This window comes from Medicago truncatula, chromosome 1, assembly GCF_003473485.1.
Source record: "Medicago truncatula cultivar Jemalong A17 chromosome 1, MtrunA17r5.0-ANR, whole genome shotgun sequence".
Lineage (NCBI taxonomy): Eukaryota > Viridiplantae > Streptophyta > Magnoliopsida > Fabales > Fabaceae > Medicago > Medicago truncatula.
This window is the reverse complement of record NC_053042.1, coordinates 48,386,878-48,492,986: the sequence shown is the minus strand read 5'-3', so window position 1 is coordinate 48,492,986 and position 106,109 is coordinate 48,386,878. Positions and strand designations below refer to the sequence as shown.

General features: G+C 32.5%; 10 protein-coding genes across 12 annotated transcripts; 4 read left to right on the top strand and 6 right to left on the bottom strand.

Moving 5' to 3' along the window:
* Positions 1-7,665: 7,665 nt before the first annotated feature.
* On the top strand, positions 7,666-8,379 carry LOC112418657 (uncharacterized). Its single transcript, XM_024775115.1, has one exon. The coding sequence runs from the start codon at positions 7,666-7,668 to the stop codon at positions 8,377-8,379; it is 714 nt and encodes a 237-aa protein (XP_024630883.1).
* Positions 8,380-9,384: 1,005 nt separating this feature from the next.
* Positions 9,385-10,507, bottom strand: LOC11428132 (hevamine-A). The gene has a single exon (XM_003592107.4). The coding sequence runs from the start codon at positions 10,459-10,461 to the stop codon at positions 9,568-9,570; it is 894 nt and encodes a 297-aa protein (XP_003592155.1). The 5' UTR covers positions 10,462-10,507; the 3' UTR covers positions 9,385-9,567.
* A 2,339-nt stretch (positions 10,508-12,846) lies between these two features.
* LOC11428131 (acidic endochitinase) lies at positions 12,847-13,994 on the bottom strand. Its single transcript, XM_003592106.4, has one exon. It carries the CDS (start codon positions 13,935-13,937, stop codon positions 13,047-13,049), a length of 891 nt encoding a protein of 296 aa, XP_003592154.1. The 5' UTR covers positions 13,938-13,994; the 3' UTR covers positions 12,847-13,046.
* Positions 13,995-29,938: 15,944 nt separating this feature from the next.
* Positions 29,939-31,458, bottom strand: LOC11424151 (acidic endochitinase). The gene has a single exon (XM_024786391.2). The coding sequence runs from the start codon at positions 31,295-31,297 to the stop codon at positions 30,314-30,316; it is 984 nt and encodes a 327-aa protein (XP_024642159.1). The 5' UTR covers positions 31,298-31,458; the 3' UTR covers positions 29,939-30,313.
* Positions 31,459-31,840: 382 nt separating this feature from the next.
* On the bottom strand, positions 31,841-39,146 carry LOC11419729 (ABC transporter C family member 10). The gene is made up of 13 exons (XM_024786373.2): positions 39,002-39,146; positions 38,279-38,527; positions 36,004-38,063; positions 35,542-35,862; positions 35,315-35,401; positions 34,604-35,197; positions 34,338-34,502; positions 33,909-34,203; positions 33,591-33,805; positions 33,187-33,492; positions 32,985-33,048; positions 32,459-32,698; positions 31,841-32,315 (listed from the first exon to the last, which is right to left on the bottom strand). Exons 3-13 carry the CDS (start codon positions 38,032-38,034, stop codon positions 32,203-32,205), a joined length of 4,431 nt encoding a protein of 1,476 aa, XP_024642141.1. The 5' UTR covers positions 38,035-38,063; positions 38,279-38,527; positions 39,002-39,146; the 3' UTR covers positions 31,841-32,202.
* A 2,537-nt stretch (positions 39,147-41,683) lies between these two features.
* Positions 41,684-44,582, bottom strand: LOC11424150 (uncharacterized). The gene is made up of 6 exons (XM_003592102.4): positions 44,399-44,582; positions 43,635-43,720; positions 42,563-43,003; positions 42,241-42,468; positions 42,031-42,158; positions 41,684-41,934 (listed from the first exon to the last, which is right to left on the bottom strand). The coding sequence occupies exons 1-6, from the start codon at positions 44,543-44,545 to the stop codon at positions 41,855-41,857; spliced, it is 1,110 nt and encodes a 369-aa protein (XP_003592150.1). The 5' UTR covers positions 44,546-44,582; the 3' UTR covers positions 41,684-41,854.
* A 3,064-nt stretch (positions 44,583-47,646) lies between these two features.
* LOC11434291 (L-type lectin-domain containing receptor kinase S.6) lies at positions 47,647-49,691 on the bottom strand. The gene is given in 2 exon segments (XM_024775114.2): positions 47,647-48,719; positions 48,722-49,691. Coding segments are annotated over 2 exon segments (2,043 nt in total).
* A 3,652-nt stretch (positions 49,692-53,343) lies between these two features.
* On the top strand, positions 53,344-54,336 carry LOC120579328 (receptor-like protein 33). The gene is made up of 3 exons (XM_039831284.1): positions 53,344-53,635; positions 53,861-54,089; positions 54,315-54,336. Exons 1-3 carry the CDS (start codon positions 53,344-53,346, stop codon positions 54,334-54,336), a joined length of 543 nt encoding a protein of 180 aa, XP_039687218.1.
* A 15,548-nt stretch (positions 54,337-69,884) lies between these two features.
* Positions 69,885-81,090, top strand: LOC11420473 (PH, RCC1 and FYVE domains-containing protein 1). The gene is made up of 9 exons (XM_003592097.4): positions 69,885-70,323; positions 71,527-71,613; positions 73,963-74,052; positions 74,694-74,780; positions 74,881-75,000; positions 75,418-77,517; positions 79,112-79,258; positions 79,373-79,911; positions 80,683-81,090. Exons 1-9 carry the CDS (start codon positions 70,276-70,278, stop codon positions 80,828-80,830), a joined length of 3,366 nt encoding a protein of 1,121 aa, XP_003592145.2. The 5' UTR covers positions 69,885-70,275; the 3' UTR covers positions 80,831-81,090.
* Positions 81,091-95,215: 14,125 nt separating this feature from the next.
* Positions 95,216-100,519, top strand: LOC11424149 (RNA-binding protein 2-like). 3 transcript variants are annotated; one of them, NM_001405047.1, is made up of 6 exons: positions 95,216-95,532; positions 98,598-98,728; positions 98,831-99,125; positions 99,247-99,308; positions 99,420-99,501; positions 100,128-100,470. In NM_001405047.1, the coding sequence occupies exons 1-6, from the start codon at positions 95,451-95,453 to the stop codon at positions 100,232-100,234; spliced, it is 759 nt and encodes a 252-aa protein (NP_001391976.1). In that variant the 5' UTR covers positions 95,216-95,450; the 3' UTR covers positions 100,235-100,470. The 3 variants fall into 3 exon arrangements, with proteins under 3 accessions (NP_001391976.1, NP_001391975.1, XP_024642117.1); XM_024786349.2 differs by having other exon boundaries at positions 95,237-95,532; positions 98,828-99,125; positions 100,128-100,519; NM_001405046.1 differs by lacking the exon at positions 98,598-98,728 and having other exon boundaries at positions 98,773-99,125; positions 100,128-100,490.
* The last annotated feature ends 5,590 nt before the right edge of the window (positions 100,520-106,109 follow it).

The window sequence follows — 106,109 nt, the reverse complement described above, 5'->3', positions numbered from 1 at the left end:
CAGAGTTCATTAGCATCTGTAGACAAGTTGGACAAATATAACTTATGATATATAGTACGTATAATGAAATTGGAATGAGATAAAATGTAATATACATGTATAGAATTTAGGGATTTTTTTTTTCAAAGGAACGTTACATAGATGTTGTGTTTTAAAATTAAATAAAATACAATATAATTTGTAAAGTTAACAAAATAATATATATAATTTCACTAAGTAGAGCAAGAGATTAAAGAATAACATATATAGTTCTTATTTGGGGTTATGGTTCTCATAGTTCACACCTGATTAAATTTGGAATAAAACCATCAATTTAAGTCCAAACTATCACTATCTCTCCAATTTACTTCGTAAATTATATAAATATATTAAGTAGTCTCTAAACTATCATAAATCCATCAAGTTAATCCTCGAATTCCCTAGAAACAAGAGAAAGAATGATGAGTGTCAGCAATTATCTTGATGGATTAATAATAATTCAAGAACTACTTAATATATTCTTTAGTTTGGGGACTAAATTGATGTTTATTCGTTAAATTTGAATATGAACAGTGTTATATTAACAATCAAAAACCAACAACTTTTAGCCACACCGCATCATTCCCAAGGCAATTCAAGCTGGCACGGATTTCGAGATAGCATAAAATGAATAAAAAAAATCAATTTATACTACTTTACGGTATTAAAAGACGGTGTGGACAACCTCAAGGTTTGTCATATGTCATTCATGTTTGGATATAGACTCTGCATGAAACGTTTCATGAGCGCAAAGCAGGTCGAACATAACCTAATGGGTAATGTTTATATCACTAATGATAGATTTTGAGACTTACTTTTGTTTTTTGTTTTTTTAATTCCGCACACAATATACATACATACATACATACATACATACATAGATACATACATATTAATAAAAAAGCTTAATTATACTTTTGGATCCCTATATTTCAAAAAGTTGCGGTTATGGACCCCTAACTAATTTAAATACAAAACAACCCCCTATGTTTTGATTCTTTGGCAGTTTTGGACCCCCAGTCCATTGTTGACTCAGTCAACGCTGACGTGGCACCCTAAGTGAGGTGCCACATGTAAATTTTATTTTTTTTTGCCTTGGGGTCCAAAACTGCTAAAGAATCAAAACATAGGGGGCTGTTTTATATTTAAATTAGTTAGGGGTCCATAACCGCAACTTTTGAAAAGATAGGGGTCCAAAAATGCAATTAAGCCTAATAAAAAAACACCATAATATGTTTTCTGAAAATGAATTAAGTGTGTTTGATATAACATATGATCATTTATCATGTCGTTATTTCAATTTTTAAAAATCGAATATACTTCAAAATATAGGCTTAATCCTAGAAAACCTTCTCCTCTTTAAAAATCCATATTCAAACCATCCAATAAGTTATTTTGTACTATGTGGACAGATGTGTAATCTAGTAAGCTAATTTTGCTTAACATAAATGATCTCTTTTGCATAAATGGCATTGCACTCATAACTAGCTTCCTTTGCAAGTTTCTTCAGGTTTTTGAATAATGGGTGTATCTAATTTTCATGAATAATGCATCCATTGTAACTTCGAGTATGAGTGATTTCAAGGATACCAAAGTGTTCAACAAAAAATATATCTTTCCTTAGAAAAACAAAAAATATATCATAGATTTTTTTTTTTCTAAATAACTTTTTTTACCTGTAAAAACTTAAAAATCTGGAATTTTAAAAATATTTTATTTTAGAGGATTTTTAAAATTTGAAAAAAATAGTAAAATAATATCTTTTTGGTTATATGCTGACATGAGGAATTTTTTAGTTACACTTTGTTTAATTCTTGTTACACCCTAAAATGATAAAATTTACCTTAAATAAAATTTAATTTTCAAATTCATCCAAAACCCTTTGCATTGTTCTTCCTACTCCAAAACTCAGTTTACGTAGGTCATGTAAACTGAGTTTAAGTATATATACTTAACTTGAAATTTGTGTTAACCTCCTCAACTTTGTTTAATTATTCTACGTAATCTTATTTTAAGTAGGTACATGTAAACTCAATATAAGTAGGTTATGTAATTAAACTAAGCTCACATGTATCTACTTAAACTTAATTTAAGTAAACGTCAACCTTAAAATGAATGTTTACTTAAAACTTAAATTTAATTAACGTTAACGCGTGTTGCACCATCAAATACCCGTAGCTTGTAGAGTGCATAACATATCAGCAATGTGAACAACAAGAAAAAAAAATAGAAACTTAGCATCATTGAAAAAAAAAAAAAATTCATTTATCTATATGCAATGGACTATGGATGAAAGACGTTGTCATTTGTAACACCCCGTTTTCCCAATATACAAATTTCTTAAACATTTATCAGAGTAAAAACCATAACGGGATATCACATAGAAACGTAATCCAAAAACAGTTAAATAATAATTTAACTTCCACATAATATCTTAACATAGCAGCGGAGTATTAGTTCAGAAATCATAAATCAGTTTGGCACGCAGGCCCCAACAAGTATCTCAAAAGAGTTTATCAAAGCATAAATTATCATGGCAGTTCACGTAAAAGAATGAAGCATGTTATAGCATTAACCCCATCCCGTTACGTATCAGAGCGACCTAGACGACACAGAGAGGCAAGGCCACTCACAGAAGCAACTGCACACTAAGCACGATCACCTGCAAGTTACCCATACGAAGGGCAACATTTTCAAGCAGAAGGGGTGAGATTTCATAATAAAATAACATTAATCAATGTAATTGCGAATCATAAATTAACATCATAATCATTCCATTATTAACTTTGCATAAATGCTAAACAGTTGTCACGTAATCATATATCCAATCATTATAAACAACATAACATAATCAATGAACACTTATCACGTAATCACATATCCACTCATCATCAACAAGGTATCTTAATCATGACAATGTGACAATGCTCCTAGACTCCTTATATGCATGTGGTACCAATCGTCATCATAAGTATTAATATACTTTAATCGTGCGGAGGACAAAGCTCCTGTAAAACGTGCGGAGGACAAAGCTCCTAATTTTCGTGGTGAGGACAAAGCTCAATGATATGCTATGCACGGACACATATGAACAAAACAACGTAATCGACTTATCAACATGCATCCAATAATTTGGAGCTAAACTTCATCATAGACTTATGCACTTAGTTAAACAACGGAAGCAGCATAAACAAGTCACATATCAAGATGATATCATTATATCAATAGCACATAAATTGCATTATTATCACATCTTCTCATTTTGCATGAATATACAATACAATAGTTCTTATCCAATTAATATTAATATAACTTAAACAACTCTACAGTCTGCATTAAACAACATCACTAGGTCTCATTACCAGTTAGGGGTTCACTCTTGATCAACAAGTGCGACACAGATCGCACAAACACATAATCAAGTTCATCCTGGTTGTACTCGCGAGGCGAGAGCTCTTACTCGCCATGGCGAGTACCACTCAACTCCCAAACTAAGGTCGTTCTGGGTTCCCTCTGATCCTATATTCATTCCTAATCAATACTAGGTATGTTCAGGCACTCAAAGGCATACAAGATTCAACTAAAAAGGTCGAAACACGAAATATGACATGCACTCTGCCTAAGCTCGCGAGGCGAGGAAAGGTTGCTCGCCATGGCGAGTTGGACCAAACAACTCGCGAGGCGAAGGAAAGGTGCTCGCGTGGCGAGCGATGAAGTTCATCACTCGCGAGGCGAGGATCATCACTCGCCGTGGCGAGCGATGAACAGAAGCACGGGCAGACTAGGGTTTTTCTCAAAAATCCATCACACAACATGGTTCAAAGCCTAATTTTGATTCCAGAATTCATCCTAAACATATTCTAAGGTTAAAGGACGGTTTCTACATCAATCTAAACAAGTTTTACCGTTTGATCATCAATTTTTAGGGTTTTAACCTAATTCCAAAACTTCTCTAAATCAATCCTAACTTTGTCAACTAATCATCAGAATTACAGTAATTAACATTATTGAATTATTAGTCTCACCCTTACCTTGAATGAAGAAAATCGCAGCACTCTACCTTGATTCCTCTAGACTTGGCTTTTCTCCCTTCTTCCAAAAGTTTTCACGTACAATGAGTTTCTAAAATATTAGGTCTTCTCCTATTTATATCTTTTTCTAATTACTTATCTTATCTCACTTTCTCCCCCAAAACTATCTAAAATATCAAAACAGCCCTCAACTAAATATTTTATATTATTTTCAAATCTTTATTTTATTTAACAATAAAATAATTCCCATATCATAATCAAATCCTTCAATACTCATAACTTAACACGTCATCGATCAAATCATCAAAACATACCAAAATCATGCATATACTATATAATTATCATATAATTGCCTAATCTCGATTAAATAACGATTAAACGAAAGTGGGCGTTACATCATTGACTCTTTAATTTTTCATCGAGATTGATTCAATATCCATGATAGTATGTAGGTGAAAAAAGGTGAAATTTTATAGTAACAATGAATAAGAGTTTTGAGAAAATTTATCTAAAAGGATAATTATGACATTATTGTAAAATTTTAAGTAAGTTTAGGTGTAACCAGAGATATAATTCTCACATGAGTATTGACTATTGAGAGTTATGTGTGTCGTTGGCAATTTAGTTGGGAGTAACAATATGCAGCTCTATCTTTAAGAATTCGGTATAGTCTTCGAGAGATTTTAGCGCTTTGAGTTCAATATAAATGCTTTATCTCTAAGTCTAACCCTATAACCATTAACCACACTCTCTCTAACCCTAAGCCCTAATACCTCTGCTCCCCTCTGCGTGGAATTCAATCAATGGCTTGTAGCTACCACCACGATAATGAAGCTGACCTGAAGAACTTCTCCCCAAAACTTCGACAACAAATGCATGATTACAGAATAAACATGCTAGCTTTCACTGCTGAAAAGGCTGAGACTATCGCCAACTTTCTCTCCACTGACGATCGAGACAGGCGTTTTCGTTCAGAATTGGCTTGGAATGACGACGACTTCCGTCTACAAGTATACTTTAATCTCTATGACTTGCTAGAGTTATTATCTCAGAATACTCCATTATCTATACTTGATAAACACATGGACACACTCTCCGTTTTTATTCATCAACTCAAAAGAATGTTTGATGGAGAATGGTTAAGTGAACTGGAACTCTTAAAGGACTATCGTAAGTATCGCCATGAAGTGGTCGAAGACCTTGAGTTTATGGAGAAAAACCTGAAGGAAAAATCGTGCTATATTCAAAGAAGAATGAAAGACCGACTGATTTGTATGCGAAACTGTGACGACCAACTAAGGAGAAGGTTTCTTGAACTGTTTCAGAAACAACTTAAATATGAGGACGAGCTTATGCGTGTTCGTGCTAAGTTGAAATTTGTTCTTAAGGCCAGAGCCAAACTGGCTTCGCTAGAGTTCAACATCTTTTCTTGCACAATTATTCAAAAGAAAGTTAAAAGGTACAATACGACCTACCCTTTTTCTATGTTTTTTTTTTGTTGTTATTGTTGGTAATTTGAAATATATGCTCCGGTAGAACATTAGAAAAAGAACCGTGATAATTTGAAAGTAAATGAAGTTTATATGAGTATACTGATGATAAGGGATACTGAACACATAGAAGAGATTAGTTTGATGAGTGCAAAGCAGAAAGCCAAAAAACTCTAGTAGTATTCCCTTGAATGATATCTCTTAATTTGAGTTATTCTTATAAAATAGAATGCATTATACCCTATGAAATCAAAAATAGCTTTGATAGGAACAAAGACATTCGTCAAGTGCTACCAAAGAAAGTGATGTCGGGGGGACTTATCGTTGGTGGCGACATCACAGAAGTTGCAAGGGATGAACTATTGGCTTTGAGAGGAAAAAACAGTTATACTCGTTTTCTTTGATTTTGAAAAAAGAGGGAGAAAGGAGATTGACACTAGTATATAATCTCCTCTTCCAAAAGTAAAGAAAGTTAAAATCAGTTATTCATTTAAAGGTTAGAAATCCGAAGGAGTTTTTGGGTTTATTAGACTTTAGATAATGGACATCTCAGTGTTAGAGTTTGAGTTTCACACATGGGCCAACAATTTCCTAATGGCTGATAAAGTAATAAATAAAAACTAAAAAAAGAAAAAGAAATGCAATTGATTGCATGCATCACAGTAGTTATTTGATGAATCAAGAGATGGTTGAGAATATGATAATTCATTTTATTTATGATGGATATAATATCATTTCATAATAGCATTATAATATATAGGAAATAGTTTCATCATCAAAGTAGTAATTGTCATGATTCCTTGGAAATGTTTGTTGACATTAACTTGAGAGATGAATATGATTTCCTGCGTGTGTACCTGTCAATGTCATTATGTTGTACTTTGCTCTTCTTTTCCTATTTGCGATGATTGTCAATGTTTCTTACCTCATGTATATCTGTGTTCTTCTTGTAGTTTTGCTACTTAGATCGTGAGGTGGAACTGAGGGAGGTTGATGCCGATGAATGTGGAACAAGGCCTTCCATATACTGATGATGTTACCTTATGGCCAATAATGTGTCCTAACATTACTATTTTATCAGGATTATTTTGGTGTGTATCCACTTATGAAGGTGTGTGTTATCACCTCTCACAAACCTCACAACTCTGTGTGTAATGCTATAACGTTTTTGAAATACGTTTCTGAGTGTAATTGCATCTTTAACATTTGTATCTGATGTATATCAAAATGGCATGTACAATATTCAATGTTGTTCATTCATCTGGTTGCTTTCAAAATTTGTTGGATACATGCATTTCAAGTTTAGGACGACGAGATGTGTCAATTTTGGAAGAAAGTTTTCCAAGTTAAAGCTATTGTTGATTATCTCCTTTTAATTGGTTATTCAATTACAAAACATGATCAAATATTGGATGCAATTATCTGATAATATGAAGCATTTCTATCTGGTTTCAGAATCTAGACTTGACAAAATTATAAAGAATTGCAACTACTTTTTATGCGAAATTAGCTCAATCCGTTCAAGGATTGCATAGACCGGGGAACATGAGCATTATATTGGGTACAATTATTGAACATGAACAAGATGGCACTGAAAATAAGGGAAGTTTCATCACACTAGAATTATTGGGGATTTCGTATTATATTAAGTAAAGACGGGAATTGCAGCAAGCAGGAGACAACGATCTTTCAAACGACTGGTGAAGGAGTTCAATACTTCCTTTAGAAGCTGATTCATGAAGTGTGATTACAAATATTGAGCGAATCTGAAGTTTGAGTGATAATACTTTTAGTAATTCAAGTAACTTTAATGGCTGTTAGAGATTTGAACTCTGTCATTTGAGGTCACAGGGCTAAACTCATAAGATTAAACCCTCTCTATCACTCTTAATTTAACTTAATCATTTTTTCAATTTTGGAATCAACTTATCTCTCTTCAATTAGAGAGATTGAAATAGAGTTTGATCGAGAGTATCCAAACTGTTAAAAATACATTGGAAATAATGCTTGCACAACAAATTAATAACAAGAAATTCACCAAATAAATCAATAACAAGAAATATGGATGCTTTGATTTTTACTCTTCTTGATCAGCTATCTTACAAAAAGAATTATTTGTGACAATTATGTGGAGTTTATGGAAGCGCATGAATCTCAAGTTATGGCAACATCAAAATGAAACAATATTGCAGGTTGTTGAGCGTGCAAAGCATCTTTTGGATGAATGGCGAACAACCCAAATCATAAGATCGCGAAAAGAAGATGCCCCGTTGACGCATCAAAGTAACTATACCGACGTCAACGTGGTTGAATGGTCGAAACCGGCTCATGACAGATACAAATGTAATATTGACGCCTCTTTCTCCTGTTCCAAGAATATGGTGGGTATCGGTATTTGTCTTCGTGATGACAGGGGTGAATTTATCTGTGCTAAAACAAATTGTTTCTCCCCTCTCTGCGATGTTGATGTGGGTGAGGCCGTAGCTTTTCATACGGCGTTGAAGTGGATGACAGATCTTCACTATGATAATGTTGACTTTGCTTTAGATTCCAAGATAGTGGTTGATCATTTTCGATCTTATGTAGAGGATGATAGTGAGCTTGGATGTATCATGCATGCTTGTAGACAATTGTTTGACAATAGTTTTCAGAACTCTCATGTCGAGTTCAATAGGAGGCAAGTTAATGGGGTCGCTCATGAGTTAGCTAGGGTAGCCCCATCTAATGCTAGCTCCTACGTTTATGATAATGTACTGTCATGTATTTCTTTTTTGATTGATAATGAAAAGCACCGAATTTCTCCCTTTAAAAAACAAGAAATAACTCTCATTGTCAATTAATAATTGCTGCATTTGAACCTTTGGGACCAAATAAATCAATAACAAATAAATCAACTTATCTCTCTTCAATTAGAGATTGAAAATAGAGGACCAAATGTCCCAAAAAGATTGTAAATTTTTATTTTTAGGTTTAATTGTACTTTTGATCATCTATTTGATCAAACTCACGAAAATAGTCTCCATATTTAAAATTATATTTTTTGGTCCTCTATTTTATTTTTTTCCTTCCAATTTTGGACCCAACCCATGTTTCTTCTTTAAAAATGATGACTTTTGGAGAGAAATAAAAAAACAAGTTTTGGTCTTAAAAGCGATATTTTATCTTTAGATTTAAAATGGAACAATAACCAGCATTTGTTTTGCGTTTAAAATTTTCATTTTTTTGGGACAACAATTATGAGTTGGAACCAAAACTACAACAAATGTGAACATAGAGGATAAAAAAATTGATTTTAGAAAAGGAGTTGAATCAAAAGCGTAATTAAACCTAATTTTAATGTAATTTAAAAAAAAAAAAATTCAATGTAACTACAATAGTGGATTTTCCATTTATTCCATTTTATTAATGCTATGTGCATCATTCTCAACTGGAAATGGTCAACCATCTGTTGATTAATTATTACTATAATAATTGTTTAACTTTTTAAAATTCAAGAAATTATTCTTTTCAATATAAAAATTCTGTATTTAACTTTCTTAACATGACCCTTTCTTTAAAAAGACCATTTTATTAATGTTATGTGCATCATTCTAAACTTATAGTTCTAAACTTTGTTGAAATGGTCAACCATCTGTTGATTAATTATTACTGTTATAATTTTTTATTAATGTGAGTTAGGAGATTGTCATATTGATAAGGAGGTATTAGATAGTTGAAATTTTCAAGAGGAGTCCACATAAGACAATAAACAAAGAGGGATATAGTCCTAGAAGGAATGATAGGGAGAAATGTATGATCAATTATTGTGAAACAATGTGAGTGCAAAAAACAAACAGTAAACAAAATGCAAATAATAATTATTTTATGATTTTAAAGTCAAAAGTGGATAATCCATTTGCGCACTATTGGGGATAAAAGTTGAAAACATACTTTTCAAAGTACAATATTTTGTTTTTTAATAATTTAAAACAACAACAACTTGAATGAATATAACACTAAATCATTGACCAATTAATTATAACAACTCATCACACGCTTCCAATAATAGAAGTGCTATACCCAGTCTGCACATCATGAAACCTTGACCAAAGCATCACTCCTCCATACTTTCTTGACTTCTTAATTACAGGTAATATTTCTGAAGTCAACACATCTGCCGGGATAAAACCACTTCCGGCCGCCGCCGTAGACGCCGGCAGCCCTAAAAATATCTTCCCTCTTGGAACATTACTATTCCATTTATTCCATGAATTCACAAGGTTAGTTATGTTTCCATTATATTGACAAGGAGGATTATTGTAAAATTGTACCCAAACAAAGTCAAAAAGACCTGTTTCAAGTGCAGTGCCCAAAAATTTATCTGGAATTGGACATTGAGGAGCAGCACCAAGATACACCTTTTTTCCATATCTACTATACCCTTTAAGAAAACCTGCAAGGTGTTGCCAATTTTCGGTGGAACCAAGTTCAATATCAAAATCTATTCCATCTAAAACAGCATCACCTAATGGTCTTGAAGATGACTTGCCACCCAAGAAAGTGTTCCATAAAAATTTTGAAACGTTTCTTGCATCCTCAATTGAAGATAAAGAATAGCTTCCAATTCCGCCACCAATTGAAAGTAAAACTTTGATTCCTTTACTTTGGCAATCTTTGATTTCTGAGCTGAATTTTGTGCATGAATTTGGAAGTGATGGGTTGCAATGACCTGCGAGATTCATTTCAGGGGTTTGACCGTTACCGAATTTGTTTAGGAAAGCTATGTTAACATGGGAGTATTTTCCGGTTGCGCATGCTTCGGATAAGGTTCCCTCGTTGCCATTTTGGCCCCAATAGATTGCTATGCCACCAGCATGGGAAGTTGCAACTAGAGTGAGGAATAGAAGAATAAGAGACAAAAAGGTGTGAGAGTTTTTTGCCATCTTTGTGAAAGTGTTTGTTTCTAGTTTGGTATGTTGTGAATGATTTCTTGTACTTAGGGTATTTATAGGATGAGAAAAATGGCAATTTAGAAATTTGATGATTAGGAATGAAGTTTGGTTGATTCCAATTTGCAAAGGATGTTGTTTATTTTGGACATGAAAAAGTCAACTTTGTCCTTTCCCACTACCGTCATTTTTTTGCTAGACTAGATGCTTAGAACTTTTGATATTTTAATCCAGCAAAAATTGAATAGAGTAATGTAAATTTATTGTTTTATTAGTTGGTATATGTAATAAATTAAAAATAATTACTAGAAATTTCATGTTATATTACTTTACAATGATTAAAAGAGAATAATAAACATGATATTTTTGCTCAAAAATAAATTAGATGTATTTATTTATTTTATTAAATATTAATTATTTGATTTCATTCGATTCTGTTTTATATATTTTATTTTCCGTTAATGTGAAGACTCAAAGGTCAGAGGTCTTACTTAATTTTATATACTAGTAGGTGCCAACAACCAACTTTTCTGACAATTAAAATTTGTGGCTTCTATGTGAATTGGATCAGACGATTAATATTTTAAAACAATTTTTAATTTTTGATTAATACAAAATTTTGAATTTAAAATTCAGATCGTTTGATGAGATTAACTGACTATAAATGTTTTGATTGTATGCAGGGTCGGACCTTGGAGAGCGCAAGGAGCTCAATCAAACTGGACCTCTAAAAAATATGGACCTTAAAAAAAAATTAAGTATAATATCTACCCCCACTTAAATTAAAATATTACATGTTACTTCATTTTCTTTCTTCGATACACGTATGAGTTTTTTTTCTTTCTAGATTCTAGTTCTACTTTCTGAACATAAATTTGATGCTATCAAACCACCATCAATTTGTATAATCACTTAATCAGTCAATTTGAAAAACTATTTCACTGAAAGAATCACATCATTTCTTTTTCGCATAAACCATTCGTTTTTCCCTTTCCCACGACGTAGGAGTGACATTCCAAATGACACCGCTAGGTAAATTTCACATCTCTTTCACTTAATTTTATTTTATTTTGTTTCATGTTTAAAAGTTCTTATGATTCTAATTTTTTAATAAACTTAGCTACACAGAAAAAATTGCGTTTTTATTTTACTTAGGTTTATTTTAAAAAGAGAGTCGAACCTCCTATTTTATAGGAACGGTCCTGATTATATATAGTGAGTGACTTATGACTGCAACCAAACCTAGTCCTTTGTTCTGTCATTGTTTCCTTTAATTCGAGTGTTTTGATTATTGAAACTAAATTTGTCTCTTTGAACACAATTTTAGTAAAATATATTTCTCGCATGAAATTAATTTTGCTTCAAAATTTCATTTTAAATAGTAGTTATAGATATTTAGAACTTTAGGCACTATTAAATAGGTTAGGCTTAGTCCCATAAGTCCTAGCACAACTGGCAAAAATATCAAAATTGTTAGGTCGGACGTCATGATCGGGGTTCGAACCCCGGTATCTCCACTTTATATGTGTGAGTTTATGATGGCTTTGTCATCTCATCTATCTACCAAAATAAAAAAAGGTTAGGCTTAAACTTTTTAAAAAGCTCATTAATTTAAATAGGTAAGGTTAAGGTTTATAGAAAAAGCTTACTAGGTTTATCAGGCCGACCCATATATGTGTAATTACATATTCTCCATTATATTAATAAATTTTTGGTTTCTTTAAATCAAGATTTCCAATGAATTACAAAACTCTCTTGGTATTACTCTCTTATTTCAATTCACACGACATACTTTTGGACGTTACCCCTCTTAATCTTTTATTATTGTCATTCTCAGCTTATTTCGAATCACAAGTAAGGAACCCTATTATGAACAAAAAAAAAAGACAATATATATTAACATCTACAAACTCTACAAAATTTTATCAGATATACATGCAATATATGCTTATAAAGTGGGGAAAAAATGGATGTATATGTTTTACAAAATTTTATTGACCTATTAGCCTTTTAAGAACTATTTTAATTTCGTAAAATAGGATAAATGTTTTCTTCAAATAAAAAAAAAAAGGTTAAATGTTATATATATATATTTTTAATACAAATTAAGTTTCAGACAGGCTAATAGGTCAGACCTTGCTTTTAAAAAGGTCATGACAGACTTAAATAGAGTCTTTAGCAAACTAATAGCCGAAACTTAGACTTTAATTTTTTCAACTAGATCTACCTATTTAACCAAGGTTTGGCCCGCCCTATTCCTACCCCTGTGTGACCCAATTTTTGTGATCCAATATCATTTTTCTACATGCGGTTGTAGGCTGAAACAATTCTTTAAAGTTAGTTACTCACATAATGAAATATATTAAATATAAGAGCATCTAAATCTTAATTAAATGAGTATCATTCAAATAAGCTGCATATTTCCTGGAAATCACACATTATTTTCAATACTCTCTTATTATTACATAGATATAATTTATAACCAAGTGATCACATAGCACTTATTAATGTGTAGGAACAAAACCTACCATGAACATGCTACTTATTCCAAATACATAGACTAATAAACTAGTTAATAATTAAACACTGCCCTTAATAGCATTACTGTATCCACTTTGTCCATCATTGAATCTATCCCAAATCATAACACCACCATATTTAGCAGAACCCTTAATAGCAGGAAGAACTTGAGAAATCAAAACATCAGAAGGAATAAAACCACCACTTGGAGCAGCAGCATCATTAGCAGGTACACCTAAAAACACTTGTTTAGCTTGACTTGAAGTCCATTGATTCCAAGCATTAACAAGATTGTTAGTGTTTCCACTTGAGTATTGGCACTGAGGATTATTATAAAACTGAACCCACACATAATCAAATAAACCGGTATTAATAGCCGAATCCAAATGAGCATCAGGGAAAGGACATTGAGGTGCTGCAGACAAGTAAACTCTCCTTTGTGAGCTAAAACCATTAAGTGCTCTTGCAAGGTCATCATAGTGTTCACCACCAGCTTCAATATCAAAATCAATTCCATCCAAAACAGCATCACCTAAAGGTCTTGAAGATGACGTGCCACCCAAGAAATTGTTCCATAGGTAATTTGCAACCTGCGTGGCATCATCAGCTGAGGAAAGAGAGTAGCTTCCGGCACCACCTCCGAGAGATAGCAACACTTTGATGCCTTTGCTTTGACAAGTTTGAATTTCACTACTAAACTTTGTGCAACCGTTTGAGGCTGGATCACAATGGCCAGCAAGGTTTAGAGTTGGAGTTTGGCCATTGCCAAAAGTGGATAGAAAAGCTATGTTTACAAATTGGTAGTTGTTTGTGTTGCAAGCATCTGCTAAGGAACCTTCGTTGCCGTTTTGACCCCAATAGACAGCAATTCCTGCAGCATGAGAGGATTTGAATAGGGAAATGAGGAAAAGAGGGAATAACAGGATTGAAACTTGTTTGAAGGATGCCATGTTTGATTGTTTTTTTAAGGTTGTTGGTTTGGTTGTGTTGAAAATGTTGATGGGTTCATAGCATTATATAGGTGTTGGAGGGTATGTAAATACAAAGTTGGGTAAGGAAACTATGAGAACCGTGTTATGTACGTTGGTGATTAAATTGTTTGCATTCACTCGTAGGGAAGAAAAGTAATAAGAAGTATGAAATTTCAACATTCAATCTCTTTAGTCTTAGAAGTATCAAATTAAATTTGGCTAAGCGTGTAAGGGTCTAATTAATGAATCCCTTAAGATATCAATGGTAATTGATTGGTTTTTTATTCATCAAAGAGGATAGATTTTTTATTTTTAAAGGTTAGATTTGGCTAAATTATATGAAGTTTGTGAATATATTCATGGGACGGTTTTATAATAGGATTTAATTCATATGTAATATCATTGTAAAAAAAAAATTACATCGTGAATCATTATAGATCGTTCAATCATTAAAATAGTTTACCTTAAATCATAACTACTTTTAAATTTTTGATAATATTCTCTCAGTCTCGAATAATCACATATATTATTTATAGATAATTAACACTATTCTAGTAGTGAGGCCAAATCACGAATAACCCACGAAAGCACTAGCACCTAAGATCTGCGTTTTGGCACAATGCATGAGTGGTTGGCAAAATACATGAGTGCGTGAATTAGGCTTGAATACAGTGCAGATCGTGGTGTTATCGTGAGACAACTTTACGCTGTAAATAGTGTTTTCCTTCTAGAATATGAATATCTAATACGCTATGTTTCAAGTATAAAGTATTTTTTTATATAAAAAAACGTATTGAGAATTTTCTCCTTTAATCAATAAAATAAATATTGATGATCAAACTCTTAAGGCATGAACCTTGCTAACAGTTTAATTATTATTATTTTGTTTATATAGAGCTGACAATTTAATTCTCACCATCAGTCAACTATACTTTTGATTTTTGAAGTTCATATGAACCCTGCCTTGTGGGTTGATGATGAGCTGGCTTGAATTCGTCTTAACTAGGGATGAAACGTGTATAATTTATTGCCCATAGGCCTACAAAAGACTGGTTTTTTAAGATAGGTAAAATGTTAAATAACCATTGAATTTTATATATATAAATGAAGAGTTTAATATTTGAACCTCAATCACGACGTCTATTTATCAATTTTGACGATTTTACTGGTTGAATTATGACATGTGAATTTTAAAAGCTCATCTTATTAAAAACTAAGTTTTTCGTTTACATTAAGATGTTATGAGAAAGAAGATAAACCATCAACTCAGATTATTCTTTAAAAAAAACTCAAATTATTAATTTTAGAATAAAATGGCATTGTTTTGACATGACAAAACCACATAATATTGTTAACGGTCACCTCAACTCTCATTTAAAAAAATAATAAATAAATTTGTATAACATTAGAAAACATAAATAAATAAATTTGTATAACATTACAAGAATAAAAGACCAAAATAAATTTAAACACAACTTAATTTTAAGTAAATGATGAAAAAAATTAAATTAGGAGTCCAATCTCACCGTCTATTTGAGAGGATCCTGTTAAAATTGAAATATGAGTATTGTCATATCCCAATTTTTAACCTAAGGCTTCACTGACACATGTCACTTGACTCTGATCGATCTCTGATTTTTCAGTGAAAAAATTCGGCAAGGAGGTATTTTAAAATACCTCATTTTTTATTCCGAGTCGGACCCTCTTTTCTCTTTTTATTTTCTTTCCATCTTTTATTAATTTTAATTTTAAGATTAGTTACTTTTTTTTATATTTAATAATTTTTATTTTCCATCTTTTAATTTTATTTTTCTTTACATAATTTAGTTTAATTTGTTTTTTATTTTATTTCTTATTAGTTATTTTATTTTTATTTTATTTCTTTTTAATTAATTAGTGTCCAAAAAAAAAAACAAAGTGTCAATAGGTCCAAAATAAAATGTACAAGGTCTAAAAAAAATTTCAAGTCAAGTGTCAACTTTAACATTCTTTTTTCAAAATTCACCATAATTGTCCATTATTTCCATTAAACCAATTTTCCATTTTTCATCAACCTCCTCACCTATAAATAGAGCCCTCATTCCACACAATTTCAGACACCAAAAGTTCTCTTGAGTTGTCAAAGAACTTTTCTCTCTTCTCCCTCTTTAGCTTGTGTTAACGAGCTATTCTTTTCTTCTCCCTCTTTTTTTCTGTCCCTTCGGAAAAGTCCCTTCGGTAATTTTTGTCCATTCGATTGTCCATTTCTTTTATTTTCTTGCATTTTATTTCTTTTTAGCATTTTTGCATTTTATTTTATTTAGCATTTTAATTATTGTTATTTATTTTTCAGCAATTAGAATGTATTTAGGTCCAATGTAAATATAAATGAGAAAAGTGTGTGTGTCCTTTTATTTCTTTACCGCCTTATATATATATATCCAAAAATGCAAAAAAATTAGATTAGGGATTTTGTGGTGATCCAACGTCACTACAAAAATCCACGCGCTTTTATTTTTATTTCTCCGTTAGTTTAATTTTTATTTAATATTCCAAAAAAACAACAAAAAACATGCAAATAATCAAAATCACAAAAATATTTTCATAATAAACCTTGATCCAAATCAAGTGACCGCATTTTTATTTTCTTTTCTTAATCAAACTTTAATCAATTTAACTTTACTTTAAGTCTCTTTTTTCAATATTAAAAAACACAAACAAATACTCATTTGCCACTTGGCTTTTCATTTTAAAACCTTTTTCAAAACTAATAAAAAACACTCAACAAATCAAACGTCAATTTCTACCCCGAACTATGAGGTTTTGATCCCTCACGGGTACGTAGGCAGAGGACAATGTCCTTCCAAATCATAAAAAATGTAGATAAATTAGGTCTCACTTTCTTTCTTCTTTTAATCATCACATTAACTTCTTTTTTGAAAAGCAAGCAAGTTTATAGCACATTAATTAAATAAAATCAAGAGGTTCTCGTAGAGTACTACGAATATTTAGGGTGCTAATACCTTCCCTAAATATAACCAACCCCCGAACCCTAAATCTCTCAATATGAGGTGTTTTGAACTTTTTCCCCTTTTTCTTAAAAAATTAAATGTTCAGTCGTGAAATAAATTAGTGAGTCAAAAGCTAATCAAATAGTCTTGACCTCCAAAAAATGACGCGACAAGTATATTTTAATTAGTACTTTTATTTAGGTGTGTTTGTCGCAGAGGTGGAGCCCCTCATGGGCCAAGATGGGCCATGGCACACCCCCAATTTTGTTTCATATATATATATATATATATATATATATATATTATGTTTTGTAACATTTTAATGATTGTGTAACATGCTCTAGTGGTCAAGAGCCTTTTTGCCAAGTCTTATGTGCTAGATTCAACTCCTGCCAAAACCATTTTCATTTATTCTTTTATTTTCTTTTGCATAAAAAAAAAAGCATAATTCATAATTATTAAAATAATCATTTTTTTTTTGTTACTTAATCCTTTCTTTCTTTTATAAAACATAACTCATTTATAAAACGGAGACTTCAGCTCTTTTTTTTGTCAAAAAAATTCTCTTTTAAAACACATAACATATTTTTTATATAAAAAAGGACTTCAACTATCTTTTACAACGCTTAACATATAACATAAATGTTAAAATATCCTTAAAAAACATGATATCATAACATGATCTTTTTTACATTAATATATATGTCATGAGTTTTATTTTAATTTTTTTTACTCAGCCGTTTGATTCAATTCGATTTAATACCTATATATCTGATCTTTTTTTTTTGTCAACTTGTTTAGTAGGTTGAATTCACTTTTTAAGATGAATAAATAGAGTATTTAGGGTTTGATCGCATATCATAATACATTATCCCTACATATACTCGCGGGAACTATTTTTTTTTTTAGGGTTCGAACGCATATCATAATACATTTTTCATATATACTCGCGGGAACTTGATATAATGTTACATGGTTTTCACAAAAAACTTCTAAACATATTCAATAAATTTGATTTATATAGTTTTTTTTTTTTTTGTATCGATTTACGACTTTGATTTAAATGTGTAAACATCTCACACTTTTTATTGATGCTGCCTTTGAAGTTCACACCTCTTCTGAATTGATGTAGTGAAACGTATATAGGTGATAGCCACCAAGGTTGAAAGATACGTTGTTAAATTGAGGCGTAATGTGCGGAGAACAAGATTGAGTTAGTTAATTGTCCAATTAATCATCTGCCATATATAACACGAACTTTGTATAGTTTCAAATTAATACAAAAACTCTTGGACGCCATTGACCATTTGTATTGAATTGGTCTTTCTATTTATTATATTAATTGAATTGGTCTTTTAAATTCCTTCAGGATCGACGACACATGATATATCCTATCTATATCGATTCGAGAAGCTCCCAACCATGTTTAGCGTGTCATCCGGGATGAATTTGTTTCATCTATCTCATTTATCTATTTACACATATAAACTTATGATTCATTTTAGTGGTTGACTCAGTTGATAAGGATAATACATATTATATATGTTAGGTTTGAGGTTTGAACCCCAAACATCACCGAATCTTATTGATCTAATTGATGTGCTTTATAATCTTAAAATTTCTCTTAAATTTTTAGGTTTAATTATTTCCGATATTAATTTTGATGGGTAGTTTGACTTCATCAAAAAATAAAGTGTGTCTTATTAATAAGTTTCACTTATGTTTCAATTGTGTCTAGTTCTTTCATAAATAGACCATAATTAAAGGGACAGATAAATAAAATAAAGGGAAATATTAACGAGTGTTTCCGGGACACTCTTTAAGTACTTTAATCGGTAAGTTTTAATAAAAAGTTGTGTATTGAATGTATTAAAAATTGTAATAGTTGACCTTTTTAAAGAATAATTACTAAATTTGGGATGCTTAAAAGAAGACCTTAAAATAAATACGGTGGAACAACGTATACAATTAAAGAATTTATTTATTAGTCAAAACAATTTTGTTTTTTAAGACTCATATTCCAAGTTAACAAATTGTTGGGCTCTTAAGTTTAAATAATTTTTTTTTGTCAAGGTTTGAATAAAAAAAATTGTCGATCCCTTTTTTTATCCTAAGACAGGACTAATACGCTATACGATATATTCTCACTCTAAAATCTCAATCTTATTCTAAATCATAGTACTAGAAAACAAAAATGATATGTTTAGTCGTTATTTAAGTCTTACTCTTGGAAAATTTGAGATTTTAATATATGTGTATTTGATTTGAGTTGTTATACAGTACTAAAGAAATTAGCAAAAGTTTATCAATGCTGAAATAACTGCAAATGAAATGCCATTTGATGCGTGTTTGTTAAAAATAGGCAAATTTATAGAAAACAATACTACGATGAAATTCATTTGAATACCCATAACTAAATATAGAGTATTTTTAAGATCGTTATATAAGATGATACGGTTCAATTTTATCTTATCCAATGTATTGAGTTTGAATTTAGCATTAAACATGCAACAACGTTAAAAAATTTAGGTAAAATTGTCATATGTTTGAGTCTTACAAGACTCGAGACATTAATTTCTACAATTGTGCATGAAGGATGCCCGTTTTGCAAACAAAAAAAATACCATGTATGTTAAAGAGGCGTTTAGGATCTCTTATTTAGTATAATTAGGGGTGTTCAAAACCGAATAAACCCAATAGAAAAATTGCAAACCAAAACAATCCAAACCGAAATTGCATTTGATTTTGATGTATTCAGATCTTTTTTTTTTTATTCAATCGCATGGTTTGGTTTGTAGTTTTTATTTTACCAATCAAATCAAACCAAACCGCATCATAGAAAAAACACTAATTATATCTATGTCACATAGACTGATACTCATAAAAATTAAATGAAAAACTTTTATAAAATAACATTTTTTTTCGCTTGTTAAGTTTTTCTGTTTTTTTTTTTTAATTTCAAAAAATGTATTTAACTATTTGAACTTTTACACTGTGTTTGGTAGAGTAGAAATAGAGAAGAGAGAGTTAAGGAAGAGAGAAATTGAAGTTCTCCTGTTTGGAAGTAAAGAGAAATAGAAAAGAGAGACTAAAAATATGTGGACCCCACAAAATCCTTTCTCTCCAAAGTCGAGAAGAAAGTGAAGGAGATTAGTGATATTTTTGTGTATTCTTTTTATGCCCCTAGTCCAATTTAGTTAATTTTGTGTCTTTTATGATGTTAGTTATTTTTATTTTTTTTTTCCCACCGTCAACTTTATATAATTTGAAAGTGAATTTAGGAGAAGCTATTATTTTTTTTGCATCAAGGGTAAGCTATATTTTTGGTATCTATAATTTTTTTGTTGTTGTACTTTTTATAATACGGTATTTTGCGATGTGCCAAATGTATGTTCCTGCTGATTTTTAATTTTTTTTATCAATTATGTTGAATTAAAATAAGTAATTGAAATAATTAGTTAATTAATTAAATGAATTTAAATAAAAGAATTAAATTAATTTGGTTGGAAATGTTATATGATGTAGGGGTATTGTAGTACTTTTCAAAATAAACAATACTCCTCTTTCACATATCACGGTAACAAAAACACTTCTTCCATTGTCACCTTTATCGGATTTACCAATGACGGTTGTAAATCCAAGCTTCCTTGTTTTCTCTCGAACCCACTCCAATAAATCATTCCGCGTAACAAACTTTTGCTTGGTGGTAAAATCTTCTCCATGATCAATTCAAACAATAGGAGGAGGAGTATCATCTACTTTTGCATCACTTAAGGAAATATCAAGTTTCCATGTTGGTGGTGGTGGCGGTGGTGGGAGGATCCTTGGCTTTGGCATTTTTGGGATCATCTAGAACTTAAAGTGGAACAACCGGCAACACAGTATGAGGTTCAATATCAGGTGGTTTGTCAATGGAGGCATCAACATGAACATCCATTACTGAAACAGTGACATAGCAGGGTCATAAGATGCACAAATTTTTTGTACTGGTGTTGTTCATACTACACAATCCGAATAGCTCCAGTACATATTTGTTGACGTGATCAAAAGGAAAGCGCCTAGAAATTATGATGTTAACGCATCTTGATGACCAGATTGCTGCTTTAAATCACATTTTTGCCCAAAATGGCGTGTTTCTAGAGGTATATAGAGTGTTTGGAGAGAAAGGTGGTGAACTGCAGCTAGGTGCTGGGTGAACCTTATATGAATATCCCGTTACTTTTTCCGCTTTTTTTTTTTTTTATAAAAAAAGTAGGGCTTTTGGATTGTATAATCTGGACATGTATATTTTGTATGGATTATATACTTCAGGAGTTCTTACACTCTTCCATTGGTCATGATCCAATGGAGACATAGCCCAGCACATGTTTTGATTAGTTTCAGATTTCACAATCTAAAATGTGTTCGGATTGTGTAAATCCGGATAGATGGTATTTTGATTAAGCGTGCAGGACGCGCGAGAATGAAAAAGGATGGAAAAAGTAATAGTCTTTAACTAATTAGATTGGACTTTTGAAATATGAATATGGGTTGGGTGGTGATTTGGTTTCAGTTAACCAATAACTTTGCACACCCCTACTTATAGTCACGTTTCCTATTAAAAAGGGAACTAGACTCGACATATAACACATTTGTAATATGTGACTAGTTTAGAGCTCGGTGTTGCCCGGATTAGATATTAAATAAGTTTGTGGGCACAAATGATGATAATATCATAGATTATGTAAGTATATTTAATTGAATTAATCTAAATTAACAATTATATCTTAAAAATAAATATAAATGGTGGCATGAATGTCATATCCAAGAATAAAAAGTGTAAAAAAATCAAGGGTTAATAGGTCTTTACCCCCTGTAATACATGTCATTTATGGTTTTCCCCCCTGTAATTTTTTTTTATTTACCCCCTGTAAAATGTTTTTGTTTTGATTTACCCCCTAATAGGCCAAACAAAAACCAATTTTAATTTTTTTTTTGAAGAACTTTTTCGTTTTTGTTTGGCCTATTAGGAGGGTAAATCAAAACAAAAAATTTCACATGGGGGTAAATAAAAAAAAAAAGTTACAGGGGAGAAAACCGAAAATGACCTCTATTACAGGGGGTAAAGACTTATTAACCCAAAAATCAATAATGAATTAGTCCAAATGGCAAGAGTTTATGAGTCTCTTTAAACATGTGGTCATGAGTTTGTTTCGTGGCTCAAGAGTATGAGAAAAAAAAATCAATTGAATGGAAAGAACCCACCATTTATGTCCTACCGATTCCTGATGGAGATTAGTCATCTTTAGCGATGGTGGAATTTGTGAACCTATATCATGGTTACCCAAAAAAAAGTATAACGAATAAATAGACAAAATACATATAATTTAACTCCTTAAAAAATTTTATACGACTTCTCGATGTTTATAATTTTATAAAATATTCTATATTCAGAGGAAGTTGGTTTAAATTTATGGTTGTTATTAGAAATTAAGATATTTCTTATCTCATAACATATTACATCAATCAACGTAGATTGATATTTTTTTTCTTTTATAATAACATAGATTGATATTTGTAACATTGCCGCTTCACACAGTTCATTGATTTTTCATCCGCTAGAATATCATCAACAACAAAATTAAATAAACATTAGCATAGAAAAATAATTAAGTTAATGTGAAATCATGTTAGTAAAAGTTCACAAAGAAAAATATTTGATGCATACTATATCATCCATAAAAATCACATCATTAAATATATGCGATTTCTTTAAATTCGGCATTCTTCACATTCTAATGATCTTAATCTTGAGTTCCATATTTTATATTTAGAGTGTGCTCTGCAAAAAAAAAGTCAATAGTTTATGGAAAAAAATTATAGAAAAAACTAATTGAATGATACGGTGCTAAAAGATTACTTAGGTACCGTTTGACCCGACATTTTTTCAGCTTCTCTACATTTTTAAGGAGAAGTTAGGTCAAACACAATATCAATAAAATACCTTCTAAAAGAAGTACTTTTTTAGAATGCATAAAATTGAATGGAATGAGCTTTTATCAAAAGTTGTTGAATGCTACTTCAAAAAACTACTTCTCGATAATTTATTTCACAAGCACCTCTCTTCAAGTCATGTTGGGAACCTTTTTATTTTATTTTTTAATATTATATTTCAATATGTTTTTTCCTTCCATTTTTTTTGAACAAGTCCATTTAATTTATTTTTTGAAGGAGGGTCCATTTAATTTTATTATTTTTTTAAGGAATTTTATTATCTTTTTACCACTTATATATTTAATTTCAATATCATTTAATTATCATAACCTCGCAAATATTTTTAATCACGCTGTCATTGAATGACACCAAATATTTTTATTCCCTTTCTTCAACCTCGCAAATATACACACACACATTAGCGTTTACAGTAATACTTTATGTTCGTCTGTCTGTTCTTTTGTTACGCTATTGCGTATAATTTTTTTTAGTGTTGCATAATGTGTATAATTTATTTTGTGTGTGTGTGTATATAGAGAATAGTTGGTTTCTTTTAGGGAGAATAGTTGGTTTTTTCTATTCCAATTATGAAGGTGAGAACAAAACACAAGAAGGGGGGTTGAATTGTGTTGGCCTTTTCTTCTTTTTCTCCTAACTGAAAACACAGATCAGAAGCAGATGTAGTTCTACTTCTGAAGAGATGTTCAGAACTAATTGCAGCGGATAAAACAGAGAGAGAGAAGAAAGACACAAACAATTTATACAGGTTCCTTCCACAAACCGGAAGTCAGTCCTGTCCCCCTTGCACTTCCAAGGAGAGTTCACTATGTAATATCTGATTACAATTGCTCACTACTAAACTTAGTAAGAAACTTCAAATGCTCAAGCACAACTGCAAGAGACTTCCTATGCTCCTGAACACAATCAAGAGACTTCTATTGCTCAAGCACAACTGCAAGAGACTTCTTAATTCAAACAGAATTACAAGAAAAATGTTTGAGGTTGAACACTTGATATACAATCAGTGGTGTTCACAATACAAATCAGATACAGACTCTAAAGACTCTAGAATTTCTAAGATATAAGCTTTGATAAGAAATTCTAAGTGAACTTTGAATGCAGAACAATTTCAGCAGAGTTTTGGCTCAGTTAATTCTTGGTATTGTTCTATTAAAACTCTGAGTCTTCACTCCTTTATATAGAAGTTTGAAAGAGACGTTGAATTTCCAGCATATTCAAAATAGAGTCGTTTGAAGCTTTTGATCAATCACCAATGATCATTTGCCTGATATGGTTATTGTCCTAAGAATGATCAATTTCAAATGCATTATGTAACACCCCGTTTTCCCAACTTAAATTTTTTACATATAATCACATATAAATCAGAGTATTTTCAACGTAAACGGAATGTCACATTACTTTTCATAAAATCATAAACTGAATAAATAACTATTTATCCTTCAAATTCAACAACATATCAATTATTACTTTGCAGCAGAAATTATTTCAATATTTAAACATCTTTGGCACCAAGGCCTCAACATAAATCTCATAAAATTATTCCAACAAACAACATGTCCTTAAAACTTCATAAAACATTACGTAAGGAACAGAAAGCAATAACAAATTCTCATCCCGTTACGTATCAGAGCACCTAAGACACACGTGAGAGAAGGTCCACTCACGAGAGCAACTATTCTCGATCACCTGCAAGTTACCCATACGAAGGGTAACATTTCCAAGCAGAAGGGGTGAGATTCACAATCAATAATAATAGGTATATAAATCATCAACTGTATTTAACAACCTAATTAACAACGGATAATTCAACAGTCTTGTTTCATACTTCATCAACATTAACAATACCTACAAACTCAACCAACAACAACGAAAACAACTCAACCAACAACGACGACAGTAACTCAACCAACAACAACGACTATGCAACGACACAACGACAAATGCGACAATGCACATGCATGTGGTACCATTTTAACGCGTTTGAATGAACGAGCATTCACAGAGCATAAGCCCTCAACAATTTGAATGAACTAGCATTCACAGGGCATGAGCCCTCAACAGTTTGAATGATTAAGCATTCACAGGGCATGAGCCCTCAACAATTTATGAGCATGCAATGGACTCAAAATTTGTGTATATCAACATACAACTCAGCAACATCAACGACAACGACAACAACAATTGTGCATAAATAACTATGACTTACTCCACAACTTGGTCAACTTAATGATATTAATAATCAACAACAGCAGAGATAGCAACATAGGCAACTTGCAACATAGTGATATTAATAATAACAACTTGAATGATATAAACAACGATATTTTCTATATCATACATTTTCCTCATAATATAAATATCTTAAACTAACTAACAATCATTAATCATTTGATTCAGGCTCTCTGTAAGTCTATAACCTAATAACAACTTCCATTCTATCCCAAGATCAACTCACAACATAGGTTAAATACTCTTAAACCCCTTAATTGAACTCATATTACTTCTAGTTTTGAGGTTTGGAATTATCCCGTAAGTTTTGGATTAACTTGGAAACGGTTATGCTGAATTTTCATAAGATTTCACTAAGACCTCCTTGGAGTATTTTCATCATATCTCAAAAACTAAAAATCATTTTCAAGTCAAACCAAAGCCATTGGAAAGCTAACAAAATTATCTAAAACTTTCATGTTTACACCGAAAGCAAATTCAAAACAGAGAAGGGTGAAAATTACGAATATTTTCCGGATTTGCCTGACAGAAAATCGATGGCCGATTTTGAGCTTCACAGCAGTTCAAAAATCAGTTTAACAATGCGTTTTTCACTTAAGAATCACTCTTAATTCACTGGACTCAAACACAAACTCCCAAATTTGATAAGAAATATCACCTATTGTTATTCTACAACCTGAACATCAATTCATATGTTAATTCATTGGATTACCTACACTTTCAACAATCAAATTGCAATTCAAAACCCTAACTTCTTTTCAAAACTCTAACTTCTTTTCACAACCCTAACTTCATTAACATCTTAATTCCAACAATCAATTCTACAATTAAAACAACCAATTACAACTTCTAAACCTAATTCCCAAATTTCCAGAACTACAACCTACCACCTGTTAAATCCAATTTTCATAATCATATAATCAGAATTATTGAAGGTTAGTCCCACTCTTACCTTAATTATGACGAACGAAGCTCTACGATCTCTCCGGTTCTTCACTTGGCTCTTCTCCCTTTTTCTCCCCCAAAGGCTTGTTTTCACGTGAAATGTTTTTCTGACCTATTTCCTCAACCCTCTTTATCTTATTTCCACTTATTCAACTAAACTCTTCTAAATTCCAAAACAGCTCCCACAACTTAATCTTATTTTATTTTCAAATCTTATTCTATTAAATATTAAAATAAGCCACTTTAATAAAACAACAACAACACACAAAAATCATATAAATCACATAAGTCATAAAAATGGACTCTAAACTCAATAAAATAATCAAATAATTAAATAGGGTGTTACACATTCCCATTGAGAAGGAACATCATTGCATGCAGAGTTATTTTTCTTGTCTTGTAGCAGAGACAAAAACAGAGTAGTGGAGATAGTAGTTGTACACTTCGTACAAACGTACTATGTCAACACTCTTTGAAGAATAAGCATACAAAGCCTTCAAATCCTTCCAAAATAGTCGTTGCTATACTTTTTCAGTCTTCTACAAACCTTAGACGAGTTTGAATCCTTTAAACAACTTTTGAAGCTTTAAGTTGCATCTCCTGATGAACTACAGCTTATGGTGATTCTCAGCTTCTGATAAACTTGCTTCTGATGACGTCATCACTTCAGGAGCACTTTGTGTTCAGGAGCGCTTTATCTTCAGGAGCAGTTTTCTTCAGACGCTTTAAGCTTCCCTTTTTGTTGATGTATTTGCTCTTTATTTGTTCTTCCAAGACCTTTTTAAGATGTCAAATTTTTGTCTATAGTCCTGTACACTTGAACAAATTTTAGCATATCCAATTGACAATTTTTAATACTTTGTTATCATCAAAACTCTTAAGTGTTATTGCTAAACACATTTTGTTCCAACAAATTATACTCTATAACAAATTTTGTTATAAGAATACCATATTTTTGGTGTCATTCAAAAAGATAAGAATTTATATTATATAATATTATATTTGTTACATTGTTAGTGTCATTGAAAAAGATATGTTTAGTTTTTTTTTAATAAGAAAAAGATATGCATAGTTTGTTACAATATAAAGGTGCAAAATATATATAATATAATTTTTTTAGGCATCTATACTTATATTTTTAATTAAAATCAAAATTTTATAAAAATAATTATACGCATTATGCAACACTAAAAAAAATTATACGCATTAGTGTAACAAAACAGACAGACAAACATAAAGTATTACTCTAAACGCTAATGTGTGTATATATTTGCAAGGTTGAAGAAAGGGAATAAAAATATTTGGTGTCACTCAATGACAGTGTGAATAAAAATATTTGTGAGGTTGTGATAATTAAACGATATTGAAATTAAATATATAAGTGATAAAAAGATAAAAAAATTCCTTCAAAAAAAGATAATAAAATTAACTGGACCCTCCTTCAAAAGACATTAAATGTACCGCTTCAAAAAAAAAAAACGGAAGAAAAAAAAACATATTCAAATATAAGGTAACCCCTAATATGGACTCATATTTTTTGGTCCACTCATGATCCTCTTTACATGACTGAGTATAGCCAGTCACTTTCTAGTTAGCAAAAAAAGTCATTCATTTTTTTTTAGCAATTTAACTGGGTTTTGTTTTTTTATTGAGTTATGTTCAGTCTAAAATTGAAAGCTTTCACCTTTTGTTTTTCCTTGTTGAGAAATTAGGTTCTCTTTTCATTTTGATTATACCCATTTAGAAGTGGAGTTTTAGTGATCTGGATTGGAATTAAGAAGACATATATGATGCCTATTTCATTGTATGATATATCTCCAACAAGACATCGATTAAATGGTAAACTCCAAAAATGGATGAGAAAAACAATGAATAAATTAATTTACTAAATTACACAACTTAAAATTTGAAAGGGACCGCATGTCACCTACTATAGACAGTCACATGAAGAGGACCATCGATGGACCTGAAAAAATAGGGTTCATATTAGTGGGCACCCAAATATAATACTAAAAAATAAAAGAAAAGGTTCACATCGTGAGTTTAAGAGAGGTGCTTGTGAAATAAATTGTCGAGAAGTAGGTTTTGTACAATATTTAACTTTTAACTTAAAATTAGTTTTAAAACTAAAAAAAAAATTAAGAAACCAAACAGTTTTAACTTTTTCTTAAATACCTTTATTTTAACTTTGTTTTAAAGTAGCTTTTAGACTGTAAAAAAAGCCAGGCCAAACGATACCTTAATAACTAATTGAAGCTTCTTTTTCTAAAAAAAAAAACCAATTGGAGCCTTTTAATCATAAAATAAGATCATATATGTGAACTTTGTTGAAAATATTATATGTACCTTCAGACGGATTTTGGTGTCTGTTGTGGCAAAATGATCCTTGATGTAATGCATTTGAACCTCAAGGGGATCTTGTTTGCAGATTGGAGGGAAGTCCTTCATTATTGCTGAGACTGCATCAGATTCCTTCATATATGTGCTTAGCTTTTTGTAGCTTTCCTTGCTGATTAACCTCATGTTTTTCAGAGTCTCTCCATTGATAATTTTCTCAGTCTCAGTTCCCAACTGATCATCAGTGAAGAAATCCACATTGCAAAGAAGGTTTATGAGTCCTCCTTGGTGAAATATCTCTGAGATGAGCCTTCCATATGGCACCCAACATCTGTTCTTCAGCTAGCTCTCTCTTAGCTGTTGAATCATGTGCCTGAAGATATATCTTGGCACATTTGCTGGTTCACCAGTGATGAAAAAGATGGAGAAAAATCTTGTGCTCCAATGATGGTTGATCACTGCCACCACCTCTTGGTAGCAGATTGTCATTTTGAATCTTCAACATCATCTTCTTTTCCATGGTCATATAAGCATAGACACCCTTCTCTTTGCTGTTAAAGAGTGATTGATTAACAATCTCATTCCATGGACGGTCTTTACTTTCTTGATCCCAGACCTGTAAGTACCTTCAGCAGGCCTTCTGAGAACGAAGGCTATTATGTCTTCTGATATGTGAACATGAATCCCCATAATACTGGACCTAATCTCAGTCCTTTCAAAGGGTTCCAAACCCATTTCTTCTCTTGATTTCCCTTTAAGTTCTAGGTTTAACAGATCTTTCTCAGCTTCTTCAAGCTTAGATGCTTCTCTGTCGTAGATGCTTGCCCTAACCCATAAGTGATGTACCAACGTCTGATAGGTAGGTCCATTCAAAAAGTTGAAGTAGTTTGAAAGCCCTTGTGCTTCATAGTATTTGCCAATGTCGCATCCATGATATGCTAGAGAGGTGAAATCCACTGGGCTTTCAGCTTGAATCTTTAATTCTCATTCTCCAAGGACATGGTTCTTCCCTTTATCTCATATGCAGGAGCAGCTTCTTGCATGTTAGATGATACTACTTTTGATGCAATAAGCTATAGTTTTACTGTAATGACCTTATTCATTTAATATCTCATTTCATATATTTCTCTCTATGCAATAAATAACTAAGGATAATATTGGTAAAACAATATTTAATGTTGCATTGAACTTTGAAAATGAAAGTTAAATAGGAACAAAGATTTTCTGCAAAAGTGACGCTTAAAAAGGAACGGAGAGCGAGTATATGTACTATTTATTCGTGCATATGTGCTTTATTGGGGTCATCATAGTTTGCCACCGTGTGATCAGCCATTGAATTGTTGCAAAGGACAGAACAAATCTTCGTCGACGCCATAAACAAGTGAGCTTGCCATGCCATGCCATTCACGTTAGTGGCAATGAATCAATCAATTATCTAACGCCGGATCGTCCATTAACATTTACAAAGTTACCAAAAACCATTATTGTGATTAGAATAGCAACAAATTCATAGAAACTTTCAAGTTGTTGAGAGGCATGCTCTTTTTAAGAGGCACTAGGAATGGTCAACGTTTCCCACAAATAAACGCCATGGGAATGGATAGGAACATGGGACCCACTAGAAACCAAAAACATAATTGTGATTACAAAGTTGTAGGTTCCCGTTCAGTTTTGCAACAACAGTAAAGTGTCGTTGAACACTTGTAAGATTGGTTAAATTGATTTAAAGATGATTAAACCGCTCTAAAAAATATCTTAGGTAGAAATCAAAACATAGTTAACTACAGTTGAGTTATGTAAAGTGAGAAGAGTAACATTCCTTAAACATTTGTCGCGATTCAACAGTCACTAAGGTGGGCCCTACACGGGGCTTATAGAGTGTTGAAGACGACCCTCAAAATAAATATTGATGACCAAACCATTAACTTTGCAGGACCCACTCTGTCCATGATTAATGCCCTTAATAGTATTACTGTATCCACTTTGTCCATCATTGAATCTATCCCAAATCATAACACCACCATATTTAGCAGAACCCTTAATAGCAGGAAGAACTTGAGAAATCAAAACATCAGAAGGAATAAAACCACCACTTGGAGCGGCAGCATCATTAGCAGGTACACCTAAAAACACTTGTTTAGCTTGACTTGAAGTCCATTGATTCCAAGCATCAACAAGATTGTTAGTGTTTCCACTTGAATATTGGCACTGAGGATTATTATAAAACTGAACCCACACATAATCAAATAAACCAGTCTTAATAGCTGAATCCAAATGAGCATCAGGGTAAGGACATTGTGGTGCTGCAGACAAATAAACTTTCTTCTGTGAACTAAACCCATCAAGTGCTTTTGCAAGTTCATCCCAATATTGACCATCACCAGCTTCAATATCAAAATCAATTCCATCCAAAACAGCATCACCTAATGGTCTTGAAGATGATGTGCCACCCAAGAAATTGTTCCATAGGTAGTTTGCAAGCTGTGAGGCGTCGTAAGACGAGTAGAGAGAGTAGCTTCCAGTGCCACCTCCGATAGAGAGCAACACTTTGATGCCTTTGCTTTGACAAGTTTGGATATCTTTACTAAAGTTTGTGCAGCCGTTTGAGGCTGGATCACAATGGCCTGCAAGGTTTAGAGTTGGATTTTGGCCATTGCCAAAAGTGGATAGAAAAGCTATGTTTACAAATTTGTAGTTGTTTGTGTTGCAAGCATCTGCTAAGGAACCTTCATTTCCATTTTGGCCCCAATAGACTCCATTTCCTGCAGCACGAGAGGATTTAAAGAGGGAAATGAAGAACAGTGGGAATAATATGACTGAAACTTTTTTGAAGGATGCTGCCATGTTTGTATGAATTAATTAGATTTGTTTTGAGTTGTGTTGAAATGTAGAAAAATGCATAGCATTTTTTGAGTTGGAGGATATGTAGAGACAGAAGTTGGAGGAAGAAATTAACAGAAGCGTGTTATATATATATATATTTTATATTAGGGATGGAGGGAGTATATAGTTTGATAAAAATAAAAGGTAGCAAGAAGAAGCGTGTTATGTCCCTTAAAAACAAAAAAGAAGAAGCGTGTGATGTAGTTGGTGAGAAATTGGTGGCATTCATTCATTGACTTCTAAGAAATATCAAGTCAGGCGTAGTTCATACGGGTCTAGACTTAAATATGTTTTCTTATGGCTAAAAATCCACAATTAAGATGAATAAGTGAAAAATTTAGGGTTCAGACTTCGGTCCTACGTAAATATTGCGATGTTCTTATCAATTGAGTTAAGTTCACGGCACATATGATAAGCAACATTTTAATTAACCAATATTTTGATAAGCGATATTTCAGATCAGAGTGAGGATTGTGCATCAAGCTTTATTTTTACATTAACAAGTCCCTCAAAAGTAGTTTGATAAACTTTTAGTGTCAAAAACAATGACAGCCACATAAATTATGAAGTATCCATTTGAAATATTGTACAATAGTTAACATTCATTTCATTGGTAAATAATGCAGGTTTCCTTTCCAATGTGAAACTTGCTCATACCTCATCCTATAAATTGTACATTAAAATTCCTTTGCACCATTTTCTTCTAGGTTCCTCCAATTCCTTTCCTACTTCTTATGCCTCAGTGTTTGTCCAAATATATTAGTACATCTTACATCCTACTATTGTTTACACTTCATTGGCTTCTTGCCAATCCTACAGTAAGAAGCAGAAGGGCTACAACAACCAAAAATGAAACATTTTCAGCTTTAATGAGACTCTGCAGATTGAAAATGAGACCAATATTCTTTGACAAGCTTCCCAAACAAAGACCCTTCTTTCTTCATCAAGTTCATTGGCTCATCATACTCTACTAGTTTTCCTGAAAATTTAGTTAAACATTTTATTTTCTTAGTACAAAGTTATTAAAGGATCAAATATTTTCTCCACAAAATGTGCTAATGTTCAAATGTGCAATCAAGTAGCTTGAAATGTTAAATAATTAAATTTACTGTCTTTACTTACCATCACTGATTGAAAGAACCTTGGTGCAATCCATCACAGTTGGTATCCTATGAGCTACTGTGATTACCGTACAATCGGCAAATTCAGTCCTAATGGTTTTCTGTAAAATCAAGTCAGTTGCATTATCAATTGATGCAGTTGCTTCATCAAGCACCAATACTCGACTCCTCCTCAGCAAAGCACGGCCCAAACAGAATAACTGCCGTTGTCCCATGCTCCAATTTGCCCCATCTTCAACCACTGTATAACAATTTGTTACTAGACATTAGACTTAATTAATCACCTATAACATAAGCACTTATCATAAAATGCTGATGTATAAGTTCTATTCATAACTATTTTGGAGAGCTTATGGAAATAAGCTGAAAACAATTTATACACATATCATAAGCTAGTTCCATGAGTTCTTCCACAAAGTCTCACAAATGCTTATGTCAGTAGATAAGTTCAAATAAGCCAAACCAATTAGACTCCTAGACATGAATTGATCACTACAAAGTTGTGATAGCAAAACATGAAAATGTACCTGATGAGTCTAAACCACCTTCTTTCTCTTGGACAGCCTCTTGCAACTGACACTTCCCAAGAACCTTCGTAAAGAAACCAAAACTAGTCCATATTAATTATTGGAACTTGGAAATAAAGATAATTAAACAAACAGGAATGAAAAAACTTCATGTTGTTATCAACTAAATGATAAAAAATAACTTGGCAGGCATTAGTATTACCTCCCATATCTCTTGATCAGAGTGTTGAGACAAGGGATCCAAATTGTATCTGACTGTTCCATTAAAAAGAGTAGGGTCCTGAGGTATAATACCAAAACGTGACCTCAAATCATGAAGTCCAATGGAACCGATGTCAATGCCATCAACAATGATTTTTCCACCCGCTGGCTCCACTAGACGAAATAAAGCGCCAATAAGAGTGGTCTTGCCACTTCCGGTGCGACCAACTATACCAATTTTGTGTCCTCCTTCAAATGTACATGTGATCCCGCGAAGTACTAGTGGCGCATCAGGCCTATACCGTATCTGTTTTGATATCAAGAAATAAATCAAATCATGCATATATTGATTTAAAGGACAATTATGCAAGGACTTTAAAAATAATAATAATAATAAATAAATACCTGTAGTTCCTTTATTTCTACTCTACCAACAACTGGCCAATTCACCGGAGGGCGATTTCCTTCAATTCTTTCTGGAGCCTCACTTGGTACATGCATATATTGATTTAGCCTCTCCACTGATATTATATAATTTGCTATATTGCATTGATTTTGAATTGAAAATACCAAGGAAGCGTTAAGTGAAAGACCATATGAGAGAGCCATTCCAATAAATCCTGAAATTACATCATATGTTGAAATTATAATACTTTCATAAGACATAGCTCTGGTTAAGAAAAAATTATCAAGGGAAATTCTAAATAATATAAAAAGGCTCACCAGAGGAGAATGTTCCAGGTGGAAGTATAACCATGCAAAGTGCAGCTGATGCAAGAACAACTGCACTAACTGTTTCTAACCGTTGAATCAACCACTCATTAGCGGCAAAACTATGAAAGAAAGGAGTAGCATTGATATCAATTAAACCAAGATTCTTTACAAAAAAACGACCTTCCTGTTCAAAAGCCCTTATTGTCACGGCACCAGCAACAGATTCAGCAAGATGGTTAGCTACAAAGGATTTTGTTGTGCCATTCATCCGCATCAGTTCTTTTGCAGTAGCAAAGTAGTATCCCTGCATGAAAAAAAATGAATTTAGGCTTTTCAACAAGAACATTTTAAATCCATGTAAGATTATTATAGCGTATTAATGTGAAAATAGAACACCAACTCATCACTAAAATTTAATTCAAAGAATTTGTTAATTACCTGCAAGCGCAGCGCGAAATAAATCATCGGTATGGAGACAAACAAGACTTGCCAAGTAACTACTGCTAAAACAGTTAGGTTAGCATAACAATTGGTAGTAGCTCCCACAGCAAAAAGAAGGCCAAATGGAACATCAAGATCAACAATGCTGAGATCAGAAGAGACCTAAACAATGAAATAACAGTCAAAACATTAAGTATTTCATATTCATCGCATTACACGTAGACCAAAAAACAGAAAAAGAGAAGATTATTTAGTATGCTTACCCTACTAAGTATCCGTCCCAAAGGCGTGGAATCATAAAACGACATAGGTGCACGAAAAAGGGAGTTTAGTAGCTGTAAAAACAAAGACTTTGAAGATTGAAGACCCAAAGCAACTGTAAAAAGACTTCTCATCAATAAGAATATTGTTGAAGTAACTCCAATAAACAAGTAAACTAGAATCAATCTCAAAGTGGTGACTTTAGGATTGTCAACATTAGCAGCCATCCAAGAGTTTTGCAATATCTGACCAATCACAAATATAATGTGAGAAATAGAAGCCACGGAGAAGTATACATATCCTTTGTTCTGACTCAGATACTGTAAGTAAGGCCTAAACCCTCGGTCTCCTATCTCTCTCTCTTCTTGCTTAATCAATTGATCGCCTTTCAGTGCTTCAAATTGCTTTTCCTTCTCCACGTATGTTTTTCTAATCTCTTTAGCAGAATTTGAATGTCTTCCAGAAGAAGTAACATCCATAAGCCGGTTCGAACCAGCAGTCTCTTTGTGAGCATTCACAAGGTCTTGAAAATCTTTGCTTGAGGTCAACAAATGGTGATAAGGAGCGGCTTGTAGGATTTCTCCATCTGACATCAGCTGTACCGAAAAAGCGTCCATGCATAATTTTCAATTAGCCAAAGACTAAAAATTATCATTAAAGAGAAATGGAAAGAACAATGACATAATCAGTGCTTCAAATTTGAATCAAATTACCAAAACAAAATCAAATGCTGGAAGGAAGTCAACTTGATGAGTCACAAGCAAGACTGTCTTCGCAGAAAGCCCTTCCATAATGTATTCCTGTGAAGTTAATAGTGTCAAAACCAAAAGAATCATAACCAAATACTTTATTAAAAGCATGTGCGGGCGGGCATGAAGGAAGGATGTGAAACATTTACGAGATTTGAATACAGTATGGGAAGAAAGAATGCTGTCCTTACATTAAACAAATTTGTGGCTGTTTGTGCATCAACAGCACTGAATGGATCATCCAAGATATATATATCAGCATTCTGATAAAGAGCACGAGCAAGTTGAATTCGCTGCTTCTGACCTCCACTTAAGTTAACCCCTCTCTCTCCGATTTCAGTAAGATCACCGTGGGGAAGCAGCTCAAGGTCCTTCACTAGTGAAGACCTATGAAGAGTTTCCTGATATTTTTGAGCATCCATAGGTGATCCAAACAATACATTATCCCTTATTGTACCTGTTTGTATCCATGCTGTTTGAGAAACATACGCAAACTTCCCATATACATCAATCTGTAATTCAAAAAATATAATCAAATACCTTTGAATATTACTACTCAAATGAAGGACAGAAAGTTGAATTTACATGGTAAGTCATATTATAGAACTTCTGTATGTCAAAGGTTTTTTAAATAAAAAGGATCAAAATCTTACTTTCCCTCGTGTGTTAGGAACTTCTCCAAGAATTGCTGATAAGAGAGATGATTTGCCTGAGCCAACTTCTCCACAAATCGCGACCTTTTGTCCAGATTTAACTTCCAAATTTATATTTCTCAATGTTGACTTAGATACATTATTATCTTCCCATGAAAATTCAGCTGATTTGATTGAAATTGACCCCCTCATATTGCCATCAGAACACCTCTTCTCACTCTGTAATTCAGGTGCCTCAAGGAATTTTAGAATCCGAGCGAACGCAACTTTTGCCTGAATAACCACCCCAATAACGTCTGGGATGGATCTAATCGGATCTTGAACAAGGCGTAAAGTTGCTACAAAAGTGAAAACATTATTTGCATGCAAAGGAACGTTAAGAAAATAGCATGCTCCAAACGAAGCAGCAGAGACCAAAACTGGAGACGACCAAAAGAGAAATGTGTTATATGCCCTTCGCAATTGCACTGCAGACACCCATTTGAGCTCCTCATTCCTTAATCCTTCTATAGAATTTTTAAAGCTGGTTTCCCATGCATATAACTTCAGCACCTTCATATTCACAAGAGCCTCAGAAGTAGCCTTCAATCTCTCATCTTGTGCTACCATAAGTTTGCTTTGAAACTTGTGTTGTAACTTTGCAATTGGTGCATTACAAAGTACAGTGATAACTATGACTACCAGGGAGGCAATTGTAGCTATCCCAATAGCGCGGAAAAGTATTACCAACGAGATACATAGCTGGAAGCTAGTAGTCCATGTTTGGTGAAACCAGTAAGGAAATTCTCCGATTCTATAAGCATCCACAGTCACATAATTCATTATTTCACCGCTAGAGTGCGTCAATCTAGCAGAATTGGATAACCTCAGTTGCTTTTTATAAATCACTGCAGTTAGAAGAGACCTAACTTTGAGACCGACGAGTCTCGAGTGGAAATACCACTGCCTTTGAGATAGAGATTCTATAATTTTTATAAAGAAAAGTGCTATGGCCAATACAAAACCTTCATATTTGAAACTCTCAAAACCTTCGACGACTAATATAAAGGAATTCAGAAGCAATGGTCCAGAAGACAGTGCAAGTACCTTAAGCAATGCAAAGAATCCAGATATCAAAATTTCTCTCGAGTGACACAAAACTATTGTCTTCAGTACAGATGGTTGTGAGAGTGGATCCTTCTGTTTCTGCTTGTTCAATTGGTCAAGAAACAGCAAATAACAACTTTCTGCTCTATCTTCATCCCTCACCTTTGGAACATCTTCGTCTTGAAGTGTATTCTCTTTACCTCTCTTCATCAATGAATTCAGCCACCAAAATGACATCCTACTGAAAAATCCAGCTTCGGCAAACAGTGTCACACGGCAAACAGAATCATTTTTATTCAACTCACCATTTAAAGGAGCGTAAAGGCTTTCATCGATTTCTCTGTCACCGTCCCTATACTTAGATTCCTTGTATGTGCATAAAAGCAATAAAATTGCTGCCGGAAAAGATAGAACATCTAATGCTACCTTGAGGGGAAGTTGCGTACTACTCATTGCATAAAACAAGGATAAAACACAGTTTATACCAGAAACTAAGAAGATTAGAATAGAAAAAAGCCTTAACCATGCTCTTGGAAGTTGTTTAAACTTAAGACTTAATGTTAAACCAACTAATAACCATGTTAATCCCTGAAATAATTCCAGCAACCACAAATCAAGAGGCAGTGCAGTTCGGTTTTTCCTCAACTTCTCTTCAAAAATCCAAATGCCAAAGAATAAATGCACCAACCCAAGAACACCATTGGTTATGGAAGAAACTAGTTGCAGAGTTGAATATCTTTGCCTATTTACAAGATCCTGATATGGTTTTGAGAATGACTTCTGGATCATTACAAATAGGAGCAAGATGAGTAGTAACACATCAAAGCAAGATATCAACAAATGGTTGATACATGTGGAAGGATCAACGAGAAACTTAACATCATTATAACTGCAAGGCTTTGAACAACCAGATTCATCGCAAAACACACTCCAAAATCCAGTCATTTTCTTTATCTTCTCTCTGCGCTCAAAATCTGTAAAAAAACATAAAGTTCAGCATATTATGCTTTTGTTGGACAAAACCTTTAAACCCCAAAAAATGTTTATTACGTTCCTAAGTTGATTTCAAAGAGTAAACAAAACCAAAAAGTAAACTACATAGACAACAGTAAAAAAAAAAAAAAGTAATATTACTTGTACATGAAAATATATATAATTATCTCTAGCTAGTTACAATCCAGAATCTTACTTAAAAAAGAAGTTAATACGAATCACGTCCTTGATATTGTCGAAAATCACAGTTAAATTAATATGGTTGATGAAGTTGCCTCGATCTGGATCACCTTGCAATTATGAAGACATCATCAACCTTGATGTCGCGGTCCAAATCGCAGTACTGTTTCTAAAAAAAACCATGAACTGAAAAGACAAATTTGCACAAGCAGATATTACTTATATCAACATCATGTGCTTCTGAGAAGTAATATCATACACTGACCTGTCAATGAATCAAGCAAAGTCACAGAACTTGTTTCAGCATACATTATAATTGCTCATAACTCAGTTAATAAGGCCAAGAGAACACACATTGTGACATTGGTGAGAAACACAAACATAAATGCTTCAACCACCATAAAAGAAAACAACATACAAAAACACAAATTATAAGCTTTATGTTTATTGTTATGGTTGAACAATGCTAACAACACATACTCTACACACACAATTATCAGCACACTCTTATTAATTATAATTCATATGGATGAAATCTACATGATTTGGCGGGATTCATATATATTTTATGATTTGGTGAGGTCCATGTATATTTTAACCAATAAAAAATGAGTTGCTAGAAGTGCAGAGAAGAGTAATATGGAGTAACTAAGCATATGAAAATACAAAGCATAAGAAATGATTAAATTACATAAAGAATACTATACAACATGAAATTAAGGGTGACAAATAAGCAAACCTGTAATAGAAGAAGCGCTGGAATTAAGGGTGACAAATAACGAAAGAAGAAGAAAAGAATGTTAGATGTTAAATTCCTTGTTTGGTTTAATTATTTTCATCTTATTCAATTCAAGAAGATTGGACACATAGAGGTGAGGTGAGTAGAAATATATGGTAACTTACATACATGCACGATGTCGTCATGGCTCACGTCTCTTCTTTTGTTCTATTTCTCTTCTTTTTTGTTGCCTAATGTAACCACATCTCACGTTTCATATGTCATTTCATTCTTTTTAAAATTATTTAAATTTATATATCCCATGATAACAAATTTGTGAAATCCTTTAATACATGGGAACTTCTACGGTACATCTCACAAATTGAGGTGTACCGATACTCCTGCTTCAAATATTTATAATTTAACGATTATTTTATAAAATAAAGAATTATTTATCCATATTTATATTTTATAAGACATTATTTTATAAGAATAAACAGCATTTCATTGTTTATAAGAATCATATTAAATTTTTAACATTTTCTCATAAAAAAATAATAAATATTCTTTGTTATATGTAACAAAAATTCAAAAAATGTAAATTTTATTTCGTCGACACTTTCGGTAACTAAGATCTAATTATTGTAATTGTTAATGATAGAAAACAATTCTTTTTCTTCGAAAAAACAACCCGTTTTAATATAAATTTGATAATTTGGTGTACGGGTACATTTAAATTTTTGAGTGTACCATAGAATTTGCCTTAATATATATATATATATATGTTAACCTGAGGCCCAAACACTAGTTAAGAAAATAAACTTAGTAATGTGACATTAAAAATTGGGCGGTCAACTTCTTAAAAATTTTAAAATTATTATTTATAATTTAAAATTTTCTTATTCAGATTGAAGATGTGTCATGTAAAATAACTTTTAACCATTCAAAACTATGTAGTTTAACTTTTATAGTATATGTTTACTAACTTGTAATTTTAAGATAGTGTTTTCTTCAAGGTTCTTTAAACAACGTCCACAATCTTGAGCAAAACCCTTGTTATTAATATTTCAAATAAGTCAACCGTTTTTGGTGAGTCAAACGATTTCTTAAGTAATTTCTTAAAGTAAGTGAGAAGAGTGTTCTACTTGAATTTGAAGTTATGAACAACTATACTCTCCACACACACATGTGGCCTGTGGCTGTGGGTTTGTCGTTTTCTTGTTGTTGGATACAGGGCATTGGCGGCAATTACCTGATTCTCAGATCTCACTCATTTCTCACTGGATTCCTTTTTTTTGTTGTTTCAAAGAAAGATGGATTCCTTTTGTTTACTCCCTTTGTCTCTTATTAATGTTTTGTTTGGATGACGAAATAAAGCGAAAGGAGAGAAAATGAATACAAAGAATGTGAGTGGAGTAATATCTTTCAGATAATTCGTTCCTTATATATTTTATATATTTCTATACTAATATATATTATTTATGTTACATATTTTTCATTGCCAACAAAATTAACACAACTATCAACTTTTTCTCAAAAAGATGCTATATTTTGGTAAGTGAGATGAAAACAAAGTTTAAGAAAGATAACACAAATACCAGTTTACATTTAGTTAGAAATTTATTTAGGTCGATCCTAATTTTTTTTGCCCTGGATAAATCAAATAAAGTTATGTCCTTTTAAATATTCAAGTGTTTTCTTCTTGTATTTATTTATTGTAAAATGTAAAAGATTTATTCATAATCAATATTCTTGAAATATATATTATCAATATAATTAATCAAAGTGAGTCAAAACAATTTTAATGTCCTTAAATAAATGGTGTCCTAGACGGCCACCCCTCCCGCCTATACTCAGGGCAACCTCTCGACTTGATTATAAATGTTAGTGTTCACTAACCACTATAATAGGTTTATTGGCATACAATTTTTCATCTTTTACCAACATGTTACTTTATGAATACTTATATGTTCTTAAGTGGAAGGCTAAGGACTCTCTTTTCAACACTCATTCTCTTATCGGAAGAAACCAATGTATAACCCACCACTTAGCACTACTCATGTTCTCAATCTTTGTGATGTATATGATCTTTGGAGCTAATCAAAAGTCTTGATTAAATTTATACATTTGATTGTGAGTATGATTATTACTTGTTCAACCACATGACAAAAAAATGATGGTCATCTTTGTTTTCTTCTTTCAATCCGATTAAAATTATAGAAACGGTAGGTATAGAAGAAATACACGATAGATATCAGAAAAGAAAAAAAGAAAGAAAAAAAACTAGACAATAGAGATGTGAAATCGTGTGCGGTGGGGGTAGGACAGTACTTTTACATAGAAACTGAATTTGTTTTTCCTCAGAGTAAATTATACTCCCACTTCTATTAAAAGTGTGATTAAGATGACTGCCAACGTGGATAAACCGTTTTCTGGACATCATTATTTCCTGGGAACTATTATTGGTTCCATTGTAAGAAGCACGAGAGTTTTAATTTCCAACCCTGAATTTCCAGGAATATATTTAGAATCTATGAAACAAACACTCCCTTAGAATTTATAGGAACTAAAAACTTAATTAACCCTAAAATTATCTATGGATTAGTTAGGAATGAGAGTCCTTACCTAAATAATTACCAATTAACTAGGAAAACTCCATGCTAAACATATGGTTAAATTATATGCAACTAAGTAACAACACCCTATCATGCAAATATCATGTGATCAAATTAATATTAACTATTCGTTCCAACATCCTATCATGTGTATCATATAACTACCACAAGAGTACTATGCATTAAAACTATGAATACTATTATTTCTCAAAATATTAAATGGACAACTGTTATGTCGAGTTACGAGTTTGGCATTCTCTCAGCAGACATCACCATTTGTCTCGTGTGAAGTTTGCTTTTTTTTGAAGACACCCCACAAGTAATACTTGGTTTGAAATTCTGTCCAAAGGATAACTCAAATTAAAACGTAATCTAAGATGTATAAATAATTTGACTGAAATATTCAACTGAAGAGCTGGAATAGATGAAGCTCACTCTGATGTCGGATTGGAAGCAAGTCAGAAGGAAAAATTAAAAGCACTGCATTTTCAGTTACAACTCTTACGGCAGCTTCAGTGCAAATGATATCATCAACCAGCTTGTCAAAGGCCTTTATAGATAATCTATAGAGGAAATATTTCATAGATATACAAATTAAAGAAAGATCACCTTAATATGATGTAAAATATGTCTAAAAGAACTTACCTTCTATTCCCAGGAAAGAAATAAAGAGCAATGCTTTCATCAGTTGGTCCTTCCTCCTTGAAGCTATTAGGCCACACCTCAGATCTGGGAAGCAAATCTGCGGAAAGCACATGCGGGAAGAATTTCATCTCGTCCAGAACTTTGGGGGATGCTATATTGGACAAATGGGCCAGAAGTCCATTGACTCTACCAATAGTTTTACTTTTATCGCAGAAGATCAAATTTCCCCTATTAGCCAGCAAAATCAACTTGGATCATAATCACAATTAAGTTACAGAAGTTCGCTGATTTTCAAATGAAGGTGGCAAAACAAAGTTCATACCTCCAGATTGGATCAGCAATAGGCTTCGCATCAACATGACCTTCTAATGCTATAATTAGATCATCAGTGGCGGTAGCTTGAGATATTTGAACAGGTTTAGAATCTACATTGGAGTTTGCTGCATCTGTTGGAACTGGTCCACACTCATTTTTCGATTCACTTTCTTGATTATGGCTGGTATCAGATTGAGGATGCTCAAGCTCAGTTGAACAGCGACTGTTGGATGAAAGGGTCTTTGATGGCTTCTCTTCCATCTCCTTTTTATTCTGTTGTTTGCTTTTCTTCAATCCCTTAACGCAATATTTCAGTTTTGCTCGGGATTGGATTGCAATTCTGGCCAGATTTCCAGAGTTAGTCTTCAATCTCTTTGCCTCTGGTTCACAGTCCTCACAAAACCATATCACTTCATCGGTAAAAATCACAGGTCCGTCTAAACAGTACCTGAAAGAAAGAAAAAAGGACTTGTAGAACATTAGATTGCAACTTTATAAATGAAAATTTTAAATTTAATAAAACATTGGGAGGATAAAACAGATTCAGTTTTAAGTTGATAGTATGAACACAATCGGGTTGGTTATCTCTCCAGTAATCTTTTGATTCACCCAAACCAAACTATAATGGATGGGATGGGAACGCTCACAAACATTACCTTCATACTTCAGTACCTATTGAAATTTTGAGAGCATCCTTATGTCAATATTAAGAAACAACTAGAGCAATGCAGACGACAAAAGCCTACTGCAGAAGCAAATCATAATTCAAAAAACACTTTTACTAAAATCCGAAATAATATATCAGCTTTGTATAACGCAATTACATATAAGAATAACTCCATGTTATATTAAAACAGGCGATAAGGTTATAACTATCAGGCGGCAAGTAGTATCATTCCAATTACTCTTTGGATCGTTCAACCTAAGACTATACACTCTCAGTACTCTAAAATTGTAACTTCAAAGAATGTATAAATGGCATTCGAGGTGTTGGCACATGAAGCTAAGTATGATAACGAAAAAATTTCTATAAGAACATCAAACGATGCATGCACAGAAAAGGAGTGAACAATAAGTACCTGTGAAGAGCACAAGCCTGACACTCGGTGCAAAAAACTATCGCCTCTGGAAAACCTACATCACCGCAAGTGAGACAAACAGCTTCCTGCGATGAAAAGTATACAAAGTCTTACTGAAATGGTTCATAACTCTGTAAAATCAAAAGTGATTAAGTGAAGCTCCAAATATGTACAATTGTATACAATACTATTCTAAATGCATCATTAGTAGGCTCGGCTCTTGACTCTGGAGTCATGTGTGTTCGATGAAAAACACAATCACTAAAAGTTAATAAAACACCCCCATTTAGTTCTCCAATATTTTTGTTAAAAATCAGAACATAAACACTTGTGCCAGCTGTCACAAAAAAACTAGAAACATGTTCTTCAGCTCATTTCAAATTTGATGGTTATCATGTTTATCTAATTTTGTGCATATAATACATTGTTTATAGCATAATTATTAATCCAGCTTAACCCAAAATGAATAATTTGATTAAAACAGTTAAGAATGATTTTGTTCATGAAAAGCATTAAAATAAACCCAAATTGAGACACTTAACCCCTTCAAAAAAAGAAACATTTATGAACTGTAATAAAGAATTAGTGTAAGGATGAGCATGCATTGAACGTATGAAATTATCCTATTCTAGATCCATAACATAAATAAATTTCATCTGACAATATAACAATAATAAAAATAAAAAAAATAATCAAATTAATAGTAACATTTGAAATGATGAAAATGAAAAGAGTGAATCTGGTAATGAAAGAAAAGTAATTACCATTGGAAAGATTATATTTTGATTTGATTTGGTGAAAACTGAACGAACGAACGAAACCGAACAAGAACCGGAAGCTGGATGATCCTCTGTCGTCTCTGGAGAACCCCAATTTATAAATCTTATTTTTCGATTTTCAAATATATCCATTTTTATATAGATTGATAAAAATATAGAATAGGAAAAAATAGAGTTTTTGAAATGTGTTGAAATTAATTAAGGAAAATATTAACAAATACAGTCTAACATTAGAATGAAAATGTGATATTATTTTTAATAGAAAAAATTGATATTTTTTTTTATAAAAAAAAAAAAGAAGAAGAAAAAATTGATATTATTTGAGGTGCATCTAATATTGCACGTAAATAATTGTTTCGTTTGAGATTTGAACATTTTTTTTGTTTTTGGTTAGGCAGTTTAGTGGCTAGAATTCATCTTATAAGATGAATAAGTAGGGTGTACGGGGTTCGAACTCCAGCCCCAACATATAATAATGCATTGTCCTACCAGCTCTACCAGCTGAACTATGCTCACAGGACTTGAGATTTGAACATTTGTTTGTCATATTCTGAAAACCCAAAATATGTTACATCCAACATAAGCTTTAGTGCAATTTTCATCCCCTATTTTGGTCAAACCACGGTTTTTGATGCTTATTTATTTCTAATTGCACAATTTTGATCGCTTATGTCAGAAGAAGAAAAAAATGAATCTGCTTGAAATGGTTTAGTGGTATTGATTCGAGATTTGTGAGCATGCTCTTTCTTAAAGTCTCAAATTCAATTTTGTCAAGGAAAAAATGACCAACATACAATTTTGACCATAAATTAAATGATGTGTTCGAAAAAAGAGGAGCCTAATTACGGAGAGTTTTAAAAAAGGGTTAAATATGTTTTTGGTCCCTATAAATATATCAATTTTTCGTTTTAGTCCCTCTAAAAATTTCCTTCAATTTTTAGTCCCTCAAAAAAATTTCATCTTCACTTTTGGTTCCTCATTTAAAGTAAACTCATATGTAGGATTCATTTTTTTTAGGCTTAATTACACTTTTGGTCCTTGCATTTTGACCAGCTCACGAAAGTGGTCATGCCTCTTTCAAACGGAACAAAATCGTCCCTAAACTATCATGTTTTTTGCAGTTTTAGTTCTACCTCCTATTTTCAACTCCAGAAACACAGAAAAATGACAATTTTAGACATGTTTCCTATGCTCAACCATAAAATAAACAATGAATAAAGCTGGTGGGTATCAGCAATGTATTTTTTTTTTCTTGGGTACTCAATTGCATAATTAATATACAATGTTTTTTTAGAGCAATATACAACGTTAATTAATCCTAACCATTTGCATTTCATTTTTTGATCAATTTTGTATAGTGCAGCTTTAACAGTTAGATCTGCACAATTTTGAAATGAATGACCAAGATTGAATCACTAACAATAGTGGGAATCACAGTAAGGTCATCTAAAGATTTTCTTTTGCTTTTTCAAATGTCAACACTCGCAAGCAAAACTGGTGTAGCTTCTTATAGAGAAGTTTTGTTGCTTTTAAATGCGTAGCAATTATAAATGCATGCATTCAGACACAGTACCTGCTATGTTTTGTTCTTTTTCTGCTTCTTGGCAGTCTTAACTTATTACCAGTCTATGACAAGCATGACATACCTTCATTATTTTTGTTTTTGTAAGAATTTCATTTACTTGGTTTAGCTAGGAATTTATTGTTTGGTTGTTGTGTTTTAAGGATGATTTTCCATTGGTCCATTTGAGTTCATCCGGTGGTCTTGACTTGATAATTTTCTATCTTTGTAATATAAGATGAGAACCGACACGGGTAGCACTTGGATGACATTGTGGTTGGTGACATTGTACGTTGACCAACCATAATATCACAAATGTCTTTCTTCTTTCTCTTTCACAATATTTTTTTTGTTTTTTTGTACACTTTGTGACATTGTGGTTGGCCAATGTCATCAACCACAATATCACCTAAGTATTATCCGACTGACACAAATACTTGTTTGTTTTTAGGGTGAGGATAATTGATTTTCATTAAAAATAATTGACGTTTGAATATATTCATGTAAAAGTGAGTTGAGATATAAATTTGCGCGTAAAAATTAATTTTAGAATAAAAAACTACAAATCCTAACTTCAAGTATAATTTTTTGTGGTGGCCAGGGTTTGAACACCGGACTTTGCATATTTTATGCAGTGTCCATACCAACTAAGTTAAACTCAAGAGGACAACTTCAAGTATAATTAACCGTGGAGACAAAATCAATTATACTCGACATCAATCAAATATGTCCGAATCAATTCTACACCTTCATAATCAATTATAATCCCTCTAAAATGGAACCAAACATGTATTTACACATTCTATTTGGACATACACACATTTGAGAAAATGTAGGTGGTCAAAATTGCGTGTTGATCAATTTTTTCTAATATGATAATTAGTTGACATGTATGTGTGTGTATGTGCTCAAATTACGTCAATTGGGTAAAGGTGGCAAATTAAGTTATTGGCAGAATTTTGGGTTTGCTTTGGAGCTTAAACTTTTCATTTTTTTAACAATTTTTTTTATTATAAAAAAAGTAATTTATTTAAAGAGTACAAAGTGAACTCCCACATGTTACATTAAAAGTATTTTGTTAAACCAAAATGTTTCTTAGACACCTTAAAGTGTATATAAATTGAAAGATACAGAGATAAGAAAAAATGATGTGGTAGATTGATAATGTGATATGTAGAGAGAGATAAAGAGAAAATAAAGCATTAGATGAGTGTTGGAAAATTTTGAGCGTCCAAATATCATTATTGTTTATTAAACCCCTTGTATAGCTGTATCATACTTCTCCTTTCAAATTGTAACATTTCAGTTCAGTTTTCGAATTGTAACAATGTCAGATCAATTTCTAACATTAATTCCATATGAGCTAGTCACATAACCCTACTTTCCTTGTAACATTAAATTTGAAACAATGTCCATTTAAGTTAATGAGTCCTATTATGAGTCCAATTTTTACATCAACTAAACCAGAGGCATCATAACCATTTTGATGAAAATACTAAATAAAACATAAAACAGCCTTAACAAACAAATGACAAAAACCAAAAAGACTTGGTTGCAAATTTCAATTGGATATTGTTATTAATCAATAACTAACTTTTTCTTATGGCCTAAAAGCATTATACAAAAATCTAAAAATAACCTTGACTTCAAAATGTATATACAAAATCAAATTCTAGTAAAATTGGCTCCTAGGAGTCAAATAAGGAGCCTCATCATTACTAACCCAATCACCAACAACATCTTGAGTTTCAGGTGTGTCATTAGGACAAACAGGCATAATCCTCACCCATGGTTTAGTTGTAGGCAACAATGGAAGTGGTGCTTCTTTCTTTATCATTCTAGCTGCATCTCTAACTCTAGGTCTCTTCTCATAATCTGGATGCACACAAACAAGCCCTACCAATAACATCCTCTCCATCTCAATTACATCAAATTCCCCCATCAATTTCGGATCAGCCGCCTCAACGAGTCTATTCTTTTCCCACAGACTCCAAACATAGTCACCAATGACAGTTCCGTCGTCTGCAACAGGCTTCCTCCCAGTCGCAACTTCAATTATCACGACACCAAAACTATATACATCAGTCTTCACGGTTGGAACACCCGAATAAACATATTCGGGTGCAAGATATCCCATTGTTCCTGCTGGTATAGTAGCATCCCTTGTACTAGAACTATGTTCATACACTTCTGCTAGTCCAAAATCACCAAGCTTTGCATTGAAATCAACATCAAGCATTATGTTACATGTCTTCACATCTCTATGAATGATTTGTCTCTCACATTCTTCATGAAGATAGGTAAGAGCAGCAGCAACACCTAGAATTATATTAACTCTTTGTTTCCATGAAAGAACAAATGAAGAACTTAAATTCCTATGCAGAACTTTATCAAGGCTTCCATTTGGTAGATACTCATAAACCAAAACCAATTCATTCCCTTCACAACACCACCCTTTAAGCTGAACCAGATTCTTGTGCCGCAAGCAACCTACCATTGTAGCGAACTCGGTTGCAAAAGGATTGTGTAAGCGATCCAATTCATCGATTTTTTCGAATCTCTTGACAGCTACATCACCTCCAAATGGAAGTGACCCTTTATAAACTTTTGCTGATGCACCTTCACCAACTAGTCTATCTCTATTAAATCCCATTGTAGCTGATGTAATCTCTGAAAGTGATAACTTGACTGGAACTTTATTTGTCTGAAACCTACTACTCTGACCTTCCCTAATCTTTCTAATTACACCCCCCTTTTCCTTTTAATCAAAACACATATCACAACGATTAGTGCCAATGCAGACCCCACAACAAAAGCTGTTATGCCACCAATTCCAAGAGCTATCTCACTAATATTTGTCCTAGAATTTTCACCTTTTTTCTTCGATGCTTTTGAATCACCAGCATAACACAAGAAACAGTCACCTTCTTCTACATTATCCATTGGACCAACAGAATGAGAATAACTCAAAGTTTTGAACTGCCAATGATGAACAAGGTGAATACTTGAACCTTTTCCATTAGAAGCAGAGAAACCAACATGCATAAACTCTTTAAATCTCTCAGAAAGATCAATGAATGAAGCAATAATTGGTGTTGGAGGTCTAGTTGAAGAGTAACTAACCCAAACACGAACCATTTTCATATCATCTCTATACTCAATCCATGCATTGATGATTTTCCCACTTTTCAAATCAATCCGACGTGAAAGAAGATCAGCAGAAGCAAAAGAAACAACACTGCCAAGATCAATACCAACGTGGTTTCCATTAATGTCACCAAGAGAAGGATCAAAACTCGTATCAAATTCAACCGCAAAGTAAGAATCTTGATCAGAATGAGGAAGGCCCATGTAACCATTAGAGAGAGACGAGAAATCAGTGGTTGATGAAATGAGAAAAGCAATGCCATCGGAAGAAGAAGGACAAGAAGGTGAAGAAAGGATTGAGAAAGAGAAACGACATGAAAAAGAAGCGGTTGAGTTAGTTAAAGGATCAAGAAAACGAACAGGATAGAGGTAGAAAGCTCTTCCAATTCCAGAAGAAGAAGAAGAAGAAGAAGAAAGACAAGTGTGTTGTTGTTTTGTGAGAGTAATGGAAGTGTCTGTGTAGGAAGCATCACCAAAGAGTGTGATGTTTTGTGAAGGAAGAGAAAGTGAAGGGAGAATGAAAATGGTGAAGAGAAAGAAATGGAAGATGATGAAAGTGTGACTGAGCATTGTGTAGAATTAAGAGTGGTGAAGTTTTCAAGAATTTGTTTTCATGGTAAAGATGAAGGAGAGAGAGTGATACACATACTCAATCTGTTTCTTGTTCTAATCTTGAATTGTTGTGTCTTCTAAATTCAAACAAAACATTACATTTTTAGTTAGGATTCTTCACATAGGACCATTGAGGGGTTAAACTGAAATAAAGTCAGTGTAGTAGTTTTAAATTTGTTTGTAGTAGCGTTAGTTTTAAACAGAATTTCATTTACTTGGTGAAAATCTTGTTAAAAAATAAATCATCAAAGTTAAACTTAATCTATCTTTCTTATCTTTATGCTGGTGTTATATTTTGACCCACTTCTAGTCTTTGGTTATACATAGGATGGATAAGTATTTTTTTTGTACTAAATACAATGAATGTTGTTCAAACGTTGTTGTATGATAATAGTGTCTGAGTATTTTGTTATAATTTGAAGCTTGATAGGTTGTTTATTGTTTCTGGAAAGGAAAAAAATCTGGGTTGTAAACAACCCAGATTTTAACTACGATTTTTTTAACAGAAATTTTTAAAGAAAGTTTTGAATAAAAAATCAGTTTGAGTAGTTTATCTTAAATGTAATTCTAAGCATTTCACTATTTTATCATAATTTTTTTTTTTTGGATACTAAAATTTTTAAAAAAAATCTCTTAAAAAAAAGCTTTTCATAAAAATTATTTTTGAAAGGCTCCATTTAAAAAAAAAAATATGTGATTTTTACTATGTAAAATCTCTAAAGTGAATATTTGAGTTAGTAAATGTCAAAACCTCATTTTTAACTGAGTAGTGATACATAGACCACCTTAGGTGGCATGTACCACTTGTACACCCACACACAATTTTGATAAGTGTCCTTGTGGTCCCCCAAACACAAAAAAACTCACATGTATTGTCTCTCACACACTCTCACATGAAGTGGTACAATGTGTGTATAGAAAAAAGTGTGTACATGAAACATTATCCTTTTTAACTTATGCTAAATGAATTTGAAATAGCTTCTACTATTTTTGAGTAAATTTCTAAAAAATCTATTTTTAGAAATACAAAGAATTTTTATTTTTTTTAAATCTAAAACAAACGGACCCATAATTAGTTGTTGTTGGATCCTTATAAGATAAAGTAGGCCTTCATAATCTAATAGTAACTTTTTTTTTTTTAAAGATCAGACTGTTTAAATTAAAAAAAAATAAAAATTAATAAGGTCTATGGTAGACTGATGACAGATCATCTTACATTATTCTTAGCATGTTTTTCAGTCTTTTTCCAATAGGTTTCACGAATAAAACAGAGAAGTATTAGAGTAATTGCCTATGATTTCAAGACATTTGTAATGTTTTTTATATTTGAGTCTGTAATCAGAGTTTTCCCGAAACATAGTAATTTTAGGGTGTTCTTGATGTAATTCACGAAGAAGTCATGCAAATCGAAAAACCAAGACATCTGAAGATTTATGTGGTCCTTGGGAAGACGAAGATCAATGATTCAAGAGGCCTCAGAAGACGTTACAGAGGGAGGAATTATGTTCCCAAGTTCCAAGACATCTTATATTGAAGAAAACACCAAAATGGGCGAAGAAAACATGCATTTAAGCACTGAATTTACACTGAAGCGCCTGGGCGCTTTTTTTAAAAAGCGCCCAGGCGCATTAAGGCGGTTTAAAAAGTGTCTGACGCATGGAAAAAACGTCGGGTGCATGGTTGGCTAAGCCTAATGCGCCCCAGACACATGGAAAAAGCGCCTAGCGCTTTCTGACTTGCGAAAAAAAATCACTTTTTGTGACTTTTTCGCACGTGGAAGCCCATGTTTTTAGCCCAAGTTAAGTGGAGACTTTCCCTATAAATACCGCCTTCCTCATTCATAATTTCTCATTCATAACTGGAGCAGTTCAAGAGGAAGGGCGATTGTAGGAGCCAAGGAGGAGTCCTATCTTTTCTAGGTATGTTTTTATCTTTTTGTATCTTGTCTTTGGTTACCATGTGTAACTAAGTAGTTATAGGTGAGAGTTCTAAGACGAACTTCTATTTATTTTGTTGGATAATTATTTAATTATATGTCGTTTATTTAGTTATTTTATGTTTGCTATTTAATTTTATTAGTCTTGGTTTATTTATGTAGTAGGCGTAACCCTAGATTAGATACTCAGGTTGTGATAGGGCCTAACATTGTTATTAATATATGGATGCTTATATCTTGATATTTATGTCCTTATACTAATAAATATCTGTCTAGGAAGTAATTAGTTAATAACTAGCGAAAGATACCGAAAGCGAGTTGACCCTAATAATAAGTACTTCGGAGGTGACATTACTAAGACTGGGTAAAATCTGCTGAACTTAGGAGGTAACTAGTTAGAGATTAAGGAAACAAGCGGTTGCTTGAAGGAAATAAAATGAAACCTAATAGAACCATTCTTCTTGACCCTTGGTAAGGTAGACGTTGATAGGATTGCCCGTTTGTAGAACTACTGAGAGGGAGAGTGTGAGTTGAGATACCTAAGATTCATGGATGGGCTAACCTAATGGAAGTTTGACACTTCATAGCCTTAGGGAAAACTGGAAGGCCAATTTAAGTTCATGCTTCAATTACCTTTGAATTAACAAGACCCCACACATAAAGATCGCCGTGTCACCAGCAGGTGCACTTAGCCATCGGAGGGATATCCTTTAATCAACTGGGAGAATAAGTCCCCACACGTAATGATCATCGTGCGATCAGCAGGTGTAACTTGACAACCGATTAAGGTAGAAACAATCCACGACTTCATCACATAGATAGTTCGCTTAGAATAACTAGATGCAACATGTATGTTAATTTAATATCCAACAAATAAATTGGGGGGATTCGAAGAATCCTCTAACCGTTGTTACATTTCTGCAACCAAAAACAGATAACTCGCTTTGCTGCAAACATATAAAAATTGCAAATCTCTTAACCCTTATCTTTTTATTTTATCATCAACATAAAATAAGTAAGTCGAGTTTTTTTGGACGAAACGACAATCCATGTGGATACGATACTCACTTATCTCTTTATTACTTGGTAAATGCTTCGGTACACTTGTCTAATCCGACTATCATGGACCACCTACAATGTTGGTCCACCTTACACATTTGTCGTTAAACTTAACAAACGTGGATTTTGTTGACAAACGAAGATGAACTTGAGGGACCGAAACGTGAATTTTATTATTATAACACCAAAATAAAAACTGAAAATTAATTAGGGGACTAATAAAACAAATAAACCAAAAAGTTATTATATATATATATATATATATATATATATATATATATATATGAGTAATATATCTCCAATACCTCTTTGGTTTTGGGGTAAATTGCAAACACTAGTTGGCATGTCAATTTCAAAAACAATATCACAGGCATGATTCCTAATTTGGAACTCAATCTTACCAAAATTCCTGTAATAGATTTGAGTTCAAATCAGTTTGAAGGTTCCATTCCTTCCTTTTTATCGGAAGCAGCATCACTACTTCTGTCCAATAAGTAACTCTAACTTGTTAGGAATTTTGGATATATCAAACAATGAATTAAAGGGAGAGTTGCCTGATTGTTGGAATAATCTAACCTCAGCAATAATAAGTTGACAGGAAAGATTCCATTCTCAATGGGTTCCCTTGCTAGCATGGACAATTTGGTTTTAAGAAATAATAGTTTGAGTGGACAACTTCCTTCCTCTTTGAAGAATTTCTCAAACAAGTTGGCTTTGTTGGATCTTGGAGAAAATAAGTTTCATGGTCCATTACCTTCATGGATTGGAGATAGCTTACAAAATTTAGAAATCTTAAGCCTTCGATCCAATAACTTCTATGGAAGTTTACCTTCAAATCTCTGTTACTTGACAAAACTTCAAGTCTTGGATTTGTCACTGAACAACATATCAGGAAGAATCCCAACTTGTATAAACAATTTTACATCAATGTCTTAGGACTTGATCATTTCAACTTATTACTTATGTGGAAAGGTGTGGACCAAGACTTCAAAAATGCAGATAAGTTTTTAAAAACCATTGATCTCTCAAGCAACCATCTTACAGGCGAAATACCAACTGAAATTCAATACTTACTTGATTTGAAACTTTAACTCATTAGAATTTCTTGATCTTTCAAGAAATCATTTGTCAGGCAAAATTCCTTCCAGTCTAGCTCATATTGATCGTCTTACTATGTTAAATTTTTCAAACAATGAGCTCTATGGAGAAATTCCAATTGGAACGCAGCTGCAGACATTCAACGCTTCAAGTTTTGAAGGAAATTCTAATCTCTGTGGAGAACCCCTTGATAGAAAATGCCCAGAAGAAGAGCCAGAAAAACCACAACTGCCAACAACTGATGCAGTGAATGTACCTAACAGGTACTTATATTTCTTTTTACTGAAATTGTGGTTTATTAACTCAATCATGAATACTTTTAATATTGAAAATATCTTTCTTTGTTGATATATGTGTAACTAAAGCATTTCTATAATTTGTATTGCATTTCTCACTGTTCAATAATCTTCCATTAAAGACAATATCAATCTCATAATATATATCATTGTTGTTTTCATAGTTAAGTTAATCTATTCTTATTTTTGCAGGATCTCTTATAGAATAATGTAGATTGGTTAGCAGTGTGGAGTTCACACCCTTGACTGTTTGGTTATGGGTAGGAATAGCAAAGGATCAATAAATGACAGTTTTTGTTAAAACTTTAGTGTTTGATTGTGTTTTGTTTGGCTTTCAATTTCAATTTTGAGAGTTTTTGTATGGAAATCTTCTGCTATCATGTTATTAATGTAATAAATGGAATTTTGTTAAAACTTTAGTGTGTGATTGTGTTTTGTTATGGCTTCTGCTATCAATTTAATAATGTAATAAATCCTCCAAACATAACAAAGAATTTTAAGAGTCATCAGTGACTTAAATATTCTTTATTAGCACAATTATTCACCCACTTATGCCTTTGTTACTAGTAATATATTCACAAAGATTTCTACTGATGATTTCTTACGGTACACTCTTAAGAGAAAGTGATAGAACAAGAGAAGGACTATATGCTAACTGAATATCACAACATGCACTCTGCTTTTATTCAACACAATATATCTTTCTTATAATTTAGACAAAATGTATATCACAATCAAGTAAATGGCTTGTGCAATTCATTAATATCACAAATAACGAAAACCATAGTAGATAAGCAGCATAGCAGAGGCTATAGAGCATTTTATGTACATTTTGAATAGACATGGCAACAAAACCCATACCCGTGGTTACCCACCCAGACCAAACTCAATTTGACGGGTTTTTCCCGTTTTGACTGGGTTTGGGTATGAGTTTGGGTTTTCCCTGATTTAAAAACACGGGTATGGGACGGGTAACAGGTATATAGGTACCCACCCCAAACTCATACCCAAACCCGTCCCAAATCCAAAAAAACTACTTTATCTTGATATGCCATGTTATTTTGTTTGATAATTGTCGTGTTATAAAAACTATTATTGATATTTAAAGGAGAAACTAAATCAATCGGTCTAACAAATGTTAAAGTGAACATATTGTTGGATAATTTATTACAAAATTTCTCTAGGGGTTGCAAAAAAAACTTCTATTTTTTATTAAAAAAATTATTCAATGCGGGAACGGGGATGGAGTGGGAATACCCGAACCCGTCGGGGACGGGGATGGGGTTCAATTTCTCATCCCCGTTGAATATGGGTAGGGTAACGGGTAAGTATATGAGAATCGGGTATGGGGACGGGGAATGTAAAACCCGTCCCCACCCCGCCCCATTGCCATGCCAAAATCACACTAATTTAACCGATCACACTTGATTTATCTGAAACTTTCCATTACCTTTATTGAATAATCCATTATGAAGTGAGAGTTTGTAAAAATTGGTTTTTGTTGAAAATCCAATGTTGATCAATTAAATATTACTCTTGCAACATTTATATAATTTACTTTTTAATATTAAAATAATACAACAATTGAATAAAAAAAATTAAAATAAAATTAATTGTAGATGTGGGATCCATAAGTAATAGGAGAGAGATGGTGCTTATAAAAGTACTCACCTTTATAAGCATAATATTTATTGATGTCATAGTAGGGGTGTTTATTTATCAGCGAGGGTGTCTATTTAGTATGATACTAAATAGAGGAAAGTCCTCATTATAGATGGTCTTACGCTTTTGATTTTGGTAATAGAAAAATTGTTTGTTTTGATTTTGATGTTGGTTCTGGAATTTTGCATGATGATTTCAGAATTTGGATGAAATTTTTGTTAATTTTGTAGTTGGGATTAAGCAAGTAGGATGGACCAGAGTTCTTAAATATTAGGAAATGTTTTTGTGTACACATCATGTGAGTATATATACCTTTAAACTAAGAGGGGAAAAAAAAAGAAGAGAGTGATCTTATAGTTTAGTGATATGATGAAAAGTGAAAGATCTAAATATCATTGTTGATAAACAGTATTGTCATCTGCTTATCTCTTCTTTTCCTTATATAGTAATAGTTTTTGCCATTGATTTATACTACTAAAACTGAGAGTGTCTTCAACAAACACTAGTTAGCTCATGAGTAACATGTCAATTCACTTTATTTGGGATTATGACTTTAGAGACTAAGGCACGTCATTCGTGAGGTTTTCACATAAATTTGGTTAGCACCATTAAGCATATACAAACACAAGTACACAATGTTTAACTTGAAAATAACAAGTCACGCTTACAGTTGAAAAAAAATACCTCCAATTAAGATAGAGAAACATAGTATATGCTCCAATTTTATTTTTTGTAACTTTTTTTTAGGGAAAAAAATCATTGTTCTAAAGCCCCTTTTCACAAAGTTAAATTCAAACAACAATGTTTGAAAAAATATAAATTAAAAAAAAAAGATAACTTATAAAATATGTATTTAAAATAGTTAAAATTTATAATTAATACCTTTTCATAATCAATAATCCAAACAAAAAATTACAAAGCTTGAGTAAAATAAATACAAATTCAAACCAAAAATTTATTTAAAAAAAGACAAATTTTAAGAAAAAGGTTAATTTTCTAATCAAATTATAAAATAGATAAATTAGAAAAATCAATATGACTAAAAAGGTAAATTTCTAAAAGGATTAAAAAATGTACATGTTCTAAAAGATATTTAATCAACAAGTCAATCATCAAAAGGATAACTTTTTTTCTTTTGGAAAATCATATATTAAAAATGAGAAGTGCTATATAGTACGGAAGTTATTTTCACAAAAATTCACGGACACCTCAATATATAAGCAACTTGAACGGTTGCTATTGATTTTTTTTGTTTTTGTAATTTTAAGAATTGCACTATGTCTTCATTGTTATGCAAAGGTGGTCAACACCGTTTGAATTTGATGCACCGTTTGTTTAATTGTGAATTCATTTTAATAATGTTATGTTAAGGTTAAAGAGTGCTAACCTTTAAACTCTCTTTTTATCAATTAAATCTCTTACTTTTAAAAAAAGGAAAGGAAAAAAAAAAGTTGTGCAAGTGACCAACATCATGTAATAGGCGTCCGTGAATTTTTGTAGCCATACCTTCCGTACTATTTAGCATTTTTCATTAAAAATCAATAGATGAAATATAAAAATAAGAAAGATCACATAAAAATGAATAACAATTGGAATTACCTCTTAAATGATTTTTTTTTATAGATAAATCACCTCTTAAATACCCTTCAAATTTTTGGATGAATTTTTGTTGGAATGTTTAAAATATTATAAAAATTAGATCCCCATCCGTGCTACTGCACGGGTCATATATAGTGTAATAAAAGAAAGAAGAATATAACATATAATAAAAATAGGTTAGATCATGTACCCTGGAAAAAAATAATTAGATGCAATATTATATATTAGACACTTCGGATATTTTGTCTAAACCAAAATTGTATACTGTTTTGTGACGACAACTTTCTAGACATTAATTAGAGTTGCATTACTTAATTGTTGAAGTTTTGATCTCATCCCAAACTTTCAAAAAAAATATAATACTGTAACAGAGACCTAAAAGCCACTTTCTTGCTTGACATTCTCAACCAATGATAAAACTTGTAATGAAGCTTATAGGTGACTATTTAATCAGGTTATATAGCAAAATTAAAATCGACTTGTTTCCTGCAAGTTCCCATCAAGTTAATAAAAAAAAAGGTCAATGAGGTCATAGAACTATATAAATGGCCCTGCTGATAGTTTTAAAATTAAAAACGCTTTCAAATCTTTAATCTTAAACAAAACACCTATGGCTCAGTTTGTACAACTTCTTCAAAATTAAACTAATGATCCTAAAAGCACAATCAAATTTATTAAAATTAATCACAGCATTCATAAGTAGTTTGATCAAAAGTTTCATAAAAATCATGTAAGTTAGATGTTACTTATATTTCTTTTTACTGAAATTGTGGTTTATTTTTGCAGGATCTCTTATAGAATAATGTAGATTGGTTAGCAGTGTGGAGTTCACACCCTTGACTGTTTGGTTATGGGTAGGAATAGCAAAGGATCAATAAATGACAGTTTTTGTTAAAACTTTAGTGTTTGATTGTGTTTTGTTTGGCTTTCAATTTCAAGTTTGACAGTTTTTGTATGAAAATCTTCTGCTATCGAGTGATTAATGTAATAAATGGATTTTTTTTTTTTTTTGATAGAGTAATAAATGGAATTTTGTTAAAACTTTAGTGTGTGACTGTGCTTTTATGGCTTCTGCTTCAATTTAATAATGTAATACATCCTCCAAACATAACAAAATGGTTCTGCCTTTGGTAAAAGAATAATAAGAGTCATCGTGGCTTAAATTTTCTTTATTTGCATGATTATTCACGCACTTATGCCGTTGTTATTCCCTGCGCCGTCCCGAATTGTATGACGTTTTAGACATTTCACATATATTAAGAAATGTAATTAATATTGTGTGAGAAAGAGATATTACGAGTTATTTTACAAAATTATCCTTAATAAATGATATGAGAAAGATAAATGAAGAAATTGAAAGAAGAGAGAGTAATAAATACTTAATGATATGATAGGAAAAATAACATTAATATTTCATTGATATTGTAAAACGACATATAATTTGGAACAATTTATTTTTTTAAAATGACATACAATTTGGGACGGAGGGAGTAGTAAAATTGAGTAGATCTTTGATATTTTGGCTAATACTACGTGTCTATCATTTGAGAAATGATATTTGAACATCCATTTTGTGACAACTTTTGTTACAACTTTCTCTTTCATACTCACATCATTTTTTACTTTATCTCTCTATTGCTTTGATTTTCGTGCAATACCTATTTTTTCTTTGCAAATTTTGGTTGTCCCCATAAGTTGTCAATTAAAGGTTGTTCAAATAACACTCCTCCTATCATTTATGGGACGTATAAGTATTCTACTGTATTAAATAAAATGAATGTAGTTCAAACTTTCTTGTATCATAATAGTGTTTGAGTATTTTGTTTTTAAAGAAAAAGTTAATGTGATATGATCCAAAACACTCCAAATTCCAAAGACTAAGGGCCTGTTTGGTTCACTTTTGCTTTTTAGTTTTTTAAAACTATTTTATAAATTTGATTTTGAAAACTGTTTTTTGGAAGTAAATAAAAAAAAAATCTGTTTAGTAGTTCTATTTTTAAAAACTGTTGTTGAGAAGAGAAAACAAGAAAACTTGTTTGATGGATTTTTTGTTAGAGCATATACGTATCCTTCAGTCAAAATAAAGCGCAAATTAAAAATAAATAAAATGTTATCATAATTACCAAAGTTACCATTAATGAAAATGTTACGGTAATCCGCCTTTTTCAACTTTTCAAAAACGAAAATTAAAAACCAAAACTACCTTTCACTGTTCTGATTTTTTAGTTCTCAAAACTGAAAAACTCAAATTAGTTTTCAAAATTACAATTTGCAAAATAGTTTATCAAACAAATTTTGTAGTTTTTTGTTTTTAAAAACTGAAAAACTGTTTTTGAGAAGTAAATCAAACAGGCCCAAGTCTTCTATTATTATGAAGCAATTTTTCTACAAGTCAAGTCATCTGAATAACATGTATATTCTGTCATAATTTGATTTTATCATATCAAACAATTGCCTTCTTCAAAAACAATTATTTAGTCTACCATGTCCATTTCATGTTTCTTTTGCCCTTTTCACACGGTTAGAAGACTTGTTTTTATTTTTATTCAAGAAGACTTGCTTTTTCTAATAAAAAGTCTTCTTCTTTTTTGTTTTGTTTTTTGTGTGATCAATGTATATCTATTTTCTTTATAAGAATTTGGAAGGTTTAGGAAAGGAAAAAAATATCGTTTTTTTTTTTTTTTGTGACAAACCATGCAAATTGAATAGAAAAATTATCCCTTTTTTTATATAAAGAAGGCTAAACACCAAGAAAGATAAAAACTACAATGAAATCAACCAAAGGACATAAATTCCAAATAAATCAATTACTAACAAATGACTAAGTCAGGCAAGACTCATAAAAAAACAAATATATGTATACAAGGAACATCTAAGATCAGCTAAAGTTCAAATGTTTTTAATCACTCATAATGAATTATTTTAATTGTGCTTAGAAAGTACCTAGTTTTTTTTTTCGATCCACAGAAAGTACCTAGTTAACAATTCAATCCTAAATGTAAAGAAAAATAAAATAATATTTTTTGAATCTATATAGAGAAAATATTATCAAATAATATTGATGAATAAATTAATTGAATGTTTACCGGTGTTTTTGATAAACAACAAGACTAGTTTTGATTATTACAACTAGGATCAAACCATAAATCATATGACATGTTGTGCAATCTTTTTTCAAGAAAGATATGAATGTTCATCATATTCATAAGTTGCTTTATGAAAGAGATGAAGTTATGTATGAAAATAATTGTCTTTCTCTGAGAAAAAAGATAGGAAATGAAAGTATAAGACTTAAAAGTTAAAAACGCAGAAACTTAAAGAAAAGGTAAATTGCATTGCAATAATGTAACGGTGGTTCGACAAATCAGACTACCACCTTCTTTGCTGAATTAATTGCTTGTCAGTTCCCACCTTTCAATTGAAAACTTCCAATTCTAATCGAACTGTGGTTTCTGTCGAATAACTTCTCAGCATTTGTCGAAGTCGACAACTTCAGTTATGGACTTAGAAGATTTTGTAACTTCAAACCCTCTTTTACCTATCGAACAACATCAAATAAAAATACAGGCTAATAGTTTACATTAGACAATTTGTACAAAATTTCACACATAAAAATTAGTAAAAAAAAAAACAGTTTCCATAACAGTTTAATGTGATTGGTTCCATTCTGGAGGAGCCAAAATTAGTTGTAGAGGTTTAAAATTGAATTCGGCTTGTTTCTTCCTCTCAAGTAGAATGGATGTTTTCTCTAAAATTGATTGATTCTAACTTAGTAAGAAATAGAAGAATTTGATTCTACTCATAATTTTTATATTTAAATTTGTTGTTGAATTCACTTTTACATGAATGTATTCGAACATAAATCATTTTACATTCAACTCATTTTTAACAATAATTTAGTTAACTCTTCAAAAGAAACATAATTTTATATAATAATTCATTCAAAATCAGTTATTATCAACCAAACAATTTAACTTATATGGTTAATGAACTTCAAGAAGATAATTGTTCATCGATTTCTGTACAGAACAATTCCTTGCAAGCTTCACGTACCTCCTACCGAACTCCGGAATATCGGGGTTCTATCCCTAAGAAAACGAGGTTGAAAAAAAAAAAATCTTATCAACTTAGAGCTTTTTTTTATTTTTTGAAGGATATCAACTTAGAACTTGACACATACTCCTCAAATTTACGTGATAAGTCTTTCTTGGTGGACCCACTTTACGTTTATTATTCTTAAGTTGAGACCCACCGTTGACAAATTATGTTTTTTTGGTAGTTGCATTTCAATCTACAGATAGCTACCACAATCAAAAGATTTTCTAAGTGCAGAAATTTCAAACCCATTTTCCCTACTCCACACATATGTGGGAAATTTGTATATAAAGACAATATTATGTTTTCTTTCAAGCATAAAAGACAAAAGATTATCGTTAAACACACTTATTTATATATGGGTTTGTATAACTCTTAAATGTATAACATCCATAAGAGAATCTCATCTTTATTTTGTCTTTGAAATGATGATGAGAAACTATAATATTATTACATTACATGCATTGTTGGTGTTCTCCTTCATTGCTGGGTTCAACTCAATAAAAGAGAAGGGAGACACAAAGTGCAAAGTGAGTGAGAGACAAGCACTCCTCACATTCAAACAAGGCATTCAAGATGATTATGGCATGTTGTCCACATCGAAAGACGGTCCAAATGCAGATTGTTGCAAATGGGAAGGAGTTCAATGCAACAACCAAACTGGATATATGTTCAGAATCTGCATGGTTCAGAAACACGTTATTTGAGTGGTGTAATCAATCCTTCAATAACTGAGCTGCGACATCTAAAATATCTAGACCTCAGTCATTTGATTACTAATGATCAAATTCCAAAATTTATTGGATCCTTCAGCAACTTACGATACCTTGACCTCTCAGTTGGTGGTTACGGTGGAAAGATTCCTACTCAACTTGGGAATCTCTCACAATTGCGACACCTTGATCTCAGCAACAATGGACTCACTGGACAATCCTTTTCCAGTGAATCTTAATGCTATCATATCGGTAAATAGGTTGAGACATCATCGATTGACCGATATGATTGAAATCTCAAGCTTATTTAGACATGAATAATGTTTGCCGAGCAATACGTGAAAATATCGTGATAACTAGAATGTGCAATATTAATCATGAGAATACATATAAGTTAGGTTGATGAAGTTTAATCCCAGCATATTCATTTCCGTGTTTACTCTTGTCCCATTTACAAAACAAAACACTTGATATTCTATAACTTAGAACAATATTGATTGTTGAACGGCATGAATGTCACGCTAGTCCCTGTGGAGACAATACACAAAAATATTTACACTTTTGATACTACATCACCTATGCGCGTGCTCCAATCTGTTGAGTAGTTTCCATAACATTATTCCACAATTTATTGTTTCTCTGCTTCCATATACGCATAAGATGACCGCAAAAATTTGTTTTTGAGCAATACCTAGTTGTTGAAATAACTGGAAAATCTAGTTGTAAATAACAAACCCTTTATTTCCATAAGTTTTCCAATAATGGGCCCGGTCAAGAGTATGAATAGGAGTGTTTTATGGGAAATTACATGCATTTACTCTCATCTATTTCCCAAAACCAGGTGATGCGGTAGATCAAAGACAAAGAATATGTTCACACAAATTTCCACCTTCTTTCCACACAAATTTCATTATGATTGTTCTTCTTCTTCCCCCTCATCCGCATCTCCACATGCCTGTTTCAATCCATGGAAACACGTTGGATTTTTCTCTCCAGGTAATCCATTCTATTCACCATTTTTTTTGTTAATAAAGTGTAGTTAATTTGTTTTATTTTTCTGTTGATTGATCCTGCGCTCAAAGGGACTCTCAATGTTCTCAACTCATGTGCAAAATCCCCATCACTCAAACGTGTTGTCTTAACATCTTCTGTCGCTGCTGTTGCATACAATGGAAAGCCTCGAACTCCTGATGTTGTTGTTGATGAGACTTGGTTTACTGATGCTGATTTCTGTGCTAAATCAAACGTATGTGCCTCTCAAAAACCCTATTCTTTGTTGCACTTTCACATAACAGGAACTAAACATCACAGTGGAGATGTTATCTAAATGCAAACGTGAGTGTAGAATAGATTATAGTCAGTTGTGACAAACCTCCATCCTTTTACGTGTGTAACTTTTCATTCTATTTCATACAAACGAATCAAATTACAGTAGCAGCAATCATGAGATTAATTATATTGTTTAAAGTTGTGGCAATGATAAAACAATTTTTGCCCTATTTTTAAAATATAAATTGTGGCGTTGCCGCAACTTTGATAGCAATTCTTCCTAATAATATAACCATGAAGAGTTCTGAAATTATGTTAGCAATATCAAGATATGCATCAGAACATGAACGTGTTTAAAAATATATTAGCAATTTGTTGTTTGCTTTCATTTTCTAATTTAAATTGTGGTGTTGCCGCAACTTTGAACAATATTAATGTTCTTAATGCTATTAACAATTTACAATTCTTGAGTTGTGTTACAACCACTTCATATAAAATGTCCAGGTGAAGAGCCACCAAAACATCAAGTGCCAACAATTGATGCTGGAGATGACAATTCAGTATTTTTGGAAGCGTTATACATGAGCATGGGGATAGGATTCTTTACTAGTTTCGTTGGTTTTATAGGCTCAATATTGTTACTACCATCTTGGAGAGAAACCTACTCCAAATTCTTGAATACTTTAATATTGAGAATCATCATCTGGTGGAAGCAGTAATCAATGTACCTGGCTAGGTTCTCTAAAGTGGATGAATGATGGTCAGGTACTTCTGTTCTTTCTTACTTTTCCATTTAAATTTTTATGGTTTAACTGAATCATAAATACTTTTAGCCTTTGGGATAGTTGCTTTATTAACTACTGAAATTCATTTACCATATCCTAATTTTAATATTACCACTGTTGATTTATGTGTAAGTAAAGAGTTTCTACGTTTTGTATTGCATTTTGTGCTGTTCAATAATTTGTCATATCAAAGACACTATCATTGTTGTTTTCATAGTTAAGTTAATTTATACATATCACATGTCTTGATTAAATTATTAGTTACTTGTTTTTTTGTCTTTCCGAGTACTAAAATTAATTCTTATTTTTGCAGGATCTCATTTCCTACTGTATGGGAGGATTACATTGCTTGCTGTTATAGAATAATGTAGATTGATTCGCAGTGTTTGATTGTGTTTTTTTCTACTTTCAATTTCAAGTTTGGTGATTTTTGTATTGAAATCTTCTGCTATCGAGTTAATAATGTAATAAATGGACTTCTGTTAAAACTTTAGTGTGTGACTAGGTTTTGTTATGGCTTCTGCTATACAGTTTTTTTTTTTTTTCTTCCTGTTTACAAGGCTAATAAAAAAGAGAAACAGGAAAAGGAAAGGAAAAACAGGAACAGAAGATAAAAAAACTAGTTCCTGATGAAGAGAGTTCCCAATTCGTCCGTCCTAAGAAGCGGTAACAGGCCTTTAGGAGGCGAGGAATGAACTGTCAAAACATCATCTGCAGAGGCTCCTAATTTTGCTTCTGCTATACAGTTAATAATGTAATACATATTCCAAACATAACAAAATGGTTAATTGCTAGTTTTTCTATACAAGACAATAAGTTAAGTCTTGTTTCATAAGTATAAAAATAAATCTTCAAAGTCTATAAATCTTGTTTCCAGCATTAAATGGTCAATTGCTAGTTTTTCTTTCAGAGTTTATAAATTGAAAATTGTCTATTTTTTACTTGCCCATTTGTTTGATCCCACTTGATGTTTATTCCATAGAAATTACACGGCTTTAATGTTGTGTTCCAAATACTGAGATTGAATTTTGTTTCAGGTTCTTCAATTCTTTTGTTATGGGATGAATGCATTTCTTTTGTTATAGTTTGGCTAGTGGCGCGGTCTAGCATGCACAACCGTCTCAAATCGCGCACCGTGCGCGAGTAAGATTAATCGTTGAAATCTAACGATTAATACAATAGTTTCATAATTCAACTGTAGTCCATTGAAATCCAACGGATCTTTGTCACGCACGGTGCACTATTTAAGACGGTTGCGCACGCTAGTCTGCACCTTAGCTAACATACTTGAGTACACCTTTGAATCTTTTTGGTCGTGCATTGGATGAATACTTATTCTCTTGTACCAAATAATTAATCAAGTGATTATGATCAAGTGGTTAATGAGCTATGGTTAGAGAGGAATTGTTCGGGAGAACTCAGATTTGAAGAGTGGTCAAACTTTGCTTAGCTCCCGGACAAACCGGATGGTTAAGACAAAGAAACGACTTAATATTAGAGTATAGTGAAGAGAAGATAACTTAGAGAGCAAGTTATCTATGTAGAAAGTTAGTTAGGGAGTTAGTTACTCCAAGTCACTATAAATAAGCTACACCTATGTACTATTTCATTATCTTTTATACAATTGTTTCTTAGTAATGACTCCTAGAGAGAATTACACAATCTATCTTTCCATTGCATTTGACCTAGAACCATGGAATCCTTTAATTCATAACACTTAACAACAAAGTACATGCACGGACAACTATATAACATGATTGTGTAATTAAGTGTTGTGAAACTTAAGGTACTCAATTTTTTGGAGTGATTATGGTTGGTTTTGGGCAAAGCCAGTTGTGAAAGAAATAACCTGCACACAAGTTAAATGGTATGTATAGACCTTACCCCAGTATTAGTTAGAACCATTATAAACATTTGTTTGGCTAAGCCTAATAATGTCATTCTATCAAATTTAGAATGTAGAACCAGCTATGTTTTATATCATTGACTATGACAACAGCCACCAATGACTTAGTAAGACAACAAAAGGCAAAACAATTGTTCTTTTAAAAGTAGTAGCAAGTAGCAACAAAAGAAATAAGAACGTGTAAGGAATGTTGCAAGCATACTATATTTGGACCATATAAATACAAAGATCAACATCTCTTTTCGGATGTTTCTCACTTTGCCAATCACACACCCATATTATTCATAATAATACCTCCATCCATCAATCTCTCCCCACTCTCTCTAGAATCTCTGCCCTGATCTTCTCCATCTCCAACATCTTTTCTATCATATCTATGTTTTGTTTTGTTTTCTTTAATCTCTTCTTATTTTTGCGCACTCAATCTTTGTCGTTATTGTAATTTTAGAAGTAATTTTGAATCACGTTTAATTTAAGAATTTTAATTAAATTATGTTAAGAATTGTGTATAGGTTTTGTTAAGAATTTATTATTGATGATAAAAAAAATAGCAGCGCTTTTAGAAAAATGAAAATGAATTAGGCGTAATGTTTTGGATCAAAATTTAAGACGTTACATATATCATATCATATGATCTTTGTGAATGATTTAATTGAGTTAATAACAACCTTGAGAACAAGATTGTTCTATACAGATGTAATAATGTAATAGGAAACTTACCTATTACATTTTCTCAAGAGACCTATTTCTTTTTAAATTGGAATGACCAACTCTATTATTCATAATGTCTTATATCCTATGAGAGACTTAACATTTGAAAAGGAAAGGAATAACGAAAAAGGTGTATTAAACTGTACAGTTGAGCCTTTTAATGAAGAATGAGTATAACATTCTTCTTTATTTCGTTCTCAAAATTGATCAAATAGGGACCCATTAGCATTTCAAGTGACCGACCAAGGCTGGTCATTTAGTGTGATTGTGTTAAATCAAGTGGGGGGACCTTAGCCATATAATTTTGGCTTCTTGTCCCCAAAGCAAAGCCTTTGGATTTTGTAACTATCTTCATTCTCTTTTCCATCATTCCAAGCTTTGCCTCTCTTGCATCGAGATTTTACACATTTTTCATCTACCAAAAAATCATATCAAATTAGTCGACTTTCAAGGTGATCATGTTCCTATTATTGTACTTCCATTAACCACTAACTCCCACGTTGCTATAAATTATCACCAAAATTTTGCTTAAAAAAGTTACCACCTAAATTTTGCCTTATTTAGTTGTGGTAAAATAACACATAGCGTTAAATATATAGAACATATGTTAACTAGGAAAATATATTTTGTTTTTCAAATAGCCTACCGGCTATAATTCATTTTTTAAAATGAATAAACGGAGTGTCCGAGTTTAAATTCATATGTATTATTCATGTCAACTGAACTAAACTTATAGATCCATAAATCAATTTTTAATATAACTCAAACGGATTTTTAAGACATGAACAAAAGCAGAACATAATATAGTGTGCATATTTCGATTTCATTGTTTTTCCGTCAATTACAACTAAGGACCATTTTTAATTTATTACTCCATTGTGAATGTTCTTAGAAGCTTATGTCATTATATCCCTTGAAATAACATAACCAATTACTTTTTTCAATATATCGACCAAAACTTTTAACAAGACTTTGTATAAATACCCTATCAAAGATATCAGCCTAAAATCTGATATTTTAACAAAACAAATAATCTTTTTTGAAATCAACACTACAAATAAACAAATTTCCCTTTCATCATCCGATCATTTGCGTGGAATTCAACCATTATCCTAAAAATGTCATATTTAATGTCTTCTAAATTTTGTTCCCAAACCCAAAGTTGATTTTATTAAAGAAATATATTTGTTTGGACACAAACTCTAATAAATAGATTTGGGCACACACAGAACCATAAAAACAATAAAAAAGAATAAAATTGAATAATATCAGACTAAATATTTTTTTTCTTAAAAAAGGTTCATTTTATTTGAGAATGTATCTAACAATATTGATTTGTGATTGTGTCTATGAAAGATTTTATCTTCAATAAGATGCAAATTATCTGGACTATCACACTTCCATACTGCCTATGAACTTCCTCTAATTTTCTAATTTCTAGTTAAATCAAAATAAATAGTGAGTAATGATTGATCTAGGATGAACACAAAAATATAAGTCAAAATACCCTCTTGCAATTTTCTCATTATTAGTACAACCTAGTCTAGCATTGTATTCAACAAAGTACAAACTGCCTTGTCCCCCTTCACTCTCTAAATTACTAAACCATCCTTGTCACCTACGTGTCTCTTTTCCAAACATAAAATGCTAGTGTCATTACTCATTAGTTTGCTTTGCAATCAGGGGTGGGAATAGGCCAGGCCAGGCCAGGCTTTGATAGGCCTGAGCCTGACCTATGAAATAAATCACAAGCCTGAGCCTGGCCTATGGCTTATCATAGGCCGTTTTTCTAGGTCTGGTCTGACCTATTTAAAAGCCTGGACTGGTCTGAAAGCCTACTTATAGGCCTACTTCACATTAAGGCCATCAAATAGTTCATTTGACCTACTAAATAGATTAAACATGTCTTAAAGCCTACTTAAAAGCCTATTTCACTACAAGTAAATTTCAACTAGATTAAAGCTACATAAAAGCCTATAACAACAAAGTCTATTAAGGGACTAATAGATAGAGAAAAAGATGTTTATATTTTTAATATATGCAATTATTTTAAAGCCTAAGCCTAGGCCTATCTACTAAACAGTCCAGGCCAGGCCATGCCAAAACAGACCAGACCGTAGGCCCCTGTAGGTCGGTCTGGCCTATTCCCAACCCTATTTGCAATGTTCTCATTTCTTGTGGGTCTTGGTTTAATTTCACTTCTAGACAGGTAAAAATTAATTTGATTGATATGTTTGATTATTTTTTAGTTGAATTGATTTTAACTTCAAAAATTGATTATACTTAAGCTAAAATCATAGCTTTTAATCCTAAAACTTATTTTCACACGAAAAATTATAATTAAACTCATTTTTATATACATGTAATTAAACTGATTTAGTTTCTAAAAAAAAGGTTAAATTTTTAGTCCCCATAAATATACCAACTTTTTGTTTTAGTCCCTCTAAAAATTTTCTTCAACTTTTAGTTCCTTAAAATTTTTTCATCTTCACTTTTGGTCAATCTTTTAAAGTAAACTCATATATTTAATTAATATTTTTTAATGAAATTTTCCAGAAAAATTCATAATATTATAAGAATCTCTCCCTAAAAAATTTAGAATTTTTTAACAAAACATGAATTTAATATGAATTTTTATATTTTTGAAGGTTAAAAATTCATATTTAATTTGTGTTTTGCTAAAAAAATTAGCATTTTTTGGGAATTTTTTTTACAATATTCTTAACATTTTTGCACAATTTCATTTAAAAATACAAAAATTAACTTAAAAATAGGGATCAAAAGTATTGATTGAAAATTTTATAAAGACTAAAAGTTGAAGGAAAATTTAAAAAAAAATAAAACAAAAAATTAGTATATTTAAAGGGACTAAAAACATATTTAACCAAAAAAATAAATAAATAAATATACACTTGGTTAAGTGGTTTCATGAGAGTTTCTTCTTTTTTGTATTTTAATAACTTTTTAATAGTATAATTTATTTTTATTTATTCTTTCATTCTTTCTTTCTTCTTCTTCTTTTTTGACTACTTTGTACTTTTTACAGACTTCGATTCTCTCTCTTTCTCTCTCTCCACCATCACCGCTTCGGAGACATCGCTGAAACCCGCATTTTTCGCCTGAAATTCTCATCCACTTCCGTCAAAGCGAACCGCTCCGACCAAGTCTCGGAGAACCGGGTGGGTTTTTCGGTTTCTTCACCCGGTCCAAGTTGGTGCATGAGTTGAAAAAACAGCGTCTTTGACTTGGAATTGTGAATGAGATTAATGGGTTTGTATTTTTCGTGAAGAGTAAAGTAACAGATCGAATAAAAAGTGAGTTTTGATTTTTCATTTGAAGTTTTATGATGTACGGAACTATAAGAAGTGATCGCAGTAGAGGATGGTGGAGTTTCGGTGAATCTCTTACATTGAATGGCAGATCTTGTTGATCACAGGAATGCAGACCGTCACATTCACCAGGTGGGTTGCTAGTTTTTATGCTAAAGTTTTGATTTTTAATTTAAATTTTCATTATTTGTTTTATGTTTATGGTGAAATTTAGTAGCTGTTTTTGTTGTTTTTGGGTGGTTAAGAATGTTATGATTATTATGATCAAGTGATTTGTGTCTGTCAGTGTTTTCTTGTTTGTACTAATTGGGAAATTTTATGGAAGTGAGAACATGGGAGTGAAGACATAGAAAGCAATTTTTTTATGTTTTAAGTTTGTTTTTGTTTTGGGACACCAAAATTAGGATATGAATTTTGATTAAAAATATCATCTTTGTGAAGTGGGGATTTTGATTTTTACCCTTTTAAAGAGGTGCAGTTGATCATCAAAAAGAAAATTCGGCTGGGACTGGAGAGCACACATTGTGTGCTGGTGCCCCACATGCTTCAAAGGCCTTAGCAGAGATTAATCACTGCTAAACGGCATTAGAAACTTCGTGCCAATAACATGATAACCCGAAAAAATAAAAGACGGGCAGTTGATTAAATGAGGTGTAGGTGGTTAAATGAATTTATCAATTGCATTGGAATTGGATGTCCCAAAATGGAAAATTAGGGCATGTTTATCGTTACTATTACTATTTGATGGCAGCCATGATGTCGGTGCGAAGTATGCCCTAACTTTGTTGATGACTAATCTCTGTTAGGGGACCTGCCTGACCACTAGGTTCAACCCCCGAGACCTTGCAGGATCCGAGTCCTGTTCCACTAGGACCAACTAATGTTGGTATAGGGCATATTTATTTGTGTTTGAATGTTACTGACTTGGTTTAAATTGTTAACAGCCAAGCCAACTTTGTATGAAGTTAGATTTCTTTTGATGCTTTCTTTAAATGCTAAGATTTTAATAGTGCAGCTACTTTATGGTTTATAAAAATGTTTTGGATCCTTTGGTATAGCACAAGGATGTTATACCATCAATCAGCTGTGTTGCACTTGCTGTAATAAGTAGATGGAAGCTGACTGAGTTAGCATTCCTCAACTGAAATTGAGAGCCTGCTATTAATGTTGATTTTTTTGGGCGATAATGATTGTGTTCCCAAGAAATATCTTTGGCCTTCACATCATTTTCCAACCTCTATGTTTGTTGTTGTTATTTATTATTATATTAATATTTATATGTCCATTTAATCTCTCATATAGTTTACTGTGCTGTGCACTATATTTGTTACGCAGGCTCTGATTGCTTTGAAAAAGGGTGCTCAATTACTTAAATATGGTCGTAAAGGAAAACCGAAGTTTTGTCCATTTAGACTTTCCAAGGTATGTTAAGGGAAATCTTTTTCATGAAATTTTTTGTGGATTCTCTATATCTCTCGTGTATCTTGTCTAATTAAGGATAGTTTCTTTTTCATGTTACCAGATTATTATTATTTTTAACTAAATGTTAGCAGATGTTATACATATTTATTCTATGGAAAGCTTTTAAGTATTTTAATGCTTTTACCTGCTGTTTAATTACATAGTAAATATAATAATTTTATGTATATGGCTTAGCTGAAATGTACTACTTAAAACCTTTCAAAAAACAAAGCTACGTATGGTATTTTATTTTATTTTTTGAATTTTTTTTAATGATAACGACCATTGATGGATGTAGCTGTCCTCACGTAGTACGTTAAGTTTATTGTTGTACTGAATTACTAATGATATCAAATGCAATCAAGTTTGATTTCTGCCAGTGGACCATCCCATCTTCTGTAGGATTAAAGTTTGTCATACTGCGTGTCCTTTGTTCTTCCAAGTCCTTTATTTCATCAATTGTGAATGGCTATTAAGTTGCGATCGCTTAGTAACTTTGACATATTGACAGTAGAACCGACTCCCAATTTTTTCAGTGCCATCTCATTTCCTTTTTTTATTTGGATACAATCTATCCGTGTTTATTACATTGAAATTCACAAACACTTTATGCATTTTAATGTTACTAATATGGCATATATAAAATACGCTTCTTGGTCTTGACCAAAAAAAAAGTATGCTTCTTGATCAAAATTATTAAACAACAATAAAATATTTTCCCATTAGATGGATCAACTACATAAGTCAAGCATTGCCTTAATATTTTGTCATGAAAGGTATTTACAAATACAACAATGACGATGGTCGAGTAGTTTCTCATTGGGGTCGACTACATACATCAATCAATGCCATAAAGTCCTATATCATGTACTAGGTCTAGCGATTGACCATTTGCCTCTAAATATCTCTTGATGGTTTGACCTATAGTTTTTCTTAGTCGCTCTCTAATTATTGGGCAATCCTCAGTATGATAACCCTTCTCATCTCTGCACCACTAAGTTTTCTCTTTTGTTGTCTTTTGATCGCCTCAGTTCTATATAACACAATAGGTCTTGTAGCTACCTGGTAAAAACTTCTTTGTACTTGGTTGGTACTTTTCTATCACGTAATTTTACATCTCTCTCATATTTAGGTGGAGGTTACATGTTTCTAAAGCTTGTCTCCATATGTCTAACATGTCAATAATTTATTCTCAGACCCATCTAGAACTATATTCCACAAAAAAGCATACACTGTCCCATAATTTCATGTACATTGTTTAGCAAACCCATCCTGTAACAAGATAGAAAGGGAACTTGAGAAAGGTTCAAAGATGACCCTTAGTGCACACCCATAGTTATTGGATTTGGGAAATCTTCTGTATTTTTCACATTGTAATTTTACATTAGTCGTGGTCTCCTCGCATATGATCTTTGATTGTTCTAAACCCTAAACCTGATTTTTTTATAAAGCGCCTTTCGTATACGCTTTTTCCCAATCACAAAAAATCATCTGTTTGCCTTTTTAATCTCTTTGACATCTCTTCATCAATGCTTCTAGCTAGTATATATTTTCTATGGCACTAGTCACTCATTTTAATCTCCGCTCAGTTATTTGTGCTCAAAACTTCCTAGTACGACTCATGAGTTTATCCCTGTTTTAATTTGTGCAACTTTGTCTCTTGGATAAAACCAATACTTCCTCAAATCTCGAGTTAGCACATGGGTTTCTCTGGTTCATCTCTGCTTTTTGGTGGACAGATGCAGGGCACTGTTTATTATTACTATTGTTGGAAAGTATCTTGTATTTTGTATAATATTAGATTCTTATTTTCTTGTTTACTCTTGTATGATTTCCTCCTTTATGAAATTTCTTAGATGAATATGTAAACTTTCTGTTCAGGGTTTCCTCAAGCAATTCAATAAAGTAATTTTCCCATATTAAGAACTATTTCTACTCAATATTGTGGGATTTAGCATAGATTTTTCAGTATCTTAAGTAATGGGCCCTATAATTTGCAAGGTATGATGCTATTTATTGGTTTGATTCCACATTTGGGTTTAGTACGATCTGTTGAGGCTTCACAATGATAAATGTTCAATTAGGGGGGAAAAATTGAAGAATTAAAATCTTTTTAGATATGGGTTGGATTTACTGATTTGCTTTGCAAGGCATAACTTTCTCTATTTGGTGCTAACTAGTAGTGACTTGAACTTGTGCTTCTTTATCTGATGTATCTTTTGACGGTCTTATTCACGATTATAAACTTCTGTTTTGACACCCATTCGAGTTATTTCTAACCGTATTCACTGGACTATCTGAAAACCGCAGGATGAGTTGTCATTATTCTGGTTTTCGAGTAGCGAAGAAAGAAGTCTGAAACTATCTTCTGTCTCGAAAATTATTCCTGGACAAAGAACTGTGAGATTTCTACAATACTATTTTATATCATACTACTAATACCTTTTATAGCGAATTAGAAAAAATTCAATTAAGGCTTTGTTTGCGAGTTTTGAGGGGATGGGAAGGAAAAGCTTAGGAGGGGATGGGAAGGAAAAGCTTAGGAGGGGAAGGGAAGGGAAGGAAGGGAAGGGAAGGAAGGGAAGGGAGAAAGGAGGGAAAGCCTCCCCCTTGTTTGGGAGTTAAAAAACCAACAAGGAAAGGAGATGGAGGGCTTATGTGATAATTTTACTATTTTATCATTTTTTTTCTCTTAAAATCAATACATTGTGTTATACTTTGTAATTTATCTTGTAAATTATAATTGGAATTTTGAATTATTATGAGGACAAAATTATTAATTTGTATGGTTAACCCCCCAAAACCCCCCAATTTGGGGGAACTTTAAAATTGGACGAATGAAGCCCTTCAAAACCCCCCAAAACCTTTCCGTGTTTTTTTAAAACTCCCAAACAAGGGTTTACCTCTCCATAAGCATTTCCTTCCCCTCCCCTCCCTTCCAAAACCCAACTCGCAAACAAAGCCTAACTTTCTTATATGTATTTGATTATTGCGTCAAAAAGAGATATCTTATTTGATTATTTTTCCTAATCCTCTGACAGGCTGTTTTCCAGCGATTTCCGCGTCCTGAGAAGGATTATTTATCTTTTTCACTTATTTACAACCACGGGAAGCGATCTCTTGATTTGGTTGGTACTTAAGTTTAAAAATCCATCAATAACCACGTCTTATTTTGTACCTATTTTCTGAATTTTCTAGCATTACACATATTTTTTGGTCATTTTTCAGATTTGCAAGGATAAAGTTGAGGCAGAAGTGTGGATTGCTGGTCTCGGGGCATTGATATCTTCTGGTCAAGGTGGGCGGTCCAAAATTGATGGATGGTGTGATGGAGGCCTGTATCTTGATGTAAAATCACCTACTTGTTGCCTTTGTAATTCGTTTATTTTGCTTGTATTTTGTTTCTTGTACTACGATGTATTGACGGGAAAAGATGATAGATCTTACTCTTGAGCCAGTATGGCATGTTTCATTATTTTCTCTGAAATGAATATTTTGGATGAATCACAATTGAGAAAACCTGTTGTGTTCTGCTTCATTGTAAGAGTAATTATTAGTTTCCTCTGAAGAAATAGTTGGTTTTGGCATTTTCCTACCTTAAATTTTCCATGAGGATGTCCTTCGTTGGTAAAGTTATAGACTTATTTTATTATAGCTTCTCCAAAGTTCCTCTACTTTTCCTTATGCCATTATGCTGTGTGATTGTTTGAATGATAAAATATGTGGAATGTTGCTTATAGTTTTTTCTGGCTCAATTATTTTCAGGATGGTAAAAATTTGACTTCAAACAGTCCTAGTGAAAGTTCAGTTCGTGCTTCTCAAGACATCAGTTCTCCCGACATTTCTGCCAGCATACCAAACGTTTCTCCGAAGTCCTTTCATCCTGAAAATACCGTAAATTTTGAAAAGTCACATGCACCAGCAAACTCACCAAATATGCAAGTGAAAGGATCTAGTTCAGATGTTTTTCGTGTTAGTGTTTCAAGTGCCCCCAGTACGTCCAGTCATGGGTCTGCACCGGATGATTATGATGCTCTTGGGGATGTATACATATGGGGGGAGGTTATCTCTGAGAATGTTGTAAAAGTTGGAGCTGATAAAAATGTCAGTTATTGTAGCCCGAGAACTGACATTCTCCTCCCGAAGCCACTCGAGTCCAATGTGGTTTTGGATGTACTTCAAATAGCATGCGGTGTTAAACATGCTGCTCTAGTCACAAGGCAAGGTGAAATGTTTACATGGGGTGAAGAATCTGGTGGACGTCTTGGCCATGGTGTTGGGAAGAATGTGGTTCAACCTTGTCTAGTTGAAGCACTGGCTTCCTCAACTGTTGATTTTGTCGCCTGTGGTGAGTTTCATACCTGTGCTGTTACAATGGCCGGGGAAATATATACATGGGGCGACGGCACTCACAATGCTGGACTTCTTGGTCATGGAACCGATGTTAGTCATTGGATACCGAAGAGAATCGCGGGTCCACTAGAGGGGCTTCAGGTGGCCTTTGTCACTTGCGGTCCATGGCATACAGCCTTGATAACTTCAACTGGGCAGCTCTTTACATTTGGTGATGGAACATTCGGGGTCCTCGGTCATGGAGATAGAGAAAATATTTCATATCCTAGAGAAGTAGAATCCTTATCTGGGTTGAGGACAGTATCTGTTGCATGTGGAGTGTGGCATACTGCAGCAATTGTAGAGGTCATTGTGACACAATCCAGTGCAAGTATATCTTCGGGTAAATTGTTTACTTGGGGAGATGGAGATAAGAATCGCCTAGGACACGGAGACAAGGATGCCAGGCTCGAACCAACCTGTATATCTGCTCTTATCGATTACAATTTTCATAGAATTGCTTGTGGGCACAGTTTGACGGTAGGCCTGACAACGTCCGGACGTGTTTTTACAATGGGCAGCACTGTTTACGGCCAGCTCGGGAATCCCCAGTCTGATGGAAAACTTCCCTGTTTGGTTGAAGACAAGCTTGCTGGAGAATGCGTTGAAGAAATTGCATGTGGGGCTTATCATGTTACTGTTTTAACGTCCAGGAATGAAGTTTATACTTGGGGGAAAGGTGCAAATGGAAGATTGGGTCATGGAGACGTTGAAGATCGAAAAACACCAACTTTGGTTGAAGCCTTGAAGGATAGACATGTGAAATATATTGCATGTGGTTCAAATTACTCAGCTGCCATATGCCTACATAAGTGGGTATCTGGTGCCGAGCAGTCTCAGTGCTCTACCTGTAGACAAGCGTTTGGATTCACTAGAAAGCGTCACAACTGTTATAATTGTGGACTTGTGCACTGCCATTCATGCAGTTCAAGGAAAGCATTAAGAGCAGCCCTTGCTCCTAATCCTGGGAAGCTGTATCGTGTTTGTGATACTTGTTATGTAAAATTGAACAAGGTTGCAGAATCTAGCATTAACAACCGGAGGAATGCAATGCCACGTTTTCCAGGTGAAAACAAGGACAGATTAGAAAAGTCTGAGCTAAGATTGTCAAAGCCAGCCGTGCCTTCGAATATGGATTTGATAAAGCAGTTAGATAGTAAGGCAGCCAAACAAGGGAAAAAGGCTGATATGTTCTCTCTGGCTCACACCACGCAAGCTCCATCTTTGCTACAGCTGAAAGATGTTGTCTTGTCTACTGCTATGGACCTTAAACGCACTGTTCCAAGACCTGTTATTACGCCATCTGGAGTGAATTCCAGGTCCGTGTCACCTTTCTCTAGAAGATCGAGCCCCCCTCGTTCAGCTACGCCCATTCCGACAACCTCCGGGCTTGCCTTCTCAAAAAGCATTACTGATAGTTTGAAGAAAACAAACGATCTTTTGAATCAAGAAGTGTTGAAGTTGCGTTCTCAGGTATATTATACTTCCCTCATTTCCGTCGTGTCAATCAAACTGCAGAATTTTTCCTCCATTTTGAACTTCTTCTCTGTAATGTTTGAGTCTGGCACATACTGACACCATGTCAAACATGTGCACTGTTACACCAAACATGTATATATATATATTTTATATATATATATAATATATTTTATATATATATATATAGGGGGTGTATCAAATGAGAGGACTTTCTAAATGAGAGGGTGAGAGGATTGATTGCTAGCCACTAGATTAAGATGAACGGTTAGGATTAAACTGGTCACCAAAACACAGCACGCGCTTTGTTTTTCTTCTCCATTCTCTCTTACGCGTTATGTTTCTTCTTTCACATACTTTTCCAATTCCTTACCTTTTCAATCGTTCCTTTACTCCCGAAACCTCAGATATAGTTTCTGATTTGCAAAATCAACTCTACGATCCAGATGAAGAATTTCGGTACTATTATTTCCGGCCACCGTTTACAAAATCATAACCCTTGATTCTGCTTTCTCTAAGTCGCGACGATGCTATTATTTTCGTTTAACAAATTAGTGCCGATTTGGTTTCATCTTTCTTTGTAAAATTAAACGAATGATTGTTTCATCTTTCGTACATATATATATATTTCTTTACAAGTGATATTCATGGAGGATGTTTTTGGAGTTCTGTGCATAATTTTTGGGGAAAAATTGATTAATAAATATAAAATATGCTTAATTCACCATCGATTCACCAAATTACACATACTGTTTTTGTGTCGGCATTGTTGTTTGGTTTTGCAAGTAGAAGAAGAAATTGTTGGACAAATTCTGGAAAAACTGGACGAAGAGAGAATAGAGAAGAAAAACGAAGCGCGTGCTGTGTTTTAGTGACCAGTTTAATCCTAACCATTCATCTTAATCTAGTGGCTAGCAATCAATCCTCTCACCCTCTCATTTAGAAAGTTCTCTCATTTGATACACCCTCTATATATATATATATATATATATATATATATCAAGTGAGAGGAGTATCTATTGTGAGATGAGAGGACCCATTAATAGCCATTAGATCAAATTGTGCGGGTCAGATTTAAAGCTCCATATTAAATTAATTACACATGATTCATCTTTACTAGTTACCCCTTCTCCTTCCTCCTTCTCTATCAGTTTTCTCGTGTATTCTCTCTCAAACTCCTTTGCTCAGACACAACTTGTTGTACTACTTACTTATACAAGTAGTAATTAACTCTACCAGCGATTTAATAAAAGAATTATTTTCGATGGCCTTTTAGATTTAATTTGTTATACCGAATTCATTTTTTCTTCTCTTCAACTGCATAGCTCAACTTTTTACAGTTTTTCTTCAATCGGTTTAATAAAAGAATTATTTTCAATTGTTAATAATGTGAAAATGATCAAGGAAGATGAGGTTACATGATAATTAATAAGACTTCAATTTAGTCCATTAGATTAAATAAAACGAAGAATAGAGATGTGGAGTTACTCTTGGAGTCAATACATCCCTCCTCATATCATATACACACACACACACACACACACACACACCTATTTTGGTATCTAAAGAAATCTAACACAATTCTCATTAGGTTGAGACCCTGAGACAGAGATGTGAGCTGCAAGAGTTAGAGCTTAAAAAGTCAGCAAAAAAGACTCAAGAAGCTATGGTACTGGCTACTGAGGAATCTGCCAAATCCAAGGCTGCAAAAGAAGTTATTAAGTCACTTACGGCACAGGTTAATTTTTTGGTTCATTTATTTCTCTTGGAACTGTATTTTGAAGGATTTTTTTCATGTAATTTGAAAGATAAATATGTGGTTTTTAATTGACATATCATATTGTTTTTTCAGCTCAAAGATCTGGCAGAGAGGCTTCCTCCTGGTGCATATGATACTGATAACATCAGACCAGGGAACCTGCGTAACGGTTTCGTCGAGTCAAATGGCATCCACCATCCAGACTCAAACGGCGAGCAGGGCCACACAAGGGCAGAGTCGATCAGTGGCTCCAGCTTGGCTTCTTTAGGCCTTGAATCTTCTCTGATGAATAGAACTGAAAGGAATTCAACTGGAAGCTATGCAACTAATCTTTACCAGCAAAGCCGAGCATCTGTGACCTCTAATGGGACAGATGATTACCGAGATGACAGATTGCCAAATAGTGGCAGTATGATTCAGGCAACCAACAGTAGTGTGTCGGATACTTTTGATGGTAGGAATTCTGGGAATTTCCGTGATGATGAGAGTGGTTCCAGATCAAGGAATGATGTCTTGGCTGCTAATAGTAATCAAGTTGAGGCAGAATGGATTGAACAGTATGAACCTGGTGTCTATATAACTCTGGTTGCCATGCGTGATGGAACAAGAGATCTGCGGAGAGTGCGTTTCAGGTAATAAAAGAAATCTCCAACATTTCTAGATTATATTTATCTGCTTCTATACTTATATATGTGACTGCTAATTGTTGATAGCTTTCAATAGTTTACCATTTATAATTGTCAGTGTGATGGTTGGGATTTAGTAGGTTAAAAAAGATTTGTGTTTAAAAGATCGTTACAATCATTGGTTCATTTCTTTTTAAGTAATAACCTTATTTCTTATGCCAACAATGGATGTTGGTACTACCTCCGTTCCTAAATAGGATCTTGTTGACTAAATCATTGGAATTAAGACAATTAATAGTAATATTAAATATGTTAGCAATTTGTGTTATTTTCCTAGTTTAGCCTTGATGTGGGAGAATAAATGTATCTTTCCCATTCCCACAACAATATTTACTGTTTACCTGTTGGTTACAAAAAAAAGGGTAAAGTAATTAGGGGTATTATAGTAGAGAGATAATTAATGCAGTTGAAAATTTGAGTGAAGTCCTATAAAAAGGGTAAGAAAATTTCTCAGAGATTCTATATCTAGGGACAGAATGATAAGCACCCAGACACTTGGAAAATTCTCCCTTAAAAGTTGTTTTTCAAGAGAGAGGAATTAAACCACTTTAGTACTTCATTGAGCATCTCATATTACACGATATTAGATTCATTTGATAATGTCCTAGCCTCTATCACTCAATACATGGTTATTGTTGCTTTAAGCTAAGATTTGTAAATTATCTTACACTTGTCATCTTGCATGTTTGATGTGTTTGGTGGTAAACATATATGCAGCCGGAGAAGATTTGGAGAGAATCAAGCAGAGACTTGGTGGTCAGAGAATCGCGATAGGGTATATGAAAGGTACAATGTTCGAAGCTCAGACAAGTCGTCGAGCCAGGCATCACAGAGGGCAGAGAGTGCTGGTTCACCTGTTCTATAATAGTTTTAGGAAAATAGATGGAGAAAAGTTCTCCTTTTAGACACATTTTATTGCAATGAATATAATTGTAGGAAATCAATATGAAGGAACCAGGCACCTTTTATTATCTATCATTTTTCTCTTCAACCTTTTTTTAAAAATTTCTCTTTTAAGTTAAGTGTCTTCCATTTTATTTAGGCTGGTTTCCTTTACATATATGTTGTATTCTGTAGTGTATATAAAATCATGGATATAACTTCATTATTTTCTTGGTTCTTTTTTGTTTCCCTCTGTTGCGCTTTGTTTTATTATCACTGTGTATATTGTATACATCATGCCTAAAATGTACTTGTGATATCTTTTGTAAATTATTATTTAATTGGAATTTCTCATCTTATTTGGGGAATATTTTTAAAGTGGGGAGAGAAGAGTGAGGAGTGCCCATGATTAATATGTTTTGGTTTTAAGAGTAATCTAAAGACAAACATAATTATTTGTAAAGAAAAATGATTTGAAGAAGTTGAAAAAGTCTTGCAGATTTATCCAAAAAAAATTGTCCTAACACATTTTCTAAGTTTCTCCATATTATAGAATTTTAGTTTTATGGAGAAAATAAGTCTTGTTAGAAGTTTTTTTTTATTTTTTCATTGATCAATATCGTATGCAAGTCATACGCTTTTTCACTTAATCAATAAGTCTTTGTTATTATAAATGAATTAAAGTGTGAAATGAAATCATTAGGATGTAATGTCTTCAATTTTTTGGTGAAGTAAACATCTACATTCACAAGTCGTTGCTAAAGAAACATAAAGCTTTTCTTTGTATGGTACATACAATAAAACTAATTTTACAAATAGCCAAGCCACTTACATTTTCAAAGGGGGTTACAATAATCCGTAGAATTGAGCAACAATCCTTGTTTGTTTAGCCAAACCTACTTTAAACTTTGTCTCCCTTACACCAAAAGTATACTAATATTTAGCATTAACCACCTTTGACTTGCTCGTGTTAGATTATTTTCTTTTGATAGAAAAATGTATTCATTAGACAACCAAATCAGTGGTAATGGAAAAATCAATACAAGAATGATAATCTTCAATCTAAACAGAATCTACTTACTGAATGTAAAGCACGTTTAGTTAAAGAATGAACCGCAGTTCTTTTCACATGAGCTATTAGACATGCTTGCGTTTGGTTAGAGATTGAAATACTATGAACAATTGTATATAATATGCAAAATCTCTATCAACTAAGTAAAGTCCACGGAGATATTAATTGCTCTATCAAACTTTTCATAAATACGTATTTTTATTTTTGTGTAATAATTCTACTATTTTCTAGCCTGTGTCAGCAAACTCCATGAATAAAAATAGTTATCTCTGTAATGGTCTTATTAGTTATTCAAAAATAATGAAATTTTGTTGGATTCTAAATGCTTTAATTTTTATGTTTTTGTCTGATGGAGTTTAATATTTATAAACATATATTACAAAGATATCTAAGAAATTCAAAAATAAATTATGAAATTTTGTTGGATTCTAAATGCTTTAATTTTTATGTTTTTGTCTGATAGAGTTTAATATTTATAAACATATTTTTACAAAGATATCTAATAATATTTCATATTTTTGATCTTTTGGAGACAAAGATCAAATTAGTCCTTTTGATCTCCAAATTTTGTTGGATTCTAAATGCTTTAATTTTTACAAAGATAAAGTACAAACATGTTCTCATGTGTCTCGTAAATTAGTCCTTTTGATCTTTTTGTTAGTCAATTTAATCCTCAATTGTGTATTTTATTAGTCAATTTTAGTCTCTAGATTTGCAATTTTAATACATTCATAAACTATAATGACGGTGTCTCACACGTTCATGTCCATAAAATAATTGTTTAACCAAACAATATACTTCTTCATCCGTGTATAACTGTTTAGTTTAATTTTTTTTTTTTTTTTAAATATTGGCTAAGATTGTTATTGAGAATTTGTTAAAAGACTAGTTAAGTACCTAAATCAAAAAAGTTCAAGACATGATTACTATTTACTACTCCTCCTTTGCGCGTTTGGTCTTTCAAATTGACCAATATAATAATATAAACAATTATGTGGTTTAAATGGCTCATATTCTAGGTTTGAAAGCAAAGATATGACGAGAGGTGGAGACCGGATCATCTTCGATGATTAGAGGGTTGAGTAAAATCTCAGCCTTTAAAAATTAAATGTAATGAAAGGTTTAAATATTAAAATCTTCCATGATCGTTGTTAACCAACGGTGAAAACTTCATACCAATAATATAGTATAAAAAATCAAATCTTTTTTTTGCAAATGTCATTTTCTTTTGATTAACTTAAAAAATTATTTCACCGATTAAATGTCTTTTAAAAGCAATTCATGTACACTTCTTAAAAAATAATAATTGACCATGTTTATATCTATGATAAAATGAACTTCATTTGTTAAACTACTTTTATCGGATATGGATTATCTGATTCTCTTTTCTCTTCTTCCCACTCTATCACTTTCTTAATATGATTCTCTTCATTAAAAATAAAAACATATTGAAGAAAGAGAGAGTGAGAGTAAGACTAAGAGAGATAGAAAGTTGGGAGTGAAAAAGAAGATAAAAGGGAAGGAAATGATTCAATTTGACTTGTTAAGTAGTCGAGTATAGCATGTATGAGTAATTGAGACAAATTCTATGTAGCACTAGTACTTGAATTACAAAAAACTAGGCATTAGGTTAGCTACAAGATACAAGTTATCGCAATTATAGGGAACGTAGTATGGAGTATAGCTAGGAAAACAATGGTCCTCGTACAACCATTTATTTGGCATTTAATTAGTAAGATCAAAAAATCAAATCAAAACAATGACCATTCGCAAGTCACTTCCCTAAATTTTATGAGAATCTATGTATGGTCACTCTTACCAACAGTGAGTTAATTGCATGCATCATTCAAACTATAGATCTCACTGAAATTAATTAGAAATTCATAGATTTAATTAGAACACAAATACATGAGCTTAATTTGAAGCAACTAGAATAAACAATGCAACTTCATTCTTTTCTTTACTTGATCATAATAATAAAAATAATCAAACATAATTAAATATCAATATACATGAACTATGTAACTTTAATTTGTTACTTTTTTTTTTTTCTCTTTTGCTTGTACAAATCTTTTATCCTTAAGCAAATTAAGCCACTAAACACTTCTTAGTTTGAACCAAAACATTAAGGATACTATATTGCAAATCATATATTAATTAAGTTAAATATATCATTCACAAGCTATGTGAAGAGAAGACAAATCTACATATATATACCCTTTAAAGGCTATGCTCATTCTGAAATTATTCTATTATGTCCCTTGAAAATGATCTTATATAAAAGTAATCAGAAAGAAGGGAAATGAAAATTAAAAAGAAGGGTAAAGATCACAAAAAATACAATGAAGAGTTAAATACACCATGCATATACATTACCTATTAGGTTTTCTATATAAGATCAGAATAGTGGCTAGGTGAAATTAATAAGAAGGAATAAGATATATAACCCTCTATGGTTTTCCCATTGAGCTTTGTATTCCAATGTCATTGTGCTTCTTAGAAGGCCCGGAAGGTGGAATTGGCATTGTTTTTGGCAACAAACCAAGGACACTTGAAGGAAAATCCTTAGTTTTGGGATAAACTTTGAAAACTTGATTGTGTCTAGAGCCATAACCATGACCAACAAAATATATCACCAAAAGTAGAAGCACTAGTACCACATTGAAATGCATCCTATTCATTTTGTCCAACCAAAGTGTAGTTTCCTTTATAACAAGACAATAACCTAAAAAGAATGGTGAATTAATGAAGCAAGGTTAATAAATGAAGAAGGGAATTTATGTAGTGCAAATTAGGGTGGCTTGCATTTGAAGTAAATATGAATGAATTTATGGAAATGGTACCAAGTAAGATAGCATTAATGAAGAAGAACAAGGTGCGGAAAAATGGGGGAGGAGAGTAAATGCAGGATCATGTGCTTTAAGATTTGGCTGTTGGGGAGTGATATTTGTGCTATGCTTTTGGTAGCTTGTAGCAATAAATGAGACAACATGAAGCAACAGTACTTTTTATCCAACAAAAATAAAATTGAAGGATACTTTTATCCAATTAAAAAGTGACTTAAGAGGCATTGGAACGGGTCCTTAGGGAGGGTGTTTTCATCAAGTTGTGGATAGTAGAAACTAATTAACCAGACAAAAAGTAAGAGTATTGCCAAAATGAATTAGGTAATGAAAGGAGAAAGAGAAATATAATATGTATGTTTATTTTTATATGAAATCTTATAAAATAAATAAATAAACTCGTTCTTGTAAAATCAACTTATAATGTGAAGTATGTGTGCTATTTATATATTGTAGTTTTCTTTTGGATTGAACTTAATTTATAATTAATAAATTCGAGTTGTAAATTGTGATATCTTATTCTATAAACTCTTTCCAGAGAGACCATATCTATCTATCTATTTTTAATGTAAGTATAAGGATTGGGAGCATATTAAATACAGGGTGAGTGTTGTTGGTTAGGTGAATTGTGGGCCTCCATGGAAATTAATGGCCGACTAAAGGAACTGAAAGTTTGAAACTGGTGTACTAAGTCTCACACAGAAATGTGGAATCAATGACTTGGGGACTAAACTCTCTCTATATAGGGCATTAAATGATCACGAGGTGATGTCATAGAGACCTCAATCACTATTATCAATCAACTTAGAGAAAATTATATATATAAATGCAATGGGCACTATTTTTAACACTTTATCTAATCTCCACTTCTTTTTCAACTGAACTATACTTTAGAAATAAACCTTATATAAAATAGTGAGACTGATATGAATTTCACTTAATAAAATAGTAAGAATAAAGGTGTTAAAAAAGAGTGTTGTTAACCTTTTTCTAAAAAGAAGGATAATTTTTTTGGAGGCATATAGAAATATATAAATTAAAATGAAATAGATCCTGTCTAAAAATGTGTTTTTTTAAAAGCTAGGTGGTTTGGAGTGCTCGTAATGATAGAATATTTAATAACATCTAAACTACCATATAACAATTTATAGAAAAGGTTTAATTTCACGCTTTGTGGTGGTTAAAGGCTAATAATGCATTGTTTGTGCATGGCACTCAGATGTGCTGGTCGAACCCTATGTTATGTTTGGGTATCGACTGACTGAACTTGTGTAAATATTGTTTGTCTGTTCTCTTTGTGGGGTGATCCTTTAGTACATCTTGTGCTGAAGTGGTTTTACCGTCGATGTTAATATAATCCATTTTTGTTTCTTAAAAAAAAAACACATGATAAGGTAACAAAAATAAAATTTATGTATTAGAAATCGTGTCAATTTATTTCTCAAAACGGTAAAATAAATTTTTTAATAAAACTAATTGTGAAATCCTTAACATGACACGTATTAGCATAACCCAGTATTTTAAATTAAAACGTTCCTTAACCAATGCCATATAAGAGGAAATTGATGGAGAAGATGAGTATTACTACATTTTTTTTTACGGAACGAGTCTCACTACTTCTTCTGTCTCACAATAATTGTCTCTTTAGCCTTTTTTTTATTTTTTTCAAAATAATTGTCACTTTAGAATATTAACGCAACATTATTTTTTATTATTATTATACCCTTATTTATTGAATTTCATTCAACTTAACCATTCCACTAACTATAATTAATAAAGATATTTTAGTAAATGATATTAATTTTATCATTAAAATTAACATAATTAATCATTTTTTTATTAATCATACACAAACTCTAAACGATTATAATTTAGAGAGAGGGGAAGACATGTGTAGCTTGACTAAGGAATTGTGTTTTTTTGGCATAATAAATTGGACAACGAAATTAAGGTGCCCACGAAATGTACCAAAATAGGAAGAGGGATACAAAATTGGACCCACTTGCCGTGTGGTAACAGAGACATATATTAGGGACAGATTGATGATGGTAGGGTTGATTGTGTTGTAATCAGTGCTTTTTTATAAGTTTCTGTAAAAGGAAACAAATTAAAGTTGAGCTTAAAGTTTAGACATTGATGGTGTGTCGACTCAAAACTAAATTTAAATAAAACCAAAAAAAAAAAAAAAGTTCGATGGTCAGATAAAATATTTTCTCCAACCTAAAATAAGAGACATATTTCTATGATATTGTGACTTCAGACTCAAACCGTATTAATAAATTTAAATGTGTGGAGCAAAGATCAGACCATGATATCTAATATACAAACAAATCAAGCAAAAATATCCAAATTTAGATCTAATCTATGTGTAAAGAAAATTTACAATGGAAACAAAAAAACAAAGATAAAAGAGAATAGAGTAGAGGAACAACATACAAAAAATTTATTTATCCAATTGAGTCCAAAAATGACCTACATATAAGGAGAGAGAGCATCTCTCCAATCCACCGTCAAAAAGTCTTTACAAAAAGAAGTAGGGTTAGCAACACTCTCTTTTGAGCACTCTTTAATTGTGTTAAAACAATTATGGTCTTACATTTTGGAAATGAAACTCCTATAAAGTGGTATGATGTACATTGATTTCATCCAATAAAAGAGTGGTTGTTTAAGAAAGTGTTGAAAAGAAATGTTGCTAGCAATCCTCTTACAAAAAGATACAAATAGTTACAAAAAATTAGCTTCCATAAGCTCTCCAAAAGCAAATTGATTTCGACCATTTTCTCACTCTTTTTCCTTAATCAAGAGAGTTACAAGAGCGATCAAAAATTTTAACTCTCAATGTTCAAATAACATCCCAAAAATTTATATTTTTTTACACTCTTAGAATCATCACTCAATGGTTTTCACTCTCACGAGGCATTTTCCATGTTTTCCACCCCTAGAATCCCTCCTAAAAAGGCACAAACTGTTTCACAAGAGTCCCCTCTTTTAGTTTCCGAAGATTTACATTTTTCTGGCCTTTCAAAACTGAAATCAGCATTGCCTTTAATTTACATAGAACTTGTGCCAAGCACCTCATGAATCACAGGCAGCTAGCCACACACAACACCAATTAAAGTCACATACATTATTAGTTATGATTGTGTTAGTGGTGTAAAACATTTTAGATTAACACCTAATAAATGGAGAGTTTAATGGTCTGTAAAGTCTAACTCAATATTGTTAGGTTGGACATCTTTATCTAGATTTGAATTTGAAACCTTTTGTTTTTATTTTTGTTTGGAGTGGGTGTGAGGATGCTTGTATAAATTACTGGAACTATAGTGGCCATTTGTATTTTATGTAGAAAATAGAATTATATACTGTTATACTGAAATGAATAAACAATATTCGTATATACTACTGATCACTCATGTGCAGTTAGAATAATGAGCTTGCAATATTCTGGAATCAGCATGGAAGTTCTGTAGCTACATTGGAACTAATAATGGAGAATATATTCCTTCCAAAAGAAGCAAACTAAGGAGAAAGGTACTTGATATTTTCTTTCCCTAGTACTTTATTAATCATATTTCTTCTAGCAATATCTTATTAAATTATACTACTACTACTACTACAATTTCTTTCATCCTTGAAGTGTTTGTATTTCACATATAATTGCATATTCATCCAAATTTCTATTGAAACATATAAATACCATCACGGTGTGTTATCTTATCCCTCAACATATTTTAGATATATTTTTATCAATAAAAAATGAATTAGATGAGAGACTCTTCATATGAGATTTGAGAGAAACCTTTATTTTGAGGATTTGTAATAGAATTTACAAGACAATTTCTATATTTTTAACGTCATAGTTTTTCTTAGGGGTACCGAAGTCATAGCTGGTACCAGTAGTAGAAGTGACATTTTCTAATGCATGAATCAAATTATCTTTTTATTATTATTGTCAAGAGATTAAAGTATCAGTTTTTAATTATCGTTAATTGTCCCTTTTCTGAATGCAACTTCACTAGAAATTGAGTTGTTCCTTTTTTTTCCTTCTCTAGGACTAAGTTTTTTTTTACAGATTTTTAAAGATTAAATTAAATCTTCACTATTTTTATTATTTTTTTTCCAATTTTTTCGATGGCTTGAAATAACCGTTGTCACTTTTTCTTCTGAAAATTATTTGGTATGTTCACGTGGGTCAGCTTAACCTGCAAGGAAAACATTACATTTTTTTTTTAAAGGTAACTCATTTGATTTTATCCAAAATATTATAGTGAATACAATCGGAAGGATAAGAGAAAATACTGGGACTAGCATGTAATATAGACGCTCGAGCAAGGTTATGAGCGACTATATTACCTTATCTCTTAATATAAGCTAGAGCATAACTAGTATTAGATAAAAGCAAAGTCCTACAATTAGAGAGTAAACTTTCTAGTTCATTCATATAGGAGCTATTATTAAGGATTATATTCACAACTAGTTGACAGTCACTTTCGAATACTACCCGATTCAGGCCAAAGTCAAGAGCAATTTGGAGGGCTTGATGTAGAGTAGTAGCTTCACATCAGAATATCATAATTTCCAAATAATTGTGTCAAAATGAGTTTCAGAGTGCAAAAGTAACTTACAAATATCATATGTATCTTGTGTGTCCATTGTTCATGATATAAACAATAAAGTCACGATTTCAAGTGTTGGTTGTTGGATTGAAAAGCTGAGAGACAATCATATTAAGAAATTGTTTGAGAGAATTGAGGAAGGCAGCAAATTCTAACGTGTGCGGATCCATAGGTCTTTCCAGACATTAATATCATTACCATCACTGATTTTCCACCTATAACCAAGAGATAACATCATAATAGTGTTCCAGATACTTCTCCATCACACTTCAATGCACTATATACACTTTGTTTGTGAGTAACTGTTGGTATTTTCTTTTACATATTGTTTGTTTAAGAATCATTAACAATGTTCAATATATGATATAAAATCTTAACACCAATAAGATAGTCACAACACTTTATAAGGACATTTCTGCAACAATCTAATTTTGCATTTTCAATTATGATATAAAATCTTTCAAAACACTAATCATGCATCTCTATATTATAGTGTATATTTGTTTTTCGGAAGTAACTTTTCTGGATTTAATATGAAAATCTCAATTTGAATATTATAGATAAAGAAAAAATAACGAATCGAAATAACCATTGAAAGATTTCGAAAAAAATAAACTACCGAAAATGTTCATTATAGTTTTTCGATAAATACAAATCTATAATCTCGCGTGGGGATAAGCTACCCTGAAATTTTGAAAGTAATGGTAAAAAATTTAGATGTACAAAATTAAACATCAGGGACAAAATTGAAATTTTTAATAAATTGTAGGAGTATATGATAAAAATTTTACTATTACTTTTCCCACCATGCTGCCTTCTCGCGCGCCCTGCAAAAATTTCATAAATACCCCTAGTTCAGATTACGTAATCCGAACCAGATTGTTAGTGTTTCCGGAAACAGAAATCCGGGCCAGATGTTATGTAATTTTCTGTGTATTTCTTTGATGTCAAGGGTCTTTGTTGACCGTTATATGAACCCCACACAAGCTGCAATGCATTGCAATTGCAGGGTTCCTATGAACGGTCAACAATGACCATGACACCATCGACACCCCGAAAAAACTAGAAAACATTTGAAGAAAATGTAAGAAAAGAGGTGAAGTGAAGAATGAAGGTATTTGTTGAAGATGGAAGCCTATTTATAGCCTAAAACAAGTCCTAGGTCATTAATACAGTCATGGCTCTGAATCCACATTAATGGCTTTGAATCTTTCCGAATTTTACATTCCGAAATGTCCTTGACTCTATAGGAAGTGCCAACTTTTCCCTCGTTCACCACCATTATCGCATTAATCCGGAAAATATATTCCAGAAATCAGATGTGCATTCGGAATGCATCAGTCATGGCTGTAACGCCCACTTTCGTTTAATCGTTATTTAATCGAGTTTAGGCCATTATATTATAATTATATAGTATATGCATGATTTTGATATGTTTTGATGATTTGTGGTGAATTTAGTGATTTGATTGATGACGTGATAAGTTATGAGTTTTGGAGGATTTGATTATGATATGAGAATTATTTTATTGATAAATAGAATAAAGATTTGAAAATAATATAAAATATTTAGTTGAGGGCTGTTTTGATATTTTAGATAGTTTTGGGGGAGAAAGTGAGATAAGATAAGTATTTTAAGAGGAGATATAAAAGAATAGACCTAGGTTTAGAAAAAACACTTTGTACGTGAAAACTTTTGGAAAAGGGAGAAAAAGCTTAGAGAGGAGCAAGAGACCAAAGAGGGCTGCGATTTCTTCATAACCAGGTAAGGGTGGGACTAATAACTCAGTAACATTAATCTCTGTAATTCTGATGATTAGTTGACAAAGTTAGGATTGATTTAGAGAAGTTTGGAATTAGGTCAAAACCCTAAAATTTGAGAATAAACGGTAAAACTTGTTTAGATTGATGAAAGAACCGTCCTTTAACCTTAGAATATGTTTAGGAAGAATTCTGGAACCAAAACCAAGCTTAGAACCATGTGAATCAACGGATTTTTGTGTTTTTAGGAAGCCTGGCCGTAGCGACATTCATCGCTCGCCACGGCGAGCTATGATCCTCGCCTCGCGAGTGATGAAGTTCATCGCTCGCCACGCGAGCCTTTTCCCTTCGCCTCGCGAGTTGTTTGGTGTAACTCGCCATGGCGAGCAACCCTTCCTCGCCTCGCGAGCTTAGGCAGAGTGCATGTCATATTTTGTAGTTTCGACTTTTTAGTTGGACCTTGAGTGCCTTTAAGTGCCTAAACATACCTAGAGATTGATTAGGAATGATTTTAGGACAGGATTGAACCCAAAACAACATTAGTTGGGAATTTGAGTGGTACTCGCCATGGCGAGTGAGAACTCTCGCCTCGCGAGCAAGTCCAGAATGTAGCTGTTTGAGTGGTTGTGCGATCTGTGTCGCACCTTTTGATCAGGAGTGAACCCCTAATTGGTAATGAAACCTTATGATAACGTTTAATGCAGTCTGTAAAGCTATTAAGATATGTTGATATTAATTGAGCATGATTAATGTATTATGCAATATGTGAGATATAATGAAACGATTATGATTCTATTGAATTGCTGTTGATATATTGATATCTCCCTGCTGATATGTGACTTGACTATGCTGCTGCTGTTATTTAACTGAGTATGCAATGTTTATTTATGAATATAATGAAAATGATGACGTTTCGCTTCAAGTTATTGAATGCACATGATTACGATGTTTTGTTGTTAAGAGTCCATGCATAGCATATCATTGAGCTTAGTCCTCACCACGTTTTATTAGGAGCTTTGTCCTCCGCACGATTATTAGGAGCTTTGTCCTCCGCACGATTAAAGTATATTTATACTTATGATGACGATTGGTACCACATGCATATACGGAGTCTAGGAGCATTGTCACATTGTCATGTCTATTATGCTTTGTTGATGATGATTGATTTTGTGATTACGTGATAATGTTATGTTGTTGATGATGATTGATTATGTGATTACGTGATAAATGCTTATTAAGGATACAATGACGATTATGTTTAAAATGATTATGATCAAGATTGATTAGGATGTTAATTTATGATTCTTAATTGCATTGATTAACGCTATTCTGTTATGAAATCTCACCCCTTCTGTTTGAATGTTACCTCGACCGTGGGTAACGTGCAGGTGATCGAGCTTAGTGTGCTGTTTACGTCGTGAGTGGCCTTGCCTTCACTGTGTCGTCTAGGTCGCTCTGATACGTAACGGGATGGGGCTTTATGACTATGCATGCTTCATTCTATTACGTGACTTTTATGCTGTTTATGATTATGAACTAATTTCTTTTAAGATTTAAGATGAGGCCTGCGTGCCAAAACGTTTTATGACTATGACATAATTTCCGCTGCGATGTTAAAGATATTTGGTTAAATCATTATTTAACTGTTTTGGATTACGTTTATCTGATATCCCGTTGTTTACGATGCTTACTCTGATAAATGTTTTAAGAAAATTTCATATTGGGAAAACGGGGTGTTACAATGGCCGGTGGTCTGCATCACACGTTTTTGTCGGTGGTCAAGTCAAAAAACGTCATAAAACGCGTTTTTTGACTGCATTTATGGCCTCCCAACCGTTTTTGACCCACCCCTCCTTATAAATAGCCTTCCAAATTACCCCACCATTTCTCACACCATCCTCTCCCACCCTCTCATCCTCTTCTTCCTTCTACAACCATGGTTTTCCATCGTTGGCTTTTCATAGATAAGGGCCTCGTTGAAAACTTTCAGGGTTTGTATGAACGGTCAATGAGGATGGAACTGCGCTGCAACGAAGCGCGGTTCATCTAAGGGTCATGTAGGTCAGTGTGGTTCTTAGCTTGGTCTGTCTGAGCATAAGTTTGAGTACCCCCCATCTCCCTCGGGGACATTGTTCTCTTCTTCCCGCCTTCCTCTTCCCTCCTCCTCCGGTTTTCCTCCAATAGGCAAACTACTGGTTTGTCCCATCACATACCAGTGGTTAGGCTCTTAGGAGATAAGAATTAGACTCATAGGAGATTAGAAATAGATTTATGATCTTATGTAATAAGCTTAAAAAGCTTGAAAATTATTGTAATGTATTATTCATATATTAATAAGGGTTAATAGGCCTTTACCCCCCTGCAATATAGGTCACTTTTGGTTTTCCCCCCTGTGAAATTTTTTTGTCAGATTCCGTCCTTGTAAAATTTTTTTGTTTTGGAAAATCCCCTTAGGCCAGCTGACTGTGCATTTTCGCTGATGTGGCACGCTGAGTCACCATTTTCTGATGACGTGGCGCGCTGACTGTATATTTTTTATTTTTTTATTGTGTACACGTGGCATTTGTGATTTTTTTTAAAAAAAATAATTAAAATTTTTTAAAAAACGAAAAAAAAAAATACAAAAATTCTGGAAAAAAATTAAAATAAAAAAACGAAAAAAATCTTATAAAATAAAAAATTCTAGAAAAATTTATAAAATTAAAAAATAATGAAAAAATCTGATAAAATACTAGAAAAAAAAATCTCATAAAATGAAAAAACTATAAAAAAAAATCTTAATTAAGTTCCTGAAAAATTCTAAAAAAGATCAAGTTCCTGAAAAAAATTCGAAATTTTTATAAAAAGTGTTATTTTTATAATAAGAAAATTTATTTAGAAATTCTAAAAATCTTTTTTTTTTTTGAAGAAACTAATAGAAATATATTAAAATCAATCCCTCAGGCACATACAAGATGTGCCTGAGGAATCTGATAAAGTTAAATACAATACAAAAAGGCTATGAAAGCCATGAAACAGAAACCAAAAACAGACTTTACAAAACAGTCTGTAAACAAGGTAAAGGATTAATTCTCCAATACGAATAATCAAAAACGAACAAGATGTAATTAGCTTTCAACCACCAATATGTTTGGAGTTTGACTCTTTCAAGTAGAAACTCCAAAAGTGCACTTTGGTTTTGGAAAATCCTTCTGTTGCGGTCTTTCCATATAGTATATAAGACCGAAATCCAAATAATAGTAAAAGCTTATTTATTTCGAAATTATTAAAAAAAAAATTCAAATTTTTTTCAGGAACTTGATATTTTTTAGAATTTTTCAGGAACTTAATTAAGATTTTTTTTATAATTTTTTCGAAAATTTCGATATATATTGATTTTTTTTTTTTCATTATTTTTCATTTTATGAGATTTTTTATCATATTTTTTATTTTAAATTTTTTTTTCAGAATTTTTTTATTTTTTCAGCATTTTTATCAAATTTTTTTTAAAAAAAAATCACAAATGCCACGTGTACACAATAAAAAAATAATAAAATTTATACAGTCAGCGTGCCACATCAGCGAAAATGCACAGTCAGCTGGCCTAGGGGGGTTTTCCAAAACAAAAAAAATTTACAAGGACGGAATCTGACAAAAAAATTTCACAGGGGGGAAAACCAAAAGTGACCTATATTGCAGGGGGTAAAAGCCTATTACCCTATTAATAAAATGAATTGTTTTTATGTTTGTGTCTTTTTATTTCCGTTTTTTTATTTTATTTTATGAATTTTGAAGATTAAAATTGCAAAACTTCTGGTAAAACATTATTCCGGATTTTTAAATCCGGAAACATCTGCAAAATTCTAACAATACCATCCGGAAAACGAAATCCGGACCACGGGTAAAATTGGAAAGAAAAAAAAAAATAGGGTGCGCGAGGAAAGGCATATGGTGGGAAAAGTAATAGTCGAAAATTTTCTGTTACCCATTACGTCAAATGTGGCCCAAATTCGATTCATCAACTTCATTGTATGGCCCAAATTAGATGAAGATAGAAGTTTTCTATTCATACCCTCCAATTTTTCTTATAGAGACCTTAGGGAAGAAAAACAAAAATGGAGCTGTTGAACATTTTGTTTTTCTGATCTTTCGAATACGAAGAAGAAGAAGAAGAAGAAGAAGAAGAAGAAGAATTAGGGTTTTATCATTTTCCAAATTAGGGTTTCTGAATTCGAAATTAGCCCTATCTTCTACACCATTACAATTCACCACCATCCCCATCAACTCCATCATCATCAATTTCTTTTTCTGATCACTCTATTGATCTCTCGCAATGGCAGATGGCTTCTGGAATCGACAGCAGCAGCATCTCCCTCCTCCCGGCGGCATGCTCAAAAGACCCCGTACTGAATATGGTTAGCAGCTCTAATCCCATTTTCTGTAATTTATTTTTCCAAAAAATCAATCTTTGAAGTTATTGGTATTTAGTGTTAGGTCTTTGTAATTTATTAGATTGTGGGCTTCTCTGATATGTGATTTATATAAATGATAGTTGGCATCAAAATTTTCGAATTACCTGGATTGCAGAAAATAGTTGTTTGTTCAAATTCTGCTACGCTATACTGCCTGCAAGGACAAACTGAGTGTTACTATACTCGATTAGCCTTTTCGTATTTCATTTCTTATGTTTTCCAAAGTTTAGCAACATTTTAATATTGATTTATGCATTTTGTTTTGTTTTAAGAGATGCTATTTAATATTTTGGTCGAACAGTCTGTAATTGAATCGTTCTGTCTTTCTTCATTGCCTGTAGTACAAGCCTTTAGCGTGCTTGCTAGAGGGAGTAGATTTAGTCTTACATCGCCCATTTATATGGCCTTTGCAATCGGCAATCCTCACCTTACAAGATGGTTTTGTAGGGGTTGAGTTAGGCCTTTTGCCTAAATTCTAAGATTGTATCGTCTATCTTAGATCAGGGGGGGTAGCTCAACTGGTTTGAGCTAAGGGATAAGGGGTTGGAGGTTCTGGGTTCAAACCCGGACAAATGAGTAAATATTAATCTAACCACTAACATCTGCCATTTAAAAAAAAGTTTCCGGGCTCACCCCATCGTGTCCAAACTTTAGTATGCTGGTTTGAGGGAGTTTGTTTCGTCCTTTTGCAGTGCTTATAAAGCCCTTTGTAAAAGTATTTTACAAGTTACAGAAGCTATTTCCCCTTGATTTTTAGAAAGAAAGAACATCCAATTACAACAACAACAACCAAGCCTTATCCCACTAAGTGAGGTCGGCTACATGGATCAAATGACGCCATAGTGTTCTATCATACACCAAATTTGGATGTATGAATTTAATTTAAAATCATTTTTCGTTAAAACAGAAGTAGGTGCAGAAATTTGCTACGGATTTATATGAATTCATTTATGTGGAGACCACTAGCTACATGACCATTCGGAATGCTTGATTTGTTAACTGTTATATATTCTTTATTTTGATATTTTGCTATATCTAGAATCTAGAGTGTGATGAGTAGTTCATGGACAATGTGTGGAATTTGTCCCTGATTTTTTATAGATACAGTTTGTTTTTGTTAATTCCGTTCATGTTATTTTGTAATTCTGTTCTGTTCGTAGATTCTTTTTCAAATGTTCAAATAGTCAGTTAGCAATGCTGGATTTATCAATCAATTTTGGTTGTACTGACAATTTTGTAGCTGTTAGCAATGTTCGTAAAGCATGCTTGTTTGTTGTTAGATTGCTTGGCAGTATGTGGCACATGTTTTTTAGTTTTCTGAGTTTTTCTAACACGTGGCGTATTTAGATGTATACTATTACAGTTGTTGATTAAGGGTCTCTTTCGTTCAACTGAGGGAGGGGAGGTTACCATCTCGTTCACAAGGGGAGGGGGGAGGGGAATGACTCATTTACTTTTTATATCTTTATAAATTTTTAATTTACTTTTTAATCATGAATATTTTTGTTACTGCGCTCAATTATTTTTTATTTTTTTTTTAAATTATGGAGTTTTAGATAAAGAGAGGAGATAAAGACTAAAGACTAAAATAAGATTATGATTGGTGCTACAATGAGTTTAAGCTCTAACGCCAAGCGATAGGGATACAAGACTCGTAATCTTATGAATAGAAAAGCAAATTATGATAATAACAACTAATATAGAAACTAATCTTTAAAATATACTCAAAAGACAAGAAAATAACCATGCCATAATTCAAGATAATGTCTTGATATTATTAGATATTTTCTTATATTCTTTAACACTCCCCATTGAGCTAAAGCTTACTCCACCTTAAGCTTGCTTCAAATATAATCTGTGGAAGAGAAACTAGTGCAAGAACCATAGCTAATTTTTATGAACAACGAGTAAACCGAACTACAACAACATCGGGCCAGCACTTACAACAACTGAAGCCTTAATTGAAAGGTGTCACAACTTCAAACCAAATTCAAACTTTACTAGGCTAGTGCTTACAACATTATAGCCCTAACTGAAAGGTGTCACAACAGCTTTGAAAGAAACCAAAACAAAAAAGTAGCAGCTATAGCATGTATTAACTGTGGCATAGCAAAACAGTACCACCAACACCAAAGAAGCAGCTGAAGGCCAGTAAGGAAGAGACACAACTTGCAGATATCAAAGTGTAGCAAAAGTTGCTGACCCAAATATCGAACAAATGGACAATTGAACTAGAAAAAGCCAGCGAGCACAGTAGCAGCAGCGATTTCATAAGCCCTGGGAAAGCGTCACATGATATGTGGGTTTGAAGCAGCGGCCTGAGAGCTTTTGTGAGTGAAGTGTGAGAACTGGGCTCAAAATTTTGGGCCATGGAAGATCGGCAAATTCAGCTGCTTTTGAGATTGGCTTTGTCGAAAATTCTCACTAGAATGTGTTTTTCCAGCGGTGGATCTCTTTGATACCATGTTTAAATTATGGGGTTTTAGATAAAAAGATTAGAGAAAGATTAAAGGCGGAAAATAAGATCATGATTTTTGATTTGATGATACAAAACAACTAAGCATGGCCTGTATTTATACGGACACAAGACACCTAATCTTAATTGAATATGGGAATAAACGGTGATAATAACTACAATAGAAACTAATCTTAAGAGATAATCTAAAAAAACTAATCCTATGAGATATTTCTAAATAATATCTTGATAATATAAGATACTTTTCTTATGTGCTCTTCTCTCTGATTCCCCGAATGGTGAGTCAAAATTGAGTATGGAAGGATTTTGCTCCCCTTCCCTCTCTCCCCGAAAATTGGAAACAAGGAAATTTCAAAATGATCCCTCCCCTCTTCTTCATTTCTCCCCAACCCAACACTATAATATAAGATCGTTAGAATAGCAATGATATATGCTATTGCAAATAAACCAAACCTTTTTAAATGCATTTTTCTGATTTAGTTTTTTTGCTAAAGATGTGGAAGTTCTGAGACCAGATTATGTAATGTTGCAGATACGGCACCTTCTGGTGTAACCTCAGGCAATGAGGTGCATAATTATATTGCTCAAAACAATGGTCACCAAATGCTAAACGACACTAAAATACTCGGGTCTGCTTATGACCGCTTCCTTCAGAGTGCAGGGGTAATATCATAACCCATTTTATTTTACATCTAATGTGCGCACAGGTGCTAGCTATCACTGGTTGTTTGCTGAAAACTATCATCCTGTTTGATTGTGAAGCAGCTTACTTCATTTAATTCTGGGGAGGCTAGTGTAATTGGTGGTGTTGGATTTGCAAGGGGTGTTGGTGAATTGCCAGGCCATTCTCTGGGTGATCCTTCTGCCATGGGGCATCTTAGTGGTGTTGGTGGTGGCCCTGATCTTTCACGAAATGGGCGTGATGTCAATTTTGGTGGTCAGCTACCTATAGATGCAGTTTCCAGGCCCGGGCCTGAGACAATACCACTACCCCGAGATGCTTCAAGTACTTTATATGTTGAAGGGCTCCCATCTGACAGCACAAAAAGAGAAGTGGCTCGTATCTTTTTTATTTTTTTCTATGATACTGTTTAGAAATCGCATTATCATGCTTTAATCAGTGTCTCCTGGGCTTTATTCATTTTAATTCAATTATTCAAGTTCCTTAACGTCATATTTAGATATTTTTCGCCCTTTTGTCGGATATAGAGAAGTAAGACTTGTGGCCAAAGAATCCAAACATGTAAGTGCATGTTTGTAACAGTTGTTGCTTGTCCTCTTTTGTCTTGGTTTATCACCTGATTGGTTTAAAGTTCTGTTGTGCTCTTTATGCTGAAACGCTTGTTTATTGCAGCGAGGTGGAGATCCTTTAATCCTTTGTTTTGTAGATTTTGCAAATCCGGCTTGTGCAGCAACTGCCTTGAGCGCCTTGCAAGGTATCACTTCTTTTTACATGCTGATATAAAAGGAAATTGATTTCATGTTATGGGTTTGTAAGTTGTCCAATAGAGAATCATCTATATAAGTTATAACCTGATAGAGCATGTAAAAATTGAAAACTGCACCTAGGTAGTTGGTGCTGAATCAAGACGTGGTTATTAAGTGGTGATGAATTTAATGTTTATAAACAAGTAATAATTCATAGATTTACCGAGGTTTACAACTTGGAAAGTTGTAAATCACTTTGTCACACTGAATGTGTGAGTTACATGTGATGTAGAGCTTGATTCAAACCAATACTTTACAGTTACTAGAGCAGTTAAAACTGAAAATGGGTCCCAACATCCATGGTTCTGTTTGTAATATTCCAGGTCAAAAGTACATTAAATTTTCACATACTGGGATGCTGTTATATTAACTATCAATATCATGGTCATCACTTCTGATTTAATTATCATCCTTCACTTTAGTGTGTCTGCCTCCTCTGTATTCTGTACTACAAAATTCTGCAAATTATTGGTTCCTAAAGTATCTTAGTCGCTGATAAACTCTATTAGGATTTGAACTAAGTTGTTTATGATTTTCTGTTAATTATGCATTCATTTCTTCACGGGTTATGCAGGCTATAAAGTTGATGAAATCAATCCTGAGTCAAGCTACTTGCGCCTTCAGTTTTCTCGGTCTCCTGGCCGAAGAAGTGGCGGGCCTGGACCTCGCGGCAAGAGGTGAGCTGGTTCTCCTAGGGCTTTAAGGTTGTATGCGCTTATAGCCTAGACAGGCTAAGACCAAACTACAATTGCATTTGAGCAAAACTAATATGGACATTTACGGGTTGGTCATAGCCGATTACCGTGTTGTATAAATAGTGATAATGTAAAGCATATGCTAATGTATTTGTAGTTTGTGCATTTTGTTGCTTAAATGATACCATCATTGTATTGATTTTGTTTTATAGTTTTCAATAATATGGGTAAGAATTCAAATTGGAGTTCTGCCTAAAATGAACTTGAGAAACAGATAGTGTATTTCATTTCAACAGCCCTATGCTATTTTCAGCGGCTGGGTTAAATAATGCCCCACAAACATACTAAGAGTTGAATTCGCCTTCCAAAGAGCTATAAAAATTAGTCTGTTTCCACAAGATATCAAGCAAATGATAGTTCCAATTTTGTTAAAAAAAATAAAAAATCAATTCATAGAGCAGTCGTTTTCATGTGAAGAGACATTATGTGTGGTCCTTTATAAGGTACAGTTAATGAGTTGTTTATTATTGCTTTTTATGTACAAAAAAACTAAAATTAAAAGAAATGCTGTTTTATAATGCAACAGTTTTATGATATAAATATTATATATGGATTTATAATATGCGAGTAAAATCTTAATTATTTAGTTTTTGAGGCAATCTTATTTTCTGAAAATCTTAGTTAACAATATCTTACTATTGTTTTGTAGACGATGTCATAATGTTGCAGGACTTGTGCTGCTAATTTTGAATTATTTTGCTCGATTGTTACTTTTCAACCAAGTTTTCTAATTTATATCTATGCTAAACTTTCAACTCTTTGAAAAAAATGATTGGAACATTGTCTAGAAAATACAAAAGTTATTACTGTGAAGATTGAATATCATGTGCATGAACTGTATTATTAATCTGACATGACGACCACGCACTGTATTAGTAAGAACATTGATTTGGATTATCTTCTTTCATCTCTCAATCACCATACATATCCTCTCTATCAATCTCATCTCTTCTCTCCTCTTTTACCTCTTTCTTACCCTACAATTTTCTATTCTCTCTCATGCCCCTTTGTACGGTGAAGGATAGAATCCAAGCAGAGAGCAGAGATGATGGAGAGAGAATGAAGGACATGTTACATGAAAAGGATCAAGTTCAAAGTGCTATATTCTCTTTCTCCGGTCTCAATTATAAACAAAAATTTACATTTTTAGATTCATTCAATAATTAATATATTTTGTCTATAATATTTATTGAATTCATTATTTATTGAATTAATATAAAAAATTAACTTTTACTTATAATTGAGATCGGATGGAGTATATTGCTAGACATCATTCTCTTGAATAAATCTTAGTTATTTTAAAAGATTTTTCAAATTGGACATCTTAATTATTATAAGTCATCTTTATTTCTTATAATAAATAGACATCTTGATTACTATATAGTTTTTGATATACTCCATAAATATAATTAATGTCTTCAATTTTAAAAAAAAAAAAAAGTGTATTATATCATTATTATTTAATCAAGTAATTTATTGTCTAAAAAATGACATTTATAAGATGAATAAGTAGGATATCTGAGGTTCGAACACCGACCCCTACATATTTTATTAAATGTCCTTACTAACTAAGATAACTTCACACAGACGTGTATTTATATTTTTATTTACTTCAAAACTATAATAATATACATTTCCAATTCCATTTCTCTTACTAAAAAATAGAGAGAATCCATGATCTATACAATCACTCGTGGATCATCATAAAGTCGTACTGAAGAAGTAATGTCGCTATTAGAGATATACACACTGATGATGTTATTTTACTGTCTTTTTTAAGCAAAAAAACGGGTTGCCCCTAGTAAATATAGAAATAAAAAGGGAACAAAAGAGGAAATGGTAGACTATACCGGCCAAAACCCTTTCAGTTAGCAAAGCGAAAACAAGAGAGACCTTAATTTGTTCCTAGCAAAGTCCGCTCTGATATCCTGGAAACAGCCTCTTGTGTAAAACAAGGTAAAGCTGCGTACAATTAGAGCTGTCAAAAATGGGTCGGGCTCATGGGCCGGGCCTAAAAAACTAACCAAAAAATGCACTCGGGCTTTTTCGGCCCAAGCCCATTTGGGCCATACAAAAGTTGAGTCGGACTGGCCCACCGGACTTTGGGCCGGCCCATTAGCCCATATTTCATTTTATTTTTGTTAAAAAACAACATATTTTTTAAAAAAATTATCAAATAATTTAAAATTTATTAACAAAAAAATATTTAAATAAATAAACTTAATAAATATGGATGAATTTAGCTTGCAGTTTTTAAATTTTAAAGTTTATAAATTATTAATTTGATTTAATTGAAAGAATAATCTAGAGTTTAATTATTATTCAATGTTAATGTAAAAATTATTTATATTTTTATGTTCATCCAATCATATTTTAGCAAAAAAATAATGGTGAGTAACTAATACATACGAAAATACATCAAAAAAGTGAATAAATTTTAAAAATAAAACATAAACAGGCCAGGCCAGGCTCTAGAATTCACGGCCCAATCATAAACGGATCGAGGCGGGCTGGCCCATTTCTATTGCATATGCGGAAGCTCTAATGCACCGCATTGCCCTTTTTTAAAATCCACTCTGATATCCCTGTGTACATCATCTAACCAAACTAAATTCTGAGAAGTTAAACTAATATTTGTCATTTTGTCTGCACAATAATTTTCTTCCATAAATATACGAGCAACCAAAAATCTCATATATAATGAAAGGTGAATATAATTAAACTATTGATTCCTTATTCTCTAAGGAACTAAAGAAGGATTCTTGAAAGCTGAAGCAACTAATTTGGAATCTGTCTCTAACCAAAGTTTCGACAAATTCTTTGACGCTGCAATTTCTATTCCCATCATTGCTCCGGTTAGCTCACCATGTAAAGCGTTGTCATTGCCTATGTTGAAAGCAAAACTTCCTAAGTGATCCCCATTTTAGTTTCTAAAAATACCACCCCAAGCTGCATTACCCGGTACTCCAATTGCAGCACCATCAAAGTTTCATTTTATCCAATCAGACAAAGGATTGAATATTAATATATCTAATTTGTAATATAGACCAAATATATCAATTATTTAATAAATATAAAAAAAATGAAATTTTGCTTATAATAAAAACGAGTAAATAGTCAATTTCCCCCCTGAAATTATAGGTTTCGTCAATTACCCCCTGAAATTAACAAAACTTCAATTACCCCCCTGAAATTGCATAACATTAATCAATTTACTCCCTCCGTCAAATTTTTCTGTTAACTGTTTACGGTTATGATCAAATACCCCCCTGAAATTTTACACTTATGTGCAAAATGCCTCCTAAACTAGAAAATTTATATTATTTTTTTATCCTTGACTCAAGATATTAAAGGCAAACAAATTAACAATTATTGATCATATAAATCTGCATGGAATGTATGTTTATGCAGTTATTGGTCATATAAATCTTTATGGAAGGTATGTTACTCTCATGTGTTTTAAATATATACATATATAGAAGAATTTTTTTTACACAAGTTGGTAATTATGTTAGAGTAAGCAGTCATAAAGTACACAAGTCTTTGATAATTGTGTGTCCATAAAGAAAATTCATAGGTTAATATCTGCAGATGGAAGAAGAAACAAGGCTTAGGTTTGTGAATTTGCAACTTAATTAATGATATAATTTTTATAATACAGGAAATGTCATATCTATTAGTTGGAGCATGTTAAATAGATTATGTCATATACCTTCTGCATGAAGCCGGTAGATCACATTGTACTACAAAGTTATGTGATAGATATCAATTTTCTGCTGCTATGACATTCTTGTCTTGGTTTATTTCAACAACTTGATATCTTTTGAATGTTTGGTTTTTAGTTTTACCTTCTTTGTAAAAAATTTATCTTGCTCCTTGTTGATAAATATGAAATATGAATGAAAAGGCTCCACATGACAAAATCATGATTTCTTTGGCATATATTCATTCATTTTCTTGTAAATTGAAGTATTGTTAATTCAGAGGGGAAATTGACTATTTACTCTAATAAAAACATAAGGATGTATACATCATATTAAATAGGTTTAATATCAGTTTTGGCCCCCAATGTTTCCAGAAGTTGCGATTTTGACCCATAACAAAATAAAATACAAAACCGCCCCATAAGTATTATCTCTTTTGCAGTTTTGGCTCCCCATACCAATTTTGACCAAATCAATGCATACGTGGTGTCCACTCAGCTTTGACTTGATCAAAATTGGTCTGGAGTCAAAACTGCAAAAGGGTAATATTTAAGGGACGGTTTTGTATTTTATTCTGGTAGAGAACCAAAATTGCAACTTATTAAAACATATGGGGCCAAAATTGTTGTTAAACCTATTAAATATGGTCACCAAACTATACGAAATTTTGATTAAAGCTGCTGGGTTGAAATTAATTCAATGAGTTTCTATTTATCAATCTGATGGCTACTAATAGGGACTATTTAAAGCTGCCGGGTTAAGGGTAAAAATTGGAGTAATATCCAAGATGGTATAAAAAGACTGAAATTGAAAAAGTGGAAAGTGCAAATTCCTAAATTTACTCAAAAGTGTAATCTTTGTCATCCCTTGTCGTCATTTGTGTAGTTGGTTGCTGACTTTTTTTTTTCTATTTTCTTTTTGGATCTTGCTAACCTATACCCCAAAAGCAATAGTTAAGGAATCTAGTAATATAAGTTTTGTCTTAAAAATATAAGATGTTATGCACATTTTTTAGGAAAACTTATTTGTTTTGTATGCTTAATCAATATCTTTGGGACACTCGTTAGTCTTCTCCTTTCCATGTTTAAGCATATTGTAAATCTATGAAAAGTACTCATAACAAAGCAAAATTAATCCCCTAAATAAAGGCAAAATTAATTAATTATCATAAATGCCCGGTACCTTGTCCTTCCCATAGCAATAATAGATCGGATAATGTTTTTCTTTCTCATTCGTTGAGGAAATTACAGTGGGGCCTTTGTTCAATTATACCAGTACTTTTTTATTTTCATTATTAATGCAATTATCGTGCTCCCATTTTAATAGAAACAATTTTAATTAATTAAAGAAACGTTTTTCCATTAACAATTGAGTTCAAATGATTATCCTCATGAGTTCGGCTGAGTTGGTAGAGACAATACATAATATAAACAAGGTTTGAGGCTCAAACCTCAATCACCACCAAAAAAATTGAGTTCAAGTGATTAATAAACTCGACCAAATTATAGATCATTCGAAACAACTCGAGTTTAATTCTTAAATGAAATATTTTTAGTCAATTATATTTACTTCACAGTCGAACTCCAAATTATCACTCTCATATTATTCTGACGGATTAGAGAAACATTATTAATACATAAAAGGGAGAATACGATTTCTTACTATCAAAATATTTTGGTTTTTATTCGCATGAAGATTAAGTGAAGGCCTTAGAAGAATAGAGTTAGAAAAGAAATGTTACTACATTCTTCTCATAAAATTTTCATTTTTACATAGCTTAAAATGATTATAGATTCAAAATTTACATTTAGATATTATGAGTTTGTTTGCAGATTCATCATTTTTTTTCATTTTTAGCAATACTCTCTCCGTCTCACAATATTAGTCGTTTAAGGTTTGAGTTTAATTCTTAAATTTGTGTCTTGGTTTTAATATACTATATCAATGTAAATGAATGAATGTTGTTTCTTTTTGTAAAATAAAAAAAAAAAAAAAACAAGAAGAACAAATGAATGGACTAAAATATTATTTTAATTAAAATAGAAAATCAATAATGCATAATTTTTATTTTCGTTTTCATTTTCTCAATTACCACAT

What these genes read in the sequence shown, in the direction of transcription:
- LOC112418657 (XM_024775115.1), top strand. Translation starts at nt 7,666, where the DNA reads ATGTGGAGTTTATGGAAGCGCATGAATCTCAAGTTATGGCAACATCAA.
- LOC11428132 (XM_003592107.4), bottom strand. Translation starts at nt 10,461, where the DNA reads ATGGCAAAAAACTCTCACACCTTTTTGTCTCTTATTCTTCTATTCCTC.
- LOC11428131 (XM_003592106.4), bottom strand. Translation starts at nt 13,937, where the DNA reads ATGGCATCCTTCAAACAAGTTTCAATCCTGTTATTCCCTCTTTTCCTC.
- LOC11424151 (XM_024786391.2), bottom strand. Translation starts at nt 31,297, where the DNA reads ATGGCAGCATCCTTCAAAAAAGTTTCAGTCATATTATTCCCACTGTTC.
- LOC11419729 (XM_024786373.2), bottom strand. Translation starts at nt 38,034, where the DNA reads ATGACTGGATTTTGGAGTGTGTTTTGCGATGAATCTGGTTGTTCAAAG. An exon ending in CAGCCACAAATTTGTTTAAT is followed by an intron (nt 35,402 to 35,541) that starts GTAAGGACAGCA and finishes TTAACTTCACAG; the next exon opens with GAATACATTATGGAAGGGCT. An exon ending in AGGTGGTTTAGACTCATCAG is followed by an intron (nt 32,699 to 32,984) that starts GTACATTTTCAT and finishes ATTGTTATACAG; the next exon opens with TGGTTGAAGATGGGGCAAAT.
- LOC11424150 (XM_003592102.4), bottom strand. Translation starts at nt 44,545, where the DNA reads ATGGATATATTTGAAAATCGAAAAATAAGATTTATAAATTGGGGTTCT. An exon ending in CAGGCTTGTGCTCTTCACAG is followed by an intron (nt 43,004 to 43,634) that starts GTACTTATTGTT and finishes TCTTTCTTTCAG; the next exon opens with GTACTGTTTAGACGGACCTG. An exon ending in GCTTCCAATCCGACATCAGA is followed by an intron (nt 41,935 to 42,030) that starts GTGAGCTTCATC and finishes TCCTTTGGACAG; the next exon opens with AATTTCAAACCAAGTATTAC.
- LOC120579328 (XM_039831284.1), top strand. Translation starts at nt 53,344, where the DNA reads ATGGGTTCCCTTGCTAGCATGGACAATTTGGTTTTAAGAAATAATAGT. An exon ending in ATCAGGAAGAATCCCAACTT is followed by an intron (nt 53,636 to 53,860) that starts GTATAAACAATT and finishes ATCATTTGTCAG; the next exon opens with GCAAAATTCCTTCCAGTCTA. An exon ending in GCAGTGAATGTACCTAACAG is followed by an intron (nt 54,090 to 54,314) that starts GTACTTATATTT and finishes TTATTTTTGCAG; the next exon opens with GATCTCTTATAGAATAATGT.
- LOC11420473 (XM_003592097.4), top strand. Translation starts at nt 70,276, where the DNA reads ATGGCAGATCTTGTTGATCACAGGAATGCAGACCGTCACATTCACCAG. An exon ending in GGAAGCGATCTCTTGATTTG is followed by an intron (nt 74,781 to 74,880) that starts GTTGGTACTTAA and finishes GTCATTTTTCAG; the next exon opens with ATTTGCAAGGATAAAGTTGA. An exon ending in ATGGAGGCCTGTATCTTGAT is followed by an intron (nt 75,001 to 75,417) that starts GTAAAATCACCT and finishes AATTATTTTCAG; the next exon opens with GATGGTAAAAATTTGACTTC.
- LOC11424149 (XM_024786349.2), top strand. Translation starts at nt 95,451, where the DNA reads ATGGCAGATGGCTTCTGGAATCGACAGCAGCAGCATCTCCCTCCTCCC. An exon ending in GCTTCCTTCAGAGTGCAGGG is followed by an intron (nt 98,729 to 98,827) that starts GTAATATCATAA and finishes TTGATTGTGAAG; the next exon opens with CAGCTTACTTCATTTAATTC. An exon ending in CACAAAAAGAGAAGTGGCTC is followed by an intron (nt 99,126 to 99,246) that starts GTATCTTTTTTA and finishes CGTCATATTTAG; the next exon opens with ATATTTTTCGCCCTTTTGTC.